We start from the raw sequence: 144179 nt of genomic DNA, 5'->3' as shown, positions 1-144179 counted from the left end.
CTGTTTTCAAAGTTGGAGATTCTAAACTAAAACCTGTAATGACTCTCTGAGTTATTTACTTCCTGAGGAATTGACATACGTAATGTCCACATACATGCTTTTATTTTGTAATAATTTACTGACAAAGTTTACTGCCTAAGCATCAGCAGCTGCCGTCACTGGGCAGTCTGGGGAGTTAATACTTGTGGAGCTGCTGCCTTGGGGCCAGGCTCCCCCACCAGCCTCCCTGCAGTCCCAGTGCTGTGCCCTTGCAGAGTCCCTCTTCTCAACCAGGACTGTGCTGCCTCTGCTGCTGCAGGCATTGTCGCTGCATCGGTCAGGGCTTCCCAGTTCCCCCAGACCGCCCCTAGGCACATGCATATGTGCTGGGTCAGTTGCAGGGTTCCTGGCCCCGCCTGGGATGCCTCGGGGCCTGAGCCTGCACATGTCCTCAGTGCTGCCTGGTGCACCTCCCCTGCTCATGTCCATGTCTCACTGCCTCATCAGAGCTTGCTTACAAAAGCCGGGTTCAAAGGCAAAATTATCAAAAACTTTACTGGCAGGCAGGCTGGCAGCAGAGCAGTAAAGCAAACGTGGGGTGCTCCTGAGAGCAGGGCCCCATGCCACTGCACAAGCCACAGCCCATGAAGCTGAACAGGTCCAAAGGGAGGTAGGGAACCCTCCACGCATACAGAGGGACAGAAGTCTGTGAGAGAGACACACACTAGATACAGAATCCAAATTCTGATAATTGTGTGAAGGAGAGAAGAGGATGGTATGAGAGAAGATGAAGCCAGGGTTGCCATTCAGTTAGGTTTGGCCATAATCTCCTTGTTGTAAGGCAGGCTGTGGGCTAGGCTCCTGCAAACTCATTGAACTGTAGCCCCTTCTGCCAAGCAGCACTGACGTTCATTTAGAACGAACACTCCCACTTCTCTGACTTAGGCGGCTGGCAGCATCAGCAAGGCTGCTAGGAAATCTGCCAGATTTTAAGCAGGATCTTAGCAAATGGATCCAGGCGTTGGAAAGAAAGCAGGAGGGCAAGCAGGGTTGTTAGAACCCTATCCAATTAGGTAAGCTTCGGGACAAGCTTTCAGCCGGAGAGACACCAACACAAATCTGGAATTTGGCCTAGACTTACAGACGTGAGGGCTGGGAACAGACCGGGGATATCTTTACCTCTTTTGGAAACTTTTCTAACTCAAATGGTTTGAGGTCTTTGTCGCAGTGCCTCAAGGTACTCCTTGCAGACCTATTTTTTGTTTTTAATTGTTGTATAAGCCATTATTTTTTACAAATTCCCTGGCTAGTCTAAGGGGAGTTATTTTATATGAAAATGTACTTGTGAAGCTTGGAATTACATCTTTTCCAAAACACAGACATTTCTGTTTTAGTTCTGAGAGGGCCGTTTGGTTTCACAGAATTCCTTGACTTCTCTTTCCCTTTACATAACCCAAGGTTTGTTAATGATTTCTTTAATCATCTTCATAAATCCTCAAAACGTTTAAGTAGGCTCCCCAGGGTATGATATGAGAATGCAAATTACATACAAATGGTGATCCTATGAAACACAAATACCTCTTCTTTTTAGATTACTAACTAAAACTATTTTAGCATAGATAGAAAAATTTTAATATACTCTTGAATTATTAACTAATGTTCTACCAGCTCAGCACATTTTTATAAAAATGCTCTGAGATTTTATTAAACTTAAACCTTAATTTAAAATAGCAATTTCTGATAGGTCAGGGAAAACTGCTTTAAATGGAACAGTGCAAGTAATTTCATTGCTGTGTATGTAAATGATCCATTAATGTTTACTTGGAAAAAGTGTTCCCTTTGAAATGCCACATGCAAAAAGAATTGCTATAATGCTATCATTAGCATTTAAAATATACCAGTCTCCAAAAATTACATCTGAAAAAGGGTCTGAGTCAGGTTTTCTGTAGAAAGTATAACCAAATTATTCCATATTCAAATTGCTCTTTGAACCTAATAAAAAATGGATTTGCGCCCCAATGTCCGATATTGAGAGGCACTGCTCGCAATTCTTAACGGTTCAGGAGAGTAAGAGAACATGCTACCATAGACACTACTCACTGCCTACCCAGTATCTCCTCCCTTCTTCCTGTTTACCAAAAGAACCCTAGCTTTGTTGGCAGCAACACGGCTCAACAAAATAACACCTCCTGTCACTGTCTTTCATTTGAGGGCGAAGGCAGGAGACAGCAGAAGATGGTGAATTTCTGAGAAAACTTGTACTTGACTCATTCAGGTGTTCCCCCATCCCCCTTCATTCTCTTTTCTTTCTGCCTAGAACATGCGGATAAGACCAGACACTAAGGATTCGAGTCTAAGAACAAGAACATGCTAAGGATGGGAAAGTAGAAAGCTAGAAGAAAAACAGAACAGTGATAACTTCCAGTGAAGCTCCTGCAGCAGCCGTTGGCCGTCTCTGTCAGGACTTCTGGTTATATGAGAAAAGCAATGCCTGTTTATGTTAGTCAGTGTAGGCAGGGTTTTCTGACATGGAAAAAGATAACTGATTCAGAACTTATACGCACTCAACTCATTCTTAACATACATGATGGGAAAACAAACTCTGTGAACACCTAATGCTCAGTAAATTTATTTACCAAGTCAGTGATGTCTTAAGACTGTATGTTTCAACATCTATTAACATAAATTTAAGTCTCAAGTTCTCAATTAGTCTGGCTCGTCTTCCCTACTTGGAAACAAATGGAAACTTTTACCGAGAAGAGTACGAACTTCAATTTTCAACTTTAAAAGAAACCAGAACTTTCAATATGTGTATTGAAAGCTCCAATTCATAATGAACTAGTTCCATACATAAATAGGCAAACTGAATTGGGATCTATTTGAACACTGAAGTCACGTTGGAACATTCCCCTGATTCTTCCGCTTTTAATAAATGTTTTTATTAATGTATGATGTGTGTGTGCACAAACCACAAGAATATAGCTTAATGAGTTTTTTCAAAGTAAACATGTCTGTATAGTGACTACCCCAACCTAGAGCTATCAGATACCGTTCCAGCAATACCATAGAATCCCTCCAAGTCCTTCTCACTGACATGGGGTCACACTTCCTCCCGAAAGGTAACCATTATCCTGACTTCCAACAACATCAATTAGATTTATCTGTTTTTGAAACTTTTTATAAATATACCAGTGTATATCCTTTGTGTGTGGCTTTTGTTCAACACTGTTTGTGTGAAATTTATTCATGTAGTTGCATATAGCACATTTTATCTATTTTCATTTCTGTTCAGTATTCCATTGTTTGAATAGACCATAATTTGTTTTTCCATTCTACTGTTGAATTACATTTGGATTGCTTCCTATTTGGGGCAGTTATGATTAGTGCTGCTATGAACATTTTCATTCATGTGTTTTGTGTAGAAATGTACACATTTCTTTTGGGTATATATCCAGTAATGGAATTACAGAGTGATAAATTATGTATACGTTCAGCTTTAGTAGATATAGCCTAACAGTTTCCAAAGTACTTTTACCAATTTACAATCTCCACAGCACTGAATGAGAATTCCAGTGATGCCACATCCATCCTAACACCTTCTTTTTTTACTTTAAAACTAAAAAAAAAAAAAAAAAATTGCTTTGGCTGGGGGGTTTGGTTGGTATCTTCTTTAGCTTTAAATTGCATTCCCCTAATGATTAATGCTAGTGAGCATTTTTCATAGGCTTGCCGACCATTTGGATATCCTCATTCATAAAGTAAATGTCCAAGACTTTTCCCCATAATTCTATATGGCTGTCTTATGTACTTTTATGAATTTTTATGGATCTTCTATATTTTGAGTAGGAGTGCTTTGTTATTTAAACACATTGCAAATATCTTCCACAACTCTGTGGCTTGCATATTTATTTTCTTCATTTTGACTTTTAATAAAAAGAAGATTTAAATTTTAATGAATTCCCACTTACAAAAATTTTATGATTACTGTTTTTATGCCCTCTTTAATAAATCTCTGTTTACTCCAGTGTCACTCTTCTATGCTATCCTTTTTCCATGCTATCAACTGGATACTTTATTTTTCAGCTTTAATATTTAGATAAACAATTCTTCCAATATTTATTTTTGTATTCAGTGTGAGCTACATATTTTTTTTTTCGAGAGAGAGGGAGACAGACAGAGTGAGCAGAGGAGGGGCAGAGAGAGAGAGAGAGAGAGAGAGAGAGAGAGAGAGAATATATCCCAAGCAGGCTCTGAAGTCAGCAGAGAGCTAGACGTGGGGCTCAAACTCACGAACCGTGAGATCATGACCTGAGCTGAAATCAAGTCTGACACTTCACTGACTGAGCCACCTAGGCTCCCCTACAAATCATTTTTATATGGATGTTCAATTGACCCAATGTTCTTTACTGATAATAACACAATTGTTTAGCACTGTTTAGCAGAGTCACCTTTGTCATAAGTATTGACATATGTATGGACCTTCTTTCTGTGCTCTGTTCTTTTTTATTGGTTACCATGTGCTAATGCCAGATTATTCTTAATTACGGTGACTCTGTATGTCTTGATATCTGGCTTCACAAATTTTGTAAATTCTACAATATTGTTCTTTCAGATTGTCTTGACTATTCTAAGTCCTTTGCAATCTCATATAAATTTTAAAATAAGCATATTAATTTCCATCAAAAATTTTGTATAAATTTTTATTGACATTGCCCTGATCATTTGAGTTTAATTTACTTTTTTATTTGTTTCTTGAGAACATGGAATTGTTACCAAAACTAACCCTAGGTGAAGAATGTCTCAACAAATTCCAAGGCTGAAAGTCAGTGATCTAAGTGTCCATTCCAAGAAGAAAAAAGAGTAAATTTTAATATGTCTAACTTTTATTTTCATTCAATTAAAAGTATTTTGAATTTCAATGTGGTTTTTTTTCCTTTGACTTGGAATTTTTTGGAAGTAAATAACCTAAACTCCAAATATTTAGTGATTTTTTTTTCATGTGTAGATTATAGATTTGTTTCTTCAAACTTTTATTTCTATCAATTATTTTGTTTCTTAAACTTTGAGCCAATGCCTTATTAGGTGAACACAAATTTAGAATGCTGACATCTTCCTCAATGACTTTTTAGAATTATAAATGTCCCTCTTTCCTTCTAGTAATATTTTTTTTTGTTTAAAGTGTGCTTTATATATATAAACACAAACTTTCCTTTGATTAGTGTTTGCAACGTATAGTTTTTTCCAACATATATTCTTTTCCTTTCAGACTTTTAAAATCCTTATATTGTTTCTCTAATATGCAGAATACAGATTTTTAAAATATTTTATTTACTTTGACAAATAAAAATTGTATGCACTTAAGATATACAACATGATCTCTTGCTATACGGAATATAAATATTTTAAAATCCAATCTGGTAATTTGAATTATTAATTGAAATAGTAATTCAACCGTATTTAATATCTATCTCTTTAATCACTCTTCTCATTACAAAGACACAGAATTCACAGGCAAACAATTAATGTCCACTGAATCTGGGGCCTTCCTCTTAAAGATAGAGAAACATAAGGAGAAACTACCTGGTAAATAGTTAATGAGACTAACTATTGAGCTTGAGATCAGGTAAGGCTGCTTCTCATCCTGGGAAAAAGTCTGGACTTTAAATTCAGACTTGCGTTCACACCTTGCCTCAAACACTTTCTAGCCATTTTACAGTAGGCAAGTTTCTAATCTATCAGATACTCAATTTCCTTATACATCAGTGAGGAAAAAAAATAAATAATAGCTAAACCACAAGGATGATGTGAGAGTCTGATACAATTTATGAGAACAACTAACATAGGAACTGCCACATAGAAGAGGCTGAAGAGCAGGAGCCCTCTTTACAGTTTTAAGTAAACTCCTCTTGGACTTCTTTCTCAGGCTGCCAAGTAGAATCATTTGTGATGAGACATGAATTCAATAAGTGATTTTCTTTATATTCCAGGAAAGTTATTTTATGTTGTCCTCACAGAAGTCTGATTAACAAAGTGGAGTATTTTATTATTTTATAGAAGAAACTTTGATCCAGAGACAACTGAATAAAGTTTAGGCATTGCCTTTTTACCAAAGGACAGGAGGAGTTAAGGTAGTTAATCAGAATACACGTTCTCTGATGTTATACTACTCAGAAAATTACCTATTGTTCAAACTTTATTTTGGCTTTTCAATCCTTTGCATAAACTGAAATATCCAAGAATTCAATTTGTTTGTTTTTATTATTTTCCATCACTACCTACCTACCATAGCTTTTTCCAACAGCACACTAAATATAAACATATAAGCCCGTGGTGGGTGTTAAGAGGTCTGGTGTCTAAGCTTGACTAGGCCAATCATTAAAAGTCACAGAAACTGACCTGTTTTTTGTCTGGGTTTATATTCTCTTGTGGATAAAATGATGGGGCTTAAATATATTTTTAAGGTCTTTTTCAGAATTACAATTTTATGATTATATGCACCTAATGATTATAATGCTAACAATAAATTAATAAGAGAGTTCTGTCATAAAATCCTTGTTGGTACTATTGGATTTATTGTTGTAACTCATATTCAGCATGAATAACAATACCTTGCCTTGAGAACTCTGTAAATAACTCATCGAACCACTGCAGAGTTCTCCACAGTCTACATAATGTTTTCTGCTGGAATGTTCAATAAATAGTTACTGATATATCCTTGAGTACAGGAATGTTTTTGAAACCCCAATGCTTCTTTCTATTTCACAGTGGGAACAATCAGGATGGACTCTTAAAATTGCTTTTACAGTTTTATGACTTGTTTAGAACTCTTCATTCCATTCTCAAAGAAAAATGGGCATATTCAAGTTCACCTAAGATGAACTCCTGGAAAGCTATCTGCTCAAATTTTGAATGATGTGCAGAAGTAACATGCACAGGAAATGAACTCCGGCAAGATATTTGCATTGATCACCCTTGGAATGTAAAAAAAAAAAAAAAAAAGAAAGAAAGAAAAATTAAGACAATGAAAGAATAGAAAAGAACTGGATTACTTGGCAACTGATAATTCCCACAGCAGACAGAACAAGGCTGATGTAGCAAAATACAGTAGACAGTATTAGGTACATGTGAAACCAGGATAGGAATAGTTTTCTATTTAAAATTTATTAGGTTGTTTTGCACAGGACAGTACAAAAGTGATTTGTGGTAAAGCCAATCTGAATAAAAGATGTTTTCAAAGGTGTAATCTTATTTCTTCAGGCTTTTACATTACCTATAATAACAAGAAAACATAATAACTCATACTCGGACAAATGTAGAATGTCTAAAAACTATAAACTCACACAATATGAGAGGATTTTGAAGATTTAACCTTCGATAGGAACTAAAGTCAGAGTACACTTCTGATAGAAAGACATAAAGAACCAAAGATTCAAAAAGTAGTTAAAGATGAACTAAGACTAGTATAAAGGCATTGAATTGGAAATCACTAGCAAGGGGTTATAGTTCTGACCAGGTCGCTCTGTAAACTTAGATATAACTTCTCTATTCCCCACCATGTGCTCTTCTAAAAGAAGTCAAGGGAGTTTGTCAAGATCAATGGTCTCAAACAGTGGTCCATGAATTCCTTGGAGACCCTGGAGCCATAAAGTGAGTGTAAATTTATTAATGTACTGAGCATTGTAAATAAATAGTATGTTTGGTATGCCTTATGAACTACAATGTATCAAGCACATTTACTATTTCAATGAAGGGAAATATGTAATAATTCCTTACTAGCTAGGTGACAGTGGGAAAAGTTATTTAATCTGTCTGTGACTTAGTTTCCTCATCTATAAATTGAGGATGCTAATAGAAATACCTTCTTCATAGGTGTGCTAGGACTATTAAATAGCATAATTAAGAAATGCTCTTGGAAGAGCACTGAGCAAAAAAATTAAAGTTAGCCATTATAATTGTCATGATTATTATTACCATAATTTTTAAAAAGCATTGTTGATTTAACAGTAGCTTATCATTATGTATTTTTTCAGTGAATGAATATTAAAAATACAATGATGGACATAAAATTAATATACTGAAATCTGTTGCATTTTTTTACACTGATAATGAAGAAGAGAAATTAAGAAAGTAATTCCATTTACAACTGCACCAAAAATAATAAAACACCTAGGAATAAACCTAACCAAATTGGTGAAAGACCCACATTTTGAAAATCATAAAACATTGGTGAAAGAAACTGAAAATGACACAAATGGAAAGATATTTCATGCCCATGGAATGGAAGAACCAATATTGTTAAAATGTCTACACTACCCAAAGAATCTGCAGATTTATGCAATCCCTATCAAAATGATGACATTTTTCAGAGCTAAAACAAATAATAATAAAATTCAACCAACCAGAAAGGACCTTGAATAGGCAAAGCAATCTTTAGCAAGAACAAAGCTGGAGGTATCACAATCCGAGATTTCAAGCTATATTACAAAGCTGTGATAATCAAAACAGCATAATACTGACACAAAAATAAACACATAGATCAGTGGAAGAGAATAGACAGCCCGGAAATAAACTGTTACACGGTCAATTATTCTATGACAAAAGACGCAAGAATATACAATGGGAAAAGACAGCTTCTTCAACAAATCGTGCTGGGCAAACTATACAGCTACATGCAAAAGAATGAAATTGGACCACTTTCTTATATCATACACAAAATGGATTAACAACCTGAGTATGAAAACAGAACCCATAAAACTCCTAGAAGAAAACACCGACCGTAAATTCTTTGACATTGGTAATGGAAACATTTTCCTAGATAGGTCTCCTCGGGCAAGGGAAATAAAAGCAAAATTAAACTATTGGAACTGCACCGAAATAAAAAGCTTTTGCCCAGTGAAGAAAACTATCAACAAAACAAAGGCAACATACTGAATGGGAAAAGATATTTACAAATGATATATCCAATTAGGAGTTAATATCCAAAATATATAAAGAACCTACACAAATCAATACCCCCAAACAAAAACAAAACAATCTGATTTAAAAATGGGCAGATGACCTGAATAGACATTTTTCTAAAGATATACAGATGGCCAACAGATACATGAGAAAAGATGCTCAACATCACTAATCATCAGGGAAATGCAAATAAAACCCACAATGAGATACGACCCTCATTCCTGTCAAAATGGCTAAAATCAAAAAGACAAGAAATAACAAATGTTGGCAAGGATGTGGAGAAAGAAAAACCTTCATGCACTGCTGGTGGGAATGCAAACTGGTTCTGGCACTGTGAAAAACAGTATGGAGGGTCCTCAAAAAATTAAAATAGAATTTCCCTATGGTACACTATTAATTCTACTACTAGGTATTTATGCAAAGAAAATAAAAGCACAAAACTAAAAAGGTACACTCACTCATAGGTTTATTGCAGTGTTCTTTACATAGCCATGATATGGAAGCAACTCCAATGTTCAGCCAAAGATGAATAGAAAGATTAGTGGGTTATTACTCAGACATAAAAAAAATATTTGAGACCTTGCCATTTGTAACATGAATGGACCCAGAGGGCACAATGCTAAGTCAAATAAGTCAGCCAGAGAAAGACAAATACCATATGATTTCACTCATCTGTGGAATTTAAAAAAATGAAGAAAAAAAGTAGACAAAACATTCTTTTTTTTAAACTTTTTTTTAACATTTATTTATTTTTGAGAGACAGAGAGAGAGAGACAGAGCATGAGCAGGGGAGGGGCAGAGTGGGAGACACAGAATCTGAAGCAGGCTCCAGGCTCTGAGCTGTCAGCACAGAGCCCGACGTGGGGCTCGAACCCACAAACTATGATATCATGACCTGAGCTGAAGTTGGATGCTTAACTGACTGTGCCACCCAGGTGTCCCAAAAACATTCTTAAATACAGAGAACAAACTGCTAGTTGTCAGAGGGGAGGGGGTTGGGGGGATGGGTGAAATAGATAAAGGAGACTGAGTATACTTATAGTGATAAGCACTGAGTACTGTATAGAATTGTTGAATCCTTATATTTTACACCTAAGACTAATATAACAGTGTAATTATACTTCAGTAATTAATTAATTATACTTCTAGATGGACACATGGAAAAAAATACAATGATCAGGTAGGCCTGCAAGGTCTATTCTGAACTTAGAAAAGTTATGTTCTGGTTATTTATTGCTACAAAACAAACCTGCCCCAAACCTACTAGCTTAAAACAACCACCTTATTTTGCTCATGATGTTGTGCATCAGGGTTCAAGACTCAATTGGGTGGTACGCCTGATCCATGTGGATCAGCAGAAGCACCTGGGGCTGGAGACTCCATACCCAGTTTGTGGGAGGACACTGCACAAGGCTTGAATTGCAGGAGGAATGGACTGTTGAGCTCATTTTTGGAATGGTTGAGGTTGAGAATGCCAGGTGAGATAGTCTTCATACCCCCTTTCAGCTCTTAGATTCCATGAACCTAATTGGTACTGGCTTAATAGGCAGCAGAATGCTTTTACTGATAGAGTGCTTCCACGCTTCAGGCATTCTCAGTGCTATTTTTGGTGGCACATTTTTCTTTCTTTCCCAGGACAGGAAAGCAGCATGTTCTACCCACTTCAGACACATTTGCCATTTATAAGACTATAAGTGTTATTTCACCACTTATTTCCCTCTGCGTATTAGAGTGTGAGCTCTCTTCCTATTGAATATTTAAATATTGTCCTGGATTGCTCTTCCAAAATGTCAAATTTTGAAGATGAAAGTCAAAGAAGATTTCTGTTTTGGGGGTTTGTGGACCAGACCTCAGAAAGAGACAATGTAAATAGATGATTTTTTTTTTTTAAAGAGAGAGCTTGTAGGGCTATGCTAAATTGCCCAGCGTCCTGTTCTTTTTTTCATCTAAAAGTATTTTTAAGGATCAAGTGGTTTCTGTTAAAGAGGCTTAAACATCTTCAAAGTGCAACTTAATTTGCATAGACAGAGAAGGTGCCTTTTAGCATGACACAGAACTTCAGACTTTGTTCTCTCAGCTCAAATCTATACACGGTTTAGATTTTTTTTTTTTTCATTCATAGCTCTTCAAATGAAGAACTCAACTCCCAATTATCAGACTAGGAGTTTTCAAATTTTGCTCCAAGGTTGATTAAAGTCTTCTAGGATCTTCCAGGTTCGCAAATGGCTGTTTTAACTTCTTGGTCATAGAATTCTTCTCTTGTTTTTGTTGTTGTTATTTAATCTTTATTTTTGAGAGAGAGACAGAGTGAGAGAGAGAGGGAGACCCAGAATCTGAAGCAGGCTTCAGGCTCTGAGCTGTCAGCACAGAACCTGATGTGGGGCTTGAACTCACAGAATGTGAGATCATGACCAGGGCCAAAGTCAGATGCTTAACCGACTGAGCCACCCAGGCGCCCCTTGCTTCTCCTTTTGTTTAAGGGCTGAGTTGTATGCTTCTGCTATTTTATATATACCATTCATCACTTCTTGTGTTTTATTTTATCTAGTGATAAATATCAGTTTAGATGTCTTTTATCTTGGTTGGAGCTGGTAGACTGCAGATCATATTACCTCACTGAGTATGTCTATCATTACTTTGTCCTATAACTTTGGATGTTCATCACAGCACACAAATTTGTGAAAAAGTGAAACTTACAGGTAAGACACAGATGGTTGAACAGATTTCCTGATTTGTTGTTGGCGCATGATTACAGGGTTCAGACGAAATAAATGATTAAGCTCTTATATAGTTGTTGTTTTCCTAGAAATTCTGAATAATTGTAGCCAATGCATTTTTCTGAAATCTAATTTCCATTTTAAGTTTTAGTATCTTGTCTCTACTGCCATTGAAGATAAAAACTCTTGTTAGAAACGTGCATTAAATAAACTTTTGGGCTTATTTGCACTATTTTAGACTTAATTTTTGACTGCCTTACTATGATTATGATTACAAAATGTACCCTCTGTTGGCCCAATTACTTGGCAAAATGAAATGAGTATTATTTCCCTCTAACCTTTTAAGAACAGACAGTGATAGTATATGGATCTATTTTAAAAACCATTAAAAGTCTTGCTAGTTAGCTTTCTTTTCATGTAATAGAAAGAGGGGTTGAATGAGTCATGTCAAGTGATCCATGAGATTAATATAGACAAAAATGTCATAGCCTCATGCATGCAGCTGTGAATGGCATATCTACTTTGCCATCTGTATACTTAATGGACAAAATGTCCCAGTGACTGCTTCAGGGTTTAAAGTAACTCAGTTATCAGCAGCCACATTTCCTGTTGTCTAATACTCAAATTCAATTCTATTGGGAACTTTAGTCTGGCTTTTGGAGTAGGTAGAAAAATCTGCTAACCATATTACACTCCTTCATAAACCATATTGAATTAGACTATTAGCTAATACTGAGTAAAAGCAAATACCATTTGCTTTGAGCAAGTACTGTGTTTTATATGGAGGGATGTTCATTCTCAGTGCATTTATATTTTAGCTCAGTAGTGGAAATGAACAATGCATGATAACATAGCAGCTATTATTTCTGTGATAAATGAGATCCAAAAATAAACCATCCTAAAACGTAAATATATAGCATGTTTAATTTAAATTTTATTTGGATAAATTTTTGTAGTGATGGTTATATTATTCTTTCTACACTGAAAAAATATATAGCATTTTTTCCAGGGATAAATTTCCCCTTTCATATTATCTGCCAAATCAAAATTTTAATGTCTATGTTGCTTCTGGTATAATTCTCTCCATTTATAGAATGATGTTTTCTTACTAATTTTTTAGTATACTTTATTGAAGAGGTATAGATTTACAGAAAAATTTTACCCACCATTACAATTATACAGAATAGTTTTACCACAACTACCTTAAAAATCCCTTATACTTCCCCTATTTATTTCCTTCCCCTTTTGCCTCCTCCATGGACTCTTAGAAACTACTGATCTTTTGATACTATATGTTTTCACTCTTATGTGGATCCTGAGAAACTTAACAGAAACCCATGGGGGAGGGGAAGGAAAAAAAAAAAAAAGGAGGTTAGAGTGGGAGCGAGCCAAAGCATAAGAGACTCTTAAAAACTGAGAACAAACTGAGGGTTGATGGGGGGTGGGAGGGAGGGGAGGGTGGGTAATGGGTATTGAGGAGGGCAGGCACCTTTTGGGATGAGCACTGGGTGTTGTATGGAAACCAATTTGACAATAAACTTCATATATTGAAAAAAAAAAAAAGAAACTACTGATCTTTCTATTATCACTTAGTTTTGCCCTTTCCATGATGTTGTCTAGTTGAGATCATACAGTATGTAACCTTTTCACACTGCCTTCTTACATTTAGCAAAAAGTATTTAAGATTTCTCTGTTATCTTTTTGTTGCTTCATAGCTCATACCTTTTTATCTCTGAATAATATTCAATTGTATGATGTATCATAGTTTGTTTATTCATTCACCTATTGAAGGACATCTTGATTGTTTCAAAGTTTTGATAATTATGAATAAAGCTGCTGTAAACATTCATGTGCAGGTTTTTGTGTATAGTTTTCAACTCATCTGGGTAAATACTAAGTGTGATTCCTAGTCATACTATGAGCCTATGTTTAGCTTTGTGAGAAACTGCCAAACTATCTTTGAAAGTGGTTATACCATTTTGCATTCCCACCAGTAATAAATGAGAGAGCCTATAGCTCCACATCACCACCATTTGGTGCTGTCAGTGTTCTAGATTTTGGCTGCACTAATAGTTGTGTAGTGGTATCTCTTTGTTGTTCTAATTTTTTTTTAATGTTTATTCATTTTTGAGACAGAGAGAGAGAGAGAGAGAGAGAGAGAGAGAGAGAGAGACAGAACATGAGTGGGGGAGGGGCAGAGAGAGAAGGAGACACAGAATCTGAAGCAGGCTCCAGGCTCTGAGCTGTCAGCACAGAGCCCCATGCAGGGCTTGAACTCAGGAACTGTGAACTCATGACCTGAGCCAAACTCAGACACTTAACCGACTGAGCCACCCAGGCACCCCTCTCTTTGTTGTTTTGCTCATTGTTTAACTGGGTTGTTCCTTGCCTTGTTGTTGAGTTTAAAGAGTTCTTTGTATATTTTGCATAACAGCCTTTATCAGATATGTGTTTTGCAAATATTTTCCCTCAATCTGTGGTTTGTCTTTTTATTCTTGTAGTTCTCTGAGAAGTTTTTTCATTTTAGTAAAGTCCAAATTATTGTAATTTTCTTTCATGGATCATTCTTTTGATATTCTATCCAAAAACTTATCACCAAATCCACTGTCCCTATCATTTGTCTAATGTTATCGTCTAGGCATTTTATGGTTTTTCAATTTACCTTTAGGTCTATGATACACTTTGAGTTAATTTTTGTGAAAAGTGTAGGTTTTCTGGTGAGATTTTGTTGTTGTTGTTGTTGGCAAATGGATGTCCAGTTATTCTAGCACCATTTTTTCAAAAGATCATCCTTTTCCATTGACTTGCCTCTACTCTTTTGTCAAAGATCACTTGATTATATTTGTGTGGGTCTATTCTGAGCTCTCTATTTTGTTCCTATGACCTATTTGACTTTTGTATGTCAGTATCATGCTGTCTTGATTACTGTAGCGTGGCAGAAAGTCTAGAAGTCAGGTAATGTCAGTCTTGCTATTCTATTCTTCTTCAGTATCATGCTACATATTCTGGGTCTTTGGTCTTTCCACATAAACTTCAGAATCATTTTTTCCACATCTACAAAATAACTTGCTGAGATTATTACTGAGTTTGTACTGAATCTATAAAGTCAGGAAGAATTGACATCTTTATAACGTATAATATGGACACACTGGAGAATTCATATTCGATCCATAATCATGGAATATATCCCTATTTAGATCTTCTCTGACTCATTTTATTAGAGTTTTATAATTTCCTCATAGAAATTCTGTACATGTTTTGTTAGACTCATACCTAGGTATTCTTTTCTTTCTCCTTCTTTGGTGTGAACTTAAATGGTATTGTGTTTTCACTTTCCCAATTGTTCATTGCTGATATATAGGAAAGTAATTGATTTTTTTTTTTTTTTGTATTTTGATCATGTATTCTGCAGCCTTGCTATAATCACTTATTAGCTGCAGGAGTTTTGTTGTTGTTGTTGATTGTTATTTTCTATAATCATATCATCTGCAAAGACATACAGTGTCATTTCTTCTTTCCTTACTCTGTATAGTTTTTATTTATTTTTCTTGTCTTACTAAATTTACTAGACTGCTATTTCAATGTTAAATGAAAGTTGTGAGAAGGGATATTCTTTCCTTGTCCCCAATCATAGAGGGAAAGCATCTATTTTCCCATCACTAATATGATGTAGTTATAGGCTTTTTAAAGATGCTCTTTATCAGGTTGAGGAGTTCTTCTCTATTCCTAATTTGCTGAGACTTTTTATCATGGATTTGCCAATGCTTTTTCTAACTCTAATGATATCTATTTACTATTTAAATATTGTTTATATTTTTTCTTCTTAATCAGATGATCATATGATTTTTTTCTTATTTAACCTGTCAAAGAGATAAACTGCATTAATTGATTTTTGAAAGTTGAACCAGCCTTTCATAACTAGAATAAATCTCACTTGGTAATGGTATATAATTCTTTTATTATATATATATTTTGAAGAGTACTACCTCTATGTTCATGAGAGATACTGGTCTGTAGTTTTCCTTTCTTGTAAATCTTTATCTGGTTTTGGTATTATGCTGGAATTATGCATCATAGAATGTTAAAAAATGTTTCCCTTGCTTCTATTTTCTGGAAGAGATTGTAGAGAATTGCTATCAATTCTTTAAATGCTTGGTAGAATTCATCCATAAAACCATCTTGGGGCATCTGGGTGGCTCAGAAGGTTAAGTGTCCAACTTTTGATATAGGCTCAGGTTGTGATCTTGTGGTTGTGGGATGGAGCTCTGTACAGGGCTTTGTGTTGAGCCTGGAACCTGTTTGGAATTATCTCTCTTCCTGTCTCTCTGCCCCTCTCCCTCTATCTCATGCACCCACATGCTCTCTCAAAATAAAAAAAAACATTTAAAAAAATAGGTACAGTTAAAAAATCATCTTAGCCTTGTGCACTCTTCTTCCAAAAGTTATCATTCATTCAATTTCACTAGTATACATATGCTTAGTCTGATTCTCTATTTCTTCTTATCTAAGTTTTGATAGTGTGTTTTTTTCAAGGAATTGGTACACTTCACCTATATTATCAAATCTCTGGGCATAGAGTTGTTCATAAAATTCTTTTATTATCCTTTTAATATCTAGGGAATAAGTAGTAATGCTCCTTTTTAATTTCTTTTTTTTTAATGTATATTTTTGAGAGAGGGCAAGAAACACAGCCCAAGAGGGAGAGGGCAGAGAGAGGGGGAGACACAGAATCCAAAGTAGGCTCCAGGCTCTGAGCTGTCAGCACAGAGCCCAAATGTGGGGCTCAAACTCAGGAACTGCGAGATCATGACTTAAGCCAAAGTTGGACACTTAACTGACTGAGCTAACCAGGCACCCCTTAATTTCTGATATTAGTAATTTATGTCTTTTTTGTTTTCTTAATTAGCCTGTCTAGAGATTTATCAATTTTAAAAAAGTCTTTTCAAAGAACCAGCTTTTGATTTCATTGATTTTTCTATTGATTTCTTGTTAAAATTTCATTAGTTTCTACTCTATTTTTATTTTGGGATTTTCCAGCTATTTTTCCATATTAGTTTCTACTTTTATTATGATCTGAAAGCATACTCTGTATGATTTCTGTTCTTATAAATTTGTTGAAATGTGTTTTATGGCCCTATATGTGGCCTATCATGGGGAATACTCCCTGTGAGTTTGATATGAACATATATTTTGCTGTAGTTAAATGTAGTATTCTATAAATGTCAATTATATCCAATTGATTAATGATGCTATTCAGTTCAGCAATATTATTACTGATTTTCTGCTTCATGAATGAGTCAATTACTAATAAATGGGTATTCAGGTCTCCAGCTATGAATGGATTTGTCTTTCTCTTTGCAGTTGTTAGTTTTTGCCATACTTATTTTGATGGTCTGTTGTTAGGCACATATGCATTAAAATTATTATCCCTTCTTGGAGAATTGATCCCTCTATTGTTTATGCAATGCCCCTATTTATCCCTGATAATTTTCTACATTCTGAATTCTGCCATATCCTAGATTAACAGAGCTACTCCAGCATTCTTTTGATTAGTGCTACCATGGTATGTCTTTCTTCATTCATTCATTCATTTATTGTGAGACAGAAGAGATGAAGAGATGGACAGAGAGAGAGAGAGAGAGAGAATCCTTTTTTTTTAAATTTTTTTTTAATGTTTATTTATTTTTGACAGAGAGAGAGAGAGACAGAGCATGAGCAGGGGAGGGGCAGAGAGAGAGGGAGACACAGAATCGAATGCAGGCTCCAGGCTCTGCGCTGCCAGCACAGAGCCCGATGCGGGGCTCGAACTCACAGACCGCGAGATCATGACCTGAGCCGAAGTCGGACGCTCAACCGACTAAGCCACCCAGGTGCCCGGAGAGAGAGAATCCTAAGCGGGTTCTGTACTATCAACATGGGAGCCTGACATGGGGCTCAAAGTGACAAACTGAAATCATGACCTAAACTGAAATCAAAAGTCCGATGCTTAACCAACTGAGACATCAAGGTGTCTCTTCCCTTTATTTTTAAAGCATTTTTATCTTTCTATTTAAAGCGAGTTTCTTTGCAGACAATCTATAGTTGGGTCTTGGTTTCTGATCCACTCTGGCAATCTCTGTCTTTAAGCTGGTATATTTAGACCATTCACATTTAAAGTGATTATTGATGCAGTTGGATTAATATCTACCATGTTTTAACTGTGTTCTATTCATTACACTTGGTATTTCTTTTAAAAATCTACTCTAATTCTGATTTTTAATTGATTGCTTTATATGATCCCATTTTCTCTCTAGAAGAGAAGCATATGAATTATACTTCATTTTTAAAATTTTAATGGTTTGTCTTAGAGTTTGCAATATACATTTACAACTAATCTGTGTTAACTTTCATATAACAGTATGCTGCTTGATGGACAGTACAGGTACCTTATAACAGAGTATTCCCAATTCTTTTCTTCCATCTCTTATAGGACTGTCATTCCTGTCACTTTTCCATATACTGGAACCAATCAATATATTATTGCTGCTATTACTATGAACACACAGTTATCTCTCAGTTTAAGAATAAAGTAAAATATTGTATTTACCTTCATTTATTCCTTCTCTAATACTTCTCCTTTCTTTACCCCAAGTTTCTGACATATCATTTTCCTTCTCTCTGAAGAACTTTTAACATTTCTTGTAAATGTTTACTGGCAAAAATGCTTTTTGTTTGTTTGATAAAGTATTTCTTCCTCCTTCACTTTTGAATTGTAACTCTGCTACACAGAGTTCTAGATTAGTGGGGTGTTTTTTCCTTCAACTCTTTAAATATTTCACTCTACTCTCTTCTTGTGTGCATGATTTCTGACTAGAAGTCCAACATAATTCTATCCTTGTTCTTCTATAGATAAGGGAGATCCCCCACCTGCCTTTTTCAAGGTGTTCTCTTTTTATTTACTTTAAAATTTTTAATGCTTTTATTTACTTTTATTTTTTTACATTTATTTATTTGCTGAGAGACAGAGCATGAGCGGGGAGGGGCAGACAGGGAGGGAGACACAGAATCTGAAGCAGGCTCCAGGCTCTGAGCTGTCTGCACAGAGCCTGACATGAGGCTCAAACTCATGAATCATGAGATCATGACCTGGGCCAAAGTCAGACACTCAACTGACTGAGCCACCCAGGCACCCCTCAAGGTTTTCTTTTAGTCTTTGGTTTTCTACAGCTTAAATATGATACACCTGGGTGTAGATTTTTTTGTTTTTGTTTACTTATTGTTTTTGGTTATTTATCCTGCTTAGTGTTCTCTGAGCTTCCTGGGTCTGTGGTTTGGTGTCTATCATTAAAGACTTTAGAAAATTCCCCATCATTATTAATTCAAATAACTCTTCTGCTCTTTACTCTCTTTCTTCTACTTCCAATATTCCCATTATGCATATTTTATATCTTTTGTAATTGTCCCACAATTCTTGGATATATTCGTTATTCTTTTGTGTTCATATATTCTGTATTTTTCTGATTATTTTTTTGCCCACCTATTTTATTAGTTACAGGGAAGAGTGTGTTAAGATCTCCCATATGATTGTGGAAGTGTGTGTTGCTCCTTTTGGTTCTGTCACTTATTGTTATATGTCTTTTGAAACTATTAGTGTATATACATACAGGAATGTTACATCTTTCTTTTATTCTCCAACAGAAATCCTAATTTTTAATTGTACTCTGATTCAATCTCAGAATCAGACTGTTTAATTATGTAGTAGTATATACATCACATATTACTGGAACATATGGATGAAACTTTTTAGGATAATAAGATTTAATTCTTATTCCTTCATTGTCTTCTCTGTAGTATATTTCTGGTTTTCATACTTAATTGTGAAGTGAGATTTCTGCCTGGTTTGTTTTTTTTTTATTTTTTTTTTATTTTTTAAAATTTACATCCAAATTAGTTAGCATAGAGTGCAACAATGATTTCAGGAGTAGATTCCTTAATGCCCCTTACCCATTTAGCCCATCCCCCTTCTACAGCCCATCCAGTAACCCTCAGTTTGTTCTCCATATTTATGACTCTCTTCTGTTTTGTCCTCCTCCCTGTTTTTGTATTAATTTTGCTTCCCTTCCCTTATGTTCACCTGTTTTGTCTCTTAAAGTCCTCATATGAGTGAAGTCATATGATTTTTGTCTTTCTCTGACTAATTTCACTTAGCATAATACCCTCCAGTTCCATCTACGTAGTTGCAAATGGCAAGATTTCATTCTTTTTGATTGCCAAGTAATACTCCATTGTGTGTGTGTATACATATATATATATATATATATATATATACATATATATATATATATATACATATATATATATATATACATATATATATATATATATATATATATATATATATATATATATATGTATATATACACACACACACCACATCTTATTTATCCATTCATCCATCAATGGACATTTGGGCTCTTTCCATACTTTGGCTATTGTTGATAGTGCTACTATAAACTGGGGGTGTATGTGTCCCTTTGAAACAGCACACCTATATCCTGTGGATAAATGCCTAGTAGTGCAATTTCCAGGTCGTAGGGTAGTTCTATTTTTAGTTTTTTGAGGCACCTCCATACTATTTTCCAGAGTGGCTACACCAGCTTGCATTCCCAAGGAATGTTACATCTTTCTATTGAATTTACTTTATATTTGTTATTAAACATGCCTCTTTAGTAATTGTATCAAAAAATGCTTGTCTAATAATACAGCCACTCCATCTACCTTTTGTTAGTATTTACAAGATATACTTTTTCTATCATTGTACTTTCAAACTATGTGTTACATTTCAATTGTGTCTCCCTTAATAGCACATAGTTGCTAATATACAATACTGATATTTGCCATATACAAGTAACTTTGAAACTCTTTAAAATTATGGGAAAAAAACTGTAGATGTCATTTAAAAATATCTGAAGAGAAAAAGCTTCTGTACAGTGAAGGAAACAATCAACAAAACTAAAAGGCAACCTACAGAATGGGAGAAGATATTTGCAAATGACATACTGAATAAAGGGTTAGTATCCAAAATCTATAAAGACCTTCTCAAACTCAACACCCCTAAAAACAAATAATCCAGTGAAGAAATGGGCAGAAGACATGAATAGATCCTTTTCCAAAGAAGATATCCAGATGGCTAACAGACACATGAAAAGATGCTCAACATCATTTATCATCAGGGCAAATCAAAACCACAATGAGATACCACCTCACACCTGTTAGAATGACTAAAATGAGTAACTCAGGAAACAACCAGATGTTGGTGAGGATACAAAGAAAGGGGAACTCTTTTGCACTGCTGGTGGGAATGCAAACTGGTACAGCCACTGTGGAAAACAGTGTGGAGGGTCCTCAAAAAATTCAAAATAGATTTATCCAAAGACCCAGCAATTGCACTACTAGGTATTTACTTACCCAAAGGACACAAAAATGTTGATTCGAAGGGGCACATGCACCCCAATGTTTATAGCAGTGCTATCAACAATAGCCAAATTAGGGGAAAAGCCCAAATGCCCATCGATGGATGAATGGATAAAGAAGATATTTTGCATGTGTTTGTGTGGAATATTACTTGGCGATCAAAAAGAACAAAATTTCACCATTTGCCAGTTCCATCCAACATGGATGTATGGAACTAGAGCGTATTATGCTAAGCGAGATAAGTCAGGCAGAGAAAGACAAATATCATGTGATTTCACTCATACGTAGAATTTAAGAAACGCAACAGATGAACATAGGGGAAGGGAAGGAAAGACAAGATAAAATCAGAGAGGCAAACCGTAAGAGACTCTTAAATACAGACAACAAACTGGGAGTTGCTAGAGGGGAGGTAAGTGAGGAAATAGGTAAATAAGTGATGGGCATTAAGCAGGGTATTTATTGGAATGAACACTGGGTGTTGTATGTAAGTGATGAATCACCAGGTTCCACTCCTGAAATCAATACTACACTGTATGTTAACTGACTTGAATTTAAATAATATGTGTGTGTGTGTGTGTGTGTGTATACACACACACACACACACACACACACACACACACACGAAGAGAATGATGCTTGCGAGAAAGGAAAGTTGCTTTCCTTATGTCAAGAGGAATAACAGTACAAGATTTTTTTTAGTGTCCAGGAAATGGATCATAGACCATGTGGTGATTGTAAATCCAGAATTCATCAAGATCTCAAAAATTAATATATAGATGGCAGTGAGATTGTATAGAGTTATTGAACAAGAGTAAATGTTTCATTCTATGAATATCACAGCAATGGTGACCAACAGAACAGAGAGCTTGATAGAAGGGTAAGCAATAGAGCCCAAAGGCTGGCACACAATGGGAAGCAGTCTTGTTACATGTGCAGTGACCCTCTCCTATCTCTCAAGAAAACAAAAAGCTAAAAACGGCACTATAAAAATCAATCAAAAGGAGATCTGAATAGGAATTGGGGTTGTACATATAAATAACACCATGGCTTTATGGTAATATTTAGAGAGTAAGAATTTGGAGAAACAGACTATATTCCCTGCTAAACATACTGTGGCCATGGAACATCAAGATTTCTGTTACTGGGGCATCTGGATGGCTCAGTGGGTTAAGCAGCCAACAACTCTTGGTGTCAGCTCAAGTCATGATCTTACAGTTTGTGGGGTTGAGCCCCACATCAGGCTCTGTGCTGGTGACATGGAGCCTGCTTGGGATTCTCTGTCTCCCTATCTCTCTGCCCCTCCCCTTCTCTCTCTCTGTCTCTGTCTCTCTCAAAATAATTAAATAAATTTTAAAAAATAAGAAAAAAAGTTTTCTGTTACTGACCAGGATGGTTACACCTAGCGTTTGCTATTCACTTCTCTTCCTGTGCCCCATTCTACTCAGTGTTATAATTATTTCTGTAAATATCTATACCTCAAAGTTCTTTGAGCATAAGAACTACATTGAATTCCCTTTTCTAAAAGATCTACTCTCTTAGCAAGCTTCAAATATGTAATACAGTATTATTAACGATAGTCACTATGCTATACATTATATCTCCATTACTTATTTATTTTATAACTGGAAGTTTGTACCTTTTGACTACATTTACCCATTTTACCCCGCCTCCCTTCTCCATCCTTGGCAACCACCAATCTGTTTTCTGTATCAATGAGCTTGTTTTTTTTTTTTTTATTAGATTGTACATATAAGTAAGATCATTTATTTTTTTCTTTTTCTGCCTGACTTATTTCACTTAGGGCAGACCCTCAAGGTCCATCCGTGTGGTTGCAAATGGGAAGATTTCATACTTTTTTATGGCTGAATAATGTTCCATTGTGTATATGACATCTTTTTTGCCCATTCATCCATTGATAGGCACTTAGTTTTTTTTCGCATATGCTGGCTATTGTGAATAATGCTGCAATGAACAAAGGGATGCATATACCTTTCAAAATTAGTGTTTTGAGGATAAATACACAGAAGTAGAATTGCTGAATCATTTAGTAGTTCCATTTTTAATTTTTTGAGGAACCTTCATACTATTTTCCATAGTGCCTATACCAATCATTCCCACCCAGAGTACACAAGGGTTCCCTTTTCTCCACATCTTTGCCAACATTTCTTGTCTTTTTAATGATAGCCACTAAAAGGTATGAGTGATATCTTATTGTGGTTTTGATTTGCATTTCCTTGATTATTAGTGATGCTGAGCATCTTTTTAAAAATGTCTATTTGAGGAGCCTGGGTAGTTCAGTCTGTTGAGCATCTGACTCTTGATTTCAGCTCAGGTCACTATCCCAGAGACATGGAATCAAGCCCTGTATTGGACTCTGTGCTGAGCTTAGAGCCTGCTTAAGACTTTCTTTCTCTCTCTCTCTCTCTCTCTCTAAAAAAAAAAAAAAAGAAAAAGAAAAGAAAAAGAAAAAAAGAAGTCTATTCAGATCCTCTGCCCATTTTTTAAAAGCATATTGTTAGGTTTTTTTTCTATTGATTTAAATTCTTTTTATATTTTGGATATAAATATACCAACCCCTTATCAGATATATGCTTTGCAAATTTTTTTTCCACTCTTTAGGTTGCCTTTTTACTTTGTTGATGAGTCCCTTGGCTGTGCAGAAGCTTTTTTAGTTTGATCTAAAAAAATTATCTCTAAGACCAATGTCAAGGTACTTACCATTTTGGTTTTCTCCTTAAGTTTTATGGTTTCAGGCTTTATATTCAAGTCTTTAATCCATTTTGAGTCAATTTTTACATATGGTATAAGATAGTGATACAATTTCATTATTGCATGTGACTGTAGAATTTCCCAACACCATTTATTGAAGATATTGTCCTTTACCCCATTGTATATGCTTGACTCCTTTGTCATAAATTGACCACATATTTATAGGTTCATTTCTGGGCTCTCTTTTCTGTTCCATTGATCTATTTGTTTTTACTCCAATACTATACTGTTTTGATTACTATGACTTTCTAATATAGTTTAAAATCAGAGAGCATGATACCTCCACTTTTGTTCTTCTTTCTCAAGATTGTTTTAGCTATTTAGAGTCTTTTGTGGTTCCATAAAGAATGTATGATTATCTAATACTGTGAAAAATGCCATTGGTACTTTGATTGTGTTTGAACTGAATCTGTAGGTTGCTTTGGCTCATATGAACATTTTAACAATATTTTTCAAATCCATGAGCATGGAATATTTTTCCATTCATTTGTGTCTTCAAATTTTTCATCACTGTCTTACGGTTTTCAGTGTGCAAAATTTTTCACTTACGTGGCTAAATTACTTCCTAGATATTTTACTATTTTTTATTTATTGTAAATGGGATTGTCTTTAATTTCTTTCTGATAGTTTATTATTAGTATACAGAAATACAAGATTTTTGCATATTTATTATATAGCCTGCAAGGTTATTAAATTCATTTATTAGTTTTAACATTTTTTTGTAGAGTCCTTAGAGTTTTCTATATTCTTAATTCTCTTTATAACTCCCAGTAGTGCCTGGTATGGGAAAACTATTAGAGTAACTTTTAAAACAAATAAATGAATTAAGTAATCAAATAAAAATGGCAAAAAATAGAATCTTACGATCCTTTGTACTTTTTGGTTGCCCCAACCCCAACTCTTATCTATTCTCCGCATGTCAGTATCCTGATCTGTGCCCTATGAGAGTTTACCCGATAGGCTTATCATCAGAAATGCACTGACTTCTGGTTTCTAGTTCAGTCAATAAGAGGCACCTACAAATTAGAGGGTAGAAAAATAGAATGACTGATGTATTTGTTTTTCCTCTGCCTCCTTCTTTCAGTTTCATAGTTGTGTTCCTATGATTTCTATCATACAGATCTTCTTCCAGAGTACCTAGATGATACTAGGATTTTATCCTGACCTTAACTCATATATAATGCATGAAAAATACTTGATAATTATTTCTGAGGAAATAATGCTTATTGAATGTCTGTTGTTAATAGTACCATTTCAATATTTTACAACTTAGGGCAGGAATAATTATTTTTATCCTCTAAGGATATATTTTTCTTCTTTTTACCTGAATACGCAATATTTTTCCTTCTTTTAAAAACTGTATTGCTTTCCTGAAGTTTGTTAATTATAGGGTAATTTCCCAATTGAAAACAGACTAATGAGAAAAGTATATAAATATACACACATACATACATACATACACATGCATACACACACATTTTATCTTCATGTACCTTTAACTATACCATTTCTCAGCTTGAAATTTATATTTAAAATCTTTGTTACTTTTTTAAGATTCTTAGAATAAAAATACAACCTTGTGTGTGTTTTTATAAAATTATAAGACCACTATTGGTTCTTATAATGAATACATAATGATTAACAACAGAGATATTTATAGAAAAATAAGCACGTGAACCTAGAAAGAGATATTTAAATTGTTTTAAATCTTAATGGTTTTCAAATTTATCTCACAAGAAACTTATCCCTTCACTTTAATTCCCCAAACACTTATTATAGGACTATAAAGAGAAATTCTTGACTTCTTTACTGAGGAAAAGGTATTATCCTTCTTTCCTGCTCTTTCTGGCTCTTTCCCCTGGGAGTGGAAAATTTTTACCAAACTGGTGATATGATAATAAATGGCCATCCACTTATGTAGATTTTTCTATTTGATAGTTAAGGTGATAAACATTGCTATAAGTCAATAACAATAAACCAGATCACAGAAATTTCTAAGTGAAAGGAGGTTTGAGAAAATTATCCAGTTCTATTCTCAACTTTGGAATTGAAAGAAATAATGCCCAGATAGGTTCTCACATTTATCTATGATCACGCATAGGTGAAATACTTGCATTAGATAAAATAGTTCTTTGCACCTTACATTTTTCCTTTGAAAACCAATGGCCATTATCTGTGTCTTTGTTCTATAAATACAAACCTAGAATACAGACAAGAACACTAAGTGAGCAGCCTTGCCTGTTAGTGCATCCCAAACTGTCATTACCACTAATGGGAGTCACCCGCATACAATAAGCAGAGAATCATTTCTTGAGATTTTTAAAGATTTCTGTGGGTGTTTTGACTCTTAGAATATTTACTTCTTTTTCTCTCTTATGGAAATTTTTTTTTTCTCCCTGACATTTCAGCGATCACAAGGCAGCTGGGCTCATCTAAAAACAACAAAAACAACAAAAAAGGAAGTGACTATGTGACTGAGGGAAAATGCTAGTCTGTGTCTGAGAGGGCTGCAGACTGTCACCATTTTTTAAAAGCTAGCAAGAGCTAAAGTGATGGATGTCAGTGATGGTAATTTTTTTCTTTGCAGTGATTGCCATCAAAAGATGGCGCTATACATACTTTAATGTGACTACTATACCCAACTCAAACAGTTGCTTTGGAAAAAAGATGAAATTCTGACATTACTTAGATGAGCTGAAAATACTTATGTGATCTTCTTGTTATAATAAAATCCAACAGTGTTGAAAAAATAGAAATAATCAATGCATGGCTTTAAAAATTCAGTCTCACACATTTAGGAAAAGATTCTACTGCATTCCTAAGGCAACAGCTTGGTGGGTTCTGGGAAATAAGGAGGGAATGAGAAATATTATCTGGTTTTCGTAGATAGTCAGAATTGTTTCTTACAAATAGCACAATAAATTCACTGGAGAACTGACTGGAGAAAAACATTCTTTTGGCCGGTCAAAACATCTGAGCAAAAATTTAAAAATCAATTAATCAACCACACATTTTAGATCATTCAGGACTAACAAATGACCTAATATTCTATAAAGCATGATAAGCATTAGGAAATGCACTAAAATCACTGAAGCCAAATCAAATATTTCAATAGAAATATTTCAACCACAGAACCTAGAACCATGGCCTCAATTTTGAGCCACAGGGTGTGCAGTAACCAGTATGTGCCTCATCACAGATGTTCAGAATAAGCCTAGAGCTATTTTTAAGCTAGAGGCCTCTTTTGCTCTACTAGAAGCCTTGATGGGCAGTGGGCACTGGATAACAGCCCATGCTCTGAAACAACAGGTGCTAACCCTGTGCCCAAGAATGCCAAAATTGGGTACTTTTTTGGTCCATGGGATGTTTTCTAATTTCCTCTCAAATGCCCCTTGGATGGCAGGTCGCCTCTCTGTTTTCTTTCTGTTCAGTCTTGTTGGTACTTGGCATTTCTCAGGATCCTAAAAGACACTGATGCAAGTCCTAGAAAAGCCTGTGTAATACTGATCAATGTACTGAGTCCTATTCCCGATTTCTTTCTTAGAAATATCGTAATTCTGTAACTGACATCCTTGTCATCATTGTTCTATACTTCCCAGGCTCTTAATATTCCATGAATCAGATTTAAACATTTTTTCTTCTCCTTTTCTTTGAAAATACTTTCACCAAGTACATCTGAACACTTAGCACTTACAAGGAACAATTCTAGACAGTATATTCTGACTGAAATGATTAAGACCTACAAATTTCTTGTTCTTGTAGAAAACACATTCTACATGAAGAGACGATTTGAAAACAAAATACATAAGATAGTTTTGTATAATAAGTACTATAAAAATTAAATAAGGTATTTTGATACCAAGGGAGAACATTTTTTTTAACGTTTATTTATTTTTGAGACAGAGAGAGACAGAGCATGAACAGGGGAGGGTCAGAGAGAGGGAGACACAGAATCTGAAACAAGCTCCAGGCTCTGAGCTGTCAGCACAGAGCCCGACATGGGGCTCAAACTCACGGACCGTGAGATCATGACCTGAGCCGAAGTCGGCTGCTTAACCGACTGAGCCACCCAGGCGCCCCAAGGGAGAACATTTTTATAGGATGGCTTAAGGGTGCCTATTAGAAGACCTGTCATTTCAGCCAGTGAGAATCACCCAAGGAAAGATTAGGAGCTACAGCATCTAGGAAGTAGAACTAGCTAGTACAAAGAGTCAAAGGCAGGAATGAACTTGACAAACTGGAAAATAAAAAAAAAAAAAAAAAAAAAAAAAAAAAAAAAAGCAGAGTGAGGCTTATAAATAAGTCAGAGAAGTGGGGAGGATGGATAATTTGAGGTAGAAAGGTAAGTGGGAACCAAATTTATAGCAGAGATGCTATTATAGGCTGAAGGCAAAGACGTTAGAAGATTTTAGACAGAAGAGTAACACATCTGACTAATATTTTTAAGACAATACCCCTGGCTTCTATGTGGGGAATGAAATTGTAGGTGTAGTTTTTAGGGCAATCATGAAGTCTTTATGATGCTGGTTTCAGGTAACCTGGCTAATGCCAGGCAACAGATGATGATGATGTGACCAAAGTAAGTAGTATTAAGGTGGAGAAAAATGGAAAGATTCATGAGAGAGTTTAGAGGTATAATGCACAGAACTTGCTGATGGAAAGAAGGTAATGGTGAAGAAAAGAAAGAGATCATTTCCTTCTTGGTGAAGAAAATGGTGAAGAAAAGAAAGAATCTTTCTCAGGATTCATTCCCTGAGATGGAAATTCTGAGGGAGAAACTTGGTTTGGATTATCCATATTCATACTGAGATCTCATGTATGCTACTTGTCTTCCATTTTGCTAGTGTGGAGCAAACTTCAATCTCCCATGATACACTCCCAGGATTCTTTATAGTGCATCCTAAAGTATCCAGAGACCGATTCCCCAAGAAGTTTAAAGAAGTTTAACCTTTAAGAGCTGCTCACATGCACTGGTTCCTTCTAAGGTCTAAAAATGAGTCCTAGCAATATATTCAAATGTTCCTGTTTCTGTAACATTTACAAAAAGGGTGTAATTCAATTATATTGGTTAAGATTGCTTCCTAATTTCTTCAAATTTCCCTTCAGGTGGCCTTAGGGTGCCCATGCATTCAGTGATGGGGAAGTTGAGTTTGGGACATATTTAATTTAGGTTTAGTGGGATATAATGGCTTGTTGTAACTTCTACAAAGAGTTCTGGTATATAGATACCTTCTGTGAATATTGCTACTCACTCTACCGTGCCATGAAATTGTAGGGCCAGTAGGTGCATTTTAACATAGAAGAGTTTTACCAACACCTGGCAGTAGATGCTACAGAAGGAGAAAACAAGGCAAAAAAAAAAAATGTATGGAAACAGAGGTTAATCTGTGGAAAATTCTCCCAATCTTTATACATGTTAAACAGATTCCTATCAATGCTTAGGTAAAATGGAAGTTTCCTCCCAGCAGAACTATATAGGCAGTGCAACATATATACAATCTAAATGCAACACACAATTGTTTTTTTTTCTTTTTTGAAAAGTATTAAGCACGATAGAATTTATCAGAATCCTTTTGTTTGTGAGGCACAAATCTGTAGCTGTCCCACAAACAGGGAGGACATCTGTATGTGAAGTCACATGTTTTATTTATCTGAATTACCTAAAAAAAACACAACAACAAAATCTGATCAACTCTGTCAGAGAAAAGACTGGGTTTATCTCCTCTAAATAGAAAATTTTACAAACCCATTGTCCTATGAAGAGGCCATCAAAAAGTATATAGCCAGAAAATGTACATAGTTATAACTGTTATGATTTCTTTTTTCATTCTAAATATTTATTATTAAATGTAATTTTGTTTTTCTAACTGTATGAGTTAAAAAAAATCAATTCCCCCAAGCTGTAAAACTTTCGGTTCCATAAAACCTAGATCCACCCATGCTTCTGTTTGAAGCCAGATAGAATACTGATGAAATTCAAAGGCATTATCTCTTTCTGAGAACCACAAATATTTGGATATGTTAAACAAATATCTGCCTGATGCCGCTAAAAGGCAACTGTCATGTAAACCAAAAGACAATCCTTTAACTTTCCATCTTCTTAACATTGACTTGTGTCGATAACCTCTTAGATCTTCTGGTCTACTTATCATTTACAGACTTTCTTTAGCTCATGAATTTCTGATGTTCACATTAGTTACCATCATTGTGACCCAAAACATGAACACGACTGCATTAATAATATTTAAGATTCCCTTACTATTTGGAGTGGGCTGTATTTAACAGGCATCTTGTGTTTTGGTTTGGTTTGGTTGGATTTCTTGGGGTGATTGTCATTGTTTGGAAGAATATTTAAAACCACTTTGGTTTAAAGCCTTATTCTCTGCTTAGTATTTCACAAGTGCACAAAAATCTTTGTCTTTTACATTTTATTCCTAAAGGTATAAGGAAAGTCTGTGGAGAAAATAGCTATAAAATGGTAGATATTTCTATTCCTGATGGGCTTGTGAAACCAGTCTCTTCTCAAAGATCTTAAAGTCAATACTGAAATGGAAAAGCTAAACCAGATGCTATTCTGCCTTATGTTCTATCAAGCAAATTGACAAATTATGATTGTCAAATCCTTATTACTGGCAGTGCTGAATAGAACATAATTTAATTTTCAGATCCTTTGATGTAGTTCAGGAAAAGTCCTATAGATATTATAGCAATTGGACTCAGAAAATTAACCTTAAAATACCTGGGTGTTAGTTCATTTCCCCGGTGCCACTGAGTAACTAAACAAAATACAGTCTTCAAATAATTTACTGTGTTATTTAAAAAGACTCAATCGATAAGAACAATAAGCACACTGTGAATAGATAATACTGTCAGGCTATACACTTAAATACTGGAGAAGCAAAGTCTCACAGTATCTGGGGCAGAGAAGTAAAGTTCTTAAAGGATATGAATTTTATCCTAGGTCTTATGACACATGATGGGCAAAGACTGTTTAAAAAATGTCATTTCAAAGATTAAATGAATTAAAACAAACACATTTCATCAATTTAAAATGATTTATTATTTGGGAAGTGATTGTGAAAAAGAAATACCAAAAAGGAGATGAAAGAAAATCTTCAGGGAGAAATTAGCTTGGCCTTCCCATACTTTAAACCAGGTTCAAATCATGTCTTCTCAGTGCTGTGCTGGTAAATATTTAACCTAATTTACAGTGTCGCAGGTTCCCTTGTTATAAATATAACCACATGACTGATCTCAAGCTACCAGCTGATATCACTGAATGCAAAGTTGGAGAGAGATGTGCATTTCACCACACAAATACAATAAACCTAAGTAACTTTAAGACCATAGGTAAGGTCTTATCAAATAAGCTGCATTTGTAAAATGCAAAACAATTAGAAAGTGATGAATTTTCACTATTCATTACCTTTATTTTTATATTACTTATTTAATGGTAGGGCTAAATAATTTAATTTTTTTAATGTTTATTCACTTTTTGAGAGACAGAGACAGAGTGTGAGCAGGGCAGGGGGCAGAGGGAGAGGGAGACACAGAATTGGAAGGAGGCTCCAGGCTCTGAGCTGTCAGCACAGAGCCCGACGTGGGGCTTGAACCCATGAACTGAGCTGAAGTCGGACACCCAACCAAATGAGCCACCCAGGCACTCCTAAATAATTTAACTTTTAATAATGATTGTACTGAACAATCAGCTCACAAAGTTTAACAATAATTTAACAATAATCTCGTGGGTCTACACAAGTTAGTTCCAACACACACTTTAGGCTATGTGATGTACTAAGCTTTATACTAAGTGCAGTGTGGAAAGCCATTAGGTGACTTTAAGGAAGGGAGAGAATATATTATATTTCCATTTTTAAAAGCTCATTCATGCAGTTGTGGGGAGAATGCATTGGAAGGAGATGGCAAAGGAAATGCAGAGCCAGGGAGAAGATTACTGGTGTCTGCTCTCAAGAGGCAAGCTGCCTGATCTCTGATGTAATATGGGTTTCAGAGGATATAAACCCATTTTGTCCCCACTTCAGTGAAAGCACATTTAGACATTTACAAGAAAACCATAAGAGAAACACAAAACAACAAAGGAAATGGAAAAAAAAAAAAAAAAGACATGGGAACTAAATGTGCTTCCAGAGCATAAATTCTCTCTCTTACTTCAGAACTAACCTTTAGCCACAGATGGGCTCTGCCGCTCAGATGGAGGTCCAGAAAACACAACCCTAACCCTGTTTTAAAATTCCTAATTCTTTCTTCTTTGGTTTGTCAAATGCATGTTTACGTCCTGCCTCCGTACCTATTGTCCTTTTGCAATATCTTTGCTTGCACCCGTTAGCTGCTAATCAGCTTCTTGGACCTCACCACTTTGCACACTCCTCCCCAGCCACTCAGATTTCTCCTCTGTCACAAGGAGGCCTGTTCCTCCATGTCACAGCACGTTTTGCCATTGATACAACACTTCCACCTACTTCATCTCATTTAATTTCAGACAAACCCTCTGTGGCAAGGCGATACTTAGAACATTCAACAGGGATACTTCTTAAGATTTGTGGGGATTTCAAAGTTGCGAACCTCAAATAGCACGTTTTAACTATAAAATGCAAAGCAGTACTATTTTTTCAAAGCAACTCTGTAAGTACACACTGAGTGCCACATATAAAGTTATTAAAATATACTCTGTCATTAATTTTTAACTAATACTGGAGGTCTTCAAACTATAGTATGGAGACTTCCCAAGAGGTATGTGGGAACTTGGTTAGTTTAAGGAAAACAATTTCCAGGCCATAAACTTCCATATATATTGTCCCCTAAAAACTGATTTAACAGAGAACTTACAACTCAAACAAGTCTTCCTTCCAACTTCCTCTTTACATTCCATCTTCTTTCACTTTATAAAGGAAAAGCATACCTCTCACTTATTCCTAATGCTATCATGGTGCATTATCATAGGATAGCAACATCTCTGAGTGACTAATGGTAGGACAACTTAAAATACTGCTGCAAGTGTTGGGAAAGTAAATGATCTAAATTAATGGGCAATAATCCTTTTCAAATCCAGTACTTTTGAATTGTTGTCTTTCAACAGAATTGAAGGAGAGCTTGATTGAGTTGTTGGCTGATATATAATTAAAATAATTTTTAATGATAAATCACTTGGGCACATAACTTGGAAAGTGTTCAAAGAATTGTGCATCAATATAGTAAAACTCCTTCCATTTTTATCTATATTTTTATGTGGACACTTGTTTCATAATTCCATCTATAAAAACAAAAACCTTGGCTCAGTCTAGTAGCAAGTTATATTTATCCATAGATACAAGCTTCATATATCTTAGGAGATACATTTCCAATAATTTTTTTCTTTTATGCTGATGACTTCTCAAAATTTATTATATTGTTATGTTGTTTCTATCTATTGCATACTACTATAAATTATAATGATAATTCAACTCGAAATGTTTTTTAAACAGAATTTTATGGTCCCAGATTTACAAAAACTTCAATGCATATATTTCTGTTGCAAAGAAATATGATAGAGTGATCAATAGACTTTCACACATAAAATATACCTTATTTTTTGGTATATAAAATTTTGTGGTTTAAGTAGAATGGAAAAATAAGTTTACAAAGCCAAAATTGATACAACTTCCTCTTAAAAAGAGCGTGTTCATGTGATTTTGTAATGGGTGATAGTAGTTATCAAGTCATTTTGAAGAATGACATTTAAGAATGACATAACAGGGACGCCTGGGTGGCTGGTCAGTTAAGCATTAGACTTCCACTCAGGTCATGATCTCACAGTTCGTGGGTTCGAGCCCCACATTGGGCTCTGTGCTGACAGCTCAGAGCCTGGAGCCTGCTTCGGGTTCTGTGTCTCCCTCTCTCTCTGCCCCTCTCCCACTCACACTCTGTCTCTCGCTCTCAAAAAATAAATAAAACATTAAAAACAATTTAAATTAAAAAAAAGAATGACATAATAGTGATATTTAAAATTAACAATACTTGTAGCATTCTAGAAATTACATCATTTTCAAATAATTAAACTTATGACAGAAAACTTTAGATGTTGACTTAAAATGTATCAGGGGTTCATAAGTTTTCAAAGTTCTTTTCCCATAGATGGGAAAAAATTATTGAAGACTTCTGCTTTTCACTGTAGAACATCATTAGATTGAATACTTTCATGTATTTTTCTCATCTCTGTTCACCAAAACAAGCAGCTGGTTGTCCCCACCCCCTCCCCCAAAGCCACACATTTTAAAAATCGCTTCAGGAGAGTTTCTGCAGGGTCAAGCAGAAAACAACCAACCATGTGACTAGTTGCCTGCTGAGCAGTTAACAAGGCTCATACCCCAGCTAACTGTCTCACTTCTACACAATAGCCCCTTGGTACACAAGCCTCAATTTCATGCCTCAGTAAAATTACAAATCACCACATGTCACGGTCCGTCATGGTCACTTGCACAGTGTTGACACCATGAACATTAAATTTGTAAATACTATGAATCTACTGAAATTCCCCATTTACAGATGAAGAAACTGATAGTCGGCAGGCTAAGTGACTTACCCAGATTTACACAGCTGGTAAAAGGCAGATCGATGTTTTGTTTTGTTTTTTAATTTTTTTAAATGTAGATTAATTTTTGACAGCGAGTATGAGCAGGGTAGTAGCAGAGAGAGAGGCAGACACAGAACTCGAAGCAGGCTCTAGGCTCCACACTGTCAGCACTGAGCCAGACGTGGGGCTCAAACTCACAAACCGTGAGATCATGCCCTGAGCCAAAATCAAGGGTCAGACACTTAACCGACTGCGCCACCCAGGTGACCCCCAAGTTTTAATTTTTAAATCCCATAGATAGAAAGGGGGTATATAAGTAGAGACTGAGGAGGCTTTCTTCACCTGAGACTTTGAATGGCATCAGAACACAGAAAAGATGAGGTCTTCCAGAAGCCCAGATTTAACCAAGAGAGAAGGTCATTTTCCCTATCTCTGCACAGAACACAGACTGTTTTTGGCCCTTGAAGGACTGACTATTCTGGAACTATCAGGAGCGGGTACCTTGACCAGGATAAATGTCATTCTAGGGTGCACCCAGTAAGGTTATCCTCAGAGAGGTTCTTACATCCTAGGATACCAATAAAGAGCTAAGAGTACCACGTAAAAATGGTGGTGTTTAAATACATGCCAACTGGTGGAGTGGTTCAAGAAAACATGTTTGGCATGTTCAAGGGGCAGCAAGGAGTAGAAAGAAAGGAGAGGAGGTCAGAAAGATAAGTAGTACCAGACCACGTAGGGCTGTTTAGGGCATGGTAAGAAGTTTATGTTCTACATGTACTAGGAAGCCATTATTACATTTATTAGGTCATGTGATAAAATGGGGGAATAGGACAGAAACAGAAAAGATTTCTCTTTCTCCAGTTTTACTTAGTGTAAAACACAAAGATACAGTCTCTAGGTTTTAATTACAGAGTCATGTTAACCATCCAACCTCTGACAAATGACTAAGTTGCTCCCATGAATTGAATCAGAGAGAAATGGAATATTAATCTATTGAAGATGATGAATCAAAATCACCCTGAAAAGAGAAGTGGAATAACTGTACTACTGGGTACTGTCACACACACACACACACACACACACACACACACACACACACACCCCATACTCACACACATGTATCATTATTATAATGAATATGTGTAAACATATCTAGGAACCAGTTTTAAAATTCATTGTTGCTAAAACGCCAAAAAATGCATCTGCTACTAACTACTAAAAATTGTTACTTGACATATTTTTCAACTTCCTAACCTTTCCAACTCAGTGTATGTCCTTTCCCTGATTTAATATTCTGACTCTTCTTGTCTATTGGAAAAAGAAAAGTAAGAACTATTTATCCTCATGATGAAATATTTAGACAACTAAGGCTAAGATTTCCAAGAATTACTAACTGCAATTTATGCCTCTTAGAGCACTTAATAGCTTACAGCTTATCTTATATATCTATAGATATATAGATATAGACACATATATGCATAGATATATATGACAATGCAGATGTACAGTTTGCTGTGTTTTCTTATTTTATTTTATTGTAGTGATTACAAAATGATATGAAGCAAGAAGGATTTTGTTTTCCTTGGAATAAAATGGAACATTCATAAGGTCCAATCATTCCAGTGGCTTCAAGCAGCATATGGCAAGATCTGTTAGAATTTCCACCACTATTTGAGTGCATAATTGTTTTTTCCTATAGAAAAAAAGAGAATATCTTCTACTTCCCACAAGCAAATGATCCTGAATTTCCTACACCATGTGAAGCTATGCAAGTAGTGTTGGAAAGCCAATTCCCTCAGTTATATTTATAGTTTGTGGGCTACTAGAGATCACGTTCAGGTGCTACCAACCAGGGCACTGAGATCCTGCCCCCCAAATGACACTCATGACATTGTCATGCTTTTTGTCAGCTATTCTAGAGGCAAATCTGTCTCCTGATGTACAGCCTGGTCTTTTTAGTGAGACAAGGTCTGAGTTTGAGTCGCAGCTCTGCTACTTGCTAGCTCACAGATTTCTCTGACCCTCTGAGTCCCCCACTGCACAATATAACTAACAATACTTGCCCTAATGGGGTTGTTGTGGTGATTAGAAATAACCACTTTGCTTGAAGCCTTGTACCTAGTATACAGCTATTTTTTTCTTTTTAATTTAGCACAAGATGCTTAGTCACTTGACATGTATATTCGATACAAATTACAGAAACGGTACGTGTTCATCGACTCTAAATGCTACAGTGGCTTCCTACTTCAAAACCATGTTAATGAGTTTATTCTCCCTAGATAAACTCATTAACATAGGATGGAAAGATTACTATCAGGCCTTAGCCTATCTTCATATAACAGCATTTCTTACTACACATCTCAACATCTATTCTGATTCATCTACATAATACTGCTCAACTACTGATGGTTTTTGTTCAAACATGCAAATGGTTACTTTTTGTCTATATGTCTTTGATCATATTGTTTCTCCCTCCCTAAATTTCTTTCACATAATCCTCAAACTATGAAAATTCTGCCCACTGGGGCACCTGGGTGGCTCAGTTAGTTAAGCATTCAACTTTGGCTCAAGTCATGATTTTACGGCTCATGAGTTTGAGCCACATGTCAGATTCTGTGCTGACAGCTCAGAGCCTGGAGACTGCTTTGGATTCTGTGTCTCCCTCTCTCTCTGCCCCTCCCCCACTCATGCTCAGTCTCTCTCTCTCTCTTTCAAAAATAAACATTAAAAAAAATTTTAATGAAAAAAAAGAAAATTCTGCCCATCTTTCAAAGTCCAGAGCAAATGCCTACTCAATGAAGTCATCCTGATTCCTGTAGTAAGAATTAATGTTACCTATTTCCTGTTATTCTAGTATATAGCCACCTGATTACATTATAGGTATTTGCATAATTTTGTCTTGCTTCCTTGAGGAAAAATATTTGGCATAGGTTACCTTGCCTAAATATGTTTTGATGGATTGATGTAAAAAGTCTTAAGATATCAATGTTATTAAATAAAGATTTCTACATAAATCAGGCCTTATAATAATTGCTAGTTCTTTATTTTCTTTTAATGGCACAATAATAGCTAATAATCTACAAGCTCTTTTAATAAAGTTCTTTATATATGTGTATTCAGATCAAACTTTGGGTCTTGCAGACTAACTGTTTACAATTTAATTACATATAACTCAACTCAGGGCCTCACTGAAATTTCTTTTTTTTTTTTCTTTTTTTTTTTTATTTTTTTAAATTTTTTTTTTCAACGTTTTTTATTTATTTTTGGGACAGAGAGACAGAGCATGAACGGGGGAGGGTCAGAGAGAGAGGGAGACACAGAATCGGAAACAGGCTCCAGGCTCCGAGCCATCAGCCCAGAGCCTGACGCGGGGCTCGAACTCACGGACCGCGAGATCGTGACCTGGCTGAAGTCGGACGCTTAACTGACTGCGCCACCCAGGCGCCCCTGAAATTTCTTTTAGTAGAGTTCCTATATCAACTCCTCAGTGGTGGTGGTTTTTAAACATCTACCTTGAACTTGTTCTCGTACTTGGTTTTTCTACCCCTAAGATTCTGTATTTTTTCATGTCTGTCACAGGAACAGGCCACGGAATGACTACAGGTTCTGGCTCCAGGTCTAATATCTTCACCAACAAGCATTAACATACCTTCAAACAAACTATGTTCAAATTATTTTGGTCCTAAGAAGTTTACTTTGAATCGACATGCTTTTTATAAGAAAGGATGTTTCTGTCATAATGTTGTTCCCTTCGCAAATGGTTCATCTGGCTCAGAAGTCAACTGTTAGAAAAAGGAACAGAGGTTTTTGATTAAGACTCTTTCATCTCCCTCCTGGGACAAGAAACATCAACAGGCAACATGTGGTAATGTGACATGGAGAATATAAGCACACATTTGAAGGAATGATGCCTACCACTGAAGCTCAATAGTGTGTTCCCTGAATCAGCTTCAGCAACTGACAATTCCATTTGTGCCCTTTACAGGAACACCTATTTAAGATATTTACAACTCAGATATGCAGGTTGGTTCTGGTATTACATGCTCTATATATTCTTTTCAATCTTTTCTTTCCCATGTAAAAGTGTAAAAATAGATTTTTATGGCGGTTTCAGGGCATCTTTGGTACCACAGTAGCTCAAGAAGAGCTTTTTATTTTTTAGAGTCAAATTGTAAATGTCCTCAGACTGTCATGTACAGGAGACTAAGCTCTTACACTATTTAAAAATTTTATGTGATCATAAATCTGTTCCATAGTCAAGTTACTGTTTTATAAGACATTGTAACCTTTTTCTTTCTCATCTCCTCCATTTTTCCAAGAGATATATGTGAATTTTATTACTTTTATTTTGTTTAGAAAAATCATGGTGTCTTTCATTTGGAAAACATATTTCCATCCATTTCATTCATTAATGGCTTTTGCATGAATTAAGAGAACAGCATATGGGTGCAGCAGTCAGTCATTCTTATTCGAACTGGAATTCACGAACACTACGAGTACAATGCTTGGCTACAGCACTGCTGCCCAGTAGCCCCAAGGGAGCCCCACCCACAGGGGATCTTACCATCTATACCTTGTATACATGAGCCCAGTGACACATCAGTACTGATTTCCCCAAGGCTTTTCTTTAGTTTAGAATGAAGTCTGTCGTGTACTTCCAAGCCTCTGGAGTTTACCTCACCCTCTTTCACTATAGCAAGCAAGTTCTAATCGGTCTTGCAAGAAAGATAGTTTTAAGTTGAGAAATCTAAAGAAATTGAAGAATTGCTTCAGAACTATAAAATGAGAACTTTTTTTATTTGTCTTAGAGCACTTTTCTGTTGAGACTTTTTTAGGTCCATAGAGTCTGTGTTGTCATAAATCCATTTAGCCTCCCAAGGAGGGAATGACCAGTAACAAAGTACCTGTTTTCTAACTGAGGGTGTGCATAGCTGGGGCTATGGTTATTCCCTGGAGGCCACATGATACTTTTTAAAGGTAAGTATATGCGTGTATCTCTATATTGGAAGATAGGGGATATTAAGTTTTTGAATTTTGAGTTCTAGGTGCTTAACTCCATTACAAAGAAGGATTCTATCAGATACATAAATTTGCACTTTGTGTCTGTAATAAGCATTTTGTCTTTTTTATTTCAGGTTTCAAAGATCTATCGTCTGATTCTTAATGGAGCCCCATCACACCACAGCAACCAAAGAGGATAAATTTCCATCTCTGCTGTCTCGGAAGCTAGAAAAAGAATACATGACTTAGTCAGACCAGGGGTTCCTTTCACCTGGGACTTAGAACCTTGAAGGAGAGCTGCAAGAATTTAGAGAGATTTAGAGGTTGACCATGGTGCTAATGATGGAGACAGAGAAAAATGGTGGAGCCAGTACTCCCATGGCAGTGCCATTGGCAGTGCGTCTAACCACACAGTGCCCAAGACATGAGTTTGGTTTGGATCTTGATTTGGTGGCCTTTAGTGGTTCCCAGCTATTTCCTTGGTCTAGTTCCTTATGTTCCCCAACGACCTGTATCCTTCCAATATATTTTTCTTCCACTTTGAGTTTGCTTCCGTTACTTAGAATAGAATTGGAACATTTTAGAGAAAAGTCACAGCAGCCAGGCCATAATAATGACCTATATGCTTCTTCAGCAGAGAGACCTCTTCAGCAGCCAACTAGAAGAGCTTCAAATGTAAAGCTCCCAGAAGTGGAATGGGTTGGATTTTCATTCTAGTTCAACAGAAAAATGCGTGGGTATATAGAAAATACATCTGGAAACGGACATAATTAGAAGAAGCCATACTTGGGTGATACAGAGTAAGAGGAACCCCAGGCCCAGAGCCAGGAACCTTCCTCCACCATTTAGTTAGCCTAGTAACCTTGGGGAAAGTACTCTCTATCTCTAAACACTTGTCCCTTCATCTCTGCAAGATGGATAATACCAGTACCAGAGTTTATTTCACTGTTAAGAATAGAAAATAAATGTAAGGTAAGCAAATAAAGGATATGATTAAAGGAATCTTATTGTTACTTTTACATTTATATTCTACAATAGATGAGTATCAGGCACCTGACCTAGGTTCCATTTTACAATGACTTCTAGAGTAACTCATAAAAGTCCTACTTCTTTCCTATAGATTGCAGCCTTGTCATGGTGGGGAAAGGGCCGAATTCACAGTCAGATGGGCCTGAGTTTGAATTCTGATTCACAATTTATAACCTGTGTGATTCAAACTCTCTATGTATAATAAGCATTTTATATAACAGAACAATATAAAATAGAGATGCTCATCTCTATTATCCTTAATAGGAATATTAAGGATAACGATATATGTTTTAACAAAAATGTATTTAAATAATTGTGTATAAACGAGTGTATGTGCACTAGTTCTGTCATTTATTAGCTATGTAACATGATAAGGCTTAATTAACCTCTCTGAAATTCAGTATTCTCAAATGTAAAATAGGGGTAATAACTGAAACTATGTCGTGATTTTTATGGTATTAAATGACTTAATGTACAAATATTTAGATTATTGTCTGGCATAGAGTAATTTGTAACATTAGGTATATTTTTAAGTAACACACTTTAAACATATCTGTTATTTAGTAAACACTCAACAAATAATTATGTTACTATTAGTTTTTGCTTTCTTACAGCTAAAAAATAATCACAATATCCAATGAGAATTCATTCCTTGAGATCAAAGAGAGAAAATAGAATATGCACACTCCTACCTCGTCCCATATCTACTTAACAGAAACATTTTTAAGTTCTTACCATCTGCCAAGCATTTATTTCCATCAACCACAACTAATTTTAAATTTCAAGGAATGCCACAGAAGCCAGGTAAGTTGCAGCTGCTTGACCCTCATGACTGAAACTGCCCCATCTATCCTTCTGTATCACACCTTCTCAGCCATTACTTTGTGTTCTCAGTTTTATTCATTCATTTTTATCGTGTTCCACCTGGACCTGGAAACTGGTCTCTAAACTCTCTGCTCCTGTCTGTCATGGTGTTAGTTTCAGAACCCTCAAGGGATGCCACTGCTAGGAATTAACTCCAGGTCTACACTCAAGAAAATGTCCTGAACCACTGGAGCCAGTTTCTACTTTTATGCCATTTATTGAAAGAGCTCTGGCATGACCTACTGAGAAGAGAAATCAAACATTATCGGGCGTGGTCAGGAGAAAGATCGAATGAAAGGGAAGTGGTGCAGGAGGCCAACCTAGCAAGTCCTCTCAAACAGTGATAGAGATAACACAACGTAGAGCAAAATATAGGGGGTGTTGTTCCAGAAACTGTGTATGTTTTGAAGGGATACTATAATAATGCAGCAATAATCAAAATATTTAACAACACACGTCAAGAACATCAACCAATCAGAATTAGGCATAGAGCAATCACAATGGGCGCTGATGATAAACAAGGACTTTGCTACAGTGATGTATACCAGCTGAATATTACCCTTAAGAGGACACATCTGTGGTAAGAAGATTCTTCAAAGGATGTATATTAAAATGTTTTAGTAGAAAAAAATGATTACATAATGGTCTTCTAAAAGAGAATGCTGAATAACTTCAGGAGTCATATTTGTTGAATAGAGAGTATGCAAGATTGGGACCAGAGCTAAACTGTAGTGATTTGCATGTGTTTTCTTTTGCCTTGGTTAGAGGACTGCATAAGCAAGACATCAATTATATAGTTCTTGACTGGTGGAAATACTGAGTTGGGTAAAAAGTACAACATACGAAAGTATGGTTAAAAACAAAACTAATGCAAATGAGTAAATGATGAAAAATGGTAGAGCAAATTTATACATGTAAATGATTATCAAACCAGAGGTTAGATTCTGGATTTTCCCTAGGAATTTATGGGGTCATTATTTAACTTTTTAATTAAAAAGTTATGCACTGGAAAACCACGTGGGATAGAAGTTTTCACCTTCACTGTATCCAAAGCTCCTTCACGATCTCTTGTTCTGGTCTCCTGCCTCTACTAGCTCTAAATCACTCAGGCTTTACATCCATATCTGGTTTCCTTTCTGTCCCCAGCTCATCCCAAAGGTGGAGTATGGTCCTTTGAGTCATTATTACTTTAGTTTTTGCTACTATAATAGTTGAAATGCAAGGTCTTGTTTTAATTTTAATTATCTGCGGGGCGCCTGGGTGGCTCAGTCGGTTGAGCATCTGACTTCGGCTCAGATCATGATCTCGCGGTCCGTGAGTTCGAGCTCCGCGTCAGGCTCTGTGCTGGCAGCTCAGAGCCTGGAGCCTGTTTCGGATTCTGTGTCTCCCTCTCTCTCTGACCCTCCCCCATTCATGCTGTCTCTCCCTGTCTCAAAAATACATAAACATTAAAAAAAAAATGTAATTATCTTCACATAGGCAGTCATGTTTTTCTCTGTTATTGTCTACTTGTGTTTTTTTTTAGTAAACTGGTCTTTCCCTATATTTCTATAGGAGTATTTTACTCTTGGGGTACTATCTTACATATTATTACAAATTCCCTACAAATTAAATATATCACTAATATTCTAGGGCACCTTAGTGGCTCAGTCAATTAAGCATCTGACTTTTCAGCTCAAGTCATTACTTCATAGTTTATGGCATTGAGCCCTGTGTCTGGCTCTGCACTACCAGTGTGGAGCCTGCTTAGGATTCTCTCTCTCCTTGTCTGTCTGCCCCTCTCCTGCTCATTCTCACTGTCAAAAATGAAAAAAAAAACTTTAAATACACACACACACACACACACATATATACATACACATATGTGTTACTAATATTCTGCCAGTATGTGTGTAATTTACCTTTGAAGTTATTTATGGTATATATGCCATTATAAAAGGCTAAATTTTTCAGAAGTTACATTTATCAATTTTTTTCTTTATAAGTTATTCTCTGAAAACCTTGGTCATGTGAAGATCAAATAAAAGGATAAGATTTGTTTTTGGTTTTCCATTATAAAAATATAGATTCTCATCACAGAAAAAAATGGATAGGGTAAAAAGGTACAAATTAGGAAATAAAAATCAAGCGAAATTTCTTCTCTAAGATATTATAAATGTGCTTTATGTGTATATATATATTAACATTTTTAATAGAAATTTAAATCATAACTATACAATTTTATAACCTTTAATACATTGCAAGCATTTTCTCTGAACAGTCATGAAAGCTTGAATAAGAGTTTTTTGAATAGAATATATGCTATTTCTATTTTATTAACTACACTCCCCATGTTTCTAAGTACTATTATAAACTCTCTTTAAAATTTTTTTTTCTGCTACATAATGATTAGCTGCTGCATATGGCTGTCCATGTGAGTAGCACTATATCAACATTGTCACCTGTCATTTGGAAGTATTAGTTCTTGACATTTATGATTTGGTGCTGGTACGGGTATCCCTTTTGTTATTTGAATCCAGTCCTTTTTTAAAACAACGTGTTGAATTGCAAATATTGAGATGGTAAAAGCTTATACTCCCCATTTTAAATGGAAGAAATGAAGGTGCATTTCCAAATCTGTCCCAAATCCCACAATTTAGCAATCCCACTCCCAGGTATTTACATAGGAGAAATGAAAACGGAGACTTGAATATTTATAGAAACTTAATTTGCCATGGATTCTAACTAGAAACAGCCCAAATATCCACCAGCTGGTGAAAGGTAGGCATAGTATGGTACATTCATAGTATTGTTCAGCAACATAAAAGAATTATAGATAACTTGAAAAACACAAGAATGAATTTCAATACATTTTTATAAGGACTCAGACACAAAAGACTAATACTGTATTATTCTATATACGTACACTTTTAGAAAAAGGCTGAAATTTAGTGACAGAAAGCAGATGGGGCTGGAAGAGAGAGGATTGGCTGTGGATAGATCATGGCAATTTCATAGGGTTAACAGAAATACACTCTATCATAATTCTGGTTACTGATTTTACTGTTTAAAGTTATACATCAGCAAAGATGTTGACATTTTCAACATGTGATTTCTTTTAAATGCTTTTTTTTTGTATGTTAGGCTAAATAAGGTGCCTCTAAGTGAAACAGTTGCTAAGTCTATAAAAGGTATTTGGTTTAATTCCCACATTCTAGGGGAATGGAAACTCTACTGATGGGGTAACAAATATCTTTACAAGTCAGGTGGTTTTATTTCCAACAAAATTTAAGGGAGACATAATTTATTTATCCACTTACAGATTAAATATAATTTTAGTGATAGGGCACTCTGTTTCTTTGACATAATTGTGAATAAGTTCAAATAAATGAATAACATTGCATAAAAAATTCCTTTCCACCCCATCTACTTATTTACCTATTTATAAGATGAACAGGTTTTTTTAGGATTTGCATTTGTAAAGAAATTCAATATAGGATTCAAATTGAAGCTTAAAGCAGTCTTATTTCAAAAATAAGCACATTCAACAGTAATGTTCATCTAAAATATGCAATGTGGGGGCACCTGGTTGGCTCAGTCAGTGAAGCCTCCGACTCTTGTTTTTGGCTCAGGTTATGATCTCACAATCAGGAGATCAAGCCCCATGTCAGGCACTGCGCTGGGTTTGGAGTCTGCTTTAGTTTCTTTCTCTCCTGGGGCGCCTGGGTGGCTCAATTGATACTGGCTCAGGTCATCATCTCACAGTTCGTGAGATAAAGCCCCACCAGGGCCTTGTTACTAAGCTGTTTCTATTCTATTTATCCTATTCTATTTAGATTCTATTGGGTACAATTTGAAAAGGGATATAACAGTTTTAATTTAAAATGCCAGTATTTCCAAAACACTAGAAATTATATTTCTTAAAACTAACCACTTATGGTAAAACATTTACATTTTTTAAAAATGTATGAGGGGCTAAACAGTTTTCTGTAATTCTTTTAGGGATTATTTGAATGAAAATCTTTAATGATGATGACATGAACTATGTAACATATATTTAACATGTTCAATAAATTTTCATTCCAACAATATACTCCAAAAGTGAAGAATATCAATCCAGTTATTTTTATATAATATAGTAACAAAACATCAGAAATATATTATTTCTTGAATTTAAAATTCTATAAATATATTCATTTTTATCAAATCAAATTTTCATCAATTTGATCATTCAACTGTAATATAAATAAATAAGTTAAGAAAAATATGAAAATATTAAAGAGTGAAACAAAAATCACTCCCAATCTCATGATCAACAAATAGCTACTTTTTAGGTTTTTAGTGATGCCCCTCCTTCTGTGTATGTGTGTGTTTATGAGCACAGTTTTACAGGCTATGACTTACGTGGTCTCTCTTGTTTTCTTGTTCTATTCTTAACATCACATCATAAAACTGTTTATGCATTGAATATTCTACAAAATATAAACTTTAATTTCTGTGCAATTTTTATAATTAATTATAAGGAAATTGGAAGACTTCTAGGACATAGGTTCTTTCACTTTAGCATGAGTTATAATAGAAAAAAAGTCACCAAAATGGCCAGTAGAGGAAAATTTAAGCTTAAAATGGCATAACAGCAATCTTAAGAAGTGAGAAGAAAGCTGGAGGTATCAAGTCCCAGATTTCAAGATACACTACAAAACTGTAACTATCAAACAGTATGGTGCTGACACAAAAATAGACACACAGATCAAAGGACACAATAGAGAGGTCAGAAATAAACTCGTTATTATATGGTCAATTATTCTATGACAAAGGATGCAAGAATATACTATGAGGAAAAGAGAATCTCTTCAACAAACAGTGCTGGGCAAACTGTATAGCTACGTGCAAAAGAATGAAACTGGACCACTTTCTTACACCATACACAAAAATAAAACTCAGAATGAATTAACGACCTAAATGTGAGAACTGAAACCATAAAGCTCCTAGAGAAAATATAGTCAGTAATGTCTTCAACATCAGCCATAAGAAGCTTTTTCTAGGTAGGTTTTCTGAGGCAAGAGAAACAAAAACAACATTAAAATATTGGGACTACGTCAAAATAAAAACTTTTTGCATAGTAAAAGAAGCCATCCAAAAAACAAGACAGCCTACTGAATGGGAGAAGATATTTGCAAATGATATATCTGATTAGGAGTTAATATCCAAAATATACAAAGAACTTATACAACTTACATAACTCAAAACCAAAAACCAATTAATCCAATTAAAAAATGGGCAGAAGGCCTGAATGGACATTTTTCCAAAGCCATTCAAATAGCCAACAGACACATGAAAAGATGCTCAACATTACTTATCAGGGAAATGTATACCAAAATCACAATGAGGTATCAGCTAACACCTGTCACAATGGCTAGAATCAAAATGACAAGAAATAATGAGTGTCAGTGAGGATGTGGAGAAAAAGGAATTTCCCCATGGTGGGGATGCAAAATGGTAGAGCCAATGTGGAAAACAGTATGGAGATTCCTCAAAAAATTAAAAGTAGAACTACAGTATGATTCAGTAATTCTGCTACTAGGTATTTACCCAAAGAAAACAAAAACACAAATTCAAAAAGATATATGCACCCCTATGTTTGTTGCAGCATTATTTACATAGCCAAATTATGGAAACAACCCAAGCGTCCATTGATAGATGAATGGAAAAAGAAGAATGGTATATATGTACACACACACATGCACACGCACACACACGGGAATATTACTGAGCCATAAAAAAGAATGAGATTTTTGCCATCTGCAACAACATGGATGAACCTACGGGTATATTGCTAAGTGAAATCAGAAACTCAGAAAGAAAAATACCAAATGATTTCACTCACATGTGGAATTTAAGAGACAAAGATTCTTAAATACAGTGAACAAATGGTGATTGCCAGAGGGGAGGTAGGTGGGGGGGGGGGGATGGGTGAAGCAGGTGAAGGTAATTAAGAGTACACATACTGTGAGGAGGACTGAGTAATGTATAGAATTGTTGAATCACCATGATGTACACCTGAAACTAATATACTTAACATTAATTATACTCCAATAAAAAATCATAAAATGACATAATATTTCAATATTAATCCATTTGTTAACTCTAAGTTTAAAGAAAACAATAGTTAAATAACATGCTTATTTTTTTAAGTTTAGAATGAAACGATATATTTTGTGCTTTCTGCAGATGATGAATTTAATAATTATTTATTTACCTCTTCTAAGATTTTCAAGAGAGTCAGGTGTGTTGTGTGTTTTCTGAGTCCTTACATATTAGTCTGATGATTTTTTTCTGTTGCCTTGACCACAAACATCAAGTCTGTTTAGGATAAATGCTTGAGTTGTGACTTCATCTTTCAAATTCTGATTTTCCAGAATAGTTCTCAACAGCAGCATTTAGACAGCTAGTAGCAAAGGAATAAACATCATTTAGGTCAACTTTTTTATTACTGTGGTGGTAGTAACTGTTTCTGGGTTTGTTCTGTCTAGATATTTATAGAATTTTGTCTTGAACTTAATTATGCAAAAAGTATCCATATGTGGTTCTCTTGTCATCAAAACTGCTTGAAAGAATATGATTCATTTCATCTGCACCACCAGATTCTTTCTCAAACTATTAATTATAGTTGCCAATTTTTTTTAATTTATATTTTTATTCTTGACTTTTGCCTTATTGTACTTGGTTTACACCTGCAGAACACCTACAATTTTTGCATATTAAATCTTCTTTTTCTCTTTAGTATTCTGTTATTATTTGTATTCCTTTCTTCTTGTCTATTATTTTTGGAGAATGTGCAAGTTAGATTTTAACCTGTCCTTCCTTCTCTCTTTTTTCTGCTATACTGACTAGATAGTATTTTCTATGCACAATTTTATTCTTCTACTGAATTTTGGTTTTCCTATTTTTTATTATTATTTTAATCTCAGTTTATTTGCTTTGCACTTCTTCTGTTTTTTTCTCAATCTCCTCTCTTCTAGTAACTGTCTCATCCTATTCCATTCACAACTCTGCTCACCCTATTGTGAACACCCAGAAGGTTTTCTTCTGGTTCTTTTAGTTGATCAACTGCAGAGATCTGCTATTCTCTCTGATGCTTCAGAATTATTTCTCCTTCATTTGCATTATTTTCTCATAAATCTCATGTGTTCTATCTTTCTGCTCCTGTTCTAAAAAGAGAAAGTTTAATGCAAAAATGATGTTTGCCAACAGATAGGTGGTGAGGATCTTCCTGGGCTCCATTCACTGTCTTCTTGACCTTAAAAAGTCTCTGTTCAGAAGCATAGATGGGGGAAAGCAAACAGATGGCCAAACACATAGAAATGTATCATGTCTCTCCTGTACTCACACAGATTTTGAGTTGAAAAAGTATCTTCCTTAACTCTACAGCTGGCTTCCTGGATTCCCTCAAATGAGAATGAACACACACACACAGACTTAAAGCCACCACTTTAAGAGATATGCATATCTCAGTGTCTATCCATTACTACTTTATATACAATATTTTGCTGTTATTTGATAAGATTGAGCATGCCATCAAGAGTCCACCTCTCTCATGTGTGTATGTGTGTGTGTGTGTGTGTGTGTGTGTGTGTGTGTGTCTCAATCTCTCTCTCTCTCTCTCTCTCACACACACACACACACACACAAACACACACACACACACACACACATCTCTGGCCATGTTTTCTTAGCATCTCGATATTCACAAAGCAGTGCCAGCACAATACTAGAATGCTGAAAAATTCTATTGTTGATGTAGAAGCCTGTTTAAATAATATTATCTTTTTAGATACAGTAATATTTTATGGAGGTAACATAATTCTCAATCTAAGAACTAAGCATTCTAAAACATTTTACATTTAGGTTATTTCCAAAGTTTCTTTTTTTTAATGTTTATTTATTTTTGAGACAGACAGAGAGAGAGAGAGAGAGAGAGAGAGAGAGAGAGAGACTGTGAGCAGGGAGGGGTAGAGGGAGAGGGAGACACAGATTCTGCAGCAGACTCCAGGCTCTGAGCTGTCAGCATGGAGTCCGAAGCGGGGCCCAAACTCATGAACTGCGAGATCATGACCTGAACTGAAGTCAGGCACTTAACCGACTGAGCCACCCAGGCACCCCAATCAAAAGTTTCTTTTAGCTACTTCCCATTCCTGCTAATCCTGTAGTAAAAATCTCCATATAGAACAGTGGGTCCTACCTGGAGGATTTCGGTTTGAAGTCATCACCAGAGTGAAACGTAAGGGATACTTTGAGAGTCAGATTCTATCGCCATGTTACTTTCAAAAGCACTCTCCAGGGTTTTAAAGGGATCAGCAAAAAAGGAGCTGTCTTGTTTTATAGCAAAGTTACTACACTTAAAAAGGCAATTCAAACACCTTTTCTTCTCTTTCGGCATGAGAGAATGGAGAATCATCATTTTGTTTTCTAGCCCTCTTTTAGGAGAACTATTGCTATGGTAAACAAACATGAATGCATCTATCAATTCTGGTAAAATCCTTTCTTGCTATTGGTTTCCTATAGCTTAAACAAATTTCACAAAAATTCCTATGAGCCAATGAGAACTATCACCTTGGTGAGAACAGCATTGTGTTGAAAGGTTTTTAAATACAGGACAATATTTGGAGAAATGTCATTGTTACTTTGGACTTGAGAAAATTTAAAGCAAACACTTAAGTCTTAGAGTCAAAAGGTGACAATAGAAAGCTTATTTCCTATTCACTCACAAACCTCATCAAAACCACTTTGATATCTAGTTTCTCACCTTCTCAAGTTGTATTACATCTATGTGGTTGTCGGTAAATCTGGACTAAGGTGTTAATTGGTAAACAATTGATCCAAAAGAATTAAATTACAACAAAAAGCATTAAAATTCTTTTTGAACATGAAGCCTGTTTGCTTTCAGCACCACCCTCCACGTCACATAAAACTTACTATGTTTGTTGGAATTTAAATGGACTTACAATTATTGAAGTTATGTATTTCAACTGACTATATATTCATATCCAGAGGAATCCAATCTATTTTTTATAGGACATTATATAGGGAAATGCTTTCTTTGCTCACACTTTGGCTGAGCAGCTTAAAGATTAAATAGAATCTTCCTTGAAATAGACAAAGACATTTTTGAATGGAGTAAAAAAAAAAATCCCATTTCATAGGTAAAACTCAGAATCCCAAAGAATTTTTGAGTTCCTGAGTTAAAACAGCTTGACTGTAAAATGGCAGATTAGATATCTAGGTCTTATTTTTTTTTCCAGGTAGCTGTCAGCCACCCAGAGAAATATACACCTTTTCAAATGCCAGAGTTAAACAGAAGAAACTAAATAAAATTTTATGTACTCTTTTCTTAAATTTTAAATTCAGGAAACAGTAATGTGCTCAATTTCTCTCTTTGGAAAAGAAACCTAAATTGATTAAAGCCTTTATTTGATCCTTTTTATGGATTTTGGCTTGGTGTAAAGATCTGGGTTTCTTCTTCCTTTGGGATAAAGGAAGGCTGTCTTTGTTTTGTCTACACCTGCTGCTTGAGTATTTCACACGGAGGAGGTCATCTGGTTCCCAGTACGGTTGGTAGTTTATCCGCTTGTCTGGAACAGAAAGCAGCACATTCCTTAATATGAAGAGTGGGCCTCAGATCCCATGTAGTTACAGAGCTTGTGTAAATTCAAGCTGCTGGTGGAGCACGTATCTTTTGGATTTTTCTCCCAACTTGTCTTGCAATCCTGGACCCAGCTGAATTACTTTATATTAAATATTAATTAGTATAAATCTGCAATTCTTTAAACAGAGAAGAAAAAGAATACCTTAAATTCAGGTAAGGGAATAAAGAAAAACTACTTTGATATATTACCTTCTATGAAGTCTAATGTGGTAACTTAAAGAATAAGGGAATTACATGTTTTATGTTTTCTTTCTTTTTCTTAACATTTATTTTATTTTTGAGACAGAGGGAGATAGAGCATGAGCAGGGGAGGGGCAGAGGGAGACACAGAATCTGAAGCAGACTCCAGGCTCTGAGCTGTCAGCACAGAGCCCGACGTGGGGCTCGAACTCACGGACCGCGAGATCATGACCTTAGCTGAAGTCGGACGCTTAACCGACTGAGCCACGCAGGCACCCCATGTTTTACGTTTTCTAAGTTCCAATGTTCAGAACTAGTACATGGATGCAAAAACAAAAACAAAAACAAAAGACAATAACATGAGTGTTCTCTGTTGCCATCTCACTCATCTCTTGAGGATTCTTCTGGCTTTTCACATATTCTCCTGCTTAAATCCCTCATAAGTTCTCTGTTATGGTAAGAAAAACTCCAACCACTTCACACCACAGACATCACCCTTTCCCAATTCACCTTTCCCCAGCACCCCGGCTTCCTGCTTTGTCACTGAACCACAGCTTTACACATAGTCACACCATGCAACAGGGCCATTTCTCTCCCAAACACTTGTACATCCTATCCACCTTCTGTCCTCTTCCTCCTTCACGACAAATGTGCAGAGGGTCAAGTGAAAGAACTCACAGACATTGTACGGACCATCGGCAATGCAAGAGACCTTACCTGCCTTTGAAAAATTAAGTGGAGACTAGGTCTGCTCAACCAATGCACTGTCAATCCCCAGTTCCTAGGACAGGCGATAAGCCATACACTACCCTCATTTCATAGTTCAACTTGATCTCTTAATGAAGAAAAAATAAAAGAAAAAAAAAATGAAAAGATATGAATTGATCAAGGGAAGGTAAGGCAAATACCACTGCTTGCCTCCTCAAATTTTATTCCCTTCTTAATAATTAATAACTTCTCAATTCTATTTAGGACAATCAGAAACCCAGCCCTTCAGTCTCTCTCATTTTTTCTGCTTGGAATGCAGACACAAAGCTTCCAAAGGTACAGAAGCTTTTCTTCAACCAAGATGTGACTATCACAAATCAAAGGCCTCTGCTCTAAGGATGGTAGAGAGGAAAGACGTGTCACAGAACTGTCACTAGCCCTGGTTTGTTTCCACCATAATTTTTGTCCACAGGGATAAATCCACTGCTATTTGAAAGTTCTGGTTGTTGCAACTGAATATATTACTTACTGACATAAGGGGCCAAACAGAAATGTCAATGGTACAATTTTATTAAATTAACAACTTTCCCACCAGATAAATTAATTGACAGCTATCATTTGTGGCCTATCATAATAGAAAGGACTTGAGGCGCCTGGTTGGCTCGGTGGGTTGGGCGTCCGACTTCGGCTCAGGTCATGATCTCACGGTCCGTGGGTTCAGGCCCCGCGTCAGGCTCTGTGCTGACCACTCAGAGCCTGGAGCCTGTTTAAGATTCTGTGTCTCCCTTTCTCTCTGCCCCTCCCCTGTTCATGCTCTGTCTCTATCTCAAAAATAAATAAACGTTAAAAAAAAATTAAAAAAAAATAATAATAGAAAGGACTAAAAGTAGGGTTTTGAATATATGTCTTCTCTCACTCCCAGAAAAACAGAGGGAAGAGGTCAGTGGCCTAATGTTCAATTTGCCATGTCCTTATTTAAATCTTCCCTTACCCCTTATGTCCGTCCCACCACCTCTCAAATAGTAGCACCTAACATCAGAAGAGCCATGTGAGGATAAGCTTTTACATACACAGTCCCAGACCATTAGAAAAAATCCCTACCCAAACAAAGCAGGAATGTGTGAGCTGAGTAAATAAATGTGTCAGTACTCTTGATTTTTCTATAGGCCATTACCCATCTGCTTGCTCCACAGCCCTCATTCTCAGATTCCTCATTACCTACCTCCCCCTTACCCCCAGCCCACTCAATTATCAATATTCAATCCCCACTTAGATTCTAGTCCTTCACTTAGTCGCTGTTGAGACTTATTCTCCTTCCTTTGACTTCTCCCAGGTCCAGGAAACAATTTCCTGAAGTTGCCCTCAGTTCCTTACCTCACATCTCAACCTCATATGAAAGCATCTGCCCCTAACACAGGAGTCCTTGGATCACTTCATCCCACTTGAACTCTGGCCAGAGAAGGGGATGAGATACATTTATGGGTAAAAAAAAAAATAGTCTTTCTAATCATGCCTGAAACTGGCTGCCAAAAAAACGAACATTTAATGGCCAGAATAACTTGTATTTAGAGTAGACTGATTTATCTTCTTTTTCAAACTCACGAAATCCTATGTTGGAGGTCAGTTGCCCTCTAGCCTATGGAAGAATAATGATTCTTTACACCTTGCTGGATCACTCTATCTTCATTCTAAGATGAGGGGCTATTTCAGGAACTTGTTTGGTGACAAAAGTGACCTTTTGCCAATTTCAAAGATAAACAGCCTCAAGCAGTCAAAATGATTTCACAAGTTTTCATCAAAAGCTATAACTCTGACTTGAACCTTTCAATAGTAATGGCTTCAATGATTGAATTAATGCATCTGGAACAAAATGTAAAGGAACAGTACTTCAGAAAGTATTTTTGAAGAACTAGCAGCCAGGCAAAATTACAGAATGGTGAGTTATAAATTTTTATAATTTACAGACTGCTCTGTAACCTAATGGGTCGCCTGCACCACCTGCACAATTTTCTCAAAAACCTTCTCTTTCCCAAAGATGCAAATGGTTACAGACATCCTTGGATGCAAAAGAGGGCCTTGGTACCTACTATAATCATATGTATTTTGGGGAAAGGGCAGTTTCTCCAGAAGAGTCTGATAATATGACTCTGCTCTCTAATCAAAGATGACACAACCAAAGATGGGCACTTGATAATGCCAGGTATATTAGAGTCCTTCCCTGGCAATGAAATTTATAACTAAGTGATCTGAATTGTTGTAGCACAGATATCCTTTAACAGAAGAAGTGAAAATTCAAAGCTGTCACAGCTGAGGTCTGTAATATGGGATGAGAGGCAAAAAAAAAAATCCATTTTTGGAGACAGAGATCAAACAATGTCAGACGTTCAGAAAGAATCATAGATGAGAAATGGAGAGAAATGATTTCTCAGTCTCCCTACAGTGGGCCAGTGTTTGGTTGTAGTCCATTCCCAAGTCCTGCCAATTCACAGCCCTTATGGTACTTGAGATATTCTTATACCATCATAATAAATTCACTCTTTTTGCCAAATTTAGTTCCATTGGGGTTCTTTTATAGATACGATAATTTTCTGCATTCTGTAGTTTTTGCAAAGCTTACGGGAAAATGTTTCATTTTAATAACAGAGATATTTTCTTTCATTCATTTACTGAAGCTGTTTTCTATAAACCATGTGCTACCTCTTTAGACAGTCACAGCCAAATCACATATGTGTTCCGTAATCAAGGTACACATGGGGAGACGAGACATGTATCTCAGTATATGAGTACATGTAGCAAGTTATAAGGGACAGGACCAACATACTATAGAAAAAGATTATTTCTTAGTAACTCAAGGAAATTTCAGGAAGAGATGGAATTGGAGTCTGCGGGTGACAAATGGGCATCATTTAAAATGTGGGGTTAGGAGGGAAACATACTTTTTGGGTAGAGAGAATATGAACACAACTATGAAGACGGAAAGAAGGAAGAGATACAAGCAACAGTTCAGTGTAACCAAAATTAGTCTTGCAAGAAGATGTAGAGATTAGGATTTAAAAGGAATGTTTGAGCCAGATTAACAGAGGCCCTTAAAATCATGTGATTTACTTAGAATTTATCATGTTAGCCATAAGAAGTCAATAAAGATCTGAGCCAGGGAATGATATCAGGAGTGATTCAGAAATGAATCAGGAGCACCTTGGGTGGCTCAGTCGGTTAGGCATCCTACTTCAGCTCAGGTCATGATCTCACAGCTCGTGGGTTTAAGCCCTGTATCAGGCTCTCTGCTGTCAGCACAAAGCCTGCTTCAGATCTTCTGCCTGCCTGCCTGCCTCCCTCCCTCTCTCTCTCTCTCTCCCTCTCTCTCTGCCTCTCTCTCTCAAAAACTAAACATGAAAAAATTTAAAAAACATAGAAATGAATCAAATGGCTGAACAAATGATGTGACTACAGAATAATAAGGATGCCAGTGAGAAAGCTACAGTTCGGTGTCCAATGAAGCAATATTAAGAACTGGAGAAGGAAGAATTTTCTTCAGTAGTAGTATTTTTTTTCTCTTTTTGGTTCCAATATCATTAAGGAAGAGTGACATTTTGAAAGTGTCATTCAAAAAAGGTAGCAGAAGTGCTTCAGGAAGAGGCTGGGGGGTGGGGGGGTAGAATGATTTGTCTCCAAAGATGGGAGCCAACAAACCCACTGTTAAGGAGCTGGGATCCTCGATGACACAGCAGGGATGCATATAGTAGTCTGGATAGGGAATTAATGAGAACACAGAGTGAGAGAACAGAGGAAGGGTTTTTCATCTAATAGAGTAATTGTAAAATGAAAGGATTAAGAAAACAGAAGGTAGAGTTAGACTGAAGACATTGGATGCAAATCTATATCCAATTAATATCGATTGCCTATACAGTTCCAGGTATATTCACAAATGGTGAATTACATTGCTATGTTACCTACATACTGCACATCTAGAGAAATTGAGAAACTGGCCTGAAATAAGCCCATTTAAAGTGGTACAACTGAAACTTCAACCCATTTTCTGGTGTCTTGATTTTAACCCTTTGCATTGTATCACATTGTCTCTCATCAAAACAAGGAGATGTGAAGGAACATAAACATGAATCCAGGTCTATGCTTTAATAGGAATGTTGGTTTCACTGAATATCCAGCCGTCTTAAACCAGCTTCTTTAAGTACTAAACCCAAATCAAAGTAATTTCCACTTAGGCCATTGGCTATTGATAAATAATTAACATGAAATTACTAAATAGATGCCAGAGGTAAGCAATTATACATTTTGATATTGTGACAAAATCAACAAAGTGCAATCACCAGATTGTTTTTTCCTAGTTTCATAGCTTGTTAATTTTGTGACTATTCATTTGAGTAACTACATCTGAAATAGGAGCATAAAAGGCTAGTGGCCATTTATTCATGTATTATAAATGCTAAATTCCAGAAGTGTGTGACGTCTACATGAATATAAAACAAATTTATTGTAATTAATGTTAGTACCATGAATAAGAAATAAATTCATAACATGCAATATGGAAATACTAAGCAAAGCATGGAATTTGTCTCTTTTTGAAATTCATCTCACATTCACATGAATATGATTTATGTTATTGTAATATACACTATGCCTCTGGAATCAAAGTGGGAATGATTAGTTCTTTATGTGACCTTAACAACAAATAATGTGCTAACAGGATCATAAATATCAACTAAAATTAATTTATATTTCTGATATTCCTAAAACAGCTTCCTGAATTTGAACTTTAAACAGCAATATAATGAATGAATATAAGCATAAGTGCCATGACATATTAAAATGTCAAAACAGAGAACACCTATGATCAGAGTTCAAGGAATGGATCATAGATCACAGAATGTTAGAGGGAGGAAGGAACTTGGAGGTCATTCAGTTCAATCACTTCATTTTGTAAATGAGAGAAGGGAAGACCAGAGAGCTAGAGACTTCTCTGGGGTTCAATGCACAATTCCAAAGTGCCAGTGCCAAGAATCTAGTTTAGACTTCCTGACTTTGGTCCTTGTTATTTTTGCTACATCATGTTGACTGAAGAATTGTTTTTCCTTGTCTTAAAATCATACCTGATTATTGCATTAGCAAGTGAAAAATTAATGGGTGTATATTTTTTTTACTTTTTAAATGAGAAGTAAACACTTCTATTAATCACAGCAAAACAGTTATTTACCATAACCTGAGCTCAGATGATAGTTTCGTTTCCCATACATCCTCCAGCAAATAGGCTTTCTAGATTTGAACACATATTGTAATACTGATGGTCTTTCTAAATGTTCTGCATTTTTATTAAAATAAATTACTGGACCTGTGATTTTTTAACTTACCTGATACAAAGGAGGAAATCATTACCACATTGGTGTTGTAGCAAATTTGGAAATTAAAGTAACACCATATTTTTTTTTTTTATATTCAGGTACCATTTACAAAAAGAGAGGCTCATAGATCTTAAGTATATCATTTGAAGAGTTCTGAAAACAGCACCCTGTAATCCACATCTAGATCAAGGTGTGTTTTTTAACACCCCAGAAAAATCCTAGTACGTCTTTCAATTAATATATTCTCCATCCTCGTACGGTGACAACCACAAATATTTTGTTTATGTTTTGATCAGACTGGTTGCCTTTATTTTTATTGAATTGTAGGAGTTTGCAGTATAGTCTGGATAGAAGTTGTCAGATACATGCATTGCAAACATTTTCTGCCAGTCTATGGCTTATCTCTACACTTACTAAATTGTGTCATTTGAAAAGAGATGTTCAAGGGGCACCTGGGTGGCTCAGTCAGTTAAACTTTATAGTATTAGATTTTATGGTTGGTTCTGAGATCCATCTCAAGTTAAATTTTGTATATGAAGTGAAGCATGAGACAAGGTTTTTCCCCCCCATATCATGATCCTGTTATCCCAGCACCATTTATTGAAAAGACATTTTTTCCCCCATTGGAATAATCTGGAGTCTTCGTTGAAACTTCACAATGAAGGTATAAATATTTTTTGGACTCTAACCTACTCCATCAATATATTCTTATGTCAAAAGCATACTTTCTTTTTAGCTTTTTTATAAGTCTTGAAATCATTTGTAAGAGCTCAAACTTTATTGTTGTTTCCTTTTTCAAGATTATTTTTAAAATTCTAAGCACTCTCATTTCCACATAAATTTTAGAAGTAACTTGTTGGTTTACATCTTAAAAAATGGATGAAATTTTGGTTAAGACTACATTGAAACTATAGTTTAATTTGAGAAGAACTGACATCTCATTAATTGTGAATTTTCCAAAACACATAAGTATGATATATCTCTATTTAAGTCTTCTTTAATTTCTCTCACAGTCTGCCAGTTTTCGGTATACAAGCTTTGTACTTTAATATTAAGTTCATCTTAAGTAGTTTGTTTTCTAATGCTAATGTAAACTGTATTTGTTAATCATTTCCATTCATTCAATGCTACCATACAGAAATAAATTGACCTTGTATCATATAATTTTGCCTAATTCACTTAATCAAGACTGCTTGAACTACTTAAAATTTCTATTATCTGTAGATAAAGACAGCTTTATTTTTCCTTCCAATCTACATGACTTTCATCTTTTTTTCCCTTAGTTTATTTCACTGGTTATAACTTAAATTACAAAGTAGAATAGAAGTGGTGAAGCAGATATGCTGGCCTTATTCTCATTCTCCAGGGAAAAGTGTTCAGTCATTCATTATTAGGTATGATGCTAACTATAGGTTTTTCTTAGACGCTCTTCATCAAAATGAAGTCTTTTTCTCTTCCTAGTTTAGAGAGAGTTTTGATCTAAATGAGTTTTGGGTTTTGTCAAATGTTTCCTATGCATATATTTTGGTGTTTACAGATCTTCCAGATTGTTCTGAAATGTTCTATTAAGATTGTAAATTACACTGACTTTTGAATGCTGAACTGTAGAAATGGGATAGACCCCACTGGGGTGTTCATGCATGTGTGCGTGTGTGTGTATTACTACTATTTTGTTAAAGAATTTTGCTTATGAGGGATTTCAGCCTGTAGATCTATTTTATTGTAACGATTTTTTCTGTGTTAGATATTGGGGTAATGCTGACCTTATTAAATGAGTTGTAAAGTGTTTCTTTCTATTTTGTAAATGAGTTTATATGGGATATGTATTTTTGCTGCTTAAATTTTTTTTAAATGTTTATTCATTTTTGAGAGACACAGAGTATGTGTGCATGTGTGCTAGCAGGGTAGGGACAGAGAGAGAGAGAGAGAGAGAGAGGGAGAGACAGAGAATCCCAGGCAGGTTCCATGATGTCAGCGCAGAGCCTGACACAGGCTCAATCCCACGACTGTGAGATCATGACCTGAGCCAAAATCAAGAGTCTGATGCTTAAACAACTGAAGCACCAGGCAATCCTGTTGTTTAAATTCTGACAGAATTCACAAATTAAGCATTGTGGGCCTGGTACTTTCTTTGGAGAATTATTTTTAATTACTAATATATTTCATTAATAGATCCTGGGCTATTCAAAATCTTTTTTTTTTAAAACAGTTTGTCCACACACACCCCCAGATCCTGCCAAGAAATTTCTCTGTTTCATCAAAATTGTTGAGCTTATTGGCTCAAGTGTTTTTAAAATGTCTTTTTATCGTTTTAATATGTGTAAGATCTATAGTAGCATCCTTATTTCATTACTGGCATTGGGCATTGTGTACGCTTTTTTTCCTTGGTGGATGTAGATAGGGACATTATCAATTTTAACAATCTTTTGAGAGAACTACAGTTAATTTCATTTATTGCTTTACTGTGTATCTATTTCATTAATTTATTCTCCTCTTTTTATTTTCATTATTCTACTTAATGTCGATTTGAACTTGCTTCTTTTTTTAACTTCTCATGCTGGAAGGATAGATGACTGGCTTTTAAACCTTGGTTTTTTTTCCCCCCCAAACTAAACACATAGAGCTATAAATTTCCCTCTAAGCACTGTTTTAACTGCCTTCCACAAATCATAATTTTTGGACATTATCATTCATCTTAGAATATTCTGTATTTTGTTATTTCTTCTATCACTCATAGGCTTCTTAGACCTGGATTGCTTAATTTCTAAATATTTGAGGCTTTTCTAGATGTCATTTTTTATTGATTTCTACTTTAATTCCTCAGCGGTAAGAAAATATACACGGTATAGTTTCAATCTTTGAAATTGAAACTTTTTAAATGGCTCAGAATATGTCCCATCTTGGTGAATGCTCTGTGTGCGTTTGTTTGAAAGCAATTAGTATGTTGCAGGTTGTTAGATGCAGTACTCTATAAATGTCAATACCATCAGGTTGGTTAATAAAATTTTTCAAGTTGTTTATGTTCTTACTGATTTTTCTCTCAATTAGCTCTATCATTTACTGAGAGAGGAGTTTTGAATCTCCTACTGTAACTGTAGATACATCGGTTTTCCTTCATGTTCTGTTAATATTTTCCCCCAATCATTTTGAAATTCTATTAGGTACATACACATTTAGTATTGTTAGGACGTCTTGAAGAACTGTTCTTTTTATCATTATAGAATGTTTCCTTTTTCCTGAACTTTATTTTCTGATATATTAATATACCTATTCTACCTTTCTTAAAATTAATATGTGCATGGTGCTTAAAAAATTAGCTTCTTTATTCTACCTGATAATCTCTGTCCTATAATTGGGAGTATTTAGCTTACTCACATGTTTGGAAAGTAATTTTATCTACTGACTAGTTACACCTCTCTACATTAATTTTGGTGAGCATTCTAGGAATCATAATATGTATACTTGACTTTTCACAGTCTACTTAGAATAAATATAATAATAGTTCTTGAAAATATATAAACCTTCTAACATCATAGATCCGTTTTCGTCTTCACATTCACTTATATTATAGTGTCATAGGCATTACCACTACACCACTATATACCCTGCATGTTATACTTTTGCTTTAATCAGAACTAAGTATTTTTAGAAATTAACATAAAAAGCAATAGGCTTTTACATTTTTCCAGATATTTACCACTTCTGACTATCTTAATCCTTTCCTGAAGATCTGAGTTTTCCTTTGGTATTACAGTTGACCTTTAAACAACATGGGAGTCAGGGACACCAACACCCCTGGAGCAATGGAAAATTATGTATAACTTTTGACTCCTAATAGCTTAACTACTAATAGTTGACTGTTGATTGAAAGTCATCAATAACATAAACAGTCCATTACACATATTTTACTTTATGTACACATTTTGTATATGTATACCATATTCTTAAAATAAAGAAAATGTTATTAAGAAAATCATTAGAAAGAGAAAATATATTTACAGTACTGTAAAAAATCTACATGTAAGCACTGCTCCCAGTGGTCCCTGGATTTGCCTTTTGCTTCAACAATGTTCACACAGTACAGGGGCACCTGGATGGCCCAGTCAGTTAACTGACAGACTTCAGCTCGGATCAAGATCTCACGGTCTGTGAGTCTGAGCCCTGCTTAGGGCTCTGTGTTGACAGCTTAGAACCTGGAGCCTGTTTCAGATTCTGTGTCTCCCTCTCTCTCTACCCCTCCCTCTCTCTCTCTCAAAACTAAAGATTTAAAAAAAAATTTTTTTAACCATGTTCAGACAAAACAGAACCAGAGATGCCAACCTCCACCGCCTTCTTCCAGCCTCCACGGCCCTCCAACATTTTTTCCAGCCGCCACCTCAGAAACCATTTTCTCAACCATCCTCTGCTTCCAGAACCAATCAACACCATTTTTCTAATCTTAGCTCTTTACTGCCAATCTACCATGAGCTCCAAGATGTGTCAGAATTATTCCACCGGGATGGAGACGGCCATCAACCACCTGGTCAACGGGCATCTGCAGGACTTACACTTACCTCTTTCCTGGCGTCTGTTTTCACGGACACGTGGCTCTGGAGGGCTGGGGCACTTCTGGGAGTTGGCCAAAGAGAAGCAGGAGAACTCCGAGCGACTGAAGACGCAAAACCAGAGCAGCACTCTCGCCTTCTTCCAGGACGCGCAGAAGCTGACCCAAGATAAGTGGGAGAAAACCTTGGGCTCCATAAAAAACTACCCCGATCCTGGAGACGAACCAGAGCCAGGCCGTTTTATACCTGCGCGCCCTGGGTTCTGCCTGCGCAGACTCAGTGACTTCCTGGAGAACCACTTCCTGGATGAGCAGGTGAAACTCACAAAGAGGGGCGACCACCTGAGTAACCGCTTCAGGCTGGCTGGGCTGGGCTGGATGAATATCTCTTGGGAAGGCTCACCCTCAAGCATGGCTGGAAGCCGCCAGGGCCCGGCTGCCTTTGAGGGGTCCCTCTGGCATCCCCCTGGCGTCAGGGCTTCTGCCCTCGCCTCTCCCTGAAGCAACTGAGCAGCTTTTTAACCACCCTGGAGCCCAAATCAAATGGAAATACGAAAGCTTTTTGCAGGGCTGAGGAGGAGGGAGGGAAAGAAAAGAAGAAGAAAAAAAAAAAAAATCTGTGCTGAAGTAGACCCACGCAGTTCAAATCCATGTCGTTCAAGGGTCAACTGTATTTTATTTCATAATGAAGAAATTCCTTTACCATTGTTTGTAGTGTACATCTACTGAGGATAGTTTTTAAAAGTTCGCCCCTCTTTGAAAATGTCTTTTTTCTCTCTTTCTTGGTAGGTATTTTGTCGGATATAGAATTTGGAGAGGACTGGTTTTGTTTGGTTTTGGTTTTTTTCCTCTTTTAGAACTTGAAAGATGTTTCCCCACTGTGTTCTGGTCTTTATTTGTCTAATTATTGCATCCTCTATAATATGTCATTTTTCTTTGGCTGCTACAAAATTGTTTCTTTATCTTGGGTTTTTAGAAGTTTGACTGTGAAGTTTCTAGTCATGCTTGTGTGTGTGTGTTTGTCCTGGTTAGGGTCTGCTAGTTTTCTTGAATTTATAAATTATCTCTTTTACAAAATTGGGGTATTTTCAGCCATTATTTCATCAAATATTTCTTCTGTCCTCTTCTCACTGCCCCCTGCTTCTGGAATTCCAGTCCCAAATGTTAGTCCTTTGATAACGTTCCAGAGGTCCACGAAGGTCTGTTCTTTACATGTTTTTGGGTTTTTTTTCTCTAGGCTTCAAAATATGTAATTTCTATTTCTGTTTTAAGTTCAGTGTCTTTTTATGCTGTCATCTCCTTTTTGTGGATCATCCCATCCAGTGAACATTTTTTTAGCATATTGTATTTTTCAATTCTACAACTTTTCAGTTGGATCTTTTTTATATACTTTTTTTTTTTTTTTCTGCTGGGATGTCCCCTTTCCATGCTCTTGAGCATTTTTTAAAAAAAATTTTAATGTTTATTTATTTTTGAGAGACACAGAGACAGAGTGCAAGCCAGGGAGGGCAAAGAGAGAGGGAGACACAGAATCCGAAGCAGGCTCCAGGCTCAGAGCTGTCAACACAGAGCCCAACGTGGGGCTCGAACTCACGAACCGTGAGATCATGACCTGAGCCAAAGTCGGACACTCACAACCGTCTGAGCCACCCAGGCGCCCCTTGAGCATTTTTTTTAAACCTCCTGAGGTTAATTATAGTAGTGCTTTGAAATCCATGTATGTTAATACCAAGAGCTGCACCCTGTCAGGGTCTGTCTCCTTTTTTTTTTTAATTTTTTTTTCAACGTTTTTTATTTTTGGGACAGAGAGAGAGACAGAGCATGAACGGGGGAGGGGCAGAGAGAGAGGGAGACACAGAATCGGAAGCAGGCTCCAGGCTCTGAGCCATCAGCCCAGAGCCCGACGCGGGGCTCGAACCCACGGACCGCGAGATCGTGACCTGGCTGAAGTCGGACGCTCAACCGACTGTGCCACCCAGGCGCCCCAGGGTCTGTCTCCTTTGATTGCTATTTTATCTTACAATGGGTTGGCAGAAGCAGAAGCATTCTTATAAAATGGGTAAAACTGGATTGTGTTTTGGACCTTTTGAATTCTATATTGTGGGAAAATGGGTTCTGGAAATTCCAAGTTGGTTTTATACTCCAAACTCTTGATAGCATCTCAAACCTTAGTTCATCCCCCTTGCCCCCCACCCCTGGCTTCACTAGAGTCTGTCCCACACGTGCATATTCAGAGATAAATCAGAGATTTGGGCAGAGCTTATACAAAGAAGGTAGGGCTCCCAGTCTCTGACTTTAAATATCATAGAAAACATCATTTCTTTTAAGCAGCTAGTATTTCTCCAGGTTCTGTCCTCTGGTTCTTCAGTCTAGAAAGTCTATGCACTTTTTAATTAAAAACTCAGTCACCCCATGTAGTGCCAAATCTCATCTGCTTTCCAGATAAAAGATGTGAAACCCAGTAAGTTACCCTGTGCTGTTGCCTTTTTCAAATGTGTACTTTGCCTCCAGAATCTGGCTGCTTTTGTTGTTGTTAGCTCTTCATTATCTTCAAGCACTGTTTTGGGTTTGTTTGTTTGTTTATATAGTATTTTGTCTAGAGCTAATATTGGTTATCTATGAAAGGGTACCATCTTTTAGGAACTACTCAGCCATTCCAGAAGAACCCCTAGTCTATTTACATTTGATACAATTTTCCTATGATTGGTGTAAGCCTGCCATTTTGTTATTTGTTTTCTATTTGTGCATCTGTTCTTTGCTATTTCCTTCTTTAATAGCTGTATTTTGCATTAGTTGAATATATTTTAATATTCCCACTTACTTCCTAATTCGTATTTCATTATACTTCTTTGTTTTGCCTTGCCTTGTGTGTGTGTGTGTGTGTGTGTGTGTGTGTGTGTGTTTTCTCTAGGATTACTACACATATCTTCATCACATGTTATCTTCAAATATAATATATAAATATTCATATATAATATATAAACCTTAAAACAATATATTTCCATTCTGTGCCTTGTGTTTTTGGTGCATTTGTTGCACATATTTTGGCTTCTATATGTATTTAAAGCCACAATATATTATTTTTGCTGTAAAAAGTTAATTATCCTTTTCAAAATGAAGAAAAAATAAACAATATTATGTTTAATCACATATTTATTATTTCCAGAACTCCACATTTCTATTTATAGATCCAAGTTTCCATTTACTCTTTTATTCTGCCTGAAAATTTTCCTTTAACATTTCTTTCAATATTTACCTGCTATTAAGATTCTCTCTGCTTTTGTTTGTCTGAAAATGATTTACTTTGCTTTTAAACTTGAGGGATATTTTCACTGGATATAGAATTCAATGTTGACAGATTTTCTTTTCATTCAACACTTTAAGATGTCATTCCACAGTCTTCTGGCCTCCATGGTTTTTATATAAAATTTCAGCCCTCATTTGAATCATTCTCCCCATATATCTAATACGTCTTTTTTTCCTCTGTGTATTTTTTAAGATTTTGTTTCATGTCATTGTACTTCAGAAAGTTGATTATGAATTATCTTGCTGTGCTTTACTTGATGTTATCTCAAATTTGATTTGTTTAGCTTCTTGGATTCATTACAATTATTCATTAAATTTGGAAAATTATGTCTATCACACCAAAATCAGTACCCTAAATTCTAAATGCTGAGTCTTTATTAAAATGAGCTGTTATAGGGGTGCCTGGATGGCTCATTCAGTTAAGCCTTCAACTCTCAATCTTGATTTAGGTCATCATCTCACGGTTTGTGAGTTTGAGCCCCATGTTGGGCTCTGCTGACAGCGTGAAGCCTGCTTGGGATTTTGTCTCTCCCTCTCTCTGCCCCTCCTCCCCTCTCTCAAAATAAATAAAGAAATTTTAAAAAATGAACTGTTATATATAGCTTAAAGCAGGATTACTGATTCCCTCTTCTATCTGAGGGGCTGTGTCTGCCTCTAAGCTTAACTCACCATTCAGTTGTTAGTGTGGAAAAGCTAGCATAGAAAAAGAGATCCTCGGGCTTACCTCAAGAACCCATGTCCTGCTTATGTATGATATATCACACAGGAGAAGTAAGTATAAAAGAGAGTACCTCACATAAATTGTTCATCTTTAGGACATAATAACCACACTCGTAGTAACTGGGGTCCAACAATGCCCTAAGCTCTGACCACATTCATGAGAGAGGTAGGAAGAGAAGTGGAGGCTTGGTTAGAAAGGGTAGAAGATCCATCCCAAATAATATAGGTAGAAGGGTTTTGTAAGTACCTTGAGTCACAAAAAAGGAATACCACCAACAGAATTCAGAGATTTAGATTAAATTAGATCAGATTAGATTAATCTAATGTTTAGGTCAGAAAAAGATTTGAGAGAAATGCACATGGAAGTATGGAAGAGATTGAGGTTTGAATCTAATTTTGGTGGGAAAACAAATAAATTCCAAAATTTCTTTGACACTCTGAGGTAATGTAAGAAGATGACTGAAGTAAATCAGACTTATACTGAGCACTATGAAAACAGAAAGAAGAGAGAACCTAACTGTGTCTGAGGGATCTAAATGGGTTCTCAGAAAAGGGGACACATAAACTGAGTCCAAACAAAGATGAAGTGTTCTCCCTACAAATGCACCAGTAGAAGTGAAAGAGCAGACTATAGGCAGAGTGATACTATAGCAAAGGCAAAAGTATCCAAGAATTGTTTGTATTCAACAATTTTTGAAGCATTTTTGAATGATAAGCATTCAGTATGTTTGTGGTGGCATAGTGGCACATGAGAAGTCCGGAAGTATCAACAAAAGGCCTTCACGCTATAGAGTTTAGACTTCATCATACAGACCAACAGTCACCAAGCTTTTTGATTCTTGAGCATGCAATTAAAACCTTGAGTTTGAAAAACTCAAAAAAGAAACTTAAAAAAATTTAAGCTGCTAGACACATATGAATATGTAGAAATCAATAGTCTGCATATTTTAAAAAACAGAGGATATAATGGAAGGAAAGATCTTATTTAAATATCAAAACTGCAATAAAAATATATAAGAATATGGGCACCTGGTGGCTCAGTCAATTAAGCCTCTAACTCAGGTCATGATCTTGAGATTTGTGAGTTCAAGCCCTGCGTCTGGCTCTGTGCTGATAGCTCTGAGCCTGGAGCCTGCTTCAGATTCTTTGTCTCCCTCTCTCTCTGCCCATCCCCAATTCATGCTCTCTCTCTCTCTCTCTCTCTCTCTCAAAAATAAATAAAACTTTTAAAAATTAAAAAAAAGATAAGAATCATCTGAACAAGAAAATGTGCAAGATTTGTTTGAAGAAATCATTCTAAAATACTACTGAGGACACAAGATATTTGAACAAATAGAAAGGTGTACCTTCTTGAATCAAAAGTTTTGACATGATCAATTTTCTTAAGTTAACCATTAAATTTAATGCTTCCTCAATGAAAATTCCAATAAGACTTTTATTTATTTATTTATTTATTTGTTCATGTAATCTCTATACCCAACATGAGGCTCGAACCCACAACCCTGAGATCAAGAGTCATATGCTCTTCCAACTGAGCCAGCTAGGTGCCCTCTACAATAAGACTTAAAAAAAAAATTCATCTTAATGTAAGAACACTTACCATGAACATATAACATGAGATCTACCCTCTTAACCCATAAGTATATAATACAGTATTGTTGACTATAGGCACAGTATTATATTGTACTATAAGTACTTGATCTCAAGCACTTACTCATCTTGCTTAACTGAAACTTTATACCTATTGATCAGTCGCTCCCCATTTTCCCCTCCCCCAGGCCCTAGGAACCACCATTCCACTCTTCAATCCTTTTTTTTTTTTTTATTTTACTTTTTTTAAGTAAACTCTACATCCAATGTGGGGCATGAACACATGATCCTGAGATCAAGAGTTGCGTGCTTCACCAACTAAGCCAGCTTGGCACCTCTCCACTCTTCAATTCTATGAATATGACTTTTTAAGATACCTCATATAAGTGGAATCATGTAGTATTTGTATTTCTGTCACTGGCTTATTTTACTTAGCATAATGTCTTTAAGGCCATCTGTGTTGTTGAATATGGTGAATTCCCATCTTTATTAGGGTTGAAAAAATATTCCATTGTATGTATATACCACACTTTATCCATTCATCCAGTGATGGACATTTAGGTTGGTTCCACCCCTTGAATTTTATGAATAGTGCTGCAATGAATATGGAATGCTAATATCTCTTCAAGATCCTGATTTCAATTCTTCTGGATAAATACCCAGAAGTGGGAATACTATAGTATATGGTAGTTCTATTTTTAGTTTTTTGAGGCACCTCTGTACTCTTTTCCATAGCTGTTGCATCATTTTGCATTCACTGAAAGTGGACAAGCATTTCAATTTCTCCACATTCTTGCCAACACTTGTTATCTTTTTTTTTTTTTTTTTTGATAATAGCCATCCTGACAGGTCTGAAGTGAAATCTCATCATAGTTTTAATTTGCATAGTTTTAATTTGATTAGTGACATTGAGTAATTAATTTTTTCCTATTCCTACTGACTATATATATGTTTTCTTTAGAGAAATGTCTATTCAAGTTCTTAGCTCATTTTATAAATCAGGTTGTTAGGTTTTTTGCTATTGAGCTGTAGGAGTTCCTTGTATATTTTGGATATTACTCCTTTATAGATATATGGTTTGCAAATATTTTCTCCCATTTCATAGGTTGCCTTTTCACTCTGTTGATTGTTTTCTTTGCTGTGCAGAAATTTTTTAATTTAATGTGGAACCATGGGTCTATTTTTTACTTTTGTTGCCTGTGTTTCTGGTTTCATATCCATGAAATCATTGCTAGAACTCAAACCCAAGTTCAGCCAAACTCCAACCATCAGGGCCTTAATTGCTATGCAGTGTTGTCACCGATTTAAGGAGCAAAATGAAAAAGAAAACAAAAGTGCCACACCTTTCACCAGGCATGAAGAGAACTCACAGAGGAAGAGATGGAGTGGCTCCATCCTATGGCAGGATATTTCCTTAGATTCAAACATTATGTTTGGCTTGGTTAGAAGCCCAAGCTTTAGACCCAGGTAGACTTCCATCAAATATTTGAGACTCAGTTTTTTGACCTGTGAAATAGGGATAAAAAGCAGTGTAATATACTTGTTATTAGAATCAAATTAAATAATGTATATATAGTGCCTATTAAATAAATTGTAACAATTTTTTTATCATGTATCTTCTGTTGGTCTAACAGCAAAAAGAAAAAAAAAAAATAATGTCCTTTAGGGTGGAACAGAATTATTAAGACTAGAATGAACATTGCATTACCTCAAAGACATTTATCCAAGTAGTTTTATTCATATATTGAAAATAATCTGTTTATTTATCTTCTAATAAGCACTTTTATCTTGTGGTTTTAAACAATATATGCACAGACAGTAAATAGCCGAGTGATCTCTTCAAACTTGCATACATTCCAATCCAGATTTTCACTCTCCAAACTAATTGAAAACAAATTCTGAAAAATCATGAAGGCAAATGGAACCAAAAAATCTGTAAGTATTCAAATAGGCTCTCAGGACCCCTCAGTAACATTAAAAAGTACCCTGAGAACGAATCAAAACAATATGATTGCTTGAAATTGTTGTGCATGTAAATATGGAATCAGTCCCAAAGGACTGGATGGGTAATAAGTATTTCTCTTTTATATGTCTGCTGGCTCTGACCCTGGAAACACTCAGCTGGGAACTGGTGTGTCTGCTCTGATGTCTGAGTGGACTACAGCTGGGCAACATCACCATGCCTGTGCATGAGAAAGAATGATTCTCCCTCCTCTCTCTCAATCTATCTGACATCTGCTAATGAAGTCCAGAGGACAGACTTTGCAAAGCCCATCCCTCCTGTAGAGGGGGCACATTTGGTGAAATGATGAATGGCCTATACCCAAGCTAAATAGACAAAAAGAGATTAAATGTAAGCAGTTGAACAAAATGAAGCATACAAATTATAGCAGACATCAGTACCTTCTTTCCCGATTACTCCGATAGGAACACCACCCCACCCATTAGGTGTTTGCAAAGCAAACTTTCACTTTGTGTTAATTAACAAAATATATATCTACAAGAATTACATGGTTGTCCCACGTATAGCTTTCTGTTAAGTAGTGAATTGTCTTTTCTTAACTACAATGAAATTAATGTCCTTTTTAACATTTGCTAAATCTGTACGGTTTGTTGTTGTTTAAATACAATGGAACAATTCAGTAAGGTATTATAAGATTTCATCTAGTGAGGATAAAAGTTAATGCTGTCTAGAAAGCAAGGCTTAAAATTTCTTGAAGCTGTGTTTACCATCCTGCCTAAATTATGCAGGCAGAGCTTATAAACTATTAGGGCCTTTAGATCTTTAGATTGGAAACATTTTCAGATTTAGAAAAGCTTCATTGTTTGATTTGAACTTTTCTGTTTCAAATAATTAGGGTGGAATGGGAACATAATCCTCTCACTAACATGTTTTTTCCTCAGAGAAGTCTGAGGAATGTCGCATAAAGATGCAATCTGGGAAAAAAAGAAAGAAAGATGAAAAAAATTCTGTTCCTTTTCACTTAATACCTAATAACAAAATTGCAAAATATAGAACATGATGGTTAGTGTTATCTTTTACTGGAATATGTCAATTTCCCCAGAGACACTATGCAAGTAAGTATTTGAAACACAGCTGTGGAATATTTGAAGATCCTCCTCTTTGAGGCTTTTCTACACCTGTTCTATGGCAGCTATCCACCCACCTTTGCCTCCATCCAGGTAAAGAAATAAATAAAACAAACAAAAGCACGATTCTTCTTTGACATGTATTTTGTATTTTGTTACCTGTTTTACATCTTTGCAATTCTGGATAAAATAAGCTTTGAGAGAAAACGTCCACTTTAAATTTCATATTTGATTTCGTGAGCTAACCTTAGCTAGCTGCCCCTTTGAAATCACAATGGAGTCTTAAAATCATTTAAAGTGTTATTAATTTAGCAGTTGCACAGTGATGGATTTTTCAGATTGCTCATACATAGATCTCTTGACTGAAAATGTGCATAGCCTTGTTTCCTTAGCTATCACTGCCATAATTTCCATGAAGGATGATATTCCACAGCAAAATTACTGATAACCAAATGAACTGCCATTAGATAACTCCATTATTTAGGCTAATGTAGACTTTAGCTGGTCATATTACTTTGTGAAAAGCTGATGTAAATATTTCCAAATAAAACTATTTTTAGAATACAGGCTTTAGTTTCTGTCTTTTAACTACTAACAACCAAGCATAAATTCATTACAGACTTGTAAACTCAGATGTGATTAATATTTCTCTACTATATGAAAATGAGTTTGAAAATATAGGTAGAGCCCTAATTATGCTTAATTCAGCTCATAAATGTCCAAAATAAAACAACCTCAGATTGTTACATATATCTCTACCCTTGATTTCAACATGGCAGTTCACAGTCTTAAAAAATAAAATAAATAAATAAATAAATTTTTTAAAAGGAGCAAAAAGCCATTTCATTTTCACTGCATGCTGAATGCATTTCAGGTCATTATTTTTATGAATAGAAAATGTGAAGGTCATTTAACCTCATCCTTACAATTAACAATTGCTATCAGTTCAGAGCTGTGGGAATATCTGTGAATCTAAGTTTTGCTCAGGGAAGTTCCAGCTAGGAAAGAGAGAGGAGATAAAACAAATGGGCCTTCCTCATTTAAATTCCTGAGTAAATACTACCACATTACTAGCTCTGAATAATTAACTTCCATCCACTGTGCCAAAAATGACGCACTGTGTCTGGAATCCATCTTTTCAATAAATACCCCAGAAAGAAACCACCACAGAAATCATGACTTGCTATCACTGCACTAAACTTTTTACTTACTCAAATCATTTTCTGAAAACCATCATTAGAATCAAATTAAAATAAAGCTGAGGTTTTCTGAATAAAACTGTCAAAAAAGATAAAAGTTTTTACATTGACAGTAAAGTAAATGATTTTTTCCACTCTGTTGAGGTTGCATAAGAGCGCAGTATATCTGAATGACTTATGGTCCATTAATGACAGATTAACAGCTGGAGGAGGGGAGATCTTTCCAAGAATAGTTTTCAAATGAATGAAACTTCAGGCCTAGAGGCAATGGGAAATGCAAAGTGTGGGGAACTGGGGGAGGATGTGGGTGGAGGAATCTTATAAGATCAGACTTTCATAATTCATTAAAATCACTGAAAATGACAGAGTGTGATCTGAAATGAATTTTCCATATTCACCGGGGGAAGAGGTCATAGTTACTAAGTCCTTGAAGGTGACTACAGGAGGTAGAGACCCAACGTGAGTATATTTGTGCAGCATACCTGAACAAAATAAGACTTGCTAAGACAGAACATAGTAAAGGATTCTACCTACGTGGTTTTGTTCACCGGGATTCTTTTGTTATAATGAAACACCAAACACTGCACGCAGCCAGACTTCAGTGGAGTGTGGGGTGGGGGTGCAGATACTAAAAAGGTATTTGATGTATACAAATTTACAAAGACCAGTCCCATATTCTGGAATGATAATTATACCATATATATACTTAAATAAAATTATAAAAAATAAATTGAAAAAATAAAACAGCTAGCTTTCATTTTTTAGGTTGACTTTCTGGGTAGCCTAAATTTAATTTTTTTATCATAAAAGTAATTCATGCTTTTATAGATATTATAGAAATCTGGTAAAATAAATGAATAAAGTAGAAGTCACTTCCCAGTAATATCCATATTTAAATTTTAGTGTATTTACTTCCATCATGTAATGTATTTATTCATAACCATTTTTTCAATAAGAGTGAAATGATATTGAATGTACATCACATTATGTTGGGAACATAGGAGCCATTTAGCCTTGCTTTTGAAGTCAGTGATCTATCTTGATGTAAATCCAGCAGCCTTGGCAATCTATTATGGCTACTAGACCAAGGCATATTTATTTTTCTATCTGGCCAGTGCTGGATTTGTGTGCTCAGTACTCATTAAAGATACTATCAGTAACAGTGATCGTAGCATGTATAGAGCATCCTTACATATATAACTCTACCTAAATTCCTAATGCAAATACAGAAATTGTAGATGACTTCACTACCTAAAGTTTCAACAAGTACATCTTCATCTAGCTTCTGACATCTTTTTTTCAGATTCCATCAATGAACAATAAACTTTACTCTTCAATAAGAAAGAATTTTGACATAGGTCAAACACAAGAGTGGAACATGGCCCCACCAACACACACAGAAACTAATAATCTTGTTAAAAAAGAAATAACCCACTGTGTAATGAAAAAAATATATTAGATTAATTATGATAGAAATACTACAAAAATGATTAGAATAGTGTCTATCTGAATTAAGTATTTTTCTTTAAAGGTGATTAATTTTATTTTACTGAATCCTTCCACATTCATATTTTCTTTAATTCAGAATAAATGATAATAGTCAAAGATCAAATATCTCTTAGAGGGAGAAAAGTTGGAGATAATTTCTTATGAAATTTTAGGCTTTACGAAGTTGCTTAAGGATGACTACTCAGGCATAAAATCTGTCTTATTTAAATTAAGTCTTCAAGGAAATTGAAGAAGATATAAAGAAATAGGAAAACATTCCGTGCTCATAGATTGGAAGAATAAATATTGTTAAAATGTCAATATTACCCAAAGCTATCTACACATTCAAGGCAATCCCAATAAAAATTGCAGCATTCTTCTTAAAGCTAGAAAAAGCTATCCTAAAATTTGTATGGAACCACAAAAGGCCCCAAATAGCCAAAGTAATTTTGAAGAAGACCAAAGCAGGAGGCATCACAATCCCAGACTTTAGCCTCAACTACAAAGCTGTAATCATGAAGACAGCATGGCATTGGCACAAAAACAGACACATAGGCCAATGGAATAGAGATTCCAGAATTGGACCCACAAAAGTATGGCCAACAAATCTTTGACAAAGCAGGAAAGGGCATCCAAAGGAAAAAAGACAGTCTCTTTAACAAATGGTGCTGGGAGAACTGGACAGCAACATGCAGAAGATTGAAACTAGACCACTTGCTCACACCATTCACAAAAATAAACTCAAAATGGATAAAGGACCTGAATGTGAGACAGGAAACCATCAATACCCTAGAGGAGAAAGCAGGAAAAAAACCTCTCTGACCTCAGCTGCAGCAATTTCTTACTTGACACATCCCCAAAGGCAAGGGAATTAAAAGCAAAAATGAACTATTGGGACCTCATAAAGATAAAAAGCATCTGCACTGAAAAGGAAACAATCAACAAAACTAAAAGGCAACCAACGGAATGAGAAAAGATATTTGCAAATGACATATCGGACAAAGGGCTAGTATCCAAAATCTATAAAGAACTCACCAAACTCCACACCTGAAAAACAAATAATCCAGTGAAGAAATGGGCAGGAGACATGAATAGACACTTCTCTAAAGAAGACATCCAGATGGCCAACAGGCACAGGAAAAGATGCTCAACGTCGCTCCTCATCAGGTAAATACAAATCAAAACCACACTGAGATACCATCTCATGCCAGTCAGAGGGGCTAAAATGAACAAATCAGAAGACTATAGAGGTTGGAGAGGATGTGGAGATACGGGAACCCTCTTGCACTGTTGGTGGGAATGCAAACTGGTGCAGCCACTCTGGAAAACAGTGGGGAGGTTCCTCAAAAAATTAAAAATAGACCTACCCTATGACCCAGCAATAGCACTGCTAGGAATTTACCCAAGGGATACAGGAGTGCTGATGCATAGGGGCACTTGTACCCCAGCACTCTCAACAATAGCCAAATTATGGAAAGAGCCTAAATGTCCATCAACTGATGAATGGATAAAGAAGTTGTGGTTTGTATATACAATGGGATACTACTTGGCAATGAGAAAGAATGATATATGGCCTTTTGTCACAACGTGGATGGAACTAGAGAGTGTTATGCTAAGTGAAATAAGTCATACAAAGAAAGACAGATACCATATGTTTTCACTCTTATGTGGATTCTGAGAAACTTAACAGAATACCATGGGGGAGGAGAAGGAAAAAAAAAAGTTAGAGAGGGAGGGAACCGAACCATAAGAGACTCTTAAAAACTGAGAATAAACTGAGGGTTGATGGGGGGGGTGGGGGAGGGACAGGAAAGTGGGTGATGGGCATTGAGGAGGGCACCTGTTGGGATGAGCACTGGGTGTTGTATGGAAATCAATTTGACAATAAATTTCATAAAAAAAAAAAGCAAAAAATAAATAAATAAATAAGTAAAGTCTTCAAGAAATCAAGAGGCCTTTATGCTCTTGACTATTGGTGTATTAACTTAAATGCTTATGATAGTTTATTGTTATAATAAATATTATGATAATAATCTCTAATTCCACTACCCTGGTGCAACAAGTTTTAAAATTTCCTTTTCCTGCCCATTTGAAATGAAAAATTTGTAAAAGTTACATTTACAGCGAAATAAAAATCTAGGGATTCAATTTTTTAAGTTTTACATTATATGATACATATTTTACCCTGTTTTTACTTAATCTTTAAAATAATTTTAATGGATCCATAATACTGCATAAAGGAGAAGCCCCATAATTTAATCATTCCCCTTTTTGAAACACTTAGATTGTTTTAAATGTTAACATGTGTTTCTGTTTTATTGATAAACTTTTGCCCAATCTCAGAGTTTTAGCTTTACCCCCAACTTTTCTTTTTTTTTTTTTTTTTGGTTTGTTAATGTGTTACTCTAGTAAGCTATATTGTTGCTTTTCACATTTAATAATTCCCCTTCAAATGTGATGAGCTTTTTCTTATCCAAAGTATTTATTTCTTATATTTAATAAGATCAAGTAAATCTATTATTTTCCACATTTTTGTCTTTTTTTAAAATTTATTTTTGAAAGAGAGAGAGAGACAGAGCATAAGTGGGGGAGGAGCAGAGAGAGAGGGAAATAGAATTCAAAGCAGGCTCCAGGCTCTATGCTGTCAGCACAGAGCCAGACGTGGGGCTGGAACTCAGGAACCAGGAGATTATGACCTGAGCCGAAGTCAGACGCTCAACCCACTCAGTCAACCAGGCGCCCCTCCATATTTTTGTCTTTACTAGTAATTCTTATTTTTCACAAATTACGTTTCCAAGTGCCATCTTCCATATTTGCTCTTTGGTCTTGCATTTTAATGTGCTCTATTGAGTTTTGTTTTGTTTTGTTTTTTTTTACATCATATTTCTTTTTTTTAATTTTTTAATGTTTATTTATTTGTGAGAGGAAGAGAGACAGAGACAGAGTGCGAGCAGAGGAGGACAGAGAAAGAGGGAGACACAGAATTCGAAGCAGGCTCCAGGCTCTGAGCTGTCAGCACAGAGCCCAATGCGGAATTTGAACCCACAAGCTGTGAGATCATGACCGGAGCCAAAGTTGGAGGCTTAACTGACTGAGCCACCCAGGTACCCCTATATCATATTTCTAATAACTACTACATTCAACAATGATCTCAGTCATTTCAGTTGCTGTTTTCATTATTGTTTGATCTTACTTAATGTTTGATTAGTTAGGATGCCACAGTAGCAAATACCAAAATTCCAGCTGCTTAAAATAACAAAATGTATTCCTTGCCCACTGTCCATGACCGTCTTGGGTTGATAGTGGGGTCCTGTTCCTAGCAGCCCAGGGAGACTCAGAATGATGAATCAGCAAACATTGCCAGTCTTGTGCTAAAGGAAAATGTGAGCTTTGCAAGGTATGTCAGTTAAATGCTCTAGCCCTAAAATAACATATCACTTCTGAGCTGAATTCATTGGTCCACACTAGTTCTGTAACTCCCCCTGACTACAAGGGTCTGCAAACAGTCCTATCACATACATAGATACGTGGAGAACTGAAAATATTTGGCAAACAGCACTAGTGACCGCCATCTCTATCCTAATCCTTTCTTTAGTGTCATAAATTAACCTGTATTTTCTAAAAATTTCCATTTTATGTTAAAAAAAGTATGTTAGGTTATAGAGTTTGGCCTACAATTCCCTTCATTTTGCTTTTTATTTCATGTTGCAAATGTCTTTTGTGTGTTTGTTTGTTTGTGTTTGTTGTGGATGGCTTTACACTTTCTGTTTGCTCATACTTCCATGTGATTAATTTGCTAATCTTTCAAAAGCAGACCAGATGGAGAATTGCTTTAAAGCATCTTCCTAGCAATCTGACTGTTTTCTGGCTGAGTGAGCCTCTTTGATCTTGAGTTGGAAATTAGACTTTTTTTCCCCCTAAGGCTTTTCATATCCCAATAGTTTATTTAATAATTCAGTGTCAGAGTAAGTTTTGACGAATAGTTAAGGTGTGGAAGAGATTTTTCTCCAACTACAACAGCTTACTGTACAGTGTATTGTCCTTCCTGGACCTGGAGTTAAGAAACAGCTCACATGGAGGGTTATTTCTATCTTCACCAATACAGGGTCAACAGGTTGATGTGCAAAAATACGTAACTAGGGGACTAGAGGTCAGTTCAACTCAGAGTCTCAGATGATGGCAGAGAGGATTATTTGAATTCTGAATCAGTACGCATTGTCATAACTATCACTGAGGGAGGCTATACAGATTCCTTTTAATGGCTACAAAATACCTATGTGTTAGGAGCAGGGGAGAAGCAGAAGGAGAAGCTCAGAGAATCTTAAGCAGGTTCCATGCTTAGCGTGGAACCTACATGGGGCTCAATCCCACAATCCTGGATGGTGACCTAAGCCGAAATCAAGAGTCAGATGCTCATCCAGCTAAGCTACCCAGTAGCCCCTCAAAGGAATTCTTAATATTTAGAGAGAGGTTGCTTCCTTCTATTTAAATCAAATACATGGCTGAAATTTTAATTATTTCACTTTAAAGAACTTGAATGTTAATTCAACCTGGAGGTTAGGAAGGGACAAAGGTGTTAAAAGATTCATGAGGGGCACCTGGGTAGCTCAGTTGGTTAAGCATCTGACTCTTGGTTTCAGCTCAGGTCTTGATCTCATGGTTTGTGGGTTTGAGCCCCATGTCAGGCTCTGCACTGGGTATGAAGTCTGCTTGGGATCCTCTCTCCCTCTCTCTCTCTCAAAGTAAAAAATAAACTTAAAAAAAAATGGGCTCCTGAGCTATCCAAAGCTGAGTTCAAACTTAGCCATGTTAGTAATGAGCTGTGCAACCTTGGGTGACTGATTTGATTCTTGAAGCTTGGTTTTTCTCATCTGGAAGAAATACATGATAATAATACCTAATTCATAGGATTGTTGAGAGGATTAATTTCTAAACATTCACCATAGTTCTGGCCAGTTTTGAGCTCAGAGGAAGGAAAACAGATAAACAAAGGCAAGAAGATGAGGAAAACACAGCATTTGTCCCAGGTTGATTGGCACTTTGTGTATATAAGAGAAAGGATATTGCATAGTGTTGTGCTGGTTGTTCACTGCACAAAGGTGCCAGAACAGAGGGGCAAGTGATTGGCACTTTGGGTATATGAGATTAGGGCTGCTGCATAGTGTTATACAGGTTGTTCACTGAACAAGAGTGCCTGACCAAAGGGACAAGTGGAGCTGAAATCCAACCCATATTCTGCTTTCACAGGCATCCTCCCTGGCATAGGTTCATCTGCCCAGAGGAAGAAGTGCATTTTTCTTTACATACTATATGAGCTAAGGGTGACCCTGAATAAACAGGAATTATAAGAAATTAGACTAAAATGTACATCTGTGACCCCATTCCTAAATAGGGAGGAGTAGAGTTCCAGAGGGCACTCATCATCTCCTCCATCATCTCCTTTCCTTAAGTACAGGGTGTTTGGGCCATTTTCATCAGTTGGTTTTTAAAAGACAAAAGCAAAAATACCTATTGTCCCCTGATGTATTATACAGGCCTTGATATTCCAAACATTTTTCCTTCCTTTCCACCCTTTCTTCTGAGTCATCATTCCAACAGTTTGCAGGAGGTCAGGTAGCCCCGACCACTTTGTGCCAGTTGTGGTGTTTTGCTTTTTCCTGCCAGGATAGCCTCCCGGATTGAAAGGCATTTTACACGGTTTGATCTTGGTGGTGTAGCCGAGACTCGAGACTCTTGGTTGGACGACCAGCTGCCTCAGATCACAGCCTCTCTTCTTTCCCGCCGACGTCATCTCCAAGGGGAGTGGGGAAAGGAGGAAAAAAGCCACGAGGAGAGTGAAGTGTGCAACAAGATACTGAATTCTGTAGAAAGCGTCCCAAAGTCTATACTCCTCCTGTTGTCACTCCTTCTCTGTGCTGCTCTCCAAGGATGCAGGTTTCTCAGGACCAAAGACCCACACGATGCTCATGCTTCCGCTACAACCTGCAGATCCCATGACCTGCCAGAGGGGGCTGTGTGGCTGCTGGAAGAACGGAACATCTATTCTGTTCTTTCCAAGCCTCCAATGCCTTTTTAACCAAACGGGCAGGAGGAGGGGGCGTTTGTATCGGGCAATAAAGGGTTCTAATGAGAATCTATTTCATTGATCCATAAAATAAAACCAAGATTGTATCATCTATCTTCTTCATATAATAACGATTACAATTTATTAAATTTTGAATATGTTCCAGGTGCTTTACATACATTCTCTTTAATCCTTATCACAACACTGTAAGGTAGTTATTTTTATCTCTGTTCTATGATAAGAAAAATGTCAGTGAGAAAAGTTAATTAACTTATTCAAATATAAAGAGCTAATAAGGAATAGGGTTAGGATAAATCCCAGTGCTATCTGACTCTGTAGCCCGTGCTCTTTTTGTTTCTCTTTTTATTAGTGTCTCTAAAATGATTTTTAGATGACAGTGTAATGCATACATATATTCTCACAGGGCACAATCTATACACTGCCAGGTATATGTAGTCAATGTGGACATCGTTTTCACATCACTTCTTTCACCCAATTTCCAGTCCTGGTAACTTCCCCAGTAGAGACAAGTTTTCAGAATTTTTAAATACATTTACATATATATATATATATATATATATATATATATATATATTACACACATATACATATATATACATATATATGTGTGTGTACATATATACATATGTATATGTATATATGTGTGTATATGAAATATTTTCATATATATTTCATATTTTAAAAACATGTCTATGTTTTGTGTTTAGGTTGTTTTTTATGTGTTATAACACCACTACATTCAGACCCACTCCTTTTTGTAGTAGTCGGATTATATTTAAATTTGTATCTGCCGTCTCATTCTGCTTTCTTTTTACCCAGCTTCCTGCAACCTAATTATTCTGGACCCTGACTTTTTATATAAGTAAACAGGCTGAAAAAAGTATTTGGAATATGATACTGCTAATTTCGAAGAAGTCTGATATTTTTCATTCTAGTGTATCTTTGTGTCATGGATAAACATACAGTTATTGGGAAACACTAATAATAATAGTAATAAAGGAAATTTCCCTCTACTCACTACACTGATATGATGACGTGAGCATCAATTTTTCTGTTTGGTTGAATATGGTGCTTTTTTTTCCACAATGTGGATTTTTCTCAAAGGTCTGCTTTTCCTTGGCTATATGACATTTTGGCCATCCCTCATTTTACCTCTGTGGTATGATGCTGCAATTAATTTTATAGCTCAGGAAACTATGAACCAGAGGGAATGAATGACAGTCAAAGGCACGGTGCTATCTAGTTCTAGAACCAGAAATGAATCCCATCTATGTGCTGGCTCCTGTCTCAGTATCCTTTCTACAACATAACACATTATTAATGGGAAGTCTTATGTAAATGCTTTAACTTATTTGTAAATCTATCCTCCTTTCTCTTCACATTTCATATCCTATTTCCAGTCACATTTGTTTAGCTGAAAAAGTTGGACATGCTTTGTGTCCTTGGCAGAGAACTCTGAGAAAAGCTCATTTATTCTTGCAGTTTGTTTTGAATAGCTTCTTCTGGAAGTATCTGGGATTTGGATATGTTCAATAAATCCCAGTTAATAAAAAGTTAGAATATTATGGGACCTCAGAAAAAAAATCAAACCCAATTCCTTGTTTTATAAATTCATTTAAAAACACATATTGTGAATGCACTTACTGCACCCTCATAAATGCTGGTACATGTTAAAGGGTATTTCTATATCACATCTGGGAAACTGGAGCCAAGAAAGACCAATTTGCTTGAAAATTCTCATGTTCATAGTTAAAAGGACTGGAGCCCAAGTCTCGTGACTTAAAGTCCAGTGCTAAACACCCATGTGACTTGCCAGGGTGTTATTCTGTATAGTAATAAAACATAAGGTAGTTCGACCTACTTACCGTATGTGCTAAGCTTCATTCATTATCTTTGTGGCTTATAGAAAAAGACAGTATTATTGTGACATGCCTAATGCGTTTATACCTTTTAAAACTTAAGACTTTTATTCAGTTTGTTTTCAAATTTCTAATCACAGATAAATAGCAACATTTTGGTGGTCTTGAGTGATTTGCAGCTCTCTCTCTTTCTTCCCTTCTCATACAAAAATAATTCTAAGGTCACAGTACGTGTATTCCTGCAACTAGCATTTGTATTCAAGTTCAGTAAATCTCATTGTCAACATTTTGTGACCGTTCCTGTTAAATTCTGTGGAAGGCTTTATGTTGCATTGTAATCCTTAACATACAATTGTGTTCTACCTGGGCTGTTCAGGGATATTGTTGTTTTGAATGAAAAGTGTAGCATGTGTTTAGTGCATTACTAGGTACCTTGATCTCTCGCTTGGGGGGGGGGGTGAGGCGGGGGGGGGGGGGAAAGCATTTAGTGACCATGCATCCTCATTAGCATGGAGGACAAGCCAGTGTAATGGCAAAGGAAGTGGATTTGCCAGGAGATGCCCTGGGTTTGCATGCCCTACTATTCCTGGCTCTCTCAAACCCTTGGCTTCTGTATCTTAAAAATGGGGCAATAATATCCATTTCCTCAGGGTTGTTTTAAGATTTAATTGAAATAATGCATGTGAAAGTACCTTGGCACATATAAGGAGTTTAATAAAGCTAATTTCCTTTCCAGTTTACTTAATGTTTGCTACTTTCAAAACCATTCTTTCCCAATAATGTAATAACTGGCTTTGACAGCAGTAACAGAGCCATACACGGCATTCATGCTCCTTCCCTGAAGACCAGCTTTCTTCATTAGTATCTGAGCCTGGCGAATCAAAATCCTTTCTAAAATCTTCTAAGTGACTTTAAAATCCCTGGGTGCATTAGTCTGGATCACTTGAGTGTATCTTGCACATTTAATTAAACCTGTTATTTCTGGAAACAAAAACAAAACATTTAAGAAGGAACGGCTGAGAGCAACCGTTGTCTTTCCAGTAGTGCAACATGTGAATGGCTTAAGGAATCTTTTAAAGCTGTGCTTTATTTTAATTGGTTTCTGAATCCGCTCATTTTCTGGCTGCGCCTCTATTTTCTTCATCTGCCATTGCCTTTTGCCACTTCTCTTTGGGGATATCTGTTATCCTTAAAAAAGGGATGAGATTGGAATTAACTTGCTTTTGACCATATCCATTTATCCACTTGAAGATCACTGTGGCAAACTATGAAAAATGCACTAGTTTTGAAAAATGACAAAGCTCTCAGGATTGAAAAGGTGCTTATCCCCTCACAGGAATCTATTTGTGTTGTTATTCTTGGCAGCTAGAGCTGGATTCTTCAAAAGGAGATGCAGATTCTATTTTTCTTTATCTTTCCTCCCCTGAAAATTATGTCTTGCTTCTGCATTGGGAAGGTTTTGGATCAAAAGTCCTTTCCTATTTGCACTGCAAATAAAAAACACACCCCATTGTAAATTGTGTTAACACCTTTTCGACAATCTAAACCTCATGAGGAAAGATATGCTGACTATTATGTGTACATTGTAAGTGCTGTGCACAGGTGTGTTTATAAGGAGGCCTTGTGTTTGATCTCTTCCATACCTTAGTCCTTCCCTAAGCATTATTATCGGCACGTAGAAAATGGAATCTGTCTAATCGGTTCCAACTGAGTTAAATCCAACAAAAGTACTTCACTTTGAATTTTAACTGGACCAACACCTTTGTCTTAGTAATAAAAATTTAACCACTTACATTTTCCATCTTCTTGTGTTACCTCCTTCATGGTCCAGGATGATGCCTTTGTTCACTCTGGACAAATATGATGCCAAATGGTGCTCTTCTTGAAACCCATGGTTTCCCAAACATCAAGAGACACAACTCCATTTCCCCTAAGAATCCTCTCATGTTCCATTCCCATGGTGACACAAGTCCCATGGAATCTCCCTACGTGGTTTGAGATGGTTTGGGATAGAGAAGAGTAAGGAAATTAAGGGGCAACGTTAGAACATTCACACGGGACAGTCAGCTCTATTACAGAAATGGCCTTTCATTATCTGAGAAATCTCTTATGTCTAGGCTGCAGGTGCATGTGGTTTCAAGGTCATAATATTGTGTTTGGACTGCTTCTTGGCAAGTCCTGCATAGAAGGTCCATCGCTCATTAGAATGTGTGGATTTTTTCATCCCTTGCTATCGACTATGAGAGATTAGGAAAAGTTCCATTAACGTTTTGTAGGTCATGCATAACTTTGATAAAATAAAAACTAAACTTTAAGAGATAAAATCTATAAAGAGTAAAAAACAGTGATTGTAGACTCTGGTAGAAATTTCCATTGTGGCCCAACTATGAGACTGACTCTAGAGTATTTTTCCCTTTTGCTTTGATTAAAAGTGCAATTTCACATGAAATAGTGTGATATTTCATCTCCCGTTTCCAGGGAGGCTCTCTGGAGATGGTCATTAACCAGTGTGGTCAGGCGAACCAGCAGCTTCCCTGATTAGTTTCTCCTGCTGTGCAGTATAGACAAAACCTCAATCATAAGACATTCCAGAGAGCTTGAGTGTCCATACTCCAACTGTGCTACCTAGAGAACTGTCAAGTGTCTGTAAATATTTTGCAGTTCCTTAGGAAAAAGTGTTAGCCTTCTGAAACAGCAGAGTAGGATTGTCCCTGCATCTAGCCCGGGTTCTTGGTGGATTTGGTTTGTGTGCCTTCTTTTAGGCAGGCTGTCTCTTTGATGCGTCCCATGTCTGTAACTCCTTTTTATCTCTGTGTGGTTTAGGCTAAGGAGTATTTTTCTTCTGACAGTTTATCTTTTTCCTAAAATGAGCAGAAAATCACTGACTATCCTTGATTGATTCATTCGTGACCTTAGTTGGGACTAAAAAGCCAGGCCACTGGACAGGAGAAAGAAGCCTGAATATGCTACAGGAGATGGGGGAGAGGGTCCATCTGTTACTCCTCACAATTTTCAATCAATCATCCTCATTTTACCTTTCCCCTCCCATCCTTAGCTCCCACTGCTAAAGTGAAAAGACAAACTTGGTCATTGTTACATTAATTTCAAGTTCATTCCAATCATCTTGCCACTTTAACATGTTTTGTCCTATTTTCTCTCCCAGATGATGGGTGTGCATCTTCTGAGAAGAATGATTAGTAACTTCAGCGCCTTAAAGTTGTGCATCCACCAAATAGAGCTATCTGTAAATACATTGTTTGTTTTGAACAAACCTTCTGTTCTGGTTCTATTTGATTAACAAGAATAATCAAACATCTAAATAAAAATCATTGTCTGTTACCACTGGAGAGTTTCCAACAAGTCACAGACAGCTTGGAAGGCTGGCAAAAGGCAAGACGCGTTGTGCTGGGGGACATCCAGGCCAGCGTGGAGGGACCTGCGTGCCATCTGCCCCCACCCCTTCTGCTCAGAGCCCAGTCCAATCATTTTAATCTCATTAGAGCAAGATTCTTATAAAGCCAAGAGATGGGATTCAGCCGTGGCTCCCAATTTCGCCAATTGCACAAAGCCTCACACTGACAGAGCCAGCTTCTTGAAACGCCTTAAATAACCTCGTGGCTCACGGTCACCAAGATGCCTCCCAATACTGCATATTCTGTAAAGGGCTGAGTACCATTTCTCTGTGTTTTACCTTTCCACGCCACAAGAGAAGTTGAAACCTTTCAAGTTATGTGTATGTTCCCCATGCACAGCGCTGGAAGATATTATGTGCTAATTGTTTGTTGCTTTACAGCAAAGCAGGCCCACTGAGAAGCCGGCCCTTTTATGATATTTGTAGAGCTGCATTTCCCAAGAAGCAAAGTTCAACAGGAAAAAAAAAAAAAAAAAAAAAAAACCCGATCAGAAACCCTTTCTTCGCCAGATAAGAAACATTGCTGACACCCTATTTAATGAAAACTTTCAACTGCTTCTTTTCCATCTTTATTTCCCCCTCTAAGGTTCAGCTTATTGGCTCATTATGCTCAGGGAACATGAAGGATGATGAGGACATGGAATTCTGGCTCAGCACTTTGGGAACCCAGCCCCCACTGGCTCAGCCTTCCTCCCTTCCTCCTCTCTCCCTCCCCCTCTCGCTGCTGCTCTCCCCTCTTCCCCCAGCTCTCCCGCCTCCTGCTGTAGATCTCTTTCTGCTGCCTGGCAACCGCTCCACAGGCAATGTCACACAGGATTGCTTATTACAGCTTCAGAGAAATAAACAGGAGGGGAAAAATTCTCGCTGTTACATTAGAACAGTTATGTACAAATGTACCAAAGCCAGGTAATTCCAGGAGTGATGTTATGGTAGAGTTTTGCACCACGGTGCCTAGGTAGGTCTACCCTTACATGGGTAGAGAGAAGGGTGAGGGGTAGGGAATAAAAAGAGAATTTTTACATGGCTTTTAGCCACCAGTGTATTAAATATATCCATTCTGTTGGCATAGACGTCAAATATAACTATTTCTGGGCTTTAAGGACTGTAGCAAGATATTTTGCAGTTGTCATTTGCAAAGTGCACTGTGCATATGAAGAGCACAATTCTAATGCTTATCATTATAATCTTGACTTTTAAAATGATTGCGTAGGTGGCCTTAACAAGACTTAAGGGCATCTCATCTAGTATCTGTGAAGTGAGTCAGGACCTATCTTTCCTTCAATATAGTTTATTTGCTAATATGAGGGTCTTGTGTTCTTTTAAACATTCACTTGGGCATTGCTTCCAGTAACTGGCAGGGATTGAGCACATTCTTTGTAACCAACACCGGATACAACGGTGAGAAGAGGAGACCCGGTGGCCCTCCCAGGGATCACACCATCACAGGGAGGACTGACAATTAAACAAATCACTGCAATAAATTCTGCTAAAGGATAAAAGGCGAGAGGGGATAAAAAATGGAAAGTCTGTTCCATTTTCCACTCAGGATTCTATGCCTCCCTGTGACAGGAATAGTTCTATATCAGGATTTCCTTTTGTGTCCTATCTATTTAGCCAGGCAATGGAAGGAAACCCGTTTCTTTCTAACTTGGTTTCCTGAGCATGATATCCAAATAGCATAAACACTGTTTGAAGTGTGTCTTATCTAGAAATCTGAACTCACCTTTAACTTGATTGTTAAATCCTTTCATGTTCCAGGTCCTTATCCTTGTTGGCCTGAAAACTGGGAGTGACACTGGCCTATTTGCTGGGACTAGTGAACTGTAAATCATAACTAAGACCTCATTCCTCTCCCATTCCTCTTGCCCACAAATCAGTCTTAAAGGCATGGGTGTCCCCAGTGCAAATCACACCTGCCCCAGGCAGTTTCTGAAGAACTCTAGTCTCATTTAGGAAAATCTCTGCTCCCCTCCTAGCCTTCTTTTGTCCTCCTGTTCTTGTCTTCTTGGTCTTCTGGTTTATTTGGCTCTGTCTCTGCTTCCTTACCTATACTCCCCATGCAATCTTGCAACAGAATTCCAAAAGGTTTTTGTTTTCAATTTACCTCTCACCTGGGCTCCCTGATAGTTGACAGATGCCTCACATGACTAAGATGTGCTCTTTGGGAACCCAGCACAGGCACCTAAGTGACAAAATTTGGTTCTCAATTTGAGGTAAATCACATAGGTACGTATCTATTTTTCTCAAAATTATGAAAGGAATCACAAAACCCACAATCCGGTATTTCTGAAAACTGTTTAAGGAGCAGTTACATCAACATCACCTGGGGCTTGTCAACAAATCAAGATTTAGAACCGAATACTAGATTTACCAGCCAGTTTCCCTAGCTGATTACTATGAACATTAACATTTAAGCCTCATGGCCATGATCATTTAGAGATTTGGACAAAAAAAATAGGCCTTTTCAGGTGACTAAGTGACAATATAAATCCAAATTTTTAGCAATACCAACAGCTTTTGTTTTAGTTTGGTTTTTTGCTATTGTTAAATCACATCCACCCAGACTTTTAGGAAGGGTTTCTCTGTAAGAATATGGGTATATCCTTTTTGAAATTAGTGGACCACTAATATAAAAACAAACAAACAAATAGCACAATTCATAAAGAACAATAAAACAAGTCACATGATGGATTAGATTATCTTATTTACCGAGGACTTCTGACAGGTTACTCATTTATTCATCAGATATTACTAAGTGACTATCATATGTCAGTCACCATTCCAAATGTTGGAGACACAGGACATTTTGTCTGAACAAGATAGGCAAAGTCACTGTCCTCACTGAGCTTCCATTCTAGTAGAGGAGGCAAGCAATGGACTGCTTAAAAAATAATGAAATATGTCCAAGCAGTAATGGTGCCATGAAGAAAAGTAAAATAGCATGTGGAGTTTGAGATTAACTGGAGACGTGGGGGGAGAGGCAGTTTCAAAGGGGGAAACTTCTCTGAGATGATACTTCAGTAAGGACCGGGATGATGTAAAGGAGGAGCCATGTGGAAATCAGAGGAAAGAGTGTTCCAGGCAGAGAAAGAAGCAAGTACCAGGCCATGAGGCAGGTTGGCCTTTATGTGTTTGGAGGGAAGCAAGTGGGCTAGGGTGGCTGCAGCCCAGTGAGTGAAGGGAAAGTGGCAACGGATGGGGGGTGGGAGGGCATGCGGACTTTGTAGGCCATGGTCAGGAAGTTTGTGTTTTCTTCAACTTCTAATGGGAAGCTATTTTAGAGTTTTGACCAGGAAGTTACGTCATCTTATATGCATCTATGCTTTAAATCACTCAGGTGTACAGACTGTAGAGGGGAAAGACTGAAGCTAGAAACCAGCCTGAGGTTTCTTCAGTAGTTAATGGCAAGAGATGATGGTAGTTTGGTTGAGAGTCCTATCACTGGAGACAGAAGGGAGCAACTTCAGGATATATTTCAGAGAAAGTGATGGTAGCACTTGTACTATATGTGGAAAAGGAAGGAAATAAAGAAACCAAGGATGCCCCTATGATATTGGCTTGACCAACTGGTTGAATGGTAGCAGATTTTATTGAAATGGGAAGCCTGGAGGAAATGTACTTTAAAAAAAAAAAGTTTATTTATTTTGAGAGAGAGAGGAGAGAGAAACCCAAGCAGGGTCCACACCCAGTGTGGAGCCCGACACAGGGCTCCATCCCATGACCCCAAGATCATAACCTGAGCAAAACTCAAGAGTTGGACACTTAACTGACTGAGCCACCCTGGCACCCCAAGAGGAAGTGTACTTTTGGAGAAATCATAAAAAGTTCTCTTTTTGTTGTAGTAAGTCTATAAAACCTTACAGATTTTCAGTCAAGATGTTGAATAAGGAGTATAATAATCTGGAGCTCAGAACTCCAAAATGGAAAGAAAAAAATGAGATGTTTTGGATATGTAGTTCTGAAGAGATGTGGAGTCCCAAGGAGCAAATGTCCCTAGAGAGGAGAAGCTGGAGAATTGAACACGAAAACACTTGGTGTTAGAGGACTTAGTGTCCTCTAAACATTTAGAGGAGAGAGGAGTGGGTCAATGAAGGGGGCTGAAAAGGAAAGAAAGTGGGTGTGGCATCCTAGAAACCAAAGGAATGTTCAAGCATAGGACTTGCATCATGGTGTATAGTGACAGAGGTGGCTGTTCAGCAGCATGAAAGGAGGCTCAGTGCCAAAGTAATAAGTATATTTGGATGTTAATGATTTGTATTTTTGTGCTTTAATAAATAAAAGAGATGTGAAAGTTACAAGTGAGCTCTCCTCCAGGACCTCCAAAATGGAGAAAGCAACTGTTGACAACATCCTGACACACAGTTACGTAAAATGACATTCTCCTTAAGGAAAGGAGACATGTTCAAAAGTTAGTGGGTTTCTTTTTTTTATAAACTTCCTTTAGCAGCAAATCAACATCACCAAACGGCTGATTGAAAGGGCAGAATAAAATACGCTGATTATATCTGCTAGAACTTGGCATTTGGGAGAGGAAAGGTTAGGGTTTAATAAGTGGTAACTGAAAGCTAACATTCTTAGATTTCCAGTAGGTTTTACAGCAACTGAAGGCACACAGAAAAGAGGAGGTGGGAGAGCGAAAGACATATTTCAAGCTGTGGTGAACTGTGTTTTTCTATGTGCTCACTAGCTCAGAGACTGTACAGAAATAATGATACCCTGACTAGACAGGAAAGGAAATTGCTGCCCTGTTTAGTATTTATTGAGTGCCCAGAATGGGAGGCATTGAGGGCACTTACAAATTAGGTGACTAGAAAGTTGTGGGACTGATCCACATTTCATCTGTGGTCAAACCTTGTGTGATTTCTTCTCCATAAGTTTAGTTTATAAGGCATCTAAAAATATGTGTCTCACAGACTGCTTTTATATCCATATGAACAAGTCTTTCTCATACATAGTATTGATCACTATTATGATTAATTTTGACTTTTGTTGACATTTAATTTAGTTCATTCATGTTTTTAAAAAACGTGTTAGGAGGTTTGAAGTTAATTCCACAAAGAAGGCCAACTGCTGGCCAAACATTTTCCTGGGGGCTATTTTTTTCTTTTTTCAATCTATCTACTTGGATTTTTAGAAAGGACTTTCTCCTTAAGAGTATAAAGATATCTATTTTAAGTGAGCAGACCACTAACTTACAGAATCAATAATAAGAATTCATGGAGCACCTGGGTGGCTCAGTCAGTTAAGCACCCAACTTTGGCTCAGGTCATGATCTCGTGGTTCGTGAGTTTGAGACTTGCGTCCGGCTCTGTGCTGACAGCTCAGAGCCTAGAGCCTGCTTTGGATTCTGTGTCTCCCTCTTCTCTCGGCCTCTCCCCCACTCATGCTCTGTGTCTCTCTCAAAAAAAAAAAATGAACATTAAAAAAAAATTTTAAATAAAAATTTACTTCATGGGAAAGGAAGCCACAAAAATAAGGGAGAGTCTATAATGGCAGGTTGAAAGAACAGACCAAACTGAATTGCAGCTGTGAAGGGATCAGATGTTTAGTAAAGTTGATCTCTTCCTTTTTCTGATTTATCCTCTTTACAATTTAGGATCCTTTACAGTGATATGCCTGTACTGGATTAATCTGCACTTTTTTTGAAGTTACAGGAAACATGCAATTATCCTCACTAATGAAAGGGAAGAAAAGTACAGGCAATCCAAAATGGTGGCATACTCCCTGAATTATGGCCAGTTGGCTGTAGGATGTGTTTTGTACTTAAGTTTGGATATGGGTGTGTCTGATTTTCTGGGAATTTACTTCAAAGGGAAGAATGAAATGACACAGTGAAAACTTGGCTCTCTTTGAGCTGGGAAACTCTCCAGTTTTCCTATCCTAACCCCGTTCATTCAGGAAACAGACATGACCTTGCTCAAAGATCTTTCTGAACAAAAAAATGTGCACTGATCCTTTGTATTTCAAAGGGCTTCCTCACAGAGATATGAGTTGCCTTAAAGCCACAGCAATAATTAAGCTAAGTGTTTGATAGTGGTTCTTCTGGGGCAGTTGAGTGGACAGACAGATACCAAGCTATCTGCTAGATGGGGCTGAGGGTGAACTGCAGCAAGCTTGTCTTGCAAAGCACTATAGTATTTGTGATAAGCTCAGGTTTATATATAGATTATTTCTCTTATGGACTCTGAAATCATTAGCAAAATACTTAACATGCCCAGTTTCTCCATCTATAAAATGGTACCCTGTGGGCTTGTTATGAAGATTAAATGAGCTAATACTCAGTACTTGGCTCCACACCAGGTACATAGTAAGTGATCAAAATCACATTAGCGATTACTAGAGTCTGTGGACTGAACTTAAAAATGCCTTTCACCCAGAAATGTCTTGTTTTTTTGCAACTATATTCAGCTGCAGTTGTGTTTAGTAAAATGCAATGTCACCTAAAAATATTAATAAATTCATGTATTCAGCAAGGAAGTATTAAACAACTACCAGATACTAGGTATCCTTATTCATTCATTCATTCATTCATTCATTTTTGTCATTTATGTATTTTTTCAATCAACTGCTACTGAATGAAAAATTACCATCATGTGAAAGCCCGTGCAATCTATGACACTATAAGTTGTCATGAATAACAACTATAAGTAATGTAAGAAAAAAAAAAAAAAACTGGATCCTAAGTGGAGGTGGGGCAAAAGGGAATAGAAAATTCAATTTTGAGACAGATGGGACATTTGAATTTGATTTACATAAGAAAAGCTATTAGGTAATTATTGTTACTACTTTTTTTTTTTTTTTTTTTAGTTGTGATAAAGGTATTACAGTGATGTTGGAGAATGGTACACTTAGGAGATTCATGCTGAAATACTTAAGAGTAAAGTGTCATGATGTCTGCAAATTACTTTCAAATGTTTCATGAAAATAGAAACAAATGGGAAAATATTAACAATTTTTAAATATAGGTAAGGGATGTATAACTGATCATTGTATTATTCTCTTACCTCTCTTTATATATGAAGGTTTTCTTAATAAAATTGGGGCAAGGGAGAGGCAAAAATATGGTTCACATACAGTTTTAAAAAATTCTATATGGACATAGAATAATCTATTCCAAGTAACTCAGTTCAGAGGAGAAAGCTGAGGCCTGACCGGTTAAGTGACTTATCCAGATAACTGGAAAATGTCAGAGCCAGGTCACTTTCCAGCAGAGCATGTGGTAGTACTCAGCTATCTACACTTCTCCTTCTACCCTGGTGAAAGTTTCAGAAACAGTGCCTGCAACCACAAGAGAGACAAAGTAACAGAGTGCAAATGGATCAGTGAAAATCTATTCACACTAATGGAGAAACAAGTAAGAATCCTCCTGTGATGGGAAGGCAGTAGTGTCATTTTCTTCTAATTATAAAGGCCAACAGAACTTTCTTTACCATAATGGAAAATAGTAGCTATTGGGTGCTGAAAGGAAGTTAGTTTCACAGGAAAATGCCTCCAAATATTCCAACATTATCAACACTAAAATTAATTATATTCATTTCATCTTATCATGCAGCAAAACACCCAACTGAAATTATAACTGATGTCAGAAGTCAAGAGATAAGTTTTTATGATTGAAACCTAATGACTTTTGTTATTGCAAATGATGATATTTTTCTAGAAGATAGCCAGGGAATTTCAAAGCATTGATGGGGAATGTTTCTGACTTTTCATAAGTATAAAAATAGAACAGCAGCCATTGTCTATAACTCAACTAGAAAGAACTTTCAAGAAACCGCAATGGAATAATGGACACATTGAACTTTTAGGATTGGAAAGACAAATTATAATACTCATATTTAGTAAGTCAGGCATAATTCCATGAGGTTAACAATGCATTTTATGTAATCTTCCACGACTTTAAGGCTAGAGGCCAATAGTTTTCAGCTACACATGCAATTTTACAATGCTGCACATCCTTTTTCATTCCACCCACTTGACGCAACAGTTGTAATTTGGCCTTTTCCCCATTCCTCTCACGTTCAGGGTCTTCTGTTTAGCTTGCAAAGTAAAACTTGGATCTAGGCTATGGGGTACCATATTATTGTGCAAAATTCAAGTTCCCAAATCATCAAAGACACAGACATAGTCCCTATATTGTATGCAAACAAGTGGCAGCAAAAACCAAAATGTGTGTCTCACCGTGTGCCAAAGGAAGAGCTCACACAACTCCATACTAGTCATGGTCTTCACTATCTCCTCCCTGAACTCAAGACTACATCTACAATCTGCATCTCTTAAAAATGATACCTACACATATCTGTATCTATCTACACACACACACACACACACACACACACACGCATATGCACAGATACTGACACAGACATACACTCACAGATACACACACACACACACACACACACACACACATTTTTACCTCTGTGGCAACAAGGAAAAAATGTCTTCTCCGTTTTCTGTAGTAAACTATGTCCATCTTGCCACAACATTCATGCAACTGGTCTCGTGTCATATACAGATTTCCCCTGGGTTTGTGCCGTTGTGCTGAATGTGGGTCATTAGAAAATAACCACAAATCCAGATCTTGCAAAGTAGAAGGGGAGTCTTTGATTCTATTTTTAGTTGATTAGTCAGTGGTGTTTGGGTGAGATAGATCCCCCCACCCCCGAAGACTTTAGTTTTACATAATGTAAGTTTGCATCCCAAACAAGTCACATAAAAATACAAAAGCACTGCCTCATTTTTGTCTCATATTAGTTACTATTTCAAGATATTTTACACTAAACAAATAAAAAGCAGCCTTTCAAACACAGTTCATTAAAAATGTGTCTACAGAGTAGTATGATTAAAATTAAATACATCATATACCATTTCCCATTCTATCGAACAAAATGAGAAAAACTTCCATTTTTAATCACTCACTGTAGAATACCTATTATACAGAGGGGCGCCTGTTTGGCTCAGTCAGTTAAGCATCTGACTTTGGCTCAGGTCATAATCTCCCAGTCCATGAGTTTGAGCCTTGCATTGGGCTCTGTGCTGACAGCTCAGTCTGGAGCCTGCTTCAGATTCTGTGTCTCCCCCTCTCTCTCTACCTCTCCACCTCTTTCTCTCAAAAATAAATAAAACATTAAGAATTTTTTTAAAAAAGAATGCATATTATACAGAAATGGGGGAACAAGGGCATGCTTTCTGGAAAGAGCTAGAGCTAAACATGGGTATTTTGGCTAGCAGTACAATCCTGCATAATGCTGCATTCTTCAGTGTGTCAGCAGTTCAAAGCAATACTCTGTTCTTTGGATCACTTATCCATTATTACTTCAGACAATGAGTATCTGATACAAAATAAAAGTGATGGATGCAGAGTGAACTGGTGAGTGTGTTCTGAGTAAGAACAAACGGGAACAACACTGTGGTTCACTGCCTAATGAAATTACTTTTGGGTATTTAAATACATCTTACATTATGTTATGCATGGATTGTTGACCTGAATTCTGGAAATCAGCCCTGGAAAATTAACTGTTTCTACCCCATGAAAACATTATTTAAATCTCCTTCATTGCATATTGGAAACAATTATTAAAGTTCCTCATATTTGCACTTGAGGCATCAATATGTTAGAGTCATCATTTTAAAATTCACCTGGCATTCATTTTTCTTCCCCCCACCCCACTTTTTTTTTTAAATAAAAAGGGCAGAGAACAAGGATGGAAAGAGCAAATATATGTCTTCCAAGATACTGCATAATAAACATTCCTGTTTGAATCTGAAATCATGAATTTCGGACCGGAAAATGATTCATCATTTCTTGAAAAAACAATTTTTTGTAGACGTATGCTCTTCTTGGCATCTGGTTACCTACCTGTCTCCTGCAGCTAAAGCCATGAAACTCTCTGACTTGCCATAACATTCATGCTCATAACCCCATGTTGTCAAGGAGTGACGTGCTCTGTAATATTCTCCTCATCTGTCCAAAATCAAGTTTGATCATTTCACTCCTCTACTAAACCATTCTCAGTCTTTATCCCCCACATACGTCATTCCTACATAACAAAGATCCAACTCTGCAGTTTTATATCAAAGTTCTACGATTCCAGAGCTCTGTATGAAGATCCATTTTCTCAGGAAAAAGAAACTTATATTTAGCTCAATTCTCATCTTTATCTAAACAATACTCTAGTGGATTTGTGGACTGGTTATAAACAGTAAAAAAGTAAGTAGAATTTTGGTGAATAATTCATTGTGTGGAAGCTGGATTTTTGGGAGACTTCTCAGTACTTTACTTTTAACAAACTATCAATTCTTTTCCAGGAACCCCTATATTCTTAGAGGATTGAGATTTGGGGAAAGCAAGGTATAAAATGCAGAGTAAAATTCCTCTGGACTATACTGAGTTGTTAGGATCTACTCTCTCAAAAGGTATGCATCACTTTCAAAACTCATTTCACTGTCAGACTTTGGGACATTATCTGTCAAGCCTACAGACACATATTTCAATAAGTCTCTTATATTTGGATATCAGTACCTTGCAACTTATTTTGAAAGAATAGATATTAAAGCTATTTTTTCAAGAATAAAAGGGCAAATTTACATCTTTTATTTATTCAATGAATGTTCTACAGGGAAAATTTACTAAAAGTTTCAAAAAATATATTAATAACAATGATCATAGTAATTAATCACTTTTAGAATGACCAATTAGAGCTCTAAGAGGTAACTTAAATTTGGGAATTACCATGACAAGGGAATCAATATGTGATGAATGTATTTCTACTTGCCAATTCAAAATAAATTTCCTCAAACAGATTAAAATTCTCAAGTGTCAAATTTGTTAAGTACATTCATCTCAAGAGATAAATTATAATTAAACTACTATTAAATGTCCAGCTTGTCTAGTGTGCTATTTAGAATGAAATATTTTGCCTCTAATGAGGAAAGGCTAGAGAAGTTTTGATAAATTTCTGTTTCAAGGATTTAAGTGCATTGCAGCTGAATTTCATATAATTCACCTATTAAGGTCTCGACATTCACGGTCCTAGGCTCTGGAAAATGAAGATTTGGGTTCTGGATAGAAAAGCTGACAGCTTTTCTGAGCCTGAATGTGTTTTGACAGTGAGGTCCCACAAGAGAGAGAAAGATACCAATGAATTGGGGGCCTGTAGAGAAAGAGGGAAGGAAGAAGGGATTTCCCAGTGGGTGACTATACTGAGAAGTGATTTAGGGGGAATGAATTAGCGAGGTACTCCAAGTGATATGTGTATAATAATCCTTCTCTGATAACTCAAATCTTTTGTAAAATTCTTATGTTTGGTGTGAGATAGTGAAGATGATTTGGAGAAACACATAGTCTGCTACTGAGAAGAAAGACACGGCATAACATAATTTATTGCCTATCTCTCTACTTGACCAATAGCTATTTGTGCTCAGGGACTATGTGTTTTATTGCTATAACCACAGTCTTTTACATGGTGCCTAGTCTATACAAGATGATTAATAAATATTAGTTGAATTGAACTAAATATGTAAATACATGAGGCTGGCATCCTGTAGGCTGTTTTCATTTTCTGTTTTTTTCTGAATGGGAGGTTCCTACTAACAGACATCAAGGAACGCCCTTATGTAGCAAATTTGAATGGTGTCAGCTAAAATATGCAGTGAATATATCTTTCCAGGCTCCAATTTCCTGTCAGCTTTTCAAAACAGACAGATTGTCTTTTTCATTCAGGAGAAGCAGGGGGAGGTGAGGAACAGATTTCACCCTGCCTGAACTGCTCACTCACCTTGTTGGATATTTGAGAACCACTGAATGGCTCAAGAGGTGCCACAAGAAAACAGTGTTGATCCTACTCTGCCTGGTTCCTGTAAAAGAAAAAAAAAATACATATTTTTTTCTGAGCTCTCTTACCAAGTGTTAGGTTTAACATCTGGCACCAACAAACCTGCAAAAAGATAATAAAATGTGTTTGGGGACTTGCAGGCCCAGAGATGAGGATAATTTGTAGACCCAATTTCTAATAGTGCAGGGGGAAATGCTTTCATCTGAATCACTGATGTGATCAAATAAAAATGAGTGAATACTCGCCAATTGCTAAAGCAATTTATCTCTCCAAATGTATTCGAAATGTTAATTTTATCAGGGTGCAAGCTGCTAAAATGCAGCTAGTAGATCATTAAATTTCAATAGGGAATAGACTTCATATTTAACATAAACAGTCAAGTCATTTTGGCTGCCTGCATCTTGTGCCACATTTAGAAAGCCTTCTGTGTAACCATAGGAACGGTTTTGCTTAAGCACGGTTGCTTGTGTAAATCCAATTCATTCTGAATTAGCTGGAGAAAAAAAAAGGGGGGGGGGAGGGTTGCCTGATTTGTTTCTGTCCATTGCTTCCCAAGTTGCCTCTTAAAACATGCAAAGAGAAAATTAAAAATGATTTTTTTCTTTCCTCTTTTTGGAGAGTAGGGCAGGGATGAGATTGGGAGGCAGAATTCTTCTGACAACATTGGCATGATGGAGAATAAAAAATAATGAAGTGGTCTTCGATAGCTCAAAATCTTTGCTGCTTAATTAGGCACTTTTACCATTTGGAATATTTCCTATGCTTATCGCTTTCTTCATTTAGAGTAATCTTCCTTAATAGAAGTGATTTAGGAACACACTCTTCCTGGATATAATTTTACACATGGCATAAAATCCCAAAAGAAATTTATTGGTGTTAAGAAACTCTTCTTTTTGTTCTAGGGGATTTTAGAAGCTATCAGCCACGCACACCATATAGCGAATTAGATTAATCTTATTATTTTCCTTTCAACACCTAGATTGAAGCAGCTAATTGGAGGGAGATTTAGAGGAGAGGATATTTTCCCACATTGTGAACTGAGGAGAAAGCAGGTTTTGATAGGTTGACCCAGGGGGAATGTTTAAGGCAGCCAGAGGGAAGTGAGAAGATGGTGATTTTCCAGAGAAATAAGAGAGAGCTCTTTCTCCTGTGTGTCTTTCCCCTATCTGGAAAACTCTTTCAACATTGTTAACCCATTGGCATCCTTCTTATCTTCATGGCCCAGTTCAAATTTCATTGGCTCCAAGATACTTTCTCTGGCCTCTACCTCTCAGTAGCAATCATTGATTCCTTTATTAACTTACTGTGCATTGCAGATACTTCTGTGTAAGCCATAAATTCTTCCTCCTTACTTTACAAGTGCTTGTTTAATTACCTATCTCCCACCCCAGAGTATAAGTTATTGTGGATAAGGAATGCTTCTGCTTCTGCTTCTTCTATGCCACCTAAAGTCTGAGGCATTGCATTTAGTGATTCCTAAAGAAATGTTTTTGACTAATTATGAAAGGAAAGACTGAAAGGCATAGGGATGTCAAGGGCAGGCATAGCCTGTTTTATAGTTTTATCTTGCTTAGAGGTGGAAGGTGGTACTGCAGAGGATAATTATGGAAATTTGGAGGAAGAGAGGGAAAAGTAATGGGAAAGGGAAGGTTATTGAATTCATAAAATATGCCAGACATTGTAATATCAACCCAAAGAGGATACCTTTAGTGGGCTGAAAAATGTTCCCCACCCAAACATATACACATCCTAATCTATGGAAAATGTAAATTGTACCTGATTAGGAAATAGGGTCTTTGCAGATATGACTAAATTAAGGATCTTCAGATGGTGAGATTACTTTTTTAAGATTTTTAAAAAAGTAATCTCTACACCCAACATGGGGCTCAAACTTACAACCCTTAGATCAAGAGTTATATGCCCTTCCAACTGAGCCAGCCAGGGGCCCTGAAATTATTTTGAAAGTCTGGATGAGTACTAAAAGCAATCACAAGTGTCTTTATAAGAAAGATGCCAAAGAGATCATATGGACAAAAGAAGAGAAAGCAAAGATTAGAGAGATGTGGTCACAAGCAATGGGGATGCCAATAGCCACAAGAAACTGGAAGATGCAAAAGAAAATTCTACCTGAGAGTCTCCATGGGGTGCATCATCCTGCCCACACCTTGGTTTTAGCCCAGTAATACTGACTTTGGACTTCTGGCTTCCGAACTCTGAGAGAATAAATTTCTGGGTTTACTAAGGCGTGGAGTTTGTACTAATTTGTTACAAAAGCCAGAAGAAACTAAAACAATACCCCATAGAACCCCATTTATAAAGGAAGAGAAAATCTAATTCAAGAAAGGTTCGGCAACTTCACCAAGTGTACATTAAAAATCATTGCTGGAGTTGGGACTCAAATCCAAGTTTGACCAACCTCAAAGCTGCTTAGACATTTTTTCTCATCCAGCATGTATCAAACTCCTCCAAGCCAAATTGTTTTATTCAGTCAATATGACATTGGTCCATGAGCTGAGACACTACAAGTGGATTTCCTCCTGCAGCAAAATAGAAATGGAGATTTAAATTAGTTAATAATTTAGGTAAACCTCTAGGCTTCTCTCACAATTTTGTTTTTATTGGGATTTAATTCACATACAATACTATATTAGTTTCAAGAGCACAACATACTGATTCTACACTTGTGTGCATTGCAAAATGGTCACCATAAAAAGTCTAGTATCTGTGACCATACAAAATTAATACAATGTTATTGATTATATTCTCAATGTTACACATTCCCATGACTTATTTATTTTATAACCGGAAGTCTGTACTTCTTGATCCTCTTCACCCATTTCACTCTCCCAATCACGTCCCCTCTGGTAACAACCAATCAGTTCTTGTATCTAAGAGATACAAGTTTTGTTTGCTTGCTTGTTTTTGTTTTTTAAAATCCACATATAAGTTAAATCGGGTATTTGTCTTTCTCCATCTACCTTACTTCACTTAGCATAATATCCTCAGGGCCCATCCACATTGCCAGATATGGCAAGATTGCACTCTTTTTAATGGCTGAATAATTCCATTGTGTGTGTGTGTGTGTGTGTGTGTGTATACACACACATATATATGATCAGATATCCATTCATCTATCCGTGGACACTGAGGTTGTTTCCATATCTTGACTATTATAAAGAATTCTTCAATGAACATGAAAATACTTGTCTTTTTGAATTAGTGTTTTCATTTTCTTTGGATAGTTATTCAGTAGTAGAAGTTCTGGATCACATGATAGTTCTATCTTTAATTTTTTGAGGAACCTCCTTACTATTTTTCATAAAGGCTGCACTAATTTACATTCCCAACAAAAATGCACAAGGTTCTCCTTTTCTACACATCCTTTACAATATTTGTTATTTCTTGTCTTTTTGAGAATAGTCATTCTGACAGATGTGAGGTGATACCTCATTATGGTTTTTATTTGCATTTCCCTGATGATTAGTGATGATTAGTAATTTTGAGCAGTTTTTCATGTGTCTGTTGCCCATCTGTATGTCTTCTTTGCAAAAATGTCTATTCAGATCCTTTGGTCATTTTTTAAGCAGAGTGTTTGTTTTTTTTGTTACTGAGTTGTGTGAGTTCTTTATATATTTTGGATATTAGCCCCTTATTGGATATATTATTTGTAAATATCTTCTCCCATTCACTAGGTTGTTTTTTCATTTTGTTCATGGTTTCCTTTGCTGTGCAGAACCTTTTTAGTTTGATGTAGCCCTACTTGTTTACTTTCAGTTTCACTTCTCTTTTTAGTTCCTTTAGGTTAAGTTATTTACTTGATATTTCTCTTGTTTCTACTTACCAGTAGGCCTATATTGCTATAAACTTCCCTCTTAGAACCACTTTTGCTGTATCCCATAGATTTTGGCATGTTGCATTTCTGTTTTCATTCATCTCCAGGCATTCTTAAATTACTTTGATTTCTTCTCTGAACCAGTAGTTATTCAGTAACATGTTGTTTAATTTCCATGTATTTGTAGTTTTTCCAGTTTTATTCTTGTAATTGATTTTTAGTTCCATACCATTGTGGTCAGAAAAGATGCTTGATATGATTTCAAGCTTTTTGAATTTATTGAGACTTGTTTTGTGGCCTAACATGTGATATGTCTTAGAGGATGTTCCATGTGCACTTGAGAAGAATATTTATTCTCCTGCTTTTGGATGGAATGTTCTGTACATCTCTATTAAGTCCATCTGGTCTAATGTGTCATTTCAAGCTAATGCTTCCTTATTGATTTTTCGTCTGGATGATCTACATCAATATCCATTGATGGAAGTGGGGTGTTAAGTCTCTTATTATTATCATTTTTGGTTCTTCTTTGTTGGATGCATATATATTTATAAATGTTATATCTTCTTGCCAGACTGACCCCTTTATCATCATGTAATATCCTCACTGTCTTTTATTACAGTCTTTGTCTTAAAGTCTGTTTTGTCTGATATGAGTATAGCTACACCAGCTTTCTTTTCATTTTCATTTTCAAAGAATAACTCTTTTCATCCCTTTACTTTTATTTTGTGTGTGTTCTTACTTCTGAAGTGAGTCTCTTGTAGGCAGTATATAGATGTATCTTGGAGTTTTTTATTTTTATTTTAGTCCCTTCAGCTATCTTACGTCTTTTGATCAGAGAATTTAGTCCATTTATATTTAAAGTAATTATTGATAGGTATGCACTTACTGACATTTGTTACTTGTTTCCTGGCCAATTGTGTAGTTCTTCTCTGTTCTTTTTACTTCTCTCTATCCGTTCCCTTGTGGTTTGATGCCCTTTTTCACTGTTATATTTAAATTCCTTTCTCATTTTCTTCTGAGTATTTACTATAAGTTTTTGCTTAGTGGTTACTGTGAGGTTCACATATAACACCCTCTATGTATATAACAGTCTATTTTAAGTTTATAGCAACTTAAATTTGAACACATTCCAAAACTCTACAATTTTACTACTCTCCCACTACATTTTAGGTTCTTGAAGTCACATTTTACATCTTTTTATTTTATGTATCCCTTAACTAATTATTGTAGTTTTCGTTAATTTTACCACTTTTGTCTTTGAAACTTCCTAGTAGCTTTATAAGTGATTAAACCATTATCTTAAGTATATATTTACCTTTTGAGTGACATTTTTACTTTTGCATGTTTCCTTATCATTAATTGGTGCTATTTCTTTTCAGCATAAAGAAGTCTCTTTAACATTTCTTGTAAGGCTACTCTAATAGTGATGAATTCCTTTAGCTTTTGTTTGCCTGGAAAACTCTTTATCTTTCCTTCAATTCTAAATGATAATCTTGCCAGGTCAGGTATTCTTAGCTGAATGCTTTTCTTTTCAACATTTTTAATATGCCATCCTACTTCCTCCTTGCCTGCAAATTTTCTACTGAGAAATCTTCTGATGGCTTTCTGGAGTTTCCTTTGTATTCAGCAATTTGTTTTCTCTTGCTGCTTTTAAAATTCTCTCTTTATCTAACTTTTGACATTTTAATTATAATGTGTCCTGGTGTGGATCTCTTTGGGCTCATCTTAATTGGAATTCTCTGCACTTCCTGAACCTGGATATTTCTGTTTCCTTCCATGGGTTAGGGAAGTTTTCAGCCATTCTTTCTTCAAATAAGGTGCCTGCCCCTATCTCTCACTCTTCTCCTTCTGGGACCCCTAAAGTGCAAATGTTAGTACTAGACTAGAAGTTCCTTAGATTTTTCTTATTTCTTTTTCTTTCTGTTTCTCTGGATGAGTTCCACTGCTTAGTCTTCCAGCTTGCTGATCTATACTTCTGTTTCACCCAGTTTGCTGTTAAACCCCTTTAGTGTATTTTTCAGTTGAGTTATTGTATTGTATTCTTTGGCTCTGTGACTTTTGTTTGGTACTTTCTAATAATTTATCTCTCCATTGAAGTTTTCACTGTGCTCATCCATTCTTTTCCTGAGTTCAGTGACCATCTTTATGACCATTACTTTGAAATCTTTATTAGAATTCCAAGGTAGATTACTTACCTTTTTTCTTTTCTGAGGTTTGTTTTATTCTTTCACTTGGAACATATTTCTCTGTTTCTTCATTTTGCTTGACTCTTTGTATTTGTTTGTGTGTGTTAGGCCAAACAGCTACCTTTTTTAGTCTTGAAGGAGTGGCCTTGAGTAGGTAATGATACTTTTCATTCAATATTGCCCTCTTAGTTATCTCTCAAACCTTTGTGATTGTTGAAACTGCCTGTTTTATTCTTGATATGTCCCAGTTGTTGAAGGCATGCCAAGACCTGTCAAGGTTCCAAGGAGAGAAATCTCATTTAACATGTAGTTCTGGGCTTATTGTAAGCCAGACCCTCAGGAAGCAGCTTTTAAAGTATGTGATATATACAGTACTGTGGAGCTACAATTGTAATCCCTCCTGGCCTCCAGACCAGGGGGTCTAGAGATGTTCCCTGAGTGATATTTGGAAGTATTGGGGCTCCACATGAGTGCATAAGCTCCTTTTTGGGAGGTCTCATTGGCTATATTAAAGCCAAAGCGGTGCACAAGGATGATGTCTCCCTCCTTCCTTTCCCTGGAAGTGCCTCATTGGCCTATAGAGACATGAGAGTCTAAAGCTTGTCCCTCAGGTTAAAGCCCCAAAATAATAGGCCTTTTTCACAGGAATACTGGGTTTCAGTCTGCTATTTGTGCAGTGCCCCGGTGGTAGTAGCCTGACAAGAACTATCTTTCTATTATATTCCTGTGGAACACCAGCCCCTTTTGGCCACCAGAACCAGGTAATCAAAGAGCATCCACTTTGTGGACTGTCCATGCCTGTTAGCTTTAGCTAGTCAGTTAGAGACTGTAGGGGAGAGAGCATACTCACCAGCATCAGAAAAGCAGCAGGAAAATGTCTTTATTGCCCATGCCCATGAGCTTCAGAAATGCAGTGGGAGAGTGTCTTGTCTGTGTGCACATACTGGCTTTAGCCGGGAGCAAGAAAATGGTTGTTCACGCTTGCCTACCCCAACCTACCCCAGTCAAGGAGTGTGGAGTACTGCAACCACAATGCTCCCCAGCTTCAGCAAGGCAGACATATAGAGCTGTATCTCCTTGCCTCTTCTGTCTTAGTAAGGCAGTTGGGGGAGGGGATTTCACATCCAAGTTCACCCACGGGTGCTAGCAGTGTAGGTGGAGAGTGCAAAATTGGCTTCTGCCAGCACCTCCATCTCCAGGGAAAGTTTCAAGTGTTCCCTACCCCCTCCAGCAGATGCTTTTACATAAGCAAATAAATCTCTTTCACATACAGTCTAGGTGCTTTTTAAACTACTATTTTTTTCACCAAATCTCAGAGCAAATGAGATTCTACATGAGCTCTCTAAAAAGAGACTCTGTTTCCTGTAGCATTTTGGATCCTTCAGACACCAGCCCAATTGATTTTCTAAGCCAGACTTTTGGGGGCTTCTCTCTCCAGTACAAATCCCCAAGGTTGAGGAGCCTGATGTGGGACACCAATGCTTTTCTCTTCCAGAAGTGAAGACTGGTGAGATCCTTCACTATTATGTATTGCTGCACCAGACATAGGGTTTTTGGTGAGAATGTCTCTGACTCTCCCAGCCATCTCTATGTGGCTTTTATATCCTTCGTGTGGAGAAGAAGTCATCTAGATTTCAGATCTTTACCATAGATAAATAATCCACACTTAGCTACAGATCTGGTATGTCAGGGTTCCTGGGTGGCTCGGTTGAGTGTCTGAATCTTGATTTTGGCTCAGGTCCTGATTCCAGGATGGTGGGATCAAGCCCCACATCAGGCTCTGCACTGAGTGTGGAGCCTGCTTAAGATTGTCTCTCTCCCTCTCCCTCTGCCTTTGGCCCCCACTCACACACACACTCTCTTGCTCTTAAAAAAAACCAAAACTATCAACAATTATAGATTTGGTATGTCTGTAGAAGAAGGTGATTCAGGATTTCCTACACCATCATCTTGTGGAAGTCTCACCATGCTTTTCCTATAAGTATATACCAAAGCAGGAAACTACATAAATAAATTGAAAAAAAAAATTCAGGTATCCAACCAGTGGCTTTGCTTGTTCTGCTTCACTCAGACTATGGTTCTTTATAAATATCAAGGGGAAAATGGCAGATTTCTTTCAGCTTCTGTTGACAGATGACTTATTCATCCAGTAAGCATTTATCAACAAATATCTACTAAGACCATACTATGTGTCAGATTTTGTTTTGTGTGTTTGAAATGCATTACTTCACTAATCAGATAGACATTCCTACACTTAGTTTTGAATTTTAGTAGGAATTAGAAAGACAAAACAAACAAATGGAAGACAAGATAAACATGTAACGTATCTAGTGTTAGATTTTTATAAGTGCTAAGGATAAAAATAAAGCCAATGGAAATAAGAAATAGTAGGAGTCAGGGTGGAGAGTGGCTGGGTAAAGTGGCCAAGGAAGATATCCTGAGAAAGGAGTCGCTAACCAAAGACCCAAAGGAGATGAGAGAAGAAACCATTGGAACATCTTAGGGGGAAAGCAGTTTAGGCAGCTGGATGAGCAAATTTGAAGATGCTAAGAAGAGAAAGGAGGTCCCTGGAACAGGAGATACAAATTGCATAGGACCTTGTAAGGTCATTGACAGAACTCTGGATTTTATTCTGAGATGAAAAGTCATTGGAGGGTTTTGGGTTGACATGATCTGGTTTACATTTCAAAAGGATCACTCAGGGGATCTTGTAAAGAATAGACTTTACCAAACAAGTAAGCCATTTGGAAGGTCATAATTGTATGTGGTTATAGAAAAAAGGGAAATTGTCTGATTTACTCTTTATCTTGAAGTTGTCTCACCACTATCTCAGACACTGATGATTCCATGTACTTACTACACTCTATTTTACTTTTGCCCTTTTTGATTTTCATAATGAAATTCAAAACACAAATGACCTACACAGTTAAATGTCTTGCTGTAATACCGAGCCTCTCTATCTGAAGAGAAGGAAAACAGAGAGAAACTAATTTTTTTTTAAAAAGCTAGCCTTTTCCTAATGCCCTAAATTTCCTGTAGTCTAAGCCAACAAGAACAATGTTGACTTTGCTTTCTTTACAGGTCTGGGAGTCCTTTAATGTATAAAATCCAATGTTTATCCCACCTTTCTGCTTCACCAAGAACCCTTACATTACATGGACTTGTAATTCAGAATTTTCCTTATGTATAAATATAAATAAGTCTAGAATTTAATTAAATATTACCATTATTTTATTTTTTAAATATTAGCATTATTTTAACATATGGTACAAATTTTACACATATGTAAAGCGGGAAAAGGAACAAAGAAGAAAAAAAGCACTAACAATGCTGCAGAGAGTGGGATGGGAAAAGGAGGAGCAAGCAGGAAGCAGGCTCAAGATCCCCAAGTGCTATATTTTATATCACTTATTCAAGAGTTCAGAATAACTTAATTATGTGGTTTATAATCCATAAACTCCTTCAGCTTCACCAATTGTAGACATAGTACCCTGCAATTTCTAAACAATCTTCTCAGATATACAACATGCCAAATCTCTCCAATTTTAGTGACAGAAACATCTCAGAAGGCTTGGCAATCTAGTTTGAAACATATTTGAAAATCAGGATGACAACTTTAAAACATCTTGTGACTTCAAGATTACACCAACTAGTTTTAATATTGGGACTTCAAAATCATTCCACACGGATTTTATCCCATTTCTTGTTCTTAATAAAGCAAAATACCACAAGTCCCTATTGTAGGACAGGGCTTCTCACTTAAGACAAAAACATGAGAAGTTACTTCATGAATAGGTAAACAGAATAATAAGAAATTCTTCAAACTCAGTTTAACAGCTTTCCTATAACCCAACTCAGTTTGATTTTACATTTGAGAAGGAACTTCTGGCTCTTTCACTGTGTGAGATTACACAACTTCAGAAATGCTTTTTGAAATAAAGATTCTAAAATGTCCTTACAGTAAAAAACAAAATACCTTGTTTTTTACTGAGGATATAAATTTTTGCATAATCCATTGTTGTTTATATTTTAAAATTCCATCTCCTTCCTCTATTTGAAACAAAATATTTACCATTTGGGAATATTGAATTACCATTTTTCTATCATTTTTCTCTGACAGGATTGCTAGTATTGACTTCATTTTTTAAATAAATACTTGCTGTGTTTATCCTAAGGAGCCAGGAAGCAAACTTAAAAGGACAAATGTTAAAAAAAGAAAGAGAAAGAAAGAAGAAAGAAAGAAAGAAAGAAAGAAAGAAAGAGAAAAGAAGAGAAAAGAAAAGAAAAAGAGTCGATTCTAGTCAACAACCTAAGCTCTGTTACTAAGGGCAATAACACTGGGATTCCCCAGGAGATTCCTGTGTTTATTTTTATTTATTTATTTTTTTAGATCCTATAGGGAAGGGTTGGTTGGCAGGTAGGTAAGAGGTCAAGGTGTCAACACTAAGAGCTTCAGCTTGTGAAACAGGCTCCAAATTTAGAAAATAATTGATCCTTTTTGACTCTTAAGATGTATTTTCATGGACATGCTAGTTTTGATATGAATAAAACATCAAACACATGAAACCTAAAAAGAGGAAAGTGAGGAGAGTCTTTCTTTCCTATATTAGTTGAAATGCCTTGGGATAACATTGAGAAAAATGGCAAAATGTTCAATATTTTCCTAAACATCTGATACACTGTCAATAATGCAGTTCTCACAAAGGTTAACAGCACAGTCTCCAGAGGTTCATTACCTGGATTCATATCCTGGCTTCCCACTTTACCAGCTTCATGATTTTGAGCAAATAATTTAACCTGGCAAAGTTTCAGTTTTCCTGATCTGTAAAATAGGAGCAATAGTAACATCTACCTCAAAGAATTCTTAAGGCAATTAAGTGAGTTGTGAGTTGAGACAGTGAAGTGAGTAAAGATATGTAAAGAGCTGAGAACAATGCCTAGGCACAGAATTAGTACTCTCTAAGCTTGAACTATTTCTCTGCTTAGGCATAAGGAAGTTTAGCTCAATTTATGTATTCTTGATGTTAAAAGTTATGGCCTTACAGAGTTATAAAATTCAATGGAGGAAACATGGTCTTTTCAATAAATGACATTACAAAAATTGAACATCTATATGCAAAAAAACAAAAACAAAAAGAACCCACTAATGCCTCAAACCTTGTATAAAAATTAACTCACAATGAATCATGGACTTAAATGTAAAGTCTTAAACTGTAAAACTTTTAGGAAAAAAAAATAAGAGAAAATCTGCAGGATCTAAGGCTAGATAAAGAGTTCATAGGCTTGAACCATACTAAGAAAAATTGATAATTTGAATCTGAACACAATTTAAAACACTGAGCTGCAAAAGACCATGTTAAGAAGATGAAAACACAGGCCCACTCATCTGTTCAAATAACAGCATTTCAGTTTCTTTCATTTCCTTAGTCTGGGAAAGAGAAAACAAACCGATCAAAAACCTGGGTCCTCACTTTTAACTTTCCCTGTTTTAATGAAACGTAATGAAACACTTTTTTTTTTTTTTGTCAGTATTTCTCCTTCTTTACTAGGACTTGGGTAGTGGGGAATATTTTGGTGCTAACTGTATTGACAGGACATTTCTACTGTGGAGGAGAATACTCACTGTTGAGCAAGCATATGCCTTGACTTTCTAGTTTTCTTCTAAAACCTTTCTTTTTTCCCCCAAGATTGATGAGTAAATTGTCATTTCAAAAGAGAAATGACTGGGCCTGGAGCCATCCTTATATTTAAGACTGCATTATCATTAGGTGGGATACGATTGCACTGACAGGACTATCACTGGGGTGTGAGCCTGTCAGGGTCCAACTGGTTGAGGAACTTATCTTTATTGTCTCTGTTCAATGAATTACATTATGCTTTCTTCTTGGGGAGAGGCTGTTGTAGCTAGTCCCAAGATGGTAAACGTGATTCTCCTATTACCCCTTTGGGCCTTAATAAAATTTACTCAACTGATCCTTGAAGCCTTGTGTCATTCCCTCAAATACAATTGACTTTTATCAGTTAGAGGGAAACTTATCTGGCACCTTTTATGATGCAAAAAAATAATGCATGTAGGACACCTGGGTGGCTCAGTAGGTTGAGCATCTGACTCTTGATTTCAGCTTAGGTCATAATCATAGGGTCATGGGATCAAGGCTCACATCGGTCTCCACGCTGAGCATGGAGCCTGCTTAAGACTCTCTCTTTTTCCTCTGCCCCTCTACCCGACTCCTGTCCTCTCTCTCTCCCTCTCTCTCTCTTTCTCTAACATAAATAAAATAAAAATAATGCATATAAGCATGCCATTTATCTGTAAAAGCTTTTTTTCTGGTTGTCAAAGCTATTTGTCTTCTGCTTTTCTTTTCTTAAAAACAACAAACAATACAAATCTTCTGCCTTATTTTCTTAACTTTATTGACAGCAGTTGGCTACAATAGTGCAGGAATGGGCTGAAATACAGCAGGTCAATGGAAAGATAGCATCACAGATAAGAAGCTGTGATCTAGCATGAAAGAGTTGGTGTAGTTTCAATGCTGGTGTTTTTTAAGGTAGGGCTTATTTTTATTTTTTCCCTAAGGCTAAGAGCTAAAAATGGACCCAGGGACTAATTTAACACAGCATAGAAGTCTAGTCTAGGAAGTGCACCTTTAATGTCTATAACAAAAGATCAGCCTCTTCTCTATGCCATCAGCACGATCTTAAATTACCACGATTTTCCATTGGATGCCTCTAATTCCATGAACTAGATGCAAAAAATAACAAAGTATGTTTGGTTTTCACCATCAGCAGGATGCTGGTTGGGGACCTAGCTTTAAAACAAAATGAAACAATAAATGAGTGTGATAGTACTTTGTAAACTGTCAAGTGTTATATAAATAAAAATTGCTTTTGTGATGGAACAAAATAAACTCTTAGAGCAGAATCCTGCATGTTTTCTCTAATAGAAAATCGAGACTTTGTGGGGCGCCTGGCTGGCGCAGTCGGTTAAGCGTCCGACTTCAGCCAGGTCACGATCTTGCGGTCCGTGAGTTCGAGCCCCGCGTCAGGCTCTGGGCTGATGGCTCGGAGCCTGGAGCCTGTTTCCGATTCCGTGTCTCCCTCTCTCTCTGCCCCTCCCCCGTTCATGCTCTGTCTCTCTCTGTCCCAAAAATAAATAAAAAACGTTGAAAAAAAAAAATTTAAAAAAAAAAAAAAAAAAAAGAAAATCGAGACTTTGAAAACAGAGGTATTGCCATCATATTTATCTTTGTAATTCCCGTCTCTAAAAACCACCTCAGTCTTCTGATCTCTATCCTGTATGTTGTTCAATATACACACGATATATCTTAAATGACTGCTTGAGTTAATTTAATTAATTAATTAAATGAATTAATATGATAGATGAGGTGCAGGCCCATCAGCTGCAACAAACCTTATGCCTCTGATATTCCTCCACCCTACTGTGAATTTGAACATAATCTTTGGAGTACTCGCACCTGGGAACCACGTGACGAATGGCTTACCTGGGTAAGGGACCTGGTCAGGGCTCAAGGTATTTTATACAAATCGATCCATTACCTTGGCCTTTGCTCTTTCCTCTCATTTCTTAGGCATTTTAAAATTGAAAATAAAAACATCTAAATTTGTGAAAATAGAAGCAGAATGTCTTCAATAGATTTAGCTCAGTTGGACAATCTCTCCTGAGCCTGGCACTGTGCTCTGGAAATTAAGCTGCAAAATGGGATGTAGATGTTGCCCTCTAGAAATCTGTAGAGAGAGTAAAGAAGAAATGATATGCACAAGGTGTGGTGGGGCTGTGTGGGAAAGAAAGAGTGCTTACAACTGACTACAGGTGACGGTGTTTTCTGGAAGTTTCCTCAAAGAAAATGACATCTGACTTGAGCCTGACAATGTGGGTGAAGTGCTGAAAGGCCAGGACAATCATTACCATTGAAGAGCACTCATTCTGGATCTCTTCCTTCCCATATGGTAACAGAAGGGATTCTACAAAATGAGTCTTAGCTTCACTGAGTTCTACAAGAATCATGGTATATTAACCCAAGGCATTAAAGTATTGCCTAAGGAGATCCTAGTAACAACTTTTAGGTCTCTCTTGCTCCTTTAAATTTCAGAGAAAAGCCCATACACTATGGTAAAAAGCATGGGATTTGGCATCAGACAAGATTTGGGTTCAGATCTCTGCTGTGCCACTTGAGCAAGTTATTTAACCTTTATAAACCTCAGTTTCTTTATCATTAATATGAGGATTAGAATGGTATTTAACTCATTAGGATTTTGTTAGGATTAAGTGGCATAATACATGAAAGGGGCTTTACCTAATGCCTTGCTCACAGAAAGCACCGAATAAACATAAGCTATTGTCATTACAAGGAATATCACCCCTCAACTACTATATTTCTCTTCTCTAGATCATGCATTGCTCAAGAACACACAAACTGCTAAGGCAAAATATTTAGTTTTAAAACATCGATTTGACTTACCACTGTTAATAAGAGGAAAGGTGATTTAAATGTACCCAACTCCTCCATGAGTGGAATCATGTTGAAAATTAAATTGGGGTTACAGTGCCTCCCTCACTACCCCCAGAGGCAACCCTACATGGTTGCCTCCTCTTGTTCCCAGCAGCAGTGATAGCTAGGATTGCTTTACAGGGCCTCACATCGACCATCTGGGATTACTAAGGAAATCATCAGGCTTGGGAGGGTCTCTGTTTAGACTTGAACAATCTGTATAAGCTTGGACTCTCGACCAGAAATGTGGCTCATTATGCTGCTAGACTATTAACTATCAACTTTCATTTTGAAATATAAATTCTGCTCTCTTGGCTGCCCCACTGATCTGGTTATGATGTGCTGTGCGTAATGGAAAAGTACAAAGGGAAAAGATGGAAATTTAAAGACTTACTAAAACTACAACAGCCATTGATGACAACTCCAATCTCTGCATGCAAATGAATTCCTTTTGCCGAACATCAATGTTCCAATTTAATCCATTGCTCCAATTTTAAATATGTTTAATTAGGTATGTAATGTTCCTGCTATTATTCCAATGGCTTTTTTTTCCTTTCCAGGCACTTATTCTTATTTGGGGTTTCTCTCATCTTTTTATTTGTTACTCTAATTTTTTTTTCTTTTTCTTTTATTTATGTTTTTCCCAGTTTAGATTTTTTTTTGGGGGGGGGGTTGGGGGGAAGAGGAAGAACACAAAGAATGTTTGAAAGGATATTGTGCTAAGATTTTAGTTTAGCATTAACAACAACAACAACAACAACAAAAAAACATATTCTGATCCATCCAAGGGCATACACACACAAAAAAACATTGCCAAACTGAAACAAAACAAAACAAAAACTATGTGCCATGCATTGCACTAGGCACCAAACATAGTAAAAATGAATAGAGTATGCTTCCTATCTTATTAGAGGGGTCCTTATTGATGAGGCTTATGTTTGTTATTCTGGGGTTTTACCTGGTTCCTTAATTTTCATGAAAGGTACCCAACTATTTTTGTCAATGGCTCCAGCTTGCTGAGGACTAAGGGGTTAACCATTTACTGCTGATCTTTCCTGCAGAAAACTACCAATTGAATATGGGGGGTAATATTAGATTTAAATAATAGCATGCAATATTTCCATATTACATAAAATTTCCCCATGCATTTAATAGCATTCGTATACCTAATAGAGCTGTATAGCCTAGCAATGCACTTAACTTGTAATAGGTTTCTCATTTTTAATTTCTTTATAACCCATGGGCTCTTCTACAGCTTCAGTTGCTTTTACTGATCTTAGTATGGCTTCTCTTTTATCTCTTCCAAATTGTTACATCACCTTCACCTGTAGGTCCCATACCTTAGATTGAACCACTGCTCATTTCAACATGTCTCTGTCTTAAAGTATTCCCTATAGCAAACCAATACCTAACTACAGATGGATATCTAGATATTGCAGAGCCATCTTTCCTCATTTGTAAAGGTAAGTTTTCCTATTTCCCAAAGGACTCACTGCAACCTTAACCCTAAACAATCCTTTGTCTTAAAATCCAAAGAACACTTTGCCTCTGATTTTGAAAAAAAGGCCAGTAACTGTAGGAGAAACTATTTTTGCAAAGTTGCTTCCCGTGTGACAACAAAGTGTTCTAGTTTCTCTGAATCTCAGTCTCACTGCTCTGTTTCTTTTTGTATAGTATCCAATCTTATCCTACTTTTATTTTTAAATTCATTCAGTAGATCACTCTAATTCTAAGAACCTTCTAAACAAACCTGATCTAACTAAAAACCCAACTTTAAATTCTCATATCCAGGCTTCCTTAAATCCATGCCTAACCTATATGTTTCAAAAAAAAAAAAAAGTTTGCTTTAGCATCTGCATTGATCCAGCTGATGTTCATATCTGTAATTGGATTGATCATGGGGTGATCATGGAGATTTCTCATCCCCACAGTTTGAATGAAGCTGGGTCAGCACAATCTACTTGGGTCCATTAGGAATCTGTGATACCTGGGGTACAAGGGCAGCTGGGAGGCAGTGAAAAAACTCAATGTTACATTCCCCACTGTTAGGCCTTAAGGAGTTTCTTGGAAGGTATACATCAGAATTTCTTGAGAATCCAAAAGGCTGATATGAGTAATTGCTCTGTGTGGGAAAGATGTGGACAAGGAAAAACATGTACGCTGGGGAAAGAAAAAAACAAAACAAACAAGCAAACAAACAAACAAACAAAAAAAAAAAAACCACTGTCTTGCTGCTTAACCAAAGTAAATCTAATCCCTTTAAAGCTGATCCAAAATTTATAATAAAGTTGTACCTAAGGAAATGGTCAATCTAATCATTTCCTCAAGTCTACTTGATTTTTACCAATCACATTTCAAGGATTAAGGAAAACCAGTCGTAGTGGCTTGGATGTATTGCCAATAAACTTACTTTTTATAACCATCCCTTTGTAGAAAAAGTAAGCAAGTTTTCCTGAAGAGAATAGGTCTTAGGAAAGGGATGATTAAGAAGATATTTTTAACATGCTTTTGATTAACAACTAATGATGGAACAAATACCTTCTCAGGGCTTATAGTCTTCTTCCTAGATTTGTCCTTAAATAGCCCATCTGCTTCCTCCTGACCCCCAGCTCTTTTACTCTGTCTTATTCTATTTCCTGTGGTTTCATAATATCTTCATTATTTGCTACCACATTACCTTCAAAATAGCTTCCAGAAATGACTCCATAGAATTTTGTGAATCAAATTGGATTTAAATGGGTAAGGGACCTTTAAGTACACTCATTTCCTCCAGATAGATAGACAGGTAGATAGTTAGATTGATACTCAAAAGTCCATTTATTTCCGTAATTTTGGAATAAGTCTAGTACTAAAGAAGATGTTATGTAAGAATCCCCAAAGGTAGCTCTAAATCGTAAGTCAAATTTGCAATATCTGACCCCAAGAGCTAATTCCAATATGGTTCAATGTCAAATATCCCCATCGACTAAGATCTCTTACCTGATGGGCTCACCTATTCAACATAAAAGTCTTTTATGTAGTATTGAATATATAAAGGATCATTTAATCCTTACATATAATACATGCTTCAAACCTTTGCTGTTATATTTCTATCTCTATCTCCAAGTAACAGCCACTGTTAATTACATTTAGTCTTTCAGAAGGAGACTTGTGTAAGGTGATGATTATTCAGCATCCATTTCTCAAGCAAAATGGGAAAGATTATCTGCTATCTTTAAAATTATGAATTGTGCTTCTATTAATGTGTTTTCTTTGTACATCAACTTCTGAAAGAATTCTGATGCATTTTACCTATTACCTTAATTCTAGTGGAAAGAATAAGCAGGATGCTATGGCTGTGAATTAACTATTTAGTGCCCAACATATGCAAAATATTATATATTGCTAGGTTGGTAATTACTTTAAAATTCTTCTCAAAACATTGTGATGCACCTGCTTTTTCAAAAAACCTTACCCCCCTGGGGCACCTGGTTGGCTCACTCGGTTAAGCGTCAGACTTGGGCTCAGGTCATAGTCTTGTGGTTCGTGAGTTCGGGCCCCACGATGGGCTCTGTGTTAACAAACAGCTCAGAGCCTGGAGCCTCCTTCGGATTCTGTGTGTGTGTGTGTCTCTCTCTCCCCCTCCCCTGCTCATGCTCTGCCTCTCTCTGTCTCTCAAAAATAAATAAATGTTAAAAATTTTTTTAAAACCTTTCCCCCCTTTTTTCCTCACACCTGTAAAAAGAGTTACAAATACATAATAAATGTTAGTGATCCTTGCAGCGCTCATTGACTAAAGAGGGAATGAAAAATGGAAATTGTCCCCCTTCATTACCATAATACACTGCAATACATTTTTTGCAACAGCCATTCTCACTTGTTCTTTTCCAGAGCAGATTTAGAACATCAAACACAGAGGATGAGAAGAACGTCAGAGACCAGTAGATGTTCCACAAAGGCTGGTTTTGTGTATGTTGCCTGGACTCTCTGCATACTTAATGTATAGTCCTTGGTGACAAGACATTCTTATGAAGTGATGTGATTAAAGGGATAATAAAGTAGAGTTTTTTAATGTTATAGTGTAATACCAATTTTCATAAACTATGGACCATGGACCACTTACATAAGGAAAACCAGTGATTGCAGAAAATGCAGATTCTTGGATATCATCTCAGAACTAATGAATTCTAGTCTCCATGAGTAGTCTCCTGCATTTTTGGCAGACTTTCCATGTGAGTCATAAACATACTAAAGTTTAGGATTATTCCATGGGTGTGGTCAGCGAGTAATACTATGTTTACTGAAGAAGGCTGGGCTTAGTACTTAGTTAATAGTGTTAATAGGTATGAACAGGTAATAAAAATATTTGCAAATAGTGTTAATTATGTGTTATTGAAAGATTAACAGTCATTGGATGCAGTTGGAGGAAGAAAAGTGATTATGCAAAACATTTCTCAAACTTCACTGTGCATACCGATCAGCTAGGGATCTTATTGAAATGAAGATCCTGATTCAGTAGTTCTTGGGTATGACTTGAGACTCTACATTTCTACCAAATTCCCAGGGGATATTGGAGCTACTGGTCTGGGAATCACAGTCTGAGTAGCAAGGATTAAGAAGGCTTAAGGTTTAAAAGAAAGTTCCCAAGAACCTCTGGTGAATAGTTACTTCAAATAGTTATTTGAAGTAGTATATTGAAAAATATACTATGTTGAAAAATAGTATATTGAAAAAATATACTATAACTATACAGTTATAGTTTACTGAGCAGGCTCCAAAATTTCTAATGGAAACCCAAAAAGGGATTTTTCAATTTGAGGCCCAGGAAATATGAACACCTTTGGAACTGTTTCCTTAACTTACCTATGTTCTGTTTGTTTCCTATCAGATGTGATCTGGGTTGGGAGAGTCATAAATATAAACTGTTTTTCCATCCAGAAGGGAAAATTAACACATTTCAAAAATGTCTGCAAAAGTTGCAGCATTTAATGGAGATAAATATAAGAGAGAGTGCATGAAATAATTCAGGAAGAATATGAGAGGAGAGAAGAAGATAGAAGGCAATTGGAATCAATAAATTGATAAGTTGACCAATATAAACTAAAATAATAACCAGAGAATTAAGCTTATATGAGAGGCATTGCATGAAGAAATTAAAAAATTTAATTCCCAAACAGTCTTATGAACAAAGTATACTTTACTGTTTATGAAATAAGGTTCAGGGATGTTTTCCTAAGATCATACCAGGTAGCTGGTCATGGAAGAACCAGGACTCCACTTCTCTGACTCCCAAGTCTCTAATCCTTCTATTCTACCAAACTGCCTCCCTCCAGGAAGGGAAAGGAAAGGAAAGGAAAGGAAAGGAAAGGAAAGGAAAGGAAAGGAAGAGAGAGGAGAGGAGAGGAAGGGAAGAGAGAGGAGAGGAGAAGAGAAGAGAGGAGAGGAGAGGAGAGGTGGGGAGGGGAGGAGAGGAGAGGGGTGGGGAGGGGAGGAGAGGAGAGGAGGGGAGAAGAGAAGAGAAAGAAGAGAAGAGAGAAGAGAAGAGAAGAGAAGAGAAGAGAAGAAGAGAAGAGAAGGAAAAGAAAAAGATAGCACTATCAGAGTTGTCCAGCAACCATGCCATACTTTATTTCCCCAGAACATGCATTCTACATAGGGATTGATACTGATTGCCACAACAGTAAAGATTGAATCTTAGGAGGAGCTGAAAAAAACCTTAGTTATCACAATGGTTGGAGGGCCATGGTGCATAAATAGATGAAAGGTATTAAAATACCACAGGGGATGAAGGAAGTGGTTAGGAAAAAAATCCTAAAAAGGCTCCTGTTGGGGTGGGGCAGTGGTGCAGGAAGGGAAAATTGATAACAAAAAAAGAGATTGAGAAACATAACATAGGGGGTGGTGTTCAACCTCAAAAGAAACACTAACTTCCTTCAGCATCACCAAAGACAATAGTGATGACCCACAGATTGGAGCATATGGGTGTTATCCATCACCAACCAAGGAAAATGCAACTCACAGGGTGGTAGATGACTCCATATTGAGGGCAACCATGTTAACCATTCATATGGCTGACAAGGCTAATGTAGAATTCTGCTGCATTCCACAAACAACTTATTCAGAAAAGAAAAAAAAATGTAAGAAGAAAGGAAAGAAAAAGCTGATAGCATTATTCTTTAGTAGGTACCATTTTCCTAGTAAAAACAGAGTATTGTCTACAGTTGTCACGTAGAGTTCATCTGATCCAAGTATCTACTCAAAACAGTACCATAAATCATCTGCTTACTCAGTACTTTACAAGAAAATAAAAGGGATTAATTAAGTGATAGCAACTGATCCCACATGATAGAATGAGAATTGCATGCAGCTTTTTAAACAGTTTAGATATGAGCTAGACTAGCTATGAATGGAAAGGGGTAGGAGTATGAGCCCTTTGCTTTCTGTTAAAGAACTCTTTGTAAAGAAAGACAGACTGAGACACATGCATGTGGTTCATTCACAGTGCCATATTCTGGAAGAATAATTATGAATACAGGACATCATCTGTCCCTCAGCTTATTCTCCCAACCTGGAATATCAGGAATAAAAACAAAACAAAACAAAACAAAACCAACAACAACAAGAAATGATGATCTACAAATTCTGAGTGAAGGAGTTCTGTCTTGGGAGTAAAAGCTGCAAGTCCAATGGAAAAAAACTTGTTTCCTTCACAGGCAGTATAGGATGAGTTGTTTTAGAACCCATATACAGAAATGTGACACCCAGGCTAGGAAGTGGAGTTCTTCCTTGTCTAGCAGAAAATGCTGGCTGATCTTGCTACATCAGGAGAACTGATGCATCAGTTGCACAGCAATATTTTTTTGGCAGAGTGGAACAGCTTCTGAACAACATGGTGTTGGCACAGCATTATTTTGGCAAGTCACAGTGGAAAGTGGTGTGAATAATAATGGTAGCAGTTTCAAAAGGATCCAAAGGCAACAGACATCATGTAACAAAGGCAGAGCTAGCATAGCAGAAGAGGAAAACAGTATGTTCCTGAGAACTGGGCCTGTGAACCCAATGAATGAAATGACTTCTAGGGGTTCTACAAGATAAATGGAGAGAGTTGGAGGGTAGATGGAGATCCTGTCAAACAAGAAGGTAAAACAGGGGCACCTGGGTGGCTCAGTGGGTTAAGCGCCTGACTCTTGATTTCAGTTCAGGTCATGATCTCACAGTTCATGGGATCAAGCCCTACATTGAGCCCCATGTCAGGCTCCACTCTGACAACATGGAGCCTGACTAAAATTCTCTCTCTCCCTGCCCCTTCCCTACCCCCTCAAAATAAATAAATAAACCTTTAAAAAAAGGAAGATAGAACAAAAGAGACTCATACCGTCATTATGATATTGCTTTTCTTTTCTTTTTTTCTTTTTTTTCCCTTTTTTTTTTTTTTTTTTTAGCTCATCAGGTTGGTCTGCCTTGGCCATGGGCAAAATGAATTGTATATAAAAACAAGCTACAAATAATATAGAGTATGTTTCTGAAGAGAACTTCTCTCCTTCTTTCTTGGGGTTATTGGTCATAAGCTGGGGTAAATGTCTCTTCTGCTCTGGTCTATATCCCCTTCTTTCATCAACAAGCTTTTCACCATCTGCTCACACCTTTCTGTGCCTGCTGCAGTCTAACCACTACTCTTTCTGAAATGGGCTTGTAATATCTTGTATGAAAGAGATAAAAGAAAAAAAAAACAGAAGCATATATAACCCTTCCCTCCTGCCATTCTGTCTTCTGCTTTTCAATAGGGGAGACATCATTTTCAGGGTTTGTCACTACTAACCTTTATTTTGTTCACTGGCATTAGAGAAGAAGAGAAATAAGGTCAGAAACTGAGATTGGACAGACTGCTCTAACTTTTATGTGAATAGATGAGAGAGTAATGACAGCAAAGAATGGACTAAAAGAAGAGAGGAGAATAAGAGAGAGAGAGAGGGAAAAAAAAAGATTACCAGAGTGCTTTAAGAAGCTACTATAAACATAAAAGCTACAATTATAAAATTACTAGAAGAAAACATTGGAGAAACTCTTTGATACTGTGAGTAGGCACACATTTTGTAGAGAGGACACAAAAAAACAGTAACTATAAAAGAAAAAAAAATGTAAACTAAACTTCACCACAATCAAAATCTTCTGTTCTTCAAAGGACATTATTAAGAAAATTAAGAACCAAGGAACAGGAAGGGAGAAAATATTTGCAACACGTCTGTATGACAAAGACTCCTTTGCATCATATGTAAGAAAGCCTTACAATTCCATAATTAAAAAAAAAACTCAATGTTTTAAAAGGGAAGATTCTGCCACAAAGGAAGATATACAGATGACCAGTAGCACTTGAAAAAATATTCAACATCATTAGGCATCCATAAAACACAAATAAAAACCCCTGCCCTAAAATAAAAAGGACCAAAATACCAAGTATTAGTGAGGATGTGGAGCAAGTAGAGCTCTTATATAAAGATAGGATATAATGGTGCAAACACTTCGGGAAGCAACTGGGCAGTTTCTGGCAAAGTTAAATACTAACTTACTGGATCACCTAAAAGAAATAAAAACATATGTCTAAAAAGGCTTGTGCAGGAAGGTTCATAGCTTTTCTCAAAACAGCTAAAATCTGGAAATAATGCCACAACCATGGAAGAATGGATTTAAAAAAATGGTATTTTCATAAAATCAAATACTACTCGCCAATGGAAGAGAAATGGACTACTGATACAACCAGGATGAAATTCCAACACATCATACTGAGCAAAAGGAGACAGACATTGTAGAATTATGTAAAGTTGTACGGAGTTCTAAGACAAAGCTATACAAGCTTCTAGAAATTTTTAAATTACCTAAGTGATTACATATCTACTTGATGGAGATGTTCTGGAATAGGAAAACTGATGAGATCAGTGGCTATAGGAGATCAGATCAGAGGCTACCTAGGGTGAGCAGGGGAACTTGACTGCCAAGGAGCATTTGTGAGCTCTCTGGGGTAATGAAAATGCTCATCACACTGTGTACAAAGAATATGTGCATTTCATTCTATGTAAATTTCATTCTGGTGAAGTTAACATAAATAAACAAGATAATTTTAGATAGTGATTAGTACTAGGAAGGAATCAGAAGAGAGTCAGGGGATAGAGAAGGGGAGTAGAAGTGGAGAAATTGACATTGGATGATGTGGCCAGAAAAGGCCTGGGGCCAACTCCTGATGATGACAGTCAACCAACAATCTGAGGATCCGAGCATGAGGGTTCCAGACAACAGAGAGATCTTGAGGCTGCAAACACATTTGGCATGTTCCCGGAACAGACTGAAGACTAGTGGTCAGGCTGAAACTTAGTGAAGGGGAAAAAGAATGGTAGAAGATGAAGTCAAAGTGGTAGTTCATGAGGAGCTGGAGAGCATACCTCTTCTAAATGTAAAGAGAAGCCCCTGGAGGGTGTTAAACAGGGAAATAACATAACCCAATTGACTATTTTAAAATCTCACTGTGGTGTTTTGTTTTGTTTTGTTTTGTTTTGTTTTGTTTACTGTGGTTCTTTTGAGGGATTTTTTTTTTTTTTTACTGTGGTTCTTTTGAGTTTTTTTTTTTTTTTAATGTTAGATGAATGTAAGGGGATCAAGAGAGAAGTAGCACGTGGACTTAGGAGGCTGTGGACACTGTGGCTTGGTCGAGGGTGGCAGAAGAAGAGATGGTGAATTAGATAAGTTAGGGTATGTATTAGAGGGCTTCTGACGCTTACATTTGGGGATAAAAGAGAGAAAGAATCTAGACATGGCCACTAAATTTAGTTCTTCATCTTCTGGGGGTGTGATGGTGCCATTTGTGGAAATAATGAAGATTTGGGGAAGAAAGATTGTGAAGAGTGTAAATTAAGTAAGTATTTAGACATGTATGTTGAAATTTTGGTAACATCAGGACTGGAGATTTAGGTGGGTGTCATCCTCACACAGATGGCATTTGAAACTGTGGGATTCAAAAGATCTCCTCCATAGAGGAAAGTGAAGGAGGCTAATGTCATAGGCAGAAAAGCAGGCCCCGAAACATTTGCAAGTCCTAATCCACAGAAACTGAGAATATGTTACCTTACATGACATGAGGGGACTTTGCAGATGTGAGTAAATTAAAGACCTTGAGATGGAGAGATATTCCTTGATTACCTAGGTAAATCCAACATAATTACAAGAGGCCTTCCAGGTGGAGAACTTTTCTTGGGTGTAGTCGGTAGGAGATGTGACTCTGTAAGCAGGTTTGGTGATAAATTAACATTGCCTGCTGTAAAGATAGGGAAGACATCAGTGAGCCAGAATGCAGGCAGCTCTAGAAAGTGGAAAATACAGGAAAATGGTTTTCTGCAACAGCATTCAGAAAGGAACGTAACCCTGACAGCACCTTTTTTTTTTATTATTATTATTTTTTTAACGTTTATTTTTGAGACAGAGAGAGACAGAGCATGAACGGGGGAGGGTCAGAGAGAGAGGGAGACACAGAATCCGAAGCAGGCTCCGGGCTCTGAACGGTCAGCACAGAGCCCGACACGGGGCTCGAACTCATGGACCGCGAGATCATGACCTGAGCTGAAGTCGGACACTTAGCCAACTGAGCCAGCCAGGCGCCCCTGACAGCACCTTGAGTTTAGTCCAAGAAGAACTGTCAGACTTCCGAGTAGTAACATAATAAAGTTTGCTATCTTAAGTCACTAAATTTGTGGTAGTTTTGTACAGCAACAATTAAACACTAAATATAGGGAAGGGCTCAGTTTCAGAAACATTGTAAAAAATATTTATTTGAGAGAGAGAGAGAGAGAGAATGCCTACCAAGGAGGGGCAGAGAAAGAGAGGGAGCAAGAGCATCCCAAGCAGACTCCACATTGTCACCACAGAGCCCACTGTGGGGCTGGAATCATGAACTGTGAGATCATGACCTGAGCCAAAATCAAGAGTCAGACACTTAAAAGACTGAGCCACCTGGGCACCCCAGGAACTTTCAGTATTTAGAGGCTCACACAAAAAGGACAGAGAAAAGCCTGAGAGCATGGGACCAATAAGAGAATTAGAAATCCAGAAGAGGGTGGCCTCATGAAAACCAAGAAGAGAAGAAGTGAATGACTGCACCAAATGTACCCAGGAGGCACAGCGCAGTAAGGGCAGGAAAACGACCATTGGATTCTCCAGCCAGCGGTGGGTGACACTCGCTGGTGTAGTATCAGTTTCAGTGGTGGGGCCAGAAGCCCATCTGAGCAAAGAACAGAGTGCGACAAGTGAAATGGGTGTGATGATTACCAACAACCATTGTAATGTGTTTTCTTGTGAAGGTGACCAGAGAAATGGGGCCTATATTTCTAGCTTGGACAATTGGGTAGATAGTAAACTTGGATAAAAGAAGGAGTAGTAATGAGGAGAAACTATGAGTTCAGGCATGAACATGTCATAATTGAGGTGCCCAAGGGTGGAGATGGCTAGGGGCCACTTGCGCATGCAGCTTAGGATTCACGGTGGACCCAGAGATGAAGGTTTCCAGATCACAGAGAAAGAAATGTTCATTTAAGTCCCAAGTGAGCATATGAGGTCAGTCAGAGACACTTAGAAGTACAGGGTAAGGGAAATAGCATTATGTGTAAACACAGTATTAACCTAGATAGAAATTTACAATTTATGAAGTGACAGTGTATGATCTGGCTAAAAATGAGGGGGAAAAGGTATCGATACTATTTTAGAAGCACACTTCAGAGCTTAGACATAAAAAGTAAGTGATCAATAAATCACATAACTGGTGCTGAGGAAGATAAAGTAGCTTCAACTATCAATACAGCTGCTGGAAGCCTTATTTTGTTAGAGGTAGAGTATCAAAAAGTTCTCGACATGCCCTGCTGATAGCTTCATGGCTCAAAGGCAAAGGAATAAAGGCAGAATGAAAGGACTTGCTATTGGCACCTAATTCTGATCAACAATGAGAACTTGTGGGAACCTGGAGAGAAAAATGATTATGTCATCTTTAAGTTCATAACAATGTAAAAGAAAAATAATACTGTGCAGTTATTAAGGGTATACCTCTAAAGCTCAACTTGCTGGGTTTAAATTCTACCTCTAACACTAGCTGGATAGATTTAAGCATGTGCTTAATCACTCTATGGCTCAGTTTCCTCTTTTGTAAATAGGAATGATCAAAATAGTTGATTTCGTGGGGTTGCTGAGACAACTGAATGAATGACTACTACTTGTAAAGTATTCAGGAAAGTGCACAATAAAAATATGCAATAAATGTATATAGTAATAGTAATGATATTAACTGATGTGTAGCTTAAATTTCAGGGAAGTTACTTTTAATTTTTTTAATGTTTATTTATTTTTGAGAGACAGAGAGAGACAGAGAGAGGGAGACAGAGTGTAAGTGGGGGAGGGACAGAAAGGGATGGAGACACAGAATCCGAAGTAGGCTCCAGGCTCGGAGCTGTCAGCACAGAGCCTGACGCGCGGGGCTCAAACTCACAAACTGCGAGATCATGACCTGAGCCAAAGACAGACGCTTAACCAATTGAGCCACCCAAGCACCCCAAAGTTACTTTTGAAAAATCTGTTGAGAAGGTGCATTCTCTAATGCACAGAGGATGGGTAATGAAGTTGTCAGGGGGTAATCCCATGTCACTGAGTGTCAGAGGATACTCACTTCTGACACCATCCAGGTCACCCACCCCTGGAAGCAGGGTGAGTATAGTAACCTGCAGTAGTCAAGAGAAGGAAGCATCAGAAGGTTACTTAAAGTCACTTATTCGAGAGAGACCAAATGTCAAAATGAGGGAATCAAATTCAGTCAACAAGTCTCAGGTGCAAGGTTAGGGTAGAGGCATGGGATAAAGCTAAAAGATGAAGACTCTGGAGCAGAGGAAGTAACAAGAGTGGGAAGAAGCTAGGGGCGCCTGGGTGGCTCAGTCGGTTGACGGTCTGACTTCCACTCAGGTGTCGATCTCACGGTTTGTGGGTTCTGTGCTGGCAACTCAGAGCCTGGAGCCTGCTTTGGATTCTGTGTCTCCCTGTCTCTCTGCCCCTCCCCTACTCGTGCTCTCTCTATGTCTCTCAAATATAAATAAAAGTGTGTGTGTGTGTGTGTGTGTGTGTGTGTGTGTATATATATATAAAGAGTGGGATGAAGCTAAAGGGCGCATGATGACTGAACACCTGGGACCTCATGTTTTCAAAGCCTGTTTTGTGTCCTCAGCCATATGGTGTGACTGACGATCATGGAGATTTTAAAATTCAATAAAATTAAATTCTTACTATGTGATCACCAAGATCCCAAGACTGTGGCACCTGGGTGGCTCAGTCAGCTATGTGTCTGACTCTTGGACTCTTGGTTTCGGCTCAGGTCGTGATCTCACAGCTTCCCGGGATTGAGCCTCATAGCACGTTCTGTGCTGGCAACATGGAGCCTGCTTGGGATTCTCTCTGTCCCTCTATCTGCCCTCCCCAACTGCGCTCTGTCTCTGTCTCTCTCAAAATAAATAAACTTCAAACAAACACACACACACACACACAAAAACACAAAGATCCCAGGAGACAGTAGAGGACTCTGCTGGGAAACAAGCAAAATGCAAAATATTCTTTTATTTCACACACATCTGTAACCACACACAAACACAGACACACACATAGACACACAAGACACACTCATACACACATCTACCTCATAAAGTTGGTGACAGCAGGAGTTAGAGCTATGGAAGATACTTATTAAGAAAGTTGAAATCCAAATGCCAAACCTGAGAGGGGATGAAATGGAAAAATAAACTAATTTTATGTGTCAATTTAACTGGCTCTGAGGCACCCAGATTAAACATTGTTTCTGGGTGTATCTATGGAGAGTAATTCTGGATGAGATTATTGTTCGAACACAATCAAATTGTGTCCTCAGACATTATTTGAACAGATTATTGTTTGAATCTCTGGATGAGATTATTGGTTGAGTCTGCAAAGTAGATTGTCCTCCCCCATGTGGGTGAGCACCATCCAATCAACTCAGGGCTTGAATGAAACAAAAGGCAAGGCGGAGAATGGAGGAATTCACTCTCTTTCTTGTCTCACTGCTTAGCTGGGACATCTCATCTGATTTCCTCCAGTTATCCTCATATTGGAATTTTCACCAGTGAATCTTCTGGTTCTCAGGGATTTGTACTTGCACTGAATTACTACCGCTTGCTTTTCTGGGTCGCCAGTTTGCAGATGGCAGATTGGTGGACCTCTCAGCTTCCATAATTATGTGGGCCAATTCCTTATTTTTTTCTATACATACTACTGGTTCTGCTTCTTTGGAGAAGCTTGAGAAATGAAAGTGGATATAGAAAAAAGAATGAAAACTAGAGGTCTCAGACTGAATTCATCTCACTAAGTTTTGTTATTTGTGATTTACATTGGGGTATTGACCTGAATAAAAATTTTATTAATGTCTTACAATAAAAATTCTGGAGATCTCTCTCTCTCACTCTAGTTCTTTTTCTCTCTCACACACACACAAACACACACGCACACACATTTTCAGCTTTTTAAAAATCAGAGGATTTTACCACAGTGAGTCATCAGTCCATTGTGGAGATCAGTTGAAGATAGATGAGTAATTGCTGCCCTCTTTGTAGGTGGGCCCCTGGGCTCTCCAATTCTTCACCTTTTACCAGCTGGTCACTGCAGGTTTTGAGTTTGTGAACCATGGTCAACGCTGAGTCAAGGAAAAGAGCGTAACACCTGAAGCTGTTGGCAAAGAAGGAGAAGGTATCCAAAAAGAGAAAAGCAGTTAGCAAGTGGACTGACCTGGTTTCAAGGGCCACAGATATAAAACTTCTGTAGTTGCAAAGGATACTCTTTGATGAGGTCACATTTTAAAGCAAAATAAGAATTTTTAAAGAGAAGGAAGGGACATAAAACTAAATATTAAATCGGAAGAACAGTTTAGATATCTAAGGAGGTTGAATAAGCAAAGTGAGTTCAACTTTGGAAAACTTTCTGAAGACAAAATGGTGGACTGTTTTCCTTTTTGCTAAGTTCTGTGCAAGAAGGAGATGAAGGAAGGCAATCTGCTGGTAACAGATGGCACACACAACGCTAACAGACGACAAAAAGCAAACAAGACTAATCAACCAACTCCTATTTAGTTTTCATCTTCTTCAACCAGGAAATGATCTCCAAAGTGGCAAGAGGAGAGCAAACGTAGTTAGGAGGAAATTGAAAACCAAGATAGGCAAGGAGGTAGTGTGAAAATATAGAGCCATTTTAATCCTCCAGTCTCAGAAAACTTACATCTCAGGGAGTGAAAGAGCTAGAGATTTGATTATAAAACCACCACAATGTTCAAGAACACCTAAAAATGGAAGAAATTGTAAGTGGAAGAAAAGCAATTTTTTTTTCTTTCAATTATTGACATCTTGCTTTCTCTTTATTAAAATAATACATGTTGGAAATAGGAAATTGATAAGATACATAAAGGTCATAGAAAGCAGAAACAACCTACAATTTTACTTGTAATTATACCTTTTAGGCATATTTTCTTTATGAACCTCAGCATTAAATCACAAATACTTTTCAATGCAACAATGCTTCAAAAACATCTCTTAATAACTATATTATATCACATCATATATAAATCATGATATCATATATATGTGATATTGTATAGTTATTAAATTATATTAACATTTATAATATGTAGTTACTGAATTATATGTAATATATTTAGTGTTTTTCTTCTTCAGTGGTACTTGTTTCCAATTTTAGACTTGTGAAGTGTGATGAACATCATTACATATAAATATGTTACTTTTTTTAGATTTTTGCTTTAGCATTCATTCTTTTATTATAATTGGGAGTAAAATGACTATATAAAATGTCTCTGTGTGTATTATTTAACTGCTTTCCAGAGTTTGATTCAATGTACATATATGAGAATACCTTTCCATGGAATCCTCAAAATATTGAGTATCACGATTACATAAGATTTTGCAAACTAAGAGTAAAAACAATATCTTGTTATTTTGGTTTGCATTCCTTTGAATCTCAGTGAGGAAGAAGAGTTTTGATATTTTTATTAGCCATTTATATTTCCCCTACCATTAATTATTATCTCTTTGTATTAATCACCCTTTTTTGATGTCTGTATATACTAGAAATTTTTATTCTTATTTAGGGTAAAAAAGGTTATTAATGTAAAAAGCATCTAATCTTCATTAACTTTTTTATTTGGATATTTTGTCTGATGTCAATAGCTGAATCTCTTGTTTTTATTCCTGATATTCTGGTATATCCTTGGTTTGTCTTCTTACAGACATCTGTTGTAAGTAACACAGAGAACCTTTTTTTAACCTTTATAACTGTTATGAAATGATATTCTATCTCTTAACTTGTTTTATACCATCTATTTTTGTTTGCTGCCATATACGTCAGTTGGTTTTTATTTTCATTTTTGCAGAAGTCTACTTTTTGTTTTATTTCATAGTAGTTTTGCGAAGTTATTTTTTTGTTCTTAGTTTTACCAGTGATAACACCTCTAAATATTTTTAAACTTGTATTTCTCTATTTCTCAAGGACACATAGAAATTACGACCTACCCACTCTTACTTTTGTTGATTTTTATTTTTCTGAATGGGAGTTGTGAAACTGACTTATTAGTACATACTGTTCTACTATATAAAACACCACGTTCAATAGTTTTGTATTTTGCATTCAGTTGAATAGTCATACTACCACAGCTGTTTATGCTTCATCCACTTATGTTTCTTACTATCTAACAACCGGTCCTTCCATATTACCACAGTACTATTCTTAGGTTAAGTGACTGAGGAATGTCTCTTTCTGAAAGATTACATACGTCTTGTGGGTTTCATGGGGCTTTTAATACCTAAGAAAAATTTTCTGTCATGTTTACATTTGAATGACCTCTTAGATGAGTATTTGAATCTTGAGTTGCTACTGCTTAACTTCAAAAAAAATTTGATACCACACTTTTCTCTAACATGAGTTGTCCACCTAAGTATATTATCAATTGCAAAGAAATGAAAAAAAGGAATATATTTTCAGAGTTCTTGAATACAGCTATTCTTTTGTTTTGAAACTAGATTGGCTAGAGTACTATACATCAAGTTCTTAAATTACATTTTTCGTCTAAAAATTCTACAGGCATTGTCATTTACAATTTAGTACCACAAAATAAAAGTCTGAGACTAGCACAATTTTTGTCCCTTTTTATGTAATTTTTTGATTTCCCTGACTATATACTTGTAGGATTTAACAATGTAAAAGTATGGTCTCTTACTATTCATTTCACCTGCAACATATGGGATCATATTTCATCTGTAGGCTCAAGTCAGTTTTCACCCATGAAAATGTTCTTCCTGAAGTCTTTGATAGTCTTTTATCCATTTTTTTCCTTCATTTATCATAATAAGCATACTTTTTAGTCTCTATTCTCTTCCTTCCATGTCTTTTTTAACTGTCTAAAATATCTGGGTCCTTTTATTCAGCACACAGGGGAGAGCTTCTGTAACTTATTATTGCCAATCCAATGTTCCCAATTTCATTCCCGCTCTTTACTTTTTCCAGTGTGGATTCTAATTTTTCTCTTCAGCTCGTTCCCTTCTGTAACCTACTACTCATCCTATGTTTTTCTCTCTATATAGCCCTGTAATGGTTGTGATAATCTCCCCAGAAAATTTGTCTAAGCCAGTCAGAGTTGTTTTATTTCACATTTCAGTAATTGCCTGAGGAACATTCATATAATTCAATTCGAGTCAATGTGAAGAGAAGCTGACTGGGAGCTTCCGCATAATACTTTTCCTCCTAAGAAAGAGACTTAGGAAGATTCATCACTTTTTATCATGTGCACGTTAGCACAGATGTGACACATGGAAGTGCTGCAGACGTCTTTAGACTTTGAGGTAAACCAGCCTGAAAACAAAACAAAAACAAACTGGGTCAGAGGAACACAGAAGCCCTGATGACAACTTGACCTCTGCAATGAACCTGCATGAGAATCAACTTGGCCCTCATACTCAAATCATGTGAGAAAATAATGTTTCTTATTTAAGCCATCCAACATCAGAACCGTTACTTGCAGCCAAAGACATACTAATTAGTACTAGCTTCTTATTTCTACTATTTCATGATAGTCATATCATTAGACTTTCATTAGGATATTAGACTTTTATGAGGAGAGTAAGGCAAATATTCTCAATTACTTCCCACGTATTCTTATAGAATAATATTTTAGAAGTTGTTCTTTCTCTGAATCTCCAGGCTAATTCTTCTTTGACTTTATATTGAAAAATTTTCCATAAACCCCATGTCATGCTATTCAATACTACCCTGTTTCCTCATCCTTGATACTTCTATAGTGATGCTTTATTTTACAGACTTACAGAGTGCATGTACTACTCCTATCCAGATACTTTGCCTATTGAGTACTGGTGAATTCTTGTTTTTAGACCTGGACATGCAGCAATGTGTTCCTGTATTATTATTAATAATACGGGTGGGTAGATGGAAATAGGTAGGTAGGTAGGTAGGTAAGTAGATAGGTAGTAGGTAGGTAGGTAGATAGATAATCTTTACTAAAGTTGTTGGGCATCAGGGTTTAGCTGGCTCTCAGATTTTCTGGTTAACATAATCCTTCAGTTGCAAAGTTAGGAGCAGACACGGGATGCAGCTGTTTATGCAGTGCTGGTGCAGTAAATGGACTAAATCTACACTAGAGTGTGTATTCTAAGTCATTAAAAATCCCCTTCACACAACAACATATGGCCTTTTCTTATTTTTGGTTTCCTGTGCTATTGCAATTTTGGTCTCTTAATAGATCTTTATCAAAATCTCTCACATATGTATTTAGGTGAGAGTTGTAAGAGGATATAACAAACACCAGGATCTGGCCTCTGCATTGACTCTAATTCCTCTATTATAAAAGGAGAATATATAGACCAGTAAGCTTGGAAGTATTTCTCTTAGACATATTATCAAATAAAAATATTAAATAGATTCTAAGGAGTACTTCAAATAGAAGGGTGAACCCCAAAGCATGAACATGTATTGTTCTTGTTTACACCATACTGAATTAGTCTCATTTCCTTCATGGTGAAGCTGGCTTTCCTAGTAGTCATAGTAGGATGTCATCTGTGTCCTCAAATGTCTTCCTTGGAGCCCTGAGGTGTGTGGGCAGCCATGGCTGAGGAAGAGCGTGACAGGAATGGGGGTTGATGAGTATAAATGTCCCATTTTTCATGCATATTTCAACTACAGCAGCTACACATTTTTATGTTCTATAAATTATTTTTCCACATAAGATTGTAATTTTAAAAAAGAATTATGTTTCTTTCAAAAAAAAAAAAACAAACAAAACCTAGCGATCAGAAAACCTTCCTATTGATGAAGCATTTTTCCTGCAGGAGAAATTTAATAAAGTCTCTCATGACATTCCTGAGACTATGAAAATAAAGTGTGAATTGAACAAGAGTATAGTCAACCAGGTCATAGCTAGCTAAACAGCCATGACTACCATGTCAACCTGGTCCTCTCTAGGGATATGGCAATGAGATCCTGATTGTCTCAATATTTTGGTTACCAAATTGAAAGAAGATATAAGTTACATGCTATTTAAATTGGCAGATGATTAAAAACGAGTTAACTAGGTAACGTGTTGAGTGGCAATCAATATTTACAATTGTTTCAACAGACTAAAAATTAATAAGGTTAAATTAAAGATGTATTGAAGATTGACCCTTGAAACTTAAATAATAATTTACTTAATTGAAGAATAGATGAAGTATAATTTAAGTAGTTCATGTGAGTAAATCAACATGTGTTTACAAACAGCCAGCTCAACATGAACCAAAAACTGCTCTAAAAAAAGAAATACAGTTTTAAATTACATGTAGAACTCCCAACATTCTTACTGGCCTCTATCATGGCTGCTCTACATCTGGAGAGCATATTTGATTTGCCTTGGCTAAACTAAGGTTCTATCAAGGGAGGTAAAGAAAATGCTGAGATCAGCTGCATTACATGAGAAAGGGTTGGAGGGGTTAAGAATGTTGGGACTGGAGATAAGAAGACAAAGGATAGTATCAAAGTAGCTCCAAACATCTGAAGGTCTGCCACATGAAATAATACTTCTCTGTGTTTCAAAAGGATAAAACCAGTTCCAACGGGCAGAAATTACAGAGGCGAAGATTTGGTTCATTACATGGAAAAAGAATTGTAATTAGAACCATCCTGAAAGGATCGGTCAGCCTCACGAATCAGACTTAAAAGTAAATCTTCAAGCAGAGGCATTAGATAAAATATTAAATCATAAATACCTGCAGCATTTCTTTGAGAACTTCAGCCTTTCTGATTTCCATCCACAATAGAAGAGTGACAGAGCCTTAGCTCTGTAGATTACCCCCAAGGAAGCAGGGGAGGCCTCCATGATTCATGGCTAAGGACGTGGGATGGCTGCAAGGGAGAATGAGCTCACGGTTGTTTTTATCACTTTATTTCTCCTAACTGAAAATAAAGCATTCTCAACTATATGACTTTAAAAGAAAAATAAACGCTTGATTAATGTTTCCTGAGTTTATACATTATTTAGGGCTCCACTTGCTGTTTTATTGAAAGATAATAAATCAACTCTATTAGACATTTTAAGAGTAAGACGTGTTCTCTTCATCTCTAACACACTATTTTTCATGTCATCAGACAATTTTTGTCCTCATGTATTCATACTTTTATGTTTGTCATTATCAAATACAGACACTAAAATCATCACCATTTTCCATTATCTTATAGGTTTCAAAACATGTCTCAATAAATGATTAATACTCTTTTCCCACATATTTCATAATTTGCTCATCAATCTTTGGGGGAGGTTGCTATTATATACATTTTTAAAATAAACAGATTGATGAATTCCAAGTTTGTCTTGGTCATTATAAATATTTACACTTCCAGAAAAAAAACTTTAGGATCAATTTGTAAAGTTCAGAAAAGGTCCCATTGTAATTTTGACTGAAATGGCATTGAGTTTATATGGTAATTTGGGGAAAATAATATCTTTACAATATTGAATCTTTCTTTTAAGAAATAGCATATTTGGCTTTAATTAAGATCTTTCTGTAACATCTTTTTGTAGAGTTTTACAATTTTGTTCCTATAGGTCATAAATATTTCTTGCGCTTAGAGTTATAGTTTTGATGCTATTGTGAAAGGTATTTTTAGTGTAAATTTCTAGTGGTTTCTTTGCAGGAGTACAAACATAAAAGTCTTTGTGATCCAAGAAGGTAACATAACTGATTCTATACTCCTTTATTCTATTAGGGGAGAGATTATATTAATACATTTCCCTACTGTTGAGTCGACTTTGTATTCCTGAAATAAAAAATCATGGTTTATTATATCGTATTATTAATTTTAATTCATTCCTCATATATGTTTTTAACATTTTATTTAAAATTTTCCCTCTACAATCATAGGTAAGGTTGCTCTGAATTTTTTCTGCTTTGTTTTATTATCAACGTATGGCTACTCTTTTTCCTTCTGAACTTTTCCTATTATGATCAAGTTTTCTTTTACCTTTTTGGTTTTATTCAGGGATAGGGCAGTTCTACCTTATTGTTATAGAATTATACATTGTATCTTAAATTTATAACAATATATTTAAAATGTTTTCACTTAATCACAAAACCAATCATATGCATAGCCTCTTACCATCTTCTATAACAGGAGCTCCAACAAGCTCTTTTTCCCCATTCTCCCACATTTTGTTAAATTCATGTAGAACTCTAACTCCCCACTGATTGTAATTTTACTGTCTACTCTCCCTAGCATATTTCAGGAGCTCTTTAACAATCATTTTAAATTTCATAGCCATATTATCAGCAATTGCCTACACTCAATTAGAAGTTTTACTGAATACGTCTCTCGCCATGGCTTCCTATGTTTAAGGTCTTTCCCCTTGAATTCATTTTTTTTTTAATTTTGCTTCAGCATTACCTTAAATAATTTTTTTCTAGCATGCACCTAAGTGGTATATTGGTTTAATTGTATAGTTATATTTTGGTATAGTATTATATAATCAAATCCTTTTATTAACTTGTATACACTGCTCCATAATTATTTGCAACCCAGCTTAACAACTAATAATTAACTTGTAAGGATCTTTCTCTTAGATTTTTTTTTTTTTTTTTGCATTTGGGAATCCACAAGGTTTACCAAGATTTATTAAAATTGTGTCTCTTTTCTCCTCATTCACAATATTACCTTAACATGTTTGAAGGGCTCTTTAGTCTGAAGAAAGACCTGAATTTCTTCAGTTTAACAGAAGCTTATTCTAATAAACTTTTAAAATTGCATTTTCTTCTCAAACTTCTGTTAAAGTGGTATCAGATATTTTGGATCTGTCCCTTCTTTTCTCATAATTTAATCATTTTTGTTATTGCGTTTGTACTCAATACATTAGCTTCCAGATTAATGGCTTAGCTGTCAGTCATGTCTGTTTTGCAATTCAACTTTTCCATTGACTTCTTTAAATGCTAATATGCTTTTAATTTCCCTAAAGTTTGTTTATTCTTCAATTCCCTCTTTCTTTTTCCAACAACCTACTATTGCTCTATGGATGTGGTATCTCCATAAAAAACACTCTAAGAATATCAAATAGATTTATTTGAAAAATTTATTTTTCTTCCTGCAGTAACTGTTGCTTCAGAGATTAGATCTTCTGTTTGTTCCCATTACTGCCTTCTTTTCCTTCCAGTGATTCTTGGTTATCTCTTCATTTTACTTATGAACGTCTGGAATTAATCAGTTTGATAGCTTATGTTTCCTCGGCACTTGTGAAAAACCACTCTTCTTTCAGTAAATGTGACTCAAAATTGCATGAGCCATATGGTGGGAGGGAGATGGAACATACAGACAGGCGAGCTTCCTTTCATGCCCGTGATGCTTTCTTGACATGAATTCTAGAAGGCAAGAGTTACTGGTCCTGTTTATTTCTCCAGCCCTAATGCCCTGGCTGGAAACCCATTTTTGCAAACTCTGGAGATCTATATTTGCTAGCTGTAATCTGGAGGCAGAAACTAATCTAGGCATTCCGGAAAATGTGAGTGGATGACTGGAAATCTTTCAGTGATTTACTTGCCAGTTTTCCTATGCTTAACATCAGGCTTTCCTTACTCTATTCTTAGTCTCTTAGTGTTCTTTTAGGGAAAACGACATTCAATTTGTAGTGGTCTTTCAACCACTATAGCTCTTCCCAGTGTCAATCCTGACAGATCTGTTTTTCTTTTCTAATTTTTTTCGTTTCTGACCTATTGATGGCATCCTTCCCAGTTCTTCAAGATTACTATGTTTCCTTATGTTACTTCAATGAGATTTAGAAGAGATTAGAGTATGTGCTCAGTCCCTCACCTTGAACTTGAAGTCTCCATTAAATTTTATCTTTATTCTGAGCATTTTGCCAATGGTCCCAGCAATAATTACCTTCTATTCCCTTTAGAATCCTACCACAGTTTTTATATAATTTTATTCTTATCCTCTCATATTGCATTGTAATTATGCACTTGTTTTTTTTTTTTTTCCCAAATTGGCTATGAACTTTATGAGGATAGCGACAATCTTATTTGTGTTTGCATTTCTAGGGCCTAATGCAGCGTAGGCTGGTATACACAAAGTACATAATAGTTCTTTAGCAAACAGATGAAGAAAGGCATAGTCTAATAAAAGTGCTAGCATGAGATGCCAAGATATTGGTTTTGGAAGTCTTATATGACCGATTTTTGGAGCCACGATGGAGAGCAGAATTTAAACTTCATAAACCGGCCTATGTCATAATTTCTTGTGATTTTAAATATTTACGAAACACAGTGCCAGCTACAGCTACCCAGACTTTTCAGAAGGAAGGATGATTGCCTCGAGCCCTTTTCTTATTGGTGCCTTGAGGGAAGATGAATGTCCCTCCAAAGGTGTCTGCATGTTTCTAGGGAGCACGTTTTCCATGGACGTCTCTGACCTTGGCACTTCCTTTTGTAGAATTACTTTGAGAGGAGTATGGCTATCTCCGGTGTGTAATGCTTTTCTTCACTGTTTCAACAAAAATATGGTGCTGGATGTTGGTCATTACTTCATAATGTATACAAGGCCAAGAACTGAAAATCGAACACTAGATTTTCCCGCTCCAGAACCCTTTCCATTTGGCCTATAACTGGGACATTTTCATTGGCTCCCTGAGCCCAGGGAGCACACGGGCTTCTGTGGGGTGGTTGTTCCCCTCCTCTAGCCCCCTCATTTTGTCCCTGTGGCCCATTCCATCACTCCCAGACTGCTTCTAATGCCAAATTCTCCCCACTCTGATACTCCTCTTTCTTTGGCTGCATCTTTTGAACTCAACCCCAGGAATACTTCTGAATATCTAAAGATGATCCAAGTGTTCACATGAAGGAGCTCTATTAGCAGTTCACTCAGCTATGACCTTCGGATTGTATTTAAAGATCCATCTTCCTTAAAAGAAACTTTAATTTATTTTTTAATTTTTTAAATATTTCTTTTTGAGACAGAGAGAGACAGAGAGAGAGAGAGAGAAAATGTGCAAGTGAGGGAGGGGCAGAGAGAGAGAGGGAGACACAGAATCCGAAGCAGGCTCCAGGCTGGGAGCTATCAGCACAGAGCCTGAGGCAGGGCTTGAACTCAGGAGCAGTGGGATCATGACCTGAGCTGAAGTAGAATGCTCAACCAACTAAGCCACCCAGGTGCCCCAAAAGGAACTTTATAAAAATGACGTGGCATATTTAATTATCTGCCTATTTCCAAAAAATTAGAATCTATATCCAGAACATAAGCCCTTAAAATCAAGCATTCATACACCAAGAGTGTTGACAATTCATATAACAGGTACATGACAAAAACAGATTAAGAAATATTAAAATACACTATACATAAGAAAAGTAGCTCTTTTACAATATTCATGTTTAATCTTTCCACAAGCTAACCCAACTGCAAATACCATTCATTCAAATAATTGCAGAGGAAAATAAAAAAATCACTGTTACATCTTCAGTTGACAATGATAACTCGTAGATGCCAATCCACAGAGAAAGAAGGATATTGCTATTTTATAATTTAGAACATGTATTCATCGGTGATATTTTTTTACCCCCAACAAAGATCAAAATAATGTACTTAGGTTTGTGCTTATCTGCACAGTGGTACTAATCACTATAAAACAGAGCATTCATCAGTGATATTTTCTGCTTAATTTAAAAACAAATTAATAAAGATCAATTCCTTTACGTTGTTCTGTAAAACAAAACACTACCCATGTGTGATTTGTAATATGTGTATGTACTTTCTGCCCTTGTTTACAATGAATACTACTGCAAAAGGAGTGTTTACTCTCTGTGTAGGAACCATTTGCTATCTCTAGGGAAAATCCTAAATGCTATCCTATTTCAATGTAGCACAGAAAGAGGGAGGAAAGTTCAGCTAGCCTGTGCTTAAAGGTCTTCCATTTTTCCATCAAGCAGCAATTACTCCTTTTTTTAAATTTTTTACAAATGTTACTATATTTGTTTCTACTGGTTTTCAAGATAATATTTGTTTGTTGTTTAATTTTCAAATAGTACAGAAGGAGGTAAAATACAAAGCATATCTTCTTCTAACTTTATCTTATGTAGACTGAGTGCTCTTATAATTTACTAGTTTGAGAGAATAAATACATAGTGAACATAGGCACATAAACAAAATATACTTCTGACCTCAATGGGAAAGTGTTGTTTTATATCTTCTTAGAGAGGATCTTCTCTAAGAGCAGCATGCTCTTCTTCTTCTTTTTTTAAGAAAGGGTTAAGTAATCTTTTATTTCCTGTGACAAGTAGCAATTACTCTTTTCCTCTTCCATCCTGATAAAGCCCTGCAGAAACTTCTAAGACCTAGTGAAAAGAATGATAACAGCAGTACCAAAACTATTATGTTTCCTATCATACTGTCTTTGAGTTCGAGATTTTCTTTGCATTGGATACACCCAATTTCAACTCATATATCCAAGAATTATGGATAATTTCAACTGTACATGCACTATAATAAAATTTCATTCTAATATATTTTGTTTCTCTATAGTACATTATCTTGGAATTTGACAATTTTTTCTTCCATTTATAAAATTTCTTGTATAGACTAAAGAAAATTTTTCTTAAGTCATTATCAATTAATTAATTGTTACTGATCAATTTTAAAGATTTAATTTATTATTCAACATTTCAAAAAAGTCCTGGGCTATTTCCCATAGTAAAGTCTATCAGTAAATCTATTCCAAGCATTTCCACTCAAAAGTTTCTTCAGATGACAATTTAAATTTTAGAATTTAGAAAATAAAACATAATTTACTGTAATCTCCACCCAATTATATTTGTAGCAAATTTTTATCAGGTGAGTAGAAAATAAATAAATCTTTTTGTATTCACCTTACAGCAGCATAAATGTGTACGCTTGTTATATGAACAGGAAAGTAAGTAATCAGTGGGATGGATTTTAGGGGGAAATTTATTTAGTCAATCAGCTATTATGAATAGTCTATTAAAATGCAGAACTTTGGTTTACAATATGCACAAAATTAAATATGAAACAGGAATACAAATCCATTTTATGAGAGCAAATAGAATTTTGGTGTGACAAAGTATATCAAGTGTAACTAGCTTTTCTAATAAAGATTATGCTGTAAGATTTTAGTGAACTAGTACGAGAATAATTCAAATTTACCTCCTTAATGCAAACCATAAGAGACACTTAAATACAGAGAATAAACTGAGGGTGGATGGGGGTGAGGGGAGAGGGGAAAGTGGCTGATGGGCATTGAGGAGGGCACTTGTTGGGATGACCACTGGGTGTTGTATGGAACCCAATTTGACAATAAATTATATTTAAAAAAAGAATAAAACGTCCTTGTATCAAACTCCCTTGCTAGAGGGAAAAAAATGTATCTCCTTAAAGATGTATTAAAATATAGTATGCAATCTCTTATTTAGTATCAAGGAAAAATAAAGATTATATAAATATGGGTGTATATAAAAATCATTCTGCTAAAAGTTACATTTACTTCTTGTGTTATTTTTGACTGCCTTTGTGTGAAAAATAGCATACCTCTTCTAAGGCACCCATATATATGCAGTATAGTTATATCTTATAACTATATTATGTGTGGTGGCCCTTTTAGGATCTTGATGTCAGAAAACAGTACCAACAACAATAAATAGTGGTTCATCGATTGTGATGATAATAACCTGATTCTTTCACTTTGTTTTCTAGATATCTAGGCAAACAGCTCCAAACAAGACAATCGATGCATCTTTAAATAGAAAGATGAACAACAAATGACATTGAAAATTTCTGGAAGACTATCTAATTGTGAGGAAACAAACCAATTATGCTAACAGAATTCTGTTTTATTAAGCTGAATGTGACCAAGTTACAAACCTTTGATGAGATCTTTTTATAGATACACACCAATATTTGATTAGACTCATGTTAAATTAGGAAACAAATGAGGGCCTGCCAGAGAACAACCAGTCTGTCAGATGATAAAGTGCCCAATGTAGGAAAGAGCCCTGGCCTACATAAGTAAAAGCTCTTTTGCCCAAATTTGAAGTCGTGTTTTACCCTTTTATAATATGAAAGCATAAATAGAATTTGGGGAGGAGGATACCACTGCATATTAAAATAGCATTTTTTTTTTCCCTCAGAAGATCTCAGGTTATTTTTGCAATCTCTAGATGCATGCTTCGGTTCTAGGTCCTCAGGGAGTAGCAACATACCCTAATGTTACCTAAGGGAACTGTACTCATTTATCTCATTTTGATGGAAAAAACTCAAATTCTTCTATTTGCCTTCACTGACAGGCCTTTCCAAATCCCCTCTGCCTCCTGGACCAGCTCTCCTTAAAGTGATAAGATGAGTAGATCACATTCTAATAAATCATTTATCAGACATCAGAGGATGAATTTACTGATGGATAGAAGAGGGAGGGTTTTAGCCAATAGAGACTTCGTAAAGAGTGAATTCTAGGTTACGTGGAAAATTAATAAGACCTATAGGAGAGATGGTCAGAATAAGGAAGGTTACCCCACAGAATGTTTGTAATAACCAACATGGGGTGAGTTAAACACAGATTTTACTAATGAAGCAGCAAGTTCAACTGAGGGTGACCTGCTCATGTTATCCTCCTGAGATATAACATGGGGGTCCTTATCCATTATGATGCCCGTATATTTGTGATATTATAATGAGAAAAAACATATGCAAATAGAATAAACAAGCAATACAAGACAGCAAAATACTTGGCCTAGTAAACTCCTGATGAGAGATCTTGGGAAAAGTGTAGTAGGGGTTTGTGCCACAAAGAATGACATCATGAAGGGTCAGAATTTGATGTCTGTTTAAAAAGGTTAATATAAGTATTCAGTTCTAAGTACTACTGATCTCTTGGGTTTTGGTGTTATTGTTATTGTTTTTGTTTTTTTAACTATCATCGGGGCGCCTGGGTGGCTCAGTCGGTTAAGCGTCCGACTTCAGCTCAGGTCATGATCTCGCAGTCTGTGAGTTCAAGCCCCACATCGGGCTTTGTGCTGACAGCTCAGAGTCTGGAGCCTGTTTGGGATTCTGTTTCTCCCTCTCTCTCTGACCCTCCCCCTTCGTGCTCTGTCTCTCTCTGTCTCAAAAATAAATAAATGTTAAAAAAAATTACTTTGACTACGATCAAGGCAGTATAGCAGAAATATCAGCTGTTTATCTACATGTCTGGCCTATATTACTTATCTGCTCGGGTGTCCAGGAATTCACAGCTGGGGTAAACAGGTGCTCACTACCTCCTCTGGCTTCCTTGGTAAGTTGGCCTGAAATGGTGCTAGACCTTAAATTGCCTTCAGTAGTGCTCAGAAGGGTTGGATCCACTCATAGGTTTTATCAAACATATACTTGATAGAAAATAATTCAGAAATTTATTATCTCCCCAAAATTGAATGGTGAAACCTTTGCTTAGATTCTGAAGTTTGGTTTGCATGTCACCCAGACTATCCTAAAGCACAGCTCTGATCACAGAGTCTTGCAGAGTATACGGCACCTCTGAGAGACCCAGGACATCCTAAATAAAAAATATCATTGTTTCCCATGTTACTGGCTCCCTATTTCTTACCAAATAAATTTATTTGCTTTATCCCAGTGGATTTAATTAAGCACTAGAATACCTTTCCGACATTGTCCTCTCACATTTGGTCTTGAAACTCTTTGTTCACAGATCTAAAAGAATATTGTAAAACCATGTATCTTCTCATAGACTTTTAAGTTGGTATTGAAAAAAATGTTATTATAAGTTTAAATAGCTATAAAAACATAATTCTAAGTATTTATGTCTTTAATAAACATTATAATAACATTTATTATATTATAGAGTATAATTATTATATTACTTTATATGTATCCAGTGAAATCTAAATAATATAGTAACTTGACAACCACCAAAACCTATTTAAAATGCTCTTAAATATGATCTTCTTTAACAGATTTTTTAAACGTTTTATTTATTTTTGAGAGAGAGAAAGAGAGAGCGCGTGCGTGTGCGCATGAGCGGGGGAGGGTCAAAGAGAGAGGGAGACAGAGGATCCAAAGCAGGCTCTGTGCCCCAACAGTCAGTATTTTTATGTCACTCACTTTTGTGCTTAAACTCGTATTTCCATACTTCTTCCTCAGAATTTTATTCTAATGTAGTTTTATGCTTGAAAGTCTTTTACTGATCATCTCATTATATATCCCTGCAACAACTATCCATCTGTCTAGATATGTAGCTTTTTCTGTGACCATAAGGGACTAAGCATTAAATATTAAAGTTACAATAATCTAATATTTTTGGCAAAAGTAGATGGCACCACCCTTCTATGAATCTGAATAATGTTTCAATGAAATATGAAATAGTAATTTGCCTGCCATATGCATTCCTTTTTCTCAAATGTGTAATAATCCATTGGAAGTGACATTTCATTTTCTCCCTTTCCTTGAAATCATCCAAAAATATTCCCCTGAGGAGCAGCAGACAAGGAGGGACATGTAACTACTCACTAAGCTCTCAAGACTGAGATTGGTGACCATGCTGAGGGCACTCTGAAGAGATTGACATTCACCAGCATGCCTTTTATAAATCTTGATTATTCTAATTCCAAGGTAGACAGATATACTGAGCATTGTCATGAGTTTGTTGCCTGAATGAAAAAAGATGGCACAATCTTCAGCACTTCTTACCCACCAGGACTGATCTTCAGGAGAAATGCAGTACTTGACAACATTTAGGGGATGGAAGAAGGTAGCTCATTAAACATAATGTGCCATCATCAACTCTAGCCAATCCTACAATATTTATGAATTCCTATCATCTTGACTCCAGGCCATACTATCCTATTTCTAATGCCTAGCTCTGCCATAACCTTAATAAATGTTAAGACAGAGAAAGATATAGAGCCCTACCACAGACAATGGCTTCACAGCAGGAGGCTTTGCAGACCCCACTATTTCAAGCATTTGTTTTGTTTTCTGTTTGCCACCTCACAGTATTCTCAGCCAGGGGCAATATACCAGAGTAAGATCCAAGATGGGTGAGAGCTGACCTTTCTTTGCCAAAACAGAAGAAAGGTGATTGTTAAAGATGGAGTGAGAAAGGAAAACCAGAACATTTTCACACAGATCAGTTTGGAGAAAGATATGTAAAAGTAGGGAAGGGAGAGGGGGGAGGTCTGGGGCTTGATTCCATTGAAACTGTCCGTGCCTCTGAACCCCCGGAAAGCTTTTGTCTCCCCTAGGAGCACATGTACTTCAGTTTGAAGGTCATGATATAACCTGTATTGGAGAGTATTGAGGTTTTTTTGTGATATGTTACAATTTAATACAAATTAGCAGATTGCAATATCATTCATGATCTCACAGTTTCTGTGGGTCAGAAGTCTGGGAAGGGCTTCACTAGGTCCTCTCCCTAGGGTCTCACAGATTGCAATTGAGGCAGCAGCCAGAGGTGCAGCTCAATTGAGTCTCAGGATCCTTCTCCAAGCTCCCTGGGCAGCTACAGAATTTATTTCCCTGCAGTTGTAGAGCTCATGATGGTGTGCTTCTTCAGGGTCAGCAGGAAAGCTTCTGTACTGCTTTGAGTTTTTGACTACTGGACCTTCTTCAAAGGGCTCTCTGATTAGGTCAGACCCACCCAGCATAAGCTCCCTTTTGACTTTTAACTCAAAGTGAACTAATTAGGGACCTTAATTACATCTGCAAAAATCCCTTCATCTTTTTCATATGACCTAATGACCTAATATAACCTATTCACAGGATACAACCTATAATATTTACAGACTCCATCCATGCTAAAGGGAAAGGATAAAATAGAACATGAACCCAGGGAGCAGGAATTTTGGTGGTCATCTTAGAATTCTGCCTACCACACAGAACCAAACAGAACTTTCTAAATATCAAAATTTGCTGACAATCTCTAATGTTATTCATTTACAAATAAGTTCTATACATATTCTTTTTAACTAAATGCCCTTTTTCTATCTGACCCTGCTTTCAAGGTTTACTTCAAATGTTTTCTTATTTCCAAAGTTTTTGATCTGTATTTCCCCTATGTAGTCATGTTATTTTATTTGTATTTATTATTCATATTATTATTCATATTATTAGTTATTTTATTTGTATTTATTTTATAAATATTTTATTCCCTTCATAGATAAGTATCCTTGAATCAGGTGTGATATATCTTTACATCATCCATAGGATCAATGCAGTGTCTTGAAATAGAAGGCACTGAATTATTTGATTAACGATTAAATGCATAAATTAAAATTTGCCAATGTCTAAACTTGAGGATGTTTCCAGCTCTGACTTCTCAGACTTCCTCTAGTCTTACATTCAGTTATGTCTGCCACTAGGTTGTAAATGTGTAAAGAACAGGGTCAATGTCTTTTCTGTCTTCCCTAATACATTTCATCATAAACTGTAGCTCTAATTCTTACATGCATTTACATGTGTTTAAAATCAAGTGCCCTTATCTCATTGATATAGACTGACTAAGAGTAATCAAGCATGTGCCTACTGTGGTTTATGGTAATACGTTTTTTCATTATTTCCATTTATTTTGAGGTGGGGAAAATCAGTACTGTTCAAGTTTCTGAGGAAAAGGTTAGAGATGTTTGGCATTCCTGATGTCCAATGGTTAGCAGTTATTCTCCTACTGCCAGATTCTCAAGGGAAATTTGCATAGAAGACCTACTACCGCAAAATATCAATCTTCCTGCGGCTGTGGCCACAAACTCTCCTGTGGAACCCCCAGCTCTGGTGAGATGGACCAAATCACTTGTAAGCTACAGCGAAAATATTTGGCCTTCAGTCTAAAACCAAAAGAAAACCAAAAACAAATGAAAAACCACCAACAAAAAAAACACAGCCCTTTGTTAGATTTATGACAGATTCGTATCCTAATCTTGACCCTTATGATCTTGCCTCTCACATGGCCAGAGGGAATCCCAGGGGGCAAAAAAGCTTCAAAGGAAAGAAAGTATCTTTCTCTTGGGCTAGGAGCAATATTCAGCTAACGCATGCACTACTGAGCTTCCTATTCCAGAAAGTTCCCCAATTTTCGAACCCATCTGTCATAGAAAAGAGGAAGCCAACCACCAGAGCAAGTCATTCCAATAGGGAGAACTCCTAGGAGAGCAGGTCTTGCAGATATACACATTTTGAAACTCTGCAGGGGAGGGGGAGAAAACCACTTTCCTGAATTTAAAGATTAATACTATACTTGAACTTGTTCTATAACAGTCCTTGCCTTGTTTGGGAGACATCTCTGGGAGACTCCTGCCTGTCTAGTGATCAAATATGATGAGAAATCTTTCTTTCTCCTTTATGGATCATGTTTCATTAGATGCTTACTGCTTTTGGTGATTGGCTCCCTTCATTTCTTCTTTTCCTAACCACCTGTCGGATATACATGAAAAGAATAAATAAGCTTGATGTTTAAAAAAACAAACAAAATCTAAACTAAAACCCTTTAAGCTAAATAGACCACTCTCTGCATCAGAGGAAGTTGCATAACTACATAACAAGGAAAACTCCTGGAGGAGTGGGGGTGGGGGAGGGGAAGCATATATGCAGGATCTATTTGCCAGAGTCTAATTAGTTTTTGACTAGTGCTATAAAACTTAGAGAGAAGCAAAGATAAATATTTCA

At 36.5% G+C, this 144179-nt stretch overlaps 1 long non-coding RNA gene across 1 annotated transcript; it reads right to left on the bottom strand.

Moving 5' to 3' along the window:
- Nucleotides 1-68530: 68530 nt before the first annotated feature.
- Nucleotides 68531-125873, bottom strand: LOC131512182 (uncharacterized). The gene is made up of 7 exons (XR_009262015.1): nucleotides 125489-125873; nucleotides 102424-102683; nucleotides 98813-98933; nucleotides 96340-96418; nucleotides 86667-86744; nucleotides 82944-83135; nucleotides 68531-68935 (listed from the first exon to the last, which is right to left on the bottom strand). It is a non-coding gene; the product is annotated as an uncharacterized LOC131512182 (long non-coding RNA).
- Between the last annotated feature and the right edge of the window lie 18306 nt (nucleotides 125874-144179).

Source organism: Neofelis nebulosa, chromosome 5, assembly GCF_028018385.1.
Source record: "Neofelis nebulosa isolate mNeoNeb1 chromosome 5, mNeoNeb1.pri, whole genome shotgun sequence".
Taxonomy (NCBI): domain Eukaryota; kingdom Metazoa; phylum Chordata; class Mammalia; order Carnivora; family Felidae; genus Neofelis; species Neofelis nebulosa.
This window is presented reverse-complemented; position numbering and strand designations above follow the sequence as displayed.